The sequence below is a fragment of the Coregonus clupeaformis genome, chromosome 6, assembly GCF_020615455.1.
Source record: "Coregonus clupeaformis isolate EN_2021a chromosome 6, ASM2061545v1, whole genome shotgun sequence".
Lineage (NCBI taxonomy): Eukaryota > Metazoa > Chordata > Actinopteri > Salmoniformes > Salmonidae > Coregonus > Coregonus clupeaformis.
This window is the reverse complement of record NC_059197.1, coordinates 2,507,190-2,651,368: the sequence shown is the minus strand read 5'-3', so window position 1 is coordinate 2,651,368 and position 144,179 is coordinate 2,507,190.

The following is a 144,179-nucleotide window of genomic DNA, read 5'->3' as shown; positions in this document are numbered from 1 at the left end:
CGCTCCTACAGGTGACGAGGAAGGACGCATAATACCTGCCGCCAAGGAGTCCCGAATGTAGTTCTCCATAGCCTCCGTCTCCGGCCGGGAGAGATTGTACAGGCGACTGCTGGGGAGCGGGGCTCCTGGCTGGAGGTCAATGGCACAGTCGTAAGGCCGGTGAGGAGGAAGAGAAGTAGCTCTGTGTTTGCAGAAAACGGATGCCAGGTCATGATACACGTCAGGAACATTAGAAAGATCCATGGACTCCAGTGGAGGTCGAGGCACAGTACTGGCAGGAGTCAGAGCAGAACACAAACAATTCACATGACAAAATGTGCTCCATGAAACAATTCTACCTGTCACCCAATCAATGTGTGGATTGTGTCTTATGAGCCAGGGGATACCAAGGACCAGAGGGGTCTGTGGGCAGTCGATAATATGGAATTGAATGTTCTCCTGATGATTTCCCGACACTCTAAGACAAACAGGAACAGTCTGATGGGTAATATGGGTCAACAATTGTCCATTCAGACCCTTAGCCTGCAGCGGACAGTCCATAGGAACAGTCTCCAAATCCATTTGTTGAGCCCACTCTCTATCCAAAAGCTTTCGTCTGCACCAGAGTCAATCAGCGCACTAACAGAGAGATTCTGGAACTGCCACTGGAGGGATGCCTGGAGCAGAATGCGGGGAGAAGAGGAAGAATCCGCTGCTCGGCTCACCAAAACTTCTCCCATTAATGATGAGCCGGCCCTTTTCCCCGGACGAACTGGGCAGGAAGGAACGAAATGACCAGCTTCTCCACAATACAGGCAGACCCGAGCCTGAATGCGACGTGCACGCTCCTCTGAGGACAACCGTGCACGACCCACCTCCATGGCTTCGGGTTCAGTGCTCCTCGTATCGACTCGGGAAGACACGGCTTTCTCCGTAGGGAAGATGCGGGGAGGAGTTTGTTGATGACAGACAGGTTGCTTGGAACTAACACTCCTCTCCCGGCGGCGCTCCCGAATCCGATTATCCAACCTGATGGTGAGTGAAATAAGATTATCCAGCGTAGGCGATTCATCATATGACACCAATTCATCTTTTAAAGTCTCAGACAAAGCATTGATGAACACTCCTTGTAATGCCTCGTCATTCCAACCACTCACTGCTGCTAAAGTCCGAAACTCCACTGCCATCTCCGCCACACTGCGAGCCCCCTGCCGAAGAGAAAACAACCGTTTCGCAGCCTCCTTGCCTCGTACGGGGTGGTCAAAAACCTTCCTCATCTCAGTGGTGAAGGCAACGTAAGCGTTGCAAATGTCCGACTGACTCTCCCAGACCGCGGATCCCCAGGCACGAGCGGAACCGCTAGTAGAGTTGATAAGGTAGGCAATACGGGCTCTTTCTGAGGCGTAGGTGAGGGGCTGTTGTTCAAACACTAACGAGCATTGAGTCAAAAAATCGCCACAGGTTCCCATGTTCCCGTCATAGCGCTCTGGAGCAGGAACAAAAGGCTCTCTGATCTGGGCTGAAGGGGTAGTAAGGGCAGACACTTGATTGGTGAGTAATTGAACCTGATTAAGCAGCACCTGACTGTCCTCAGCAATCGTCTTAAACAGGGTATCATGTTGGCCAAGTAAAATGCCCTGATTGGCTATGGCAGTCCAAATTTGAGTGCACTCTGGGGTGGTATCCAAGCTACTGTCTGCTGGGTTCATGATGGTCAGATCATACTGTTATGATTTACCAGTATTAGAACCCAAATGCAGACAAGTACACCAAGCCAGAGAAGGTTTAACAGGTTTATTTAAAATGTTCAATAGTCCAGGTTTCCAATAATAGGGGAAGAGCAAGTCCAGGTTACAGGGAGGGTAACAGATCCAGGTCAGGGCAGGTGTGGTACCGTAATGTCCTAGTGTCCGTGGTGAGTCCAAAAGAGAGGTCCGGTAGTGGAGAGCAGGATGGTGGTGGCAGGAGTGAAGCGGAGGCAGGAGTCAGGTTCCAAATATATGGTCGTCTTGACTATGATCTGACGATGAGTGGTAAGTTTGACCGGGTCTTAAAGGCTGAGGTGATTATGGTGAATGAGCTGCAGCTGGAACCCTGACTCCCGCACACCAGACTTCACTCCTGCAATCAAGGACAGACAGAGGGGAGGGAGAGAGCAGAGAGAGAGCTACCTAGCAGCAGTAGGCCTAACAATTACACTCCTCCCTGTTGTTAATTCCTTAACAATTATCGAATCAATTTTAAATGTAGCAAGCTTTTAAAGGCACAATATCCTGTAGTCCACCAATTCTTCCATGTAAGTCTCATCCATTGTGAAACTGAGTTTAAAACCTTTAACCTTCTACACATACCATATACAGTGGGGCAAAAAAGTATTTAGTCAGCCACCAATTGTGCAAGTTCTCCCACTTAAAAAGATGAGAGAGGCCTGTAATTTTCATCATAGGTACACGTCAACTATGACAGACAAATTGAGAAAAAAAATTCCAGAAAATCCCATTGTAGGATTTTTAATGAATTTATTTGCAAATTATGGTGGAAAATAAGTATTTGGTCACCTACAAACAAGCAAGATTTCTGGCTCTCACAGACCTGTAACTTCTTCTTTAAGAGGCTCCTCTGTCCTCCACTCGTTACCTGTATTAATGGCACCTGTTTGAACTTGTTATCAGTATAAAAGACACCTGTCCACAACCTCAAACAGTCACACTCCAAACTTCACAATGGCCAAGACCAAAGAGCTGTCAAAGGACACCAAAAACAAAATTGTAGACCTGCACCAGGCTGGGAAGACTGAATCTGCAATAGGTAAGCAGCTTGGTTTGAAGAAATCAACTGTGGGAGCAATTATTAGGAAATGGAAGACATACAAGACCACTGATAATCTCCCTCAATCTGGGGCTCCATGCAAGATCTCACCCCGTGGGGTCAAAATGATCACAAGAACGGTGAGCAAAAATCCCAGAACCACACGGGGGACCTAGTGAATGACCTGCTGAGAGCTGGGACCAAAGTAACAAAGCCAACCATCAGTAACACACTACGCCGCCAGGGACTCAAATCCTGCAGTGCGAGACGTGTCCCCCCTGCTTAAGCCAGTACATGTCCAGGCCCGTCTGAAGTGCATTTGGATGATCCAGAAGAGGATTGGGAGAATGTCATATGGTCAGATGAAACCAAAATATAACTTTTTGGTAAAAACTCAACTCGTCATGTTTGGAGGACAAAGAATGCTGAGTTGCATCCAAAGAACACCATACCTACTGTGAAGCATGGGGTTGGAAACATCATGCTTTGGTGCTGTTTTTCTGCAAAGGGACCAGGACGACTGATCCGTGTAAAGGAAAGAATGAATGGGGCCATGTATCGTGAGATTTTGAGTGAAAACCTCCTTCCATCAGCAAGGGCATTGAAGATGAAACGTGGCTGGGTCTTTCAGCATGACAATGATCCCAAACACACCGCCCGGGCAACGAAGGAGTGGCTTCGTAAGAAGCATTTCAAGGTCCTGGAGTGGCCTAGCCAGTCTCCAGATCTCAACCCCATAGAATATATTTGGAGGGGAGTTGAAAGTCTGTGTTGCCCAGCGACAGCCCCAAAACATCACTGCTCTAGAGGAGATCTGCATGGAGGAATGGGCCAAAATACCAGCAACAGTGTGTGAAAACCTTGTGAAGACTTACAGAAAACGTTTGACCTGTGTCATTGCCAACAAAGGGTATATAACAAAGTATTGAGAAACTTTTGTTATTGACCAAATACTTATTTTCCACCATCATATGCCAATAAATTCATTAAAATCCTACAATGTGATTTTCTGGATTTTTTTTTCTAATTTTGTCTGTCATAGTTGACGTGTACTTATGATGAAAATTACAGGCCTCTCTCATCTTTTTAAGTGGGAGAACTTGCACAATTGGTGGCTGACTAAATACTTTTTTTCCCCACTGTACAGTTCTGACTTGCCAGTGCCTGCTGATGAATAGGTATAACAAAGATTGCCAAGTGCATCCTTTCTCAGCAAAGCGTTTGCTCCCAAAGTGCGGCTGCTTAGGAGAGAACACCTGGCAATCACAGAGTCTGGGCGTTCAGCCAATATTCCACTCCCACTGAGCCGACCTTGTGAGAGCAAATCTCTGTCTTCAACAGGCGCATTTCTAAGTATGCAACAGGTCAAACATCACAGTCTTCAGCAGTAAAAGGTAACTCAGCTAATCCTTTGCAACCTGCATTCTGGCCCTGGGTCATGGCAACATTTAACATTACATTTGGCCTTGAATTTGTTACCAGTTCTAAACACATATTGCAGCAAAACTTCAACATGAGGATGAACAGCAAAATCAATACAATAACTAAAACAATGGTCAGACACAGTTGCATGATCCACCCTCTAAATCCGGTATTATCTGGCCTAGCAAACGATGGTGGGCCTGTATGGTTGTGTAATACAGAGAACGTCATGGGGTCAGGGTGACATGGTATCTCTACTAAGAATGGTAAGGTCATTTGCATATTCAGATTTGCCCCTATTGGAACTCCCACAAGTGGTAAACCTGTTCCTACCTTAATCGTCCCCAACCCACACACCCAACACTCTTTTTGTACAGATGTAAGATTAGCAACCATCTACTTCTGGGCCACTACTCCGGGCCGGTGTCGGTCCCTTTCGCTCAGTACTCCTTCTACGATGACCATCTACTTCTGGACCACTACTCCGGGCCTGCGTCGGGTCCCTTTGGCTCGGGACCTTCAGCCGTCACTAGGGTCTTGGGCTCAGGCAGAGTCTTTTTCAGCTTAATATTGCAGATAGATTGTAACTTCCATCAATGTAATTGTCTGCATCACTTCCAATCCCCCATGTTTTTATATATATACAGTGGGGAGAACAAGTATTTGATACACTGCCGATTTTGCAGGTTTTCCTACTTACAAAGCATGTAGAGGTCTGTAATTTTTATCATAGGTACACTTCAACTGTGAGAGACGGAATCTAAAACAAAAATCCAGAAAATCACATTGTATGATTTTTAAGTAATTAATTTGCATTTTATTGCATGACATAAGTATTTGATCACCTACCAACCAGTAAGAATTCCGGCTCTCACAGACCTGTTAGTTTTTCTTTAAGAAGCCCTCCTGTTCTCCACTCATTACCTGTATTAACTGCACCTGTTTGAACTCATTACCTGTATAAAAGACACCTGTCTACACACTCAATCAAACAGACACCAACCTCTCCACAATGGCCAAGACCAGAGAGCTGTGTAAGGACATCAGGGATAAAATTGTAGACCTGCACAAGGCTGGGATGGGCTACAGGACAATAGGCAAGCAGCTTGGTGAGAAGGCAACAACTGTTGGCGCAATTATTAGAAAATGGAAGAAGTTCAAGATGACAGTCAATCACCCTCGGTCTGGGGCTCCATGCAAGATCTCACCTCGTGGGGCATCAATGATCATGAGGAAGGTGAGGGATCAGCCCAGAACTACACGGCAGGACCTGGTCAATGACCTGAAGAGAGCTGGGACCACAGTCTCAAAGAAAACCATTAGTAACACACTACGCCGTCATGGATTAAAATCCTGCAGCACATGCAAGGTCCCCCTGCACAAGCCAGCGCATGTCCAGGCCCGTCTGAAGTTTGCCAATGACCATCTGGATGATCCAGAGGAGGAATGGGAGAAGGTCATGTGGTCTGATGAGACAAAAATAGAGCTTTTTGGTCTAAACTCCACTCGCCGTGTTTGGAGGAAGAAGAAGGATGAGTACAACCCCAAGAACACCATCCCAACCGTGAAGCATGGAGGGATGCTTTTCTGCAAAGGGGACAGGACGACTGCACCGTATTGAGGGGAGGATGGATGGGGCCATATATCGCGAGAGCTTGGCCAACAACCTCCTTCCCTCAGTAAGAGCATTGAAGATGGGTCGTGGCTGGGTCTTCCAGCATGACAACGACCCGAAACACACAGCCAGGGCAACTAAGCTGTTGTGAAGCTTTTGTTAGAAAGATATGGCATATAGAAGCAAATCGGATGGACATCATGAAAATGATCGGAGAGGTTGAGAGTAAAAGAAGTTCAGGAGAAAGAACAAACAAAATTAATTAATTATTAAAAGTAATTATTGTAAAATTGACTGTGTCCATAAAATGTAGATAGTGGGTATGGGCTGGAAGTACAGGCCTAGGCGTTGTTGTTTACTAGTTTACTCCAAGTGGGGAAAGGGTGGCGGGGTTGGAAAGTAATAAAGGGGAATATATATATATTTTTAAAAAGGATATGTATGTGTATGTATGTATGTATGTATGTATGTATGTGTGTGTGTATGTGTATGTGTATGTATATGTGTGTACAGTGGGGAGAACAAGTATTTGATACACTGCCGATTTTGCAGGTTTTCCTACTTACAAAGCATGTAGTGGTCTGTAATTTTTATCATAGGTACACTTCAACTGTGAGAGACGGAATCTAAAACAAAAATCCAGAAAATCACATTGTATGATTTTAAAGAAATTAATTTGCATTTTATTGCATGACATAAGTATTTGATCACCTACCAACCAGTAAGAATTCCGGCTCTCACAGACCTGTTAGTTTTTCTTTAAGAAGCCCTCCTGTTCTCCACTCATTACCTGTATTAACTGCACCTGTTTGAACTCATTACCTGTATAAAAGACACCTGTCTACACACTCAATCAAACAGACACCAACCTCTCCACAATGGCCAAGACCAGAGAGCTGTGTAAGGACATCAGGGATAAAATTGTAGACCTGCACAAGGCTGGGATGGGCTACAGGACAATAGGCAAGCAGCTTGGTGAGAAGGCAACAACTGTTGGCGCAATTATTAGAAAATGGAAGAAGTTCAAGATGACAGTCAATCACCCTCGGTCTGGGGCTCCATGCAAGATCTCACCTCGTGGGGCATCAATGATCATGAGGAAGGTGAGGGATCAGCCCAGAACTACACGGCAGGACCTGGTCAATGACCTGAAGAGAGCTGGGACCACAGTCTCAAAGAAAACCATTAGTAACACACTACGCCGTCATGGATTAAAATCCTGCAGCACATGCAAGGTCCCCCTGCACAAGCCAGCGCATGTCCAGGCCCGTCTGAAGTTTGCCAATGACCATCTGGATGATCCAGAGGAGGAATGGGAGAAGGTCATGTGGTCTGATGAGACAAAAATAGAGCTTTTTGGTCTAAACTCCACTCGCCGTGTTTGGAGGAAGAAGAAGGATGAGTACAACCCCAAGAACACCATCCCAACCGTGAAGCATGGAGGGATGCTTTTCTGCAAAGGGGACAGGACGACTGCACCGTATTGAGGGGAGGATGGATGGGGCCATATATCGCGAGAGCTTGGCCAACAACCTCCTTCCCTCAGTAAGAGCATTGAAGATGGGTCGTGGCTGGGTCTTCCAGCATGACAACGACCCGAAACACACAGCCAGGGCAACTAAGCTGTTGTGAAGCTTTTGTTAGAAAGATATGGCATATAGAAGCAAATCGGATGGACATCATGAAAATGATCGGAGAGGTTGAGAGTAAAAGAAGTTCAGGAGAAAGAACAAACAAAATTAATTAATTATTAAAAGTAATTATTGTAAAATTGACTGTGTCCATAAAATGTAGATAGTGGGTATGGGCTGGAAGTACAGGCCTAGGCGTTGTTGTTTACTAGTTTACTCCAAGTGGGGAAAGGGTGGCGGGGTTGGAAAGTAATAAAGGGGAATATATATATATTTTTAAAAAGGATATGTATGTGTATGTATGTATGTATGTATGTATGTATGTATGTGTGTGTGTATGTGTATGTGTATGTATATGTGTGTACAGTGGGGAGAACAAGTATTTGATACACTGACGATTTTGCAGGTTTTCCTACTTACAAAGCATGTAGTGGTCTGTAATTTTTATCATAGGTACACTTCAACTGTGAGAGACGGAATCTAAAACAAAAATCCAGAAAATCACATTGTATGATTTTAAAGAAATTAATTTGCATTTTATTGCATGACATAAGTATTTGATCACCTACCAACCAGTAAGAATTCCGGCTCTCACAGACCTGTTAGTTTTTCTTTAAGAAGCCCTCCTGTTCTCCACTCATTACCTGTATTAACTGCACCTGTTTGAACTCGTTACCTGTATAAAAGACACCTGTCCACACACTCAATCAAACAGACTCCAACCTCTCAACAATGGCCAAGACCAGAGAGCTGTGTAAGGACATCAGGGATAAAATTGTAGACCTGCACAAGGCTGGGATGGGCTACAGGACAATAGGCAAGCAGCTTGGTGAGAAGGCAACAACTGTTGGCGCAATTATTAGAAAATGGAAGAAGTTCAAGATGACGGTCAATCACCCTCGGTCTGGGGCTCCATGCAAGATCTCACCTCGTGGGGCATCAATGATCATGAGGAAGGTGAGGGATCAGCCCAGAACTACACGGCAGGACCTGGTCAATGACCTGAAGAGAGCTGGGACCACAGTCTCAAAGAAAACCATTAGTAACACACTACGCCGTCATGGATTAAAATCCTGCAGCGCACGCAAGGTCCCCCTGCTCAAGCCAGCCCATGTCCAGGCCCGTCTGAAGTTTGCCAATGACCATCTGGATGATCCAGAGGAGGAATGGGAGAAGGTCATGTGGTCTGATGAGACAAAAATAGAGCTTTTTGGTCTAAACTCCACTCGCCGTGTTTGGAGGAAGAAGAAGGATGAGTACAACCCCAAGAACACCATCCCAACCGTGAAGCATGGAGGTGGAAACATCATTCTTTGGGGATGCTTTTCTGCAAAGGGGACAGGACGACTGCACCATATTGAGGGGAGGATGGATGGGGCCATGTATCGCGAGATCTTGGCCAACAACCTCCTTCCCTCAGTAAGAGCATTGAAGATGGGTCGTGGCTGGGTCTTCCAGCATGACAACGACCCGAAACACACAGCCAGGGCAACTAAGGAGTGGCTCCGTAAGAAGCATCTCAAGGTCCTGGAGTGGCCTAGCCAGTCTCCAGACCTGAACCCAATAGAAAATCTTTGGAGGGAGCTGAAAGTCCGTATTGCCCAGCGACAGCCCTGAAACCTGAAGGATCTGGAGAAGGTCTGTATGGAGGAGTGGGCCAAAATCCCTGCTGCAGTGTGTGCAAACCTGGTCAAGACCTAAAGGAAACGTATGATCTCTGTAATTGCAAAGAAAGGTTTCTGTACCAAATATTAAGTTCTGCTTTTCTGATGTATCAAATACTTATGTCATGCAATAAAATGCTAATTAATTACTTAAAAATCATACAATGTGATTTTCTGGATTTTTGTTTTAGATTCCGTCTCTCACAGTTGAAGTGTACCTATGATAAACATTACAGACCTCTACATGCTTTGTAAGTAGGAAAACCTGCAAAATCAGCAGTGTATCAAATACTTGTTCTCCCCACTGTATACATATATAGACATACACATACACATACACATACACATACACATACACATACACACACACATACATACATACATACATACATACATACTGTGACGTCACGAGAGGCTACACAGCTTTCAGCGGGATTGCTCAAGTAGTGCAAGGAGACCAGGTTCAACCAAAACAAGGATTTTATTAAAGGTCTTGGGAAACTAACGAAAGTATAACACAATACTGTTCTCTGGTGGCTCTTAAGGGTTAACAGTTCAGGGATGTCTCTTCCACATCCAAAATCATAACTCTCCCTCGCTCAAATAACTTTTCCCCAGTCTTACTGTCTTCCACGTTGCAGCTAGTGGCCAACCCAGCAAAAAGTCCTTCCCAATGTCTCTCCCGTAGTTCCACAGGCGAATATATCCAAAGGTGAGTATTTCCCAAAGGTAAGTATCTCCAAATCCTTATATTCCTCATGGAAGTGGACGTGCAGCACTCTTGTCCTCCAGAGAGCCCAGGTTGGAGACTGTGTCTCTTCACCCCCCACACACTCCCTCAGTGTGTCTCTTCCCTTCCCAAACCTTCAGCTCATCAGCTCCTCATTTGTTTCAGCTGCGTGGGAAGATTGGCCATAGAGGGGTGGAGTTCCCGACCATACCAGCAGATGGAGCCATAGCTGTCTGGGTTTGCAGCCACCTCAGGGGGATGTAACGTCCCTCCAGGACACAGCCTCTCGTGACATCACACATCCCCCTCCTCGGGACCGACGTCCTCGTCGGGGTAAAGGCAGCGAAGAAGGCATCACGCCGGGAGAGGGCGTCCGCATTGCCGTGGTGCTTGCCAGACTGCTCTCTCTTCAACTCCTCCACCTCTAGGACCAGGGACTCAGCCTCCTGTTGTCTCTCCTTGAGTTTCTTACTGAACGCATCAGCCTTGTTTTTAGCAGAGTTTAGCTTCTGTTGAGCAGCTTTCAGTTCCTTCTCTCTCTCTGCCTCCGCATTCTTCATCTTGTTCTCCAACACCTTGTACTTCTCCTCTGCCTTCTTCTGGACCTCCTTACTACTGCGCAGGGTCTCCTCACACTCCTCGATGGTCCTGCGCAGCCTCTCCAGCTCCTCCTGTTGCTTATGGAAGGAGCTCTGTTGGAGTTTAGCCTGGAGGATATCTAACTCTTCTGTCTTCATGTCTAACTGTGGCTTTAACAAACGATACCTCTCAGCGGTCCCCTTCAGACCAGACAGTTCTTTGTCCAGATTCTGTAGCTCCGTCTCTGTGTCGGTCTGGGCACCTGCCCTCCCTATCAGAGCCCGGGCGGGAGTGAGTAATTCGGAGGATTGCACCGGAGCCTTCCCAGGATGAGTCTTGCCTCTCCGTTTCCGAGGTACTCGGGTTATCCTCTCCTGAGACTCTCTCCAGAGTGGGTAAAAGGCTGGGCAGTCTCGTCCAATTAGGACAGGGACGGGGAGGGAATCAACCACCCCCGCCGTCGTGTGTATGGTTCCCCGTGTGCTGGTCATTGTAAGTTCAGTAATGGGGTATTCTCTGGTGTCCCCATGGACACAGGAAACTGGGAGGACTTTCCCCGGGGTCAGACACGTTGGGCCCACCAAATCCTTACGCACCAGGGTGGCCCGGCTACCAGAATCCAGTAAGGCCTCCACATCATGGTGATTCACAGTTACCGGGCAGGTGGGGGGTCGATCTGGGCCGCCATCTACGACTCCCAAGAGCGAGGCAAAACGGTGTGTGGGTGCTGAGCTGGAGGACTCCGCAGTGGGCATAGGTTCATCGGCTGGTTTCCCACACTGCCAGGAGATATGTCCCATCTCCCCACACCGGTAACACTGTCGAGTTTCCCCCTCCTGGTGTACTCTTCTTGGACCCGCCTGGTTTCTGGCTCCCCCTGGAGCCGGGATAAGTCCTGACGTGGCTGGGTTCGAGACCTTGGGGTCCTTTGGACGGGTTCTTCCCATTTGTGGTGGGGCCGCACTCCTGGGGTCTTTTCGGGAAGCATTCAGCATCTCCGCTGTGGCCTGGTACTTTTCCACAGCTTCCACGGTCAGATCAGCCGTGGTCAAGGCCTGTTGACTGATGAACCGTTTTGCCTCATAAGGCAGGGCGCGTAGGTAACGATCCACCACAACGGCCTCCACCACCGCCGCTGCTGTATTCCTCTGCGGATCCAGCCATTTCCTTGCGATTCGGACAAGTTCATGCATCTGCGCCCGAGGAGGTTGGTCTGGTTGGAAGGTCCAGCTGTGAAAGCGCTGGGCCATACCAAACTTTGTGAGTCCATATCTGCTGAGGATCTCAGACTTCAGGGCATCATAGTCAGTAACCTGGTCAGGGCCCAGGTCCCGGACAGCATTCAGCGATTCCCCGGTTAGAAAGGGGGCTAACAGACCAACCCACTGTTGCTTGGGCCAGGCTTCCCTAGTGGCCGTGGCCTCAAATGCATGCAGGTATGCCTCAATGTCATCGGTAGCTCCCATCTTAGATATAAAGTCACTTGCCTTTATTGGGCGGGTATTTTGGACAACCCTCTGTCTCTGCAACTGCAATTCCTCTGCCTTCAGAAGGTTGGCTTTCTTTTGCTCCTCCAAGAGAGCCACGTTTGCTTGCATCTGGGCTTGCTGGCCAGCAACAAGGGCTTTCAATATGTCCTCCATTTCAGTCGGCGGGGAGCCTACGGCCAACTTGGAAAACTGGGTGATCAAACCTTCGGTATCCTCCTCTGACATGCACTATTAACGCTTGAGCGTGCCTGTATTCTCCACCATCTGTGACGTCACGAGAGGCTACACAGCTTTCAGCGGGATTGCTCAAGTAGTGCAAGGAGACCAGGTTCAACCAAAACAAGGATTTTATTAAAGGTCTTGGGAAACTAACGAAAGTATAACACAATACTGTTCTCTGGTGGCTCTTAAGGGTTAACAGTTCAGGGATGTCTCTTCCACATCCAAAATCATAACTCTCCCTCGCTCAAATAACTTTTCCCCAGTCTTACTGTCTTCCACGTTGCAGCTAGTGGCCAACCCAGCAAAAAGTCCTTCCCAATGTCTCTCCCGTAGTTCCACAGGCGAATATATCCAAAGGTGAGTATTTCCCAAAGGTAAGTATCTCCAAATCCTTATATTCCTCATGGAAGTGGACGTGCAGCACTCTTGTCCTCCAGAGAGCCCAGGTTGGAGACTGTGTCTCTTCACCCCCCACACACTCCCTCAGTGTGTCTCTTCCCTTCCCAAACCTTCAGCTCATCAGCTCCTCATTTGTTTCAGCTGCGTGGGAAGATTGGCCATAGAGGGGTGGAGTTCCCGACCATACCAGCAGATGGAGCCATAGCTGTCTGGGTTTGCAGCCACCTCAGGGGGATGTAACGTCCCTCCAGGACACAGCCTCTCGTGACATCACAATACATACATACATACATACAGTGGGGGAAAAAAGTATTTAGTCAGCCACCAATTGTGCAAGTTCTCCCACTTAAAAAGATGAGAGAGGCCTGTAATTTTCATCATAGGTACACGTCAACTATGACAGACAAAATGAGATTTTTTTCTCTCCAGAAAATCACATTGTAGGATTTTTAATGAATTTATTTGCAAATTATGGTGGAAAATAAGTATTAGGTCAATAACAAAAGTTTCTCAATACTTTGTTATATACCCTTTGTTGGCAATGACACAGGTCAAACGTTTTCTGTAAGTCTTCACAAGGTTTTCACACACTGTTGCTGGTATTTTGGCCCATTCCTCCATGCAGATCTCCTCTAGAGCAGTGATGTTTTGGGGCTCGAAGCCACTCCTTCGTTGCCAGGGCGTTGTATTTGGGATCATTGTCATGCTGAAAGACCCAGCCACGTTTCATCTTCAATGCCCTTGCTGATGGAAGGAGGTTTTCACTCAAAATCTCACGATACATGGCCCCATTCATTCTTTCCTTTACATGGATCAGTCGTCCTGGTCCCTTTGCAGAAAAACAGCCCCAAAGCATGATGTTTCCACCCCCATGCTTCACAGTAGGTATGGTGTTCTTTGGATACAACTCAGCATTCTTTGTCCTCCAAACACGACGAGTTGAGTTTTTACCAAAAAGTTCTATTTTGGTTTCATCTGACCATATGACATTATCCCAATCCTCTTCTGGATCATCCAAATGCACTCTAGCAAACTTCAGACGGGCCTGGACATGTACTGGCTTAAGCAGGGGGACACGTCTGGCACTGCAGGATTTGAGTCCCTGGCGGCGTAGTGTGTTACTGATGGTAGGCTTTGTTATTTTGGTCCCAGCTCTCTGCAGGTCATTCACTAGGTCCCCCCGTGTGGTTCTGGGATTTTTGCTCACCGTTCTTGTGATCATTTTGACCCCACGGGGTGAGATCTTGCGTGGAGCCCCAGATCGAGGGAGATTATCAGTGGTCTTGTATGTCTTCCATTTCCTAATAATTGCTCCCACAGTTGATTTCTTCAAACCAAGCTGCTTACCTATTGCAGATTCAGTCTTCCCAGCCTGGTGCAGGTCTACAATTTTGTTTCTGGTGTCCTTTGACATCTCTTTGGTCTTGGCCATAGTGGAGTTTGGAGTGTGACTGTTTGAGGTTGTGGACAGGTGTCTTTTATACTGATAACAATTTCCAACAGGTGCCATTAATACAGGTAACGAGTGAAGGACAGAGGAGCCTCTTAAAGAAGAAGTTACAGTGTCACGCCCTGACTCAGGGGACGCTTAAATGTTGAGTCAGGGTGTGTATGTTCTATGTTGTGTATTTCTATGTTGGTTTTCTAGTATGTGTATTTCTATGTTGGCCGGTGTGGTTCCCAATCAGAGGCAGCTGTCGCTCGTTGTCTCTGATTGGGGACCATACTTAGGTAGCCTATTGGCACTAGTGGGTTGTGGGATCTTGTTCCAGTTAAGGTATGTTGTGTTGTGCTGCCTTGGACTTCACGTTTCGTTTTGTTTGTTATTTTGTCGTTGTGTTTAATATTTAATAAACATGTACGCATATCACGCTGCGCCTTGGTCTGACCCGTCAATGAACGAACGTGACATACAGGGCTGTGGGAGCCAGAAATCTTGCTTGTTTGTAGGTGACCAAATACTTATTTTCCACCATAATTTGCAAATAAATTCATTAAAAATCCTACAATGTGATTTTCAGGATTTCTTTTTCTCAATTTGTCTGTCATAGTTGACGTGTACCTATGATGAAAATTACAGGCCTCTTTCATCTTTTTAAGTGGGAGAACTTGCACAATTGGTGGCTGACTAAATACTTTTTTCCCCCACTGTACATACACATACATATCCTTAAAAAATATATATATTCCCCTTTATTACTTTCCAACCCCGCCACCCTTTCCCCACTTGGAGTAAACTAGTGAACAACAACGCCTAGGCCTGTACTTCCAGCCCATACCCACTATCTACATTTTATGGACACAGTCAATTTTACAATAATTACATTTTGTTTGTTCTTTCTCCTGAACTTCTTCTACTCTCAACCTCTCCAATCATTTTCATGATGTCCATCCGGTTTGCTTCTATATGCCATATCTTTCTAACTGTGCTCCTTCACAAAAGCTCCCAACCTACAACCCATGCACTTATTATGGACACAGCGTGCCTACATTATTAGGTATCTTGTTATTGTTTGTTGTTAGTTGTTATTAGTCCCATCCTTCAATTCCATTCAACACCTCCCATCTATCTTTTAACACCATCCATATAGGATTTCTATTTGCCATATATATTTCAACTGTACTTTGATGTCTTACAAAAGTTCTGAACCTTTCTATTCTCATTGTTTCTACAGATTATGAATTGAAAATAAACATTTTTGCTAAAAGTATTATTATGTTATTGATCGATTGACTATGACTTTTCAGATCACCCAGTAGTGCTATCTGCAGGGTTAGCTCCAGGTAAATATTGCAATCCTTTAGCCATTCCTGGACCTGTGTCCAAAAACAAGCTACAAATGGACAGTACCAAAACAAATGATCTAATGATTCTGTCTCTTCGCAGCAAAATCTGCAGAGCTGGGAAGATTGTATCACCCATATAAATAACATTCTATTGGTAGCAAGAATTTTATATAATAATTTAAATTGAAAGATTCTAAGTTTTGAATCCGGTGTCGTTTTGCGTATCAGTTCATAAACACTATGCCATGGGATCGGTACGTCAAAAATCTCTTCCCAACTATTTTGCAATCTATATATGGGACGGCTGTCAATCCTTTGGTCCTTAAATTAAACTGATATACTTTTTTATTTATCACAGTTTTCCTTAACCAATTATGTTCTTTAATGCAAGGCCGACAGACAAGTTCCTTACTTTCTCCTCCTTCCACTTTCGTCTTCCATTTTTGCGGTAAGGCTGCAATTATTTGGTTGTAATTTTGGGTAGAGCAGACATTTCCATATGTTTTTGTTAGCTGCATAACTCCACCAGTCCTACTGATGATATCACTTACAAAGATTATACCTTTTTTTAAACATTTTGTCACAAAAAATGTTTTTTGTCAATTAGTATATTTGAGTTTAACCACAATATTTGTTGCATTATTTGTTCTGTCATTTCTGGAGGATTAAATTGAAATTGCAACCAACTTTCTATGGTTATTTTAGAAATAGTGATATCTGGGATATGATTTCCTTTTCAAATAATTGAAAGTGAGTGGTTGTAATCTGAATAAAGGGAAAAAGGCCATTCTTGAACATTGGGTGAGACAATCTTACTAATTTGCTAGAGAACCAGTTCGGATTTAAGTATAACTTTTGTATGACTGAAGCTTTTAGTGATAGGTCTAATGCTTTAATATTTAATAATTTCTGTCCTCTGAATTCATATTCATTATATAAATAGGCCCATTTAATTTTGTCTGGCTTGCCGTTCCAAATAAAATGGAATATGTTTTTCTCATATAATTTAAAAAACTGTTCGCTAGGCGTAGGCAAGACCATAAGCAAATAGGTAAACTGGGATAATACTAAAGAGTTAATCAGGGTGATTTTTCCACAAATTGACAGGCACCCACCTTTCCATGGTAGCAAGATCTTATCTATTTTTGCTAACTTTCTGTTATAATTTATTGAAGTGAGATCATTTATTTCCTTTGAGAAATGTATTCCGAGTATATCCACATCACCATCAGACCATTTTATTGGTAAACTACATTTTGTATTGATCCAATAAGTAATATAGTACATTTGTCATAATTTGGTTGTAATCCAGAGAGGTTAGAAAATGTATCTAGATCCTCTATGAGGCTGTGGAGTGATTCTAGTTGTGGATTTAAAAGAAAACATGAATCATCAGCGTACAATGAAACCTTTGTTTTTAAGCCCTGGATTTCTAATCCCCTGATATTATTGTTGGATCTGATTTTAATAGCTAACATCTCGATGGCCACAATAAATAGATATGCCGATAGTGGACAACCTTGTTTCACTCCTCTTGACAGTTGAAAACTTTCTGAGAAATAGCCATTATTTACTATTTTACACCTAGGGTTACTATACATGATTTTGACCCATTTTATAAGAGATTCACCAAAATTGAAATGCTCCAGGCATTTATATATAAACCCCAGTCGTACTTTATCAAATGCCTTTTCGAAGTCTGCTATGAATAGCAGGCCTGGTTTCTCAGATTTTCCATAATGTTCTATTGTTTCCAATACTTGCCTTATATTATCTCCAATGTATCTTCCATGTAAAAAACCTGTCTGATTAGAATGAATAATATCCGACAATACCTTTTTAATTCTATGCGCTATACATTTTGCTATAATTTTTGCATCACAACACTAAATAAGGGGCCTCCAATTTGATTTTTTTTTTTGCTACAGTTAGAGCAGATGGAGGCGACTGAAACAAATACATATGCTTAAAGTACCTTGTTTCCTCCTTCAAAATATAATTTGGTGAATCATGGGTTACTCCGTCAATTGTAACCAATTTCATTAAATTATTTTTGGTAGCATTCCTATGTTGAAGATAAAAAAATAATTTGGTGCATTTTTCCCCATTTTCCAGCCAGTTTGCTTTATTTTTGTCACGTTCGTTGATGAACGGGTCAGACCAAGGCGCAGCGTGATATGCATTGATGTTTTTTTTACTTATAAACACAATGACAAAACAAGAAACGAAACGAAACGTGAAGTCCAAGGTACACAAACAAGGCTACACAAACAAGGCTACCTAAGTATGGTCCCCAATCAGAGACAACGAGCGACAGCTGCCTCTGATTGGGAACCACACCGGCCAACATAGAAATACACATACTAGAATATAAACATAGAACTACACAACATAGAATATACACACCCTGACTCAACATATAAGCGTCCCCTGAGTCAGGGCGTGACAGTACCCCCCCCCCAAAGGTGCGGACTCCGACCGCACAACATACACATAACAGGGTAGGGGCCGGGTGGGCGTTGCTTCCCCGCTCCTTCCTCCCACTATACTCCAAGCCCTGTCTGGACCCTGGTGTGGGAGACCCTGAACCTGGAGAGGGGCTGACGTCTGGGTCTGGACTGGAGCCGCTGACCGGAGCTGGACCGGGCACCGGTGGAGCGGACTGCTCAGGCTCCGGACTGGAGCCGCTGACCGGAGCTGGACTGGGCACCGGTGGATTGGACTGCTCTGGCTCCAGAGTGGAGCCGCTGACTGGATCTGGACATGACCCTGGTGGAGCGGACTGCTCTGGCTCCGGAGTGGAGCCGCTGACCGGAGCTGGATCAGGCACCGGTGGAGCGGACTGGTGGAACGAGCCCGGCCCGGCCCGGCCCGTTCCTGCTCCTCGCACCAAGCCAGTGGTGCGCGTCGCCAGCCCGGCCCGGCCTGTTCCTGCCCCTCGCACCAAGCCAGTGGTGCGCGTCGCCAGCCCGGCCCGGCCCGTTCCTCCTCCTCGCACCAAGCCAGTGGTGCGCGTCGCCAGCCCGGCCCGGCCTGTTCCTCCCCCTCACACCAAGCTAGTGGTGCGCGTCGCCAGCCTGGCCCGGCCTGTTCCTGCCCCTCGCACCAAGCCAGTGGTGCGCGTCGCCAGCCCGGCCCGGCCTGTTCCTGCCCCTCGCACCAAGCCAGTAGTGCGCGTTGCCAGCCCGGCCCGGCCTGTTCCTGCCCCTCGCACCAAGCCTGTGGTGTGCGTCGCCAGCCCGGTCCGGCCTGTTCCTCCCCCTCACACCAAGCTAGTGGTGCGCGTCGCCAGCCCGGCCCGGCCTGTTCCTGCCCCTCGCACCAAGCCAGTGGTGCATGTTCCTAGTCTGGTTCGGCCCGTGCCTGCTCCTCGCACCAGACCAGTGGTGAGTGTGTCCAGTCCGGCACGACCCGTGCCCGTTCCACCGGTGCCTGGTCCGGCACCAGTCAGCAGCTCCAGTCCGGAGACAGAGCAGTTCGCTCCACCAGTGCCCGGTCCAGCTCCGGTCAGCGGCTCCAGTCCAGACCCAGTCGTCAGCCCCTCTCCAGGTTCGGGGTCTCCCACACCAGGGTCCAGACAGGGCTTGGAGTATAGTGGGAGGAAGGAGAGGGGAAGCAGCGCGCCGAGGTCCAGACCAGACCAGGGGCGCAACAGGGAGGCGGAGAATAGGTGGTGGTCACGCCCGGAGCCGGATCCCACCCGGCCCCTACCATGTTAAGTAAAGGTTGTGCGGTCGGAGTCCGCACCTTTGGGGGGGTACTGTCACGCCCTGACTCTGGGACTCTTATTTGTTGAGTCAGGGTGTGACTTTCTATGTCGTGATGTTCTATGTTGTATTTTCTAGGTTTAGATCTAGTACGTCTAGATCTATGTTGGCCGGTGTGGTTCCCAATCAGAGGCAGCTGTAGCCCGTTGTCTCTGATTGGGGACCATACTTAGGCAGCCTATTGGCACTAGTGGGTTGTGGGATCTTGTTCCGTGTTAGGTATGTTGTTTGTGTACCTTGGACTTCACGTTTCGTTTCTTGTTTTGTCGTTGTGTTTATAAGTCTAATAAACATGTATGCATATCACGCTGCGCCTTGGTCTGACCCGTTCATGAACGATCGTGACAATTTTTATAACATTTACATTTACATTTACGTCATTTAGCAGACGCTCTTATCCAGAGCGACTTACAAATAGGGATATATTACACTTGATCTTTCTTGAATACGTTTCTCCATTTCTTTTTGTTTTTCCTCTAATTTATTCTGAGCCTCTATGTTACAGTTTTTATTGCCATCTATCTGTTCTGTTACTTTCTATTTCCTTTGTTAGTATAAACTCTTTTGACCTAAATTGCTTTTGTTTTCGAGATGAGTACTGAATTGCATGGCCTCTAAAGCCACATTTAAAGGTGTCCCATACAATAAGGGGATTTGCTGTACCTAAGTTATGTCGGAAAAAGTAAGTTATAAATTCCTTTATCCTAGTTAAAAATAAATTATCATCCAACAGGCTTTAATTAAATTTCCAATATCCTCGCCCACGTGGAAATTCAGTAAGAGTAATGTATATGCCAATTATATGATGGTCCGACCGCATTCTGTCCCCTATCAACACTTTTTAAAACTTTTGGCGCCAACGAGAATGAGATAAGAAAGAAGTCAAGACGACTAGCTTGATTGAGTCTCCGCCATGTATATCTCACTAGATCAGGATATTTAAGCCTCCAATACATCTACTAGTTCTAATGTATCCATGACATTCACGATTTCCTTAAGAGCATGTGGTTGATTGTTTGTGGTGTGATTTCCTTTACGGTCCATTGAGCTATTTAAAATAGTATTATAATCCCCCACCATAATAATATTGTCTTGAATTGCTTGCAGGGTTGATAATTTATTATATATATTGTCAAAGAAGTGTGGATCATCATTATTTGGTCCGTAAATGTTAATGAGCCATATCTGTTTATTGTCCAATAACATATTTAAAATAATCCATCTACCTTGCGTATCTATTTGGACAATTTGCACATTTGGATCGAAATTACTATTAATTAATATCATCACCCCTTTTGAATTTCTTTGCCCATGGGAGAAGTATATTTCGCCCCCCCATTCCTTTTTCCACACAACTTCATCTAGAATTGTTGAATGAGTTTCCTGTAAACAATAGATATTATATTCCTTTTCTTTGAGCCATGTAAATATTGTTCTTCTTTTGTTATTATCAGCTAAGCCATTACAATTATAACTGGCTATACTTATTTCACCATACACCATAATGAGATACAAGTTTCAAGTCTATTTATCATTATATATGTTTGTAAATTTACCATAAAAAAACCCGTAATGATTGAGTGTCCATATAGCTGTACCATGATATTTGCATTGCTACTAAGTATCCCTTCAATTGTTCTCCACTAATTCCCCCGCTAAAGCCCCTCCCCATCCCAAGTTGAGCCGTCATCCCAGTGATCGGCATCCCACCCACATTCCTCCGGATCCCTAGGGCCCCGAGAGGCCAGGACCCATCCATCGAAAACAGCACACTATGCCACGCACAAAACAGAAGCAGATTAACCGCCAAAAGCATTTCCAATGCTGTCACCTCTATATATAACTATTTAAAAATATATATCTATTCAAATATCTTGCATATCTTATTTTCCATCATTATCAATTAATATGCGTAATAATGTTGGCAGTTCATACGTAGGATTTTAACATATAACATATAATTGCTATTGTATTACATTTAATTTATTGTTATTTATTTTTGTTATTTAATTTAATTTATTATTGGTTATCCTAGCAAATAATTACCGTGGTACATCCCGTAACCCCCCCCACCCCAACATCCCCACCCCCCCACAACAGATGTCGGACAAACACACACGCACATACTCACATACTCCAACACACTCATCCCCCCTCCTCCACAATCCACCATAAAATCAGATTCTCAACGGTTGTTATATCCCAGAGCCCAACTCAAGAAAGGACCTGATTTACGAGTGCACACACAGTTACAGCTGATTGAGAAAGCATGCAAGATTGAGCAGAAATTGACAACAATGTCAGATTTGATTAATCTACTTAATCTATGTCAAGTCCTAGGTGATGGAGATCAGATCCACCCTCTTCCCTGAGACACAAACACTCTGGTCCCCCGTTGTAACCATTTTTCCCAAACATCTCTGTGCAGTCAGACCTCTGATTGTCCAAGTGTGACTCCCTCCCCATGGGTTACTGCAGCCAGTGTTGCCAGCACTGCCACTACCTGGGTGGGGGTATCCCACCGGAATCCCCACCGGCTAGGTAAAAGGTCGTCAAGGTTCACATTAGCAGCTTGGAGAATTTCCATATATAATGCTGTCAGTAGAGTAGAAGTGTTGGGATAATTGGTGGTCCGTCTTAACAGCTCAGGCAGAGTCTTTCTCATTTTATCAACATCGATCTGTGGAGTGTGTCCTTCTGGCAGCGTACCAATAGGGAAGCCGAGAGTCACTGCTGCAAAGACACACAGACACAGACAGACATAAAAGAAAACAATGCTACGCAGTGGCGGGGCCATCTTTCTCTTCTGGGTTTGGAACTCTCCTACAGTGGGACACATGGATCCAGGTATCTCTCTCTGCTACTTTCACCGCCATCGAGGTAGTCAGCAACACCTGGTACAGGCCTCTCCACCTAGGGTCTTTCCAGCTCTTTCTTCTGTAGTCTTTTACCGCCACAAAGTCTCCAGGGTGCAGACAATGCTCAGATTCTCCTGCTAGGTTGGGCAGAGAAGCCTTCACCCGTGGGAAGAGAGTCTTAAGAACATTGTTACGTGAGACACAGTATGCTACTGCATCATGTCTTATCAGTCAGGAGAAGCCTTGAGATTAGGAAATGCACATTCTTGCAGCCTGCTGCAGTCCACTAGTTTCAGAGACATGCCCCCTTTATACTTTGTCTCCGGCCACAAATACATTTGCACATAGAGCAGACTGCATCAATCCATGTCATGGTCATAGTTCAATCCGATTACGCAGAGATGTAGCTCAATTTAACATAAGGGGCCGGTCTCTCGGAGAAAGATTAATCCTAGTCCTAGCCAAAAAAAGCTTGCTCATTAGAAAAACGAAAAATAATTTTTTGTCTAGGACTATTCTTAATATGTGTTATGGAAACCGGCCCTAGAATGTTTATCCCTTTACGCTAACGGTGAAGATGGATTGTGTTATTTATTAAGGGGAGTAAGATCGTTTTCTGCAGATAAATGCATGTTAATGCACAAGAAATGAATGTGTCACAATGACTCACAAATGAGGGTGTATTGTTTTGAGGCTCTCTTGGATGTCTCCCAGAATGGGAAAGTGAGACAAAGATAAATATTTTCCACTTAACCAGACCATTTAAAAGTGTTTATTTGTGATATCAGTGGAGAAAACATGTACAGTGAGCTCCAAAAGTATTGGGACAGTGACGAATATTTTGTTGTTTTGGCTCTGTACTCCAGCACTTTGGATTTGAAATTATACAAAGACTATGATGTTAAAATGCAGACTGTCAGCTATAATTTGAGGGAATTTCCCATTTTAGGAGACCAAAAGTATTGGGACAAATTCATTTATATGTACAGTACCAGTCAAAAGTTTGGACACACCTCCTCATTCCAAGGTTTTTCTTTATTTTTACTATTTTCTACATTGTAGAATAACAGTGAAGACATCAAAACTATGACATAACACATATGGAATCATTTAGTAACCAAAAAAGTGTTAAACAAATCAAAATATATTTTATATTTGAGATTCTTCAAAGTAGCCACCCTTTGCCTTGACGACAGCTTTGCACACTCTTTGCATTCTCTCAACCAGCTTCATGAGGTAGTCACCTGGAATGCATTTCAATTAACATGTGTGCCTTGTTAAATGTTAATTTGTGGAATTTCTTTCCTCCTTAATGCATTTGAGCCAATCAGTTGTGTTGTGACAAGATCGGGGTGGTATACAGAAGATAGCCCTATTTGGTAAAAGACCAAGTCCATATTATGGCAAGAACAGCTCAAATAAGCAAAGAGAAATGACAGTCCATCATTACTTTAAGACATGAAGGTCAGTCAATACGGAACATTTTAAAAACGTTGAAAGTTTCTTCAAGTGCAGTCGCAAAAACCATCAAGCGCTATGATGAACATGGCTCTCATGAGGACCGCCACAGGAAAGGAAGACCCAGAGTTACCTCTGCTGCAGAGGATAAGTTCATTAGAGTCACCAGCCTCAGAAATTGCAGCCCAAATAAATGCTTCACAGAGTTCAAGTAACTGACACATCTCAACATCAACTGTTCAGAGGAGACTGCGTGAATCAGGCCTTCATGGTCGAATTGCTGCAAAGAAACCACTACTAAAGGACACCAATAAGAAGAAGGGACTTCCTTGGGCCAAGAAACACGAGCAATGGACATTAGACCGGTGGAAATCTGTCCTTTGGTCTGATGAGTCCAAATTTGAGATTTTTGGTTCCAACCGCTGTGTCTTTGTGAGATGATGAGTGAGAAAGTTACAGAAGCACAAATAAAGTGAGGGAAATAAGTAGTTGATCCCCTGCTGATTTTGTACGTTTGCCCCACTGACAAAGACATGATCAGTCTATAATTTTAATGGTAGGTTTATTTGAACAGTGAGAGACAGAATAACAACAAAAAAATCCAGAAAGACGCATGTCAAAAATGTTATAAATTGATTTGCATTTTAATGAGGGAAATAAGTATTTGACCCCTCTGCAAAACATGACTTAGTACTTGGTGGCAAAAACCTTGTTGGCAATCACAGAGGTCAGACGTTTCTTGTAGTTGGCCACCAGGTTTGCACACATCTCAGGAGGGATTTTGTTCCACTCCTCTTTGCAGATCTTCTCAAAGTCATTAAGGTTTCGAAGCTAACGTTTGGCAACTCGAACCTTCAGCTCCCTTCACAGATTTTCTATGGTATTAAGGTCTGGAGACTGGCTAGGCCACTCCAGGACCTTAATGTGCTTCTTCTTGAGCCACTCCTTTGGTGCCTTGGCAGTATGTTTTGGGTCATTGTCATGCTGGAATACCCATCCACGACCCATTTTCTATGCCCTGGCTGAGGGAAGGAGGTTCTCACCCAAGATTTGATGGTACATTGCCCCGTCCATCGTCCCTTTGATGCGGTAAAGTTGTCCTGTCCCTTTAGCAGAAAAACACCCCCAAAGCATAATGTTTCCACCTCCATGTTTGACGGTGGGGATGGTGTTCTTGGGGTCATAGGCAGCATTCCTCCTCCTCCAAACACAGCGAGTTGAGTTGATGCCAAAGAGCTCGATTTTGGTCTCATCTGACCACAACACTTTCACCCAGTTCTCCTCTGAATCATTCAGATGTTCGTTGGCAAACTTCAGACGGCCCTGTATATGTGCTTTCTTGAGCAGGGGGACCTTGTTGGCGCTGCAGGATTTCAGTCCTTCACGGCGTAGTGTGTTACCAATTGTTTTCTTGGTGACTATGGTCCCAGCTGCCTTGAGATCATTGACAAGATCCTCCCGTGTAGTTCTGGGCTGATTCCTCACCGTTCTCATGATCATTGCAACTCCACGAGGTGAGATATTGCATGGAGCCCCAGGCCGAGGGAGATTGACAGTTATTTTGTGTTTCTTCCATTTGCGAATAATCGCACCAACTGTTGTCACCTTCTCACCAAGCTGCTTGGCGATGGTCTTGTAGCCCATTCCAGCCTTGTGTAGGTCTACAATCTTGTCCCTGACATCCTTGGAGAGCTCTTTGGTCTTGCCATGGTGGAGAGTTTGGAATCTGATTGATTGATTGCTTCTGTGGACAGGTGTCTTTTATACAGGTAACAAACTGAGATTAGGAGCACTCCCTTTAAGAGTGTGCTCCTAATCTCAGCTCATTACCTGTATAAAAGACACCTGGGAGCCAGAAATCTTTCTGATTGAGAGGGGGTCAAGTACTTATTTCCCTCATTAAAATGCAAATCAATTTATAACATTTTTGACATGCGTTTTTCTGGATTTGTTTGTTGTTATTCTGTCTCTCACTGTTCAAATAAACCTACCATTAAAATTATAGACTGATCATTTCTTTGTCAGTGGGCAAACGTACAAAATCAGCAGGGGATCAAATACTTGTTTCCCTCACTGTATCCGCCCCCCTCCAAAAAAAATGCTATCCTTTCCTGTTATTGTAATGGTGAGAGGTTAGCATGTCTTGGGGGTATGATATTTGTGCATCTAACTTTCTCACTCATCATTATTCACGATTCATTCAGGATTATCCGTAATCATGGTAGCAACCACATTAATGTACAGTAGAAGTGTTTAGAAACATATTCTACTCTTATTTACAATGAAAGCGACTCCAAAATGACACAATAATGCATTATTTACAATTAATTTCTATTAGGTACAAAATAATCTGAAACACAACCAAAACAAATGCATCCAACCAATTTGTAGAATCACAAGCTTCATGTAGTCATTGCGTGCTATGAATATGGGAACAAATACTTAACTTTTTACTATTTTAATAGACATATAAGTGAATTTGTCCTAAGGCTTTTGGTCCCCTAAAATGGAGGGACTATGTACAAAAAGTGTTCTCTAATTTCTAAACGGTTTACCTGATATGGATGAACTTTAACCTCATAGTCATTGTATCATTTCACAAAACATTGATCACTGTCCCAATACTTTTGGAGCTTACTCTATATTTGTTATTGAATGAACTATCCCTTTAATATAGTTGACTAGTGTTGCTATTGAGCATATCTTTCTATCCAGTCTGTGTTATCAGGTTCCTTCTAGTACAAGGAGTTTGGGCTGGCCAGGCTAACGGTCCCCAGTAACCCACTGAAGGTGGTGTCGTTGACCCAGCAGAAAGCCGTGCCTCTCCTGGAGCGACTCGTTCAGCTACTGGAGGAGAGCAAACAGCCAAGTCTCTCCCCGAGCACCTACTGCCAGCGCATCTCTGGTACCTCAGCATGCGTGAAGTTGCATTTCTCAGTCTGTTTCTTTTCCGGATGATAAGAATATATTTGTCTTAGCTTTTTTGTCAAATGTGTGTTTGTAGGTTTGTCAATAAAACAGACGTTTGGATTGGAGATATGTTCTCGTGCATGGACCAAGTCAGTGCCGTTGTTTAAAAGGTAGGCACAATAGACGGTGGCCCTAGTGGTTCAGATGGCTCAGTTGGTTGGAGCATGTTACTGGCAACACTGGTGTTGTGGGATGTCACAGATAGACTTAAAAAATGTCTGCTAAATGATCATTCAACTGCGGTTGCTCGTTGTTCATAACACTGCCTTGTCTAGTAAAAAGGGATCTATTTTTGATGAGTTCATTAACAGTGAGAGATATCTATGCAGGAATCTCCACCCATTCTCTGAGAGACCCAATGAAGGCTCAGCCTCAGGACCAGGATTCTAAGGGCCCCAGTGTCCCCCCAGCCCAGTCCTCCTCACACAGACAACTCACAGAAAGACTGAAATCTCTGACATACACTCACAACGTAAGATGAATTGATTCATTTATTAATTAATTACCTTTACTTCATCAGAGGCTCTGCTGATCATATTTATGAAGAGTCCTAATGATATCCCATTCCTTCAGAGGGCCAGCCTATGAAAGACTCTGTTCAGACGTCACATGTCTGTGTCCCCACACTGTCAGGTAAAGAACAATATTGAAATGTGGTGTTTATTACAAATATGACTAGTATTTTGTTTCCACAATGACTGTGTGCAGAGAAATTGTAATCTCGTTTCAATTCTACTCATGTGCTTTGACAATGTCTCCACCTTATGGGCAACACAATAACTGCATATAGTATTTGGACATGAATACCAGAAGTTCCCAGACAAGATCACAAGGATGACTTGTTGTAAATGTAGCCCTGAGATAAGTTATGAGTGTCTCATAATGGCATGTAAATGTTTATGTGTGACCTGTTATGTGTGGACACTATCTGTCTGTAATGATGTTTCCCATACAGAGGAAGAGTGGGATAAACTGCTGGAGCTCTCCCCACTCTTCCAGCTGCTAAAGGGTGTGGAGAGGAAGTTGAGGGGCCCGGCGCGAAATGCAGGACTTCTGAGGGGGGAGCTCGACGGTGGGTTACACAATAGTCTGTATAGTCAAACACACATCAGGAATGTCCTATGATGTGTTTGGACTGAAGAATTGTAGAAATTAAACAGGACCGCACACATACGATTGCTCCACCACATACCACAATTTATAATACCCAAACAATGCACTATAACAAACAATGTACTTCTCTTGTTGAATACTTTTAGTCACCAAATAGTTTGTTCCAAAACCAATAACCAAAAGACAAAGGCAAGGATGACACTGGCATGAGAAAGTCCCTTTGGAGGAAAACACTTTAAGAGAACAAGACCTTAGAGGGGGAGCGCAGTCTGGGTGGTCAGAAAAACCTGTGTTCTGACTAAGAACATACTGTACCACCTCATTAAACTAAAAGGCTTTGTGAGGGACACTTTCAGTCAGTCCTTGTTCAACACAAATGTAATTTGACACGGTAGCAGTTCATATTTGAGACCAACTCTGGCGTTCAATAAGGAATCAATAAGAAGAAGAATATTTCAGAAACAGTAAAAGTCTAAACAGAGAAATGGGACAGGAAGGAAGACAGATGGGAAGCTTCATCATGGGACTGATAGGCAAGATGTTTTATTAATCGAGGTGAGATTAGATATCATTTTTGTAAAGTGGTTATCCCACTGGCTATAGGGTGAACGCACCAATTTGTGAGTCGCTCTGGCTAAGAGCGTCTGCTAAATGACGTTAATGTGCCCTTGAGCAAGGCACTTAACCCTAATTGCTCCTGTAAGTCACTCTGGATAAGAGCGTCTGCTAAATGACTAAAATGTAATGTAAATGTGTGAAGCACTTTGAAACAAACTCATGGTATGCACTATAAAAAATAACATAATTCTTAGATAAGGATTACCATCCACAGTGTTGGGAAGTAGTGAACTACATGTATTTCAACTAGTAATTTAACTACATTTTGCAGTATCTTGGTAGTAGTTGAACTAAATTCAAATATAGGTAGTGTTTTTAGTAGTTAATGACTTTTTGGCATGTAGCGGTGTAGCTAACTACTGGAACTACGTAATCATTTTCTTTCTTTTTCGCCATCAGGCCTGCGTAATTCTCACTTGAATCATTGTTTTCGTGTTTAATAGGCTAAATTACACATTACAGTATGTTACCATATGACCCCAAAGTGATCTGTTCTTGCAACTTGTAGTCTGACATTTTCAATTTACATTTCAATTGTTCACTAAATAGTTTAGATTTCAAAGTAACTTTAGTTAAGTAAACTATATTTTTCTTAAGGGTAGCTTTAGTGTAGCTTAACTTCTTCCAGTGTGAAGTAATTGGCACCTTGGTAAACTAGATTTTTAGAGTAGCTTCCTCAACACTGACCATCCATCATAATCAAATCACCCCACCACCATTGGAAAAAAGCAGCTAAAGTGTCTGACATAGCGACATATAACTTCTTATCCTTCGAGGTTTCTCAACACCGTGAGTCATTATCCCCCTCCCTTTGCCGGTCTTTGTTTACATTTACATTTGAGTCATTTAGCAGACGCTCTTATCCAGAGCGACTTACAGTTAGTGCATTCATCTTAAGGTAGCTAGATGAGACAAGCTGAGAAAACCATAGAAAATCCATAGAATCATAAAAATATTATTTTGTCAGTCGGACTATGAAATGAGTGATGAAATTGCACAACAAAAATGCAACCAAAAGGCCAAACCGGACCACTTGTTCAGGGAAAATCTCAACCAGCTGTGGTTGTGAAGGAACTAGAAAAATATCTTAATCAAAGTGAAAACAAGCAAAAGACAAAAGTAGAGAGGACAAATTAGCCGTTACCAAAAAGACAATCCCCTGTTAACGACTGCTTTAGTGCTTTGGTAATGATTACCACAACACTCAATATAACTTTACTTACTTTTAAGTCTGTAACCTAAAATCTTTAGTTTCAATTGTGGTAATACACAACCTTTGAGAGTTCCTAGACTACTTGTGCTACATGAAGTGTGAATAGATAACCCAGCAAACAGAAATGGGCAACTGGATTTATGGATTGTTTCTGTATTTCAGGCAGAGGAAGCTATTTTATTGACTATCTGAATGCACAGTGGGAGTGTGAAGGAGAGCTGCTCCTTCTCGACCCAAATACTCTTAATCCCAGAAAGTTCCTGGTCTACCAGCATGGACTATTCCTACTGCAAACACTACATACTCTCAAACTGGTTAGTCATTCACTTTCATTCCCACATACTGAGAGAGGTTAGTGATGGGTCATAGTTCAAAGCATTGTTCAACTCATCTTTCCGGTCAAAAGGAGATGAATGAATCATTTATACGTGGTCTTTACTGTCAGTGTGAATGATTTTAGCACCAATTGCCAATACTTTTCCTCTCATAGACTCCAGCAGTGTTACTCCAGATAGCAACTAGTCTTCCATCCAATAACTACAAATACAGCCCCTTCCAAAATTCCTTCTTCTATCAGGTGATGTCCCAATTTCCGCTGTGTGTATGTGTGTGTGTACGTGCATGCATGGATGTGTGAGTGTGTGTGTGTGTGTGCTTGTATGAATAAATGAGAGAGAGCATAAGAGAAAGAGAGGTGACATTTATATTTTGGAATAAAATATGCATTGGGGAACAGTGTGCATGTTGTACAGAAACATGATAATCAACATCACTAAAATCTTTCCCTTTAGGATTGAACAACAGCTCTGAATCTTGCAGTTTAGCGTCTGATGTTTGTGATGTTAACATCTGTGCCACATCTGTTTGCTGCTAACTGATGTCGTGTGTTGGTAGGAGGCTGAGCAGACAGTGTTGGTGCGTCACCAGAGACTGCAGTCAGCCCGAGGATTCTTTCTGCTCCTCTTTCTGCTCCTCATGAGCGTTGACTCCAGTCCCGCCTTCCAACGGGTGTTCTTCAAGGTGCTGCCAAACTCCACCTGCGTCCCAGATAGCAACCTTTTTTCTACATAGTGCACTACTCAAAGGAAGTGCACTATATTAGGAAATAGGGTGTGATTTGAGACGTAGCCTCTGTCTTATCCCGAAATACTGTCTGGAGATGACATAATGTGTTTGTTTGTGTTTATGTGTGTGACAAGTGTGACTGTATCATTACATTTTAGTCATTTAGCAGACGCTCTTATCCAGAGCAACTTACAGTTAGTGCATACATTATTATATATATATTTTTTCATACTGGCCCCCGTGGGAATCGAACCCACAACCCTGGCGTTGCAAATGCCATGCTCTACCAACTGAGCTACATCCCTGCCGGCCATTCCCTCCCCTACCCTGGACGACACTGGGCCAATTGTGCGCCGCCCCATGGGTCTCCCGGTCGCAGCCGGCTACGACATAGCCTGGATTCGAACCAGGATCTCTAGTGGCACAGCTAGCACTGCGCCACTCGGGAGGTTGGGTAGTAACGGATAACCTGTAACAGGGATTAGGTAATTACATTACAAAAATTAAGTAACTGTAATCAACCCAGATGAAATGTACAGTTTACATTACAGTTACATTCTTAAAAACAGCTGATTACATTTTGCATGACTTCTAATGTCAAGATGTGAGCTGCAAGTGTTTGCCTCAAACACATGGAAATGACAGATCTTTGAAAGCTGTGCTGAGCCACACTGCTCAGAAGTGACCTTTCAGTGGGAATGGAAGCTGTTCCGGTCTGTTTTAATCGATCTATTTTCAAACCTCCAAAACGGCTTAGTTGCTTTCCACAGAAACGTTTTGCTTTACCACTCATTCTGCCTTCTCCCATGTACGGCTCAATGAGTCTCAAAACCACAGTCTCAGACTATTGCTCACCGCTGGCCAGTGGCGGCTCCTGAAAAAATTCTCAGGGGGGGCAATTTTTCTGATGATTTAGGTGACCTACACACATTTTAAAAAAGATATGTCCAGCAACAACATGAAGACAGGGGCAGCATATAAGTCAATACCAGAAGCATTTATTGACTGATCTCAAAAGTGTTGGCTTACCAGGGTTGGTGGAGCCCTCAGTTTCATCTTTGCCTCGCAAAGCTAACTCAAACACTCCGCAAAACTTCACACACTGGATTAGCCGGCTGAGGATGTGGCGGTTCTTGCTAATGTCGTAGTAAATATATTTGTTATAGTGAATATGGAATATGATATGTTGAGTAAAATGTTGTGCTAAGATCTATTTAGGTCAGGAGCTGGTTATAAGTTATGTTCCTATCCAATAACAATGGACAAAAGGGTCCTATCTTGTCAGCCTTGTCAGCAGGTGGCCAAGGACAACACCCACGCCATAGGCCTCTCAGTTCTTCCAACTCACGAGTTCTTGCTCTGAGGACACACACACACACACACACAAACACACACACACACACATCATCACTGTTAAACACACACACACACACACACACACACACACACACACACACATCATCACTGTTAAACACACACACACACACACACACACACAAAAATCCCCTCTCTTAGGCTGAACATTTGAAGACAGAGAACCCGACTCAGAGCCAATGCAACAGTGACACTAGCCTGGAGGGGACCTCGCCCAACTCATCAGGACCAATCAGAAGATCAGAACTACTAGATTCTTCAACCTACTTCATTTATTGCATAAAATGTCTGCACACAATGTTTCGGGGCTCTCTTCAGATAATAATAATAATAATAATAATAATAATAATATGCCATTTAGCAGACGCTTTTATCCAAAGCGACTTACAGTCATGCGTGCATACATTTTTGTGTATGCGTGGTCCCGGGGATCGAACCCACTACCTTGGCGTTACAAGCGCAGTGCTCTACCAGCTGAGCTACAGAAAGTGGATACTCATGGATGCGCATCGCAATTGTAAAATGTCAACACAATTGGAGACACCACGTCATTTTTGGAGACATGTTATTGACAGTAAACTATTGTAGATGCGACTGCTAACTAAATAAAACATTTTAGCTGGCTAGCTAATCATCTTAGCTAAATGTGGGGCAAACAATTCAGTTATTTACCGTTAATTTGAGGGATTGGGGTGAAAGAAATCGAGTTACATAGTGATACTTTACGATATACTGTATTGACAATATCGCAATATTTTAGCGCTAGTTGGCTGTACCTGCACCAAAACACCATTATTGTTCCTTCATAGCTTGTTCTCAATCTTTTCACATTGGGAGCCAATTTGTTTTCAGCACTTTTATTTCCATGACTGATCAAAACTCGTTCTCATGGCTTTCTGATCCCTCTGCAACAGACATATAGTGCGCAATAAAATCACAGTATCGAATCGCAATACGTATAGAATCATGAGACTCGCAATGCATATATCTTATCGTGAGGTTCCTGGCAATTCCCAGCCCAAGTTCATTTGCCACAACAAATCTCTTCGCTAGCAAACGCGATGTCTTCTCCAAAACGGCAATGTGTCTCCAGCAATGTTTACTTTTTTGACGTTCTATGGCATCTCCACTTTCCAAGCATATATGACCACATGTAATATTTTGGTAAGTGATGCAAATAGTGAACTATGTAGGGCCAGGATGTAAAATATATGTAGCTGCAGCAATTTCTCTTATCTGATATGGTAAGTAATGGGGCTTAATGTATAGCTCCCTAAGAGTTTGACGAACGGGTCCGTGCACGCGATTCCAGATATCTTTACCTCTGAATAAACTGCCTTTATTATACCATATCCACCCTGTCCAAAGTCTCTACTTGGTCTCAGTTCTCCAGTAAACTTGTGATTATCAACACTAACCTCATCGTTGTGGCGGCGGACAGCTAGCCTGTATCCCTCATCCAGTTGAGTGGCAATGTCTTTTTTCGTTCGTACCAATTTTTGGAAAATCCTCGGGTGTAGGACTTTCCGCCTTTAGTAGAAACCTGTTGAATTATTAAATTTGGTCTGGGAGGTCCTAATTGTTTCGTTGCCAATTTATCTTCATTTGTTCGCCGACAAAAAGGAACTTCTTTCAAAGACACAATCGAGTTGCACTGAACGCTATAGCCATCTTGATAGTAGTACGTGAATTGATTGATGAGGCTACCCGCTCTTTTCTTAGTTACGTTCATGGTTACGTTACGTATGACGAAAGCGCGTAAGTGCAAGCCCTCAGACACCCATAGAGATTGTATTGAAAGCTCTGAAATTTGAAAAAAATAGATTTTACATGGGAGTCTATGACAGACTTCTGGGCGATTTTCAACCTGACTGAAATCGCCCCAAAAGGGGGGGGAGCCATTTGAAGCACGACTTTAGCCTGACTTTACTGATTGGACATTTAGTGGCAGTGTGGCACTGTGGCAGATCAGACGTCTAGATTACAACACTGATAACTACTGTTGCCGTGATATAATTGATTAGAAAAAAAATCCCTTCCTTTTCCCGTTTGGCAGTGCGTCGCCCATATCGCCCTATTGAACACACCGCCCCTGCCGCTGGCCTTGTTTAATCTTTCCCCAGATATGGAAAGCCATTGAGCAAGTACTTGGTTTCGGCATTACCAAAACTTTAATAAACATTTGTCTGGTTTGTTGGCCATGTATTGGGTAAAACAGCACTGAGCTTTGGTTGGGAACAGTTGCTCATCAACAGTTATGTTCTCTTGTAACAAGCAATGTAATTCTTTACAAAACTTTTCCAGGTGTCTGAGAGCGGCAAACCTGTCTGTCTGCGGTCTTGTCTCCTTGTCATCAAAACTCAGGTGTAGCATAATCTCTCTAGCCATGTTTATACCTGGTACAAGAATGCGTCCTTTGTCTTGATCTTGTCCACATTCTGATTGTGCCCACATATTATCTGTTGCAGCTACACATGGTATTAAGATGTGTCTCTTACCCATCCACTGTGTCCACATTGTGACCAGATTTCCCTGTATGCAAATAATTTGACAGATATTGTTTTTCAAAATAAAATTTATTAATTTATTTTAAGACAAATATTAATGCCATAAGTCAATGGTGCCACCTGTGATTCATTATTAATTATATGGTTTCACTGTCCAGATCCATCTACACTACTAATATATCCAGACACAATGCATCCCTGACTACCTCTGGAGGTGGTCAGGAAGTTTTAATCACAATCAGATCACGATGTGTCTTTTAATCGCCTACACTTGTGGGCACAATCAGAATGTGGACAAGATCAGGACAAAGGACGCATGTTAGGACCAGGTATAAACAGGGCTTCTGAAGCGGTTGCATATCTATCAGAACAAAATGACTCCACATCCCTGCTCTTTCTGCTGTATGCCCCGCAGATATAGAGTACAAGAGTGCAATAAATGCTTTGAGTTCATCCATATACATGTCCCACCCACGTACTGTTTACTTTTCTGTGCGCATGAGCGATAGTACAATCTCTGATGTGCTTTAACATCTGCATGTCACATAAGCAAAGAAAACTGTAGAGTGCGCTGGCAGTTTGTCTCTTTGCGTGACGTATAGGGCCTGCTCTCTCTGTGAGAATATTCTGGAAAGGCCATCTTCCTGTTGCGCTCTCGTCACTCGTTTCTACCCAAATCGTGCCATCCGTCAGAGACTTCTGTATCACCATGACAGTTGGGATAACCGTCTCAGTTGGCCCTGTTCTGGTTTTTCTGCGACGAGGCTCAGGCACCGGAGGCGGAGGCTCGAAGTCAACATCAGAATCAGATGAAGACTCTTCATCGGCAACTCTGATTACAAGCTCAAAATCCGATCCTCCATTCGACTCCAGCTCATCTAAATTCTGCAGTCAGGCATTTTCAATGCTGTCAGTGCGTCCATTTGTTTGTTTCGGATTACCATTGTAAACTACACATGTTTTATGTTATACTCAGTGTCGGGGGTTATTTAAGTTTCTAATCAAAGAGGTAGGGTTTCAGACGTTTTGAAAGATGGGTAGGTACTCCGCTGTCCTGACTTTAGGGGGAAGCTTGTTCCACCATTTGGGGTGCCAGGACAGAGGAAATTGGCCAAAAACGAAGTCCACAACGACAGTTACAAGTACTGCACAATCAGACAGTTCAAACAGCACTATTGTTCTCCTCACAGGAGGCTTGTGGTAATGGCTGGAGCGGAATTTGTGGAATGGTATCAAATACAGTACATCAAACACATGGTTTCCATGTGTTTGATGCCATTCCATTTGCTCAGTTCCAGCCATTATTATGAGCCGTCCTCCCCTCAAATTCAATTGTGAAGTCACAAGCACAATTATCAGTTTCTATCTGGTTTCTATCACCAATTCATCCATTGATGTCATTCATTCAGTGAGAGGAGAGACGCATTAGCGCCTGGGTACCAACACCCTTCAGTACGTTTGCCTTGGCCCCTTAAGGTAGCAATAGCAAAAAAAAAAAAAAAAAAGAAAAAAAAGAAACTGGTAAACAGCCTCTAAATACTTTTCTGTTTGTGATTGTACAGTTCTGAGAACTGAGCAATGTAAAATATAAATATTTAGGAAAAGTCATTCAAGGAGCAAGAAGCAGAATTTTTTTTGGCAGATGGTTTAACGGTGGCTGCAGTTTTGGATTTTCTGGAACCCAGAAAATACTGAGATTTCTGCGCATGTGGGATACACTAGCCTACCTCCTTTCAGTTGCTGCTCAGTGCTCATACACTCTGTGACTCCGCTGCTGCTTGTACACAAAACAGTTTGAACAGGAGGGGAGTTACATGCAGCCTACACAGCATATCAAACAAGCAAGACACAGACAGGCCGTCAATAGTGATAGACATTGGCTAAGCGGGAGGCAGACTGCTGGCTATATCGCAGCATAATCATCACACAAAATGCTAATTGTTTTGCCCCAATGCAATGTGTAGACTGCGTCTTGCTTGTGCTATGGCAATATCCGTTACCACAGACAGCCTTCATATATATTTTTGGAACGTTTGTTCAAATCGCAGCTGTTCAGAAATATGAGGCACAGACATAGGCTACATCATCATATCGATCAAATTGGTTGAGGGTTCAGAAGAGGGTGAGTAAAGAGAAACATTTGAATGTGTATGTAAAATAACACATCCGCAGAACGTGATTCGGATCCTTAGATTTGAGAAAGAAGTTTCCAGCGGGACGGGCGGGTGAGGGCGAAAACTCTGTACTCCTTAGTGGCCGTTGGCCTATGGCGGTTCTAGTGTTAATGCGGTGGGACTGAGGTTTTAGGGCATAAAAGTTGTACAGCCACCTAAGACAGAAGGTGATGGAGAGTAATTGCTGTTGCAGAGAGGCATATTATATCCGTGCCCTACAAACAGAGAGCCCTAGAGGGCTGAATGAAAAACGTATGTTAGGTTGCTTCCTGTGAGCAACAGTTGTTTTTCTTTGTTTTGTAAAAAAAAAAAAATGTTGTTGTGAAGCTAGTAAAACAAGGTATAAAACAGTATATCAATAATTTGTGTAAATAATGATTGCGAAAAAAGAAAGAAGCAGTACTACATTGATGTCATCTATATTGCCTTCAGAAAGTATTCATACTCCTTGACTTATTCCATATTTGATTGTGTTACAGCCTGAATTCAAAATGGATTAAATATATATTTTTCTCACCCATCTACACACAATACCCCATAATGACAAAGTGAAAACGTGTTTTTAGACATTTTTTCTAATTTATTGAAAATGGAATACAGAAATATCTAATTTAAATAAATATTCACACCCCTGAGTCAATACATGTTAGAATCACCTTTGGCAGCGATTATAGCTTTGAGTCTTTCTGTGTAAGTCTCTAAGAGCTTTGCACACCTGGATTGTACAATATTTGTACATTATTATTTTTAAAATTCTTCAAGCTCTGTCAAGTTGGTTGTTGATCATTGCTAGACAGACATTTTCAAGTCTTGCCATACTGTAGATTTTCAAGCTGATTTAATTCAAAACTTTAACTAGGCCACTCAGGAGCATTCAATCGCATTCAATCTCTTGGCCTTGTGTTTTAGGTTATTGTCCTGCTGAAAGGTGAATTTGTCTCCCAGCATCTGTTGAAAGCAGACTGAACCAAGTTCTCCTCTAACAATTTGCCTGTGCTTAGCTCTACTCCCTAGACCTTGCAGATGACAAGCACACCCATAACATGATGCAGCCACCACCATGCTTGAAAATATGTGAGTGGTACAATGCTTTGTCCACCCAATCCAAGGATCAGAGAATGAATCTAGTACTGAAAGCATAAGCTACAGCTAGCTAGCACTGCAGTGCATAAAATGTGGTGAGTAGTTGAATCAAAGAGAGAGAAAGACAATAGTTTCTGAACAGTTTTGAACAAAGTAATTTATTCAAAAATGAAGGAGATGCGAGAGAGAGATGTGCACTGAAGTCCACAAGCAAAGGGAAAAGGTGAAAGGAGGAGAGAATGTAGATGCGAGAAGGAAAACAACGATCAAAGGGATCATGCTGTTTGTATGTGGCTGCTATGAAAGTGAACTGTGTTTGAGTGTGATCAGGGGTGCATTCATTTGGCCGATTCTGTTAAAAAGTTTCTTAAACTGAAGCAAATGGAACGTAACATACCTGAATTTGTCCAATAGAAATTCTTGTTTGCAACTGTTGGACAAATTATTACACTCTAGATCAGCTAGATGCAGACAAGAGTGTGCAAGGCGGTAGTGAATGTGTCAATGTCTGTCACCTTGATTAGTCACATTTTTCTCCACCTATGTTGTAAACTTTAATTCATAGGCTAGGTTGTAGCAGCCTCATGATGGGTAAAGGGAAAATTTGAGTATCATGTAGTAGCCTAAACCTATCGATGTTACATTGAGCTGGGTGAATGGAATATGAATGACAGTCATCCAAGATGCTGTAATAGAAATAAGGCCATGCTCATTCAAAAAAATAGTCCTTCCTCATCTTAAACGGCACCAACCGCCATTGGAGCACGTCAATTTCTCCTTCTATTATAACAAGGCTTATAATATGTTATGATCATTAGGAGAATGTGATAAGACATTATAAAGGGATCATACACACTCAAGACAATTTATATTTATTATAGTTTCATAATGCTCTATGACTGCATCTATAAGGTTCTACAGTATGAATATGTTGATGAGGCGATATAAGTCTTCATGAGAAGGTTCGTCAAGTAAAGTGATACCACAAGTTATAATAATAACACATTTTTTAAAGGCTCATGTCACGGATCCCGCCAGTACTGCTGCTCATTCCGTTCACCAGTTCCCAGAGGTCTACGTCACCGGCTTTCTAGGCGTCACTGACATGGATCATTACCACCAACCCCGGACTGTCTTGTCTCATTACGCACACCTGGTTCCCATTCCCCCTGATTAGTATGTGTATATATGTACCCTCTGTTCCCCATTGTCCTTGTCGATTATTGTCCCATGTCCGTTGGTCTCGTGAGTAACGTGTATTATGCGCTTGTTATTATGGGTCTCGTCCCGTGTGTTGTGTAAAGGTTACACCTCACTCTTTGTTTGGGTTACATCCCTTTTGTGTAAAACAAATCCAGAAAAACACATGTCAAAAATGTTATAAATTGATTTGCATTTTAATGAGGGAAATAAGTATTTGACCCCCTCTCAATCAGAAAGATTTCTGGCTCCCAGGTGTCTTTTATACAGGTAACGAGCTGAGATTAGGAGCACACTCTTAAAGGGAGTGCTCCTAATCTCAGCTTGTTACCTGTATAAAAGACACCTGTCCACAGAAGCAATCAATCAATTAGATTCCAAACTCTCCACCATGGCCAACACCCAAGAGCTCTCCAAGGATGTCAGGGACAAGATTGTAGACCTACACAAGGCTGGAATGGGCTACAAGACCATCGCCAAGCAGCTTGGTGAGAAGGTGACAACAGTTGGTGCGATTATTCGCAAATGGAAGAAACAAAATAACTGTCAATCTCCCTCGGCCTGGGGCTCCATGCAATATCTCACCTCGTGGAGTTGCAATGATCATGAGAACGGTGAGGAATCAGCCCAGAACTACACGGGAGGATCTTGTCAATGATCTCAAGGCAGCTGGGACCATAGTCACCAAGAAAACAATTGGTAACACACTATGCCGTGAAGGACTGAAATCCTGCAGCGCCCGCAATGTCCCCCTGCTCAAGAAAGCACATATACATGCCCGTCTGAAGTTTGCCAATGAACATCTGAATGATTCAGAGGAGAACTGGGTGAAAGTGTTGTGGTCAGATGAGACCAAAATCGAGCTCTTTGGCATCAACTCAACTCGCCGTGTTTGGAGGAGGAGGAAACATTATGCTTTGGGGGTGTTTTTCTGCTAAGGGGACAGGACAACTTCACCGCATCAAAGGGACGTCAAATCTTGGGTGAGAACCTCCTTCCCTCAGCCAGGGCATTGAAAATGGGTCATGGATGGGTATTCCAGCATGACAATGGCCCAAAACACACGGCCAAGGCAACAAAGGAGTGGCTCAAGACGAAGTACATTAAGGTCCTGGAGTGGCCTAGCCAGTCTCCAGACCTTAATCCCATAGAAAATCTGTGGAGGGAGCTGAAGGTTCGAGTTGCCAAACGTCAGCCTCGAAACCTTAATGACTTGGAGAAGATCTGCAAAGAGGAGTGGGAGAAAATCCCTCCTGAGATGTGTGCAAACCTGGTGGCCAACTACAAGAAACGTCTGACCTCTGTGATTGCCAACAAGGGTTTTGCCACCAAGTACTAAATCATGTTTTGCAGAGGGGTCAAATACTTATTTCCCTCATTAAAATGCAAATCAATTTATAACATTTTTGACATGCGTTTTTCTGGATTTTTGTGTTGTTATTCTGTCTCTCACTGTTCAAATAAACCTACCATTAAAATTATAGCTGGATCATCTCTTTGTCAGTGGGCAAACGTACAAAATCAGCAGGGGATCAAATACTTGTTTCCCTCACTGTATATATACGTGTTTGTGTTGGGTGGAGTAATAAAAACCCTAATACGTGTTCCTGCACCTGTCTTCTAATCATTAGACAACGTGACAGCTCATACAATAAGTTATAAAGCATTATAACGGCAGACTTCAGTAATATGTTACTGTGTTTCTTTCTTAGGTATTGCAAGCATGTCTGGGTGAGCTATTCCAGGCCAGACTAGGGAGGTCCTCAATGGGTAGGGAGGGTGCTGCTCCACAGAGCTCCATGCCATGGGACTCCCACTCCACCTCCTCCAACCCCACCTCCCTGCTGGAGAGGCTTCAGAGGCCCAGTCGGGGGCTCCTTTCACAGGAAGTAAGTACTTTCTCTCCGGGGGATCGACGTTAGCGCAATGTCTTGCTGGCATTTTATCTCAATGATTATGATAGCTAGAAACGATCAATAAATCATCTAATGTTGCCTTTCCAAATAAAGTGATACCGAGTTTATTTCTAGATGGTGATGGAAAACATCTGTCACGCATGCATTAGCCTCAGTCAGTGAATCTTTGGCAATACAATGTTCCATGTCTGTTTCATGTCTTTTCCATGAGCAGGAGGTGGAGGGACACTTGCAGAAGCACAGGGAGTGGTCGGTGTTCCTCCATGTTGAAAGGTTGTTGAGAGAGATGAGCTCGGGGCTCCGAACCATGGACGTGCGTCACAATGATGTAGGGGTGATGATGTATCCTATGACATGTAGGGGTCCCCGGTTTTTTGAAATGTGTGTTAGTAAACGTCGGAACGGAAAAGGTTGATAGCCCCTCACATACAGTACTGAGTACAATTCATTATGGATGCTCTCCTTGGAAAGAACAGTTGTGTATGGACTGGCAACTGACGAAAGACCAAAACCTTCCCCTTGGAAATGTGATCGAGAGGTTCTTCATGCGCACACACATCCTTTTACAATCTGTATATAACCTGACCATGACATCACAAAACACAAAAGACTGCAACCAGGTTTGGCACTGGGACCAGAATGCTGGGAGGGCGGCACAGGACGTGTCCCTCAACCCTATGTGTGTAGGCCTATTTGTGTTGAGACAATTTTTAGGCTAATAAAAAGCATGAGCTGGCGCACACCCAGAGAAAATTATTTAGTGTAGAGGTGCTGACTAATGGCGAATAAACTGTAAGCTATAAAAATAGAGTCGCACACTCTATATTAACTCCCAGTAATTTATTGGGTAAAACACCAACGTTTCGGCATCACTGTGCCTTCTTCAGGATCTATTTTTAGGATCATCAGTTGCTGTTGTCTGCTACAGGCATTTCCTGCTGTTCAATGGCCATATCAATGAATACCCATTGGTTCTTGAGGAATATAACTTATAAATGCCTTATGAACTTAGTGCAACTGCATTACTCTATCATAATCCAAAATATAGATTGCATTGCTCCATGTTTGTGGCGTTAAAAGCTAGATAGTAGTAGAGGTTTTAAGTTTTAGAAAATTGGTCTCACAGTATTGACACAGGACACTGTAGGAGGACAGATAAGTCTTAAAACCTTTTTAAAAAATCAAAGACTGATTTATAAACTTTTTACAATGATCAGTGTTGCTTGTATCAACATTTCTATGTCTCAAATGTGCTTGGAAATAAATAAAGACCATGAATGTTGGCGGATTCATGTGTTTATTATTACATTTGACAGTCAGGAAGCTTAATATTTTTCTCAAAGCTGCAACTGCAACATCCTCAGTTAAGTTCTACCTATTTGTCTCCGAGAATGGAGCACAAGCGCTGGTCTGTTAATTGCTTGCAGGGCGTTTGGTTTCATTGGGGCTCGGTTAGGGGCACAGCTGGTCCTCATCAGGGCAGGTCTGGGCTGGTGTGTTGTATGAAGTCGCAAAAAGGAATACAAAGGGCAAAAGATGGTACAAAAACATATCCTCCCTTTTCACGCGCCACCAGTGAGTTTCACTGCAACAATAATGATGAGCAACACAATCCCAATGACCAATCCAACGATGTTGAGGATCTTAGCTATCCTGGACGCCTCTGCTGCCGCTGTTGCCTCTCCAACTGCGTTTGCTTTATCCGCCTTCAAACACACAATGGGGGATAATCAATGCATTATCCCACTTTCACTTAGATAACCATAGAATCCACTTCAAAAATCACACAAGCTATTCAATAGTTAGTCAGCACAAGCTTTTGTAAATACCTTTATAACTGCTGAATAATTGATTGTCAGAATTTTTGATATCTTACCCTGCATGAGCAAATTATTGCAACAATTCCAATTGGGAGACAGCAGCATAAAGTGTTGAAAATGGACCATCCCAGGTAGGATGGCACTTTGGTGTGGGCTTGGGTTCCTTCCATTGTCTCTGTTTTTCTGTAGTTGGATGTACTATAGTGAACCAAGTTGGAGCTGGTCGGTGCCTGTCCCAAATAAGTGAAGAGGTTGGGGTGCAACAGGATTTATTGAGGGGGTGTGGACTGTGGGGGTGTGGACTAAGAAATAGGTGTGTCATTTCGGGGAATGTATGGAAAAAGAAGAGGCAAAGCATTTACGCTAATTTCCTTTGCAACCGGGAAGGACCAAGGGACTAATGGCCATAACGTATCTGGGGGTTGGACATAAGCTTTGCGGCCTTATGAGTGGGAGGAGAGACTAGTAGGAAGTGGCAGCCTCCAGTTACAAGATCCTAGCAAGTTAAAGTGGTTTCCAAGTAATATTTCAGGTACTTTTTATACTAGGCATAACACTTATTTTTTATGATTGGTACTAAAATAAAATGGAAAGGTTATTATTGAAAACTTTTATTTTAGTTTGTAGTGTTGGTTTGGTAACAATGTTTTTCTTCTTATAAAGTAATTATAATCATTACTAAAACTAAAAAAATTCACTTGATAACACTTCCTATGAATATTCTCTTCATAACGTATAACATCCTGAGTAGTCCATTCAAAATACTGTATTTTTCCTCACAGGATAGCCAATGAAAATTAGTTTCCCTGAAATCAACCCTCTAAAACAGGAGACGTAAATCACCAACAGGAGATAAAATTAGAGGAGCTGGGGGGGAATGTACAGAGCAGGTGGAAGTGATGTACTGGACCGTCTTCACCACCAGGGCCTTGCTGTCATGCACGGAGCAATTCCCGTACCAGGCCGTGAGGCAACCGGAAGAACGCTCTCGATGGTGCAGCGGTAGTATTTGGAGAAGACCCGGGGTGGCATGTCAAATTTTTCAGCCACCGTAGGAAGTAGAGATGCTGTTGAACCCTCTTGACAAGATTGGTGGTGTTGTTGTCCTCAGTGATATGTTCCCAAAACACAAAAACTGTCCAGTTGTTTGGATGATTCCATCATGTTTCTTTTAGGGTGCAAAAAACATTCACCTGATGTTACAAGAACGTTCCCAGAACACATTTAGTGTGTTCTTTAAAGGTTACCATAATGTTTCTTTAGGTTGTGGGGGTATTGTGGGGATATGACAAGAGATAGGATCCCAAAACACTAAAACGATCCAGTTGTGCTAACATTCAGATAATGTTAGTAACAGGGTGCACAAAACATTCCTTTGATGTTGCAAGAACGTTGACAGAACAGCCTTTCTGAGTTCTTTGAAGGTTCCCAGAACATTTAATTAGGTTGTGGAAACAGTGTGGGTACATTACAAGATACAGTGGGGAAAAAAAGTATTTAGTCAGCCACCAATTGTGCAAGTTCTCCCACTTAAAAAGATGAGAGAGGCCTGTAATTTTCATCATAAGTACACGTCAACTATGACAGACAAAATTAGAAAAAAAAATCCAGAAAATCACATTGTAGGATTTTTAATGAATTTATTGGCATATGATGGTGGAAAATAAGTATTTGGTCAATAACAAAAGTTTCTCAATACTTTGTTATATACCCTTTGTTGGCAATGACACAGGTCAAACGTTTTCTGTAAGTCTTCACAAGGTTTTCACACACTGTTGCTGGTATTTTGGCCCATTCCTCCATGCAGATCTCCTCTAGAGCAGTGATGTTTTGGGGCTGTCGCTGGGCAACACAGACTTTCAACTCCCTCCAAATATATTCTATGGGGTTGAGATCTGGAGACTGGCTAGGCCACTCCAGGACCTTGAAATGCTTCTTACGAAGCCACTCCTTCGTTGCCCGGGCGGTGTGTTTGGGATCATTGTCATGCTGAAAGACCCAGCCACGTTTCATCTTCAATGCCCTTGCTGATGGAAGGAGGTTTTCACTCAAAATCTCACGATACATGGCCCCATTCATTCTTTCCTTTACACGGATCAGTCGTCCTGGTCCCTTTGCAGAAAAACAGCACCAAAGCATGATGTTTCCAACCCCATGCTTCACAGTAGGTATGGTGTTCTTTGGATGCAACTCAGCATTCTTTGTCCTCCAAACATGACGAGTTGAGTTTTTACCAAAAAGTTATATTTTGGTTTCATCTGACCATATGACATTCTCCCAATCCTCTTCTGGATCATCCAAATGCACTTCAGACGGGCCTGGACATGTACTGGCTTAAGCAGGGGGGACACGTCTCGCACTGCAGGATTTGAGTCCCTGGCGGCGTAGTGTGTTACTGATGGTTGGCTTTGTTACTTTGGTCCCAGCTCTCAGCAGGTCATTCACTAGGTCCCCCCGTGTGGTTCTGGGATTTTTGCTCACCGTTCTTGTGATCATTTTGACCCCACGGGGTGAGATCTTGCATGGAGCCCCAGATCGAGGGAGATTATCAGTGGTCTTGTATGTCTTCCATTTCCTAATAATTGCTCCCACAGTTGATTTCTTCAAACCAAGCTGCTTACCTATTGCAGATTCAGTCTTCCCAGCCTGGTGCAGGTCTACAATTTTGTTTTTGGTGTCCTTTGACAGCTCTTTGGTCTTGGCCATTGTGAAGTTTGGAGTGTGACTGTTTGAGGTTGTGGACAGGTGTCTTTTATACTGATAACAAGTTCAAACAGGTGCCATTAATACAGGTAACGAGTGGAGGACAGAGGAGCCTCTTAAAGAAGAAGTTACAGGTCTGTGAGAGCCAGAAATCTTGCTTGTTTGTAGGTGACCAAATACTTATTTTCCACCATAATTTGCAAATAAATTCATTAAAAATCCTACAATGGGATTTTCTGGAATTTTTTTTCTCAATTTGTCTGTCATAGTTGACGTGTACCTATGATGAAAATTACAGGCCTCTCTCATCTTTTTAAGTGGGAGAACTTGCACAATTGGTGGCTGACTAAATACTTTTTTGCCCCACTGTATATGTTCCCAAAACACAAAATGTGCTCAGTTGTGATGACATTCATACGTTTAAGTTAGGTTGCAGAGGACATTCCTATAATGTTGTAAGAATGTTGACAGAACACCTAATTAATTCATGGGACTTTTCTGGGATGTTGCAAGAATATTCTGGTGATAATCACATACGTTGCACAGAACATTCCCACAATGTTGCACAATATTCCACAATTTCCAAATAAGTCCGTTTTTATGACGTTCATAGCATATTTGCTTTAGGTTTAAAATAATATTCCATTGATGTTCACGCAATATACATTATACCTTGTCTTGGAGGACATTTGAAAAGCATTTAATCTTACAGACACAACCATATGTTTTACACTTCACATGCTGACAATTTGCATATGTTGGGTTTGAACCTGCAATGTTTGGCTGAAACCAGGTCTTTTATCCTCTGCACCACCAGGGAAGTTCTCTTGCAACTTTTTCAGTATATAGCCATGGCAATATTGTCAATCAGAAATTCCATGCACCCTTTTTAGCCTTCTTAGACATAACTAACCCAGAGAAATACTGGTAACTGGGTTATTCACCATCACTTCACCCATCCTCTCCATATGTGTCAGTGGCTGATGTGGATGTGGTGTAGGAGTCAGGCGCAGGACACAGAAGCTACTTCCAACAGAGGACACGAAAGCATAAGCAATACGCAAAAGTGCGTCTGGACTCTAAAACACAATAGAGCAAAATACCAGCACCTACGGACAGGCGGAACAATTACACACAACTCACTACAAACAAAACGAGACACATATAGGGAACATAATTAACACTAACAGGAAACAGGTGAACAAGGAAGACAAAACCAAACAAACATCGATAACATACAACGGTGGCAGCTAGTACTCTGGGGACGACGATCGCCGAAGCCTGCCCGAGCAAGGAGGAGGAGCAGCCTCGGCCGAAACCGTGACAATATGCTACGTACTTCTGGGTCCATATACAGTTTTCCAAGACTAAGAGAGCTGATCTAGGATCCCTTTTGCTTTTCAGATCATGAAAAATAAGACAATAGGTACCATATCAAGCATCTCAAAGTAGGAATTATATCGGGTGCGTTTTTAGTCTAAATTCAGTTTTTCTGACTGGATTTGTAAACCTGTACGAAATAAAGACATCCTCTCTTTTAGTAGATTATATCTGAGCCTCAATTTCACTGTTTGTTTGTCTTGAACCTGCAATCTTTGTCTCATCATTAACGCTGCACGCCCGTGGCCACTCCACCACCAGAGTATAACTGTGATAGTGAGTATTTTTTTCAGTCTAATTTTACATTTACATTTTAGTCATTTAGCAGACGCTCTTAACCAGAGCGACTTACAGGAGCAATTAGGGTCAAGTGCCTTGCTCAAGGGCACATTAACGTCATTTAGCAGACGCTCTTAGCCAGAGCGACTCACAAATTGGTACGTTCACCCTATAGCCAGTGGGATAACCACTTTACAATTTGGGGGGGGGGTCTGGACACAGAACACAATTTATGAGTTATTATGCTGTGTACTTGTAACACTATATTTTATTTTATTTCTTTGCCTTCTTATGAAATGTTGGATAGAGCTTCCTTTAAATAACTTGTATTCTTGTGTATTCATATGCTTCTTAAATGAACCTTCAAACTAAATAAGAAAACAATTTGACCTTAATTTCAATCAAAACAGATACAAATGCACTTAATACCCATTCTGAAAAATGATGATACATAATAAATATTCAAAAACAAATTGAGGTTCAATGCAATAATCTTTTATTGATTTAATGCAGCCGTTTTTATCTCAATATCAAATCATTTCTGGGTAACAATTAAATACCTTACTTTTATTGTTTTAAATTAAAATTGTCAACAACAACAAAAAAGCTCAATAGCAAGGAGCTAAATCATAAAAGTTCACAGCATATGAAGAGGATGGGAAAATTTTAATAACTCAGAAAATGTGTTCTGTATCCTGATTGACCATATGGTGGCACAGAGGGTTATTGATCTGGTTGCATACCCAAAGATTGTAGGTTCAATCCCACAATTTTTAACCATGTTTCTTTTGGATAATTTATTTTGTGAAATACTAAAAGAGAGGATGTCTTTATTTTGTCCAGATTTATAAATCCAGTCAGAAATCTGGAGAGAAACATAATGGATATTTATTCCAATCTGCTTTCTTATGCTTTAAGGAGCTACACATTTGCATGCTGAGAATGTTATATTAATATTAGGTAAAACTTAAATATAACATATTCTAAATGTTATTGAAATGTTATGAGGACCTCCAAGACAAGGTAAAATGTATATTGTGTGAACAACAATAGAATATTATGTTAAACCTAAAACAAATATGCTATGAATGTCATAAAAACTGACTTATTTGGAAATTGTGGAACATTATGCAACATTGTGGGAATGTTCTGTGCAACCTTAGTGAATATCAAGAATATTCTTGAAACATTAAGGGGAATGTAAACATTGTATGAATGTCAACACCACTGTGAATATTTTGTGTTTTGGGAACCTCTCTCTTTTAACGTACCCACACTGTTCCCACAACCTAATACAACATTCTGGGAATCTTTAAAGAACATATTAAATGTGTTCTAGGAAGGTTCTTGAAACATTAGGTGAATGTGTTCATCCACATTTCAGCTAAAACCCTATCTAGAACTTAATGGGAATCTTAGCTAATGTTCTGGGTATCTTCCAAGTTTGCTGGGATTGCAATCACTGTATGTCTCAAACACATCAAGCATGAACAAGCAGCAGAAATTAAACATCAACTCATCCATTTGGATACAGATGTGTGATGTCGAATTTATTTCACAGTGATTACATTTTAATGAACCCCAGTCATACTAAATGAGTGGGATCATTGCATATACAGGAAGTCATGAGCAGCTATGGAGTATTCATTGAACTGACACCATGTCAGATTTTCCATCAGGGGCACCCTGGAACCCAGAGAATCTGTATTTCAAACATAAGCCATCCTCTTTTACCAATGGCTACCATTGTCCCACATTTACTATGATATGGCTATACTGCCATACAGACCCATTAGCAGTTATGAACTTGTTACAGCGTGCAGTCACTTTTTATAGTCTGTCATAATTTTAATTATATGTTGTTACCTATAAAGGCTGTCTTGCTTTGCTTTGGTTGCTATGCAGCTTTGGAGTCCAGGATGACATCCAACTTGCTTTTGAAGACATTATATACATGTCAATGGCAGGAACGTGTCAGATGATCTTCTTGTCTGTACTTGACAGAGGTATTTACATGCGTCAAGTTTCATTTCTATGTTAAGTCGTTATTGTCTAATGCTATTTCTACATGCTTAAAGCATACATTTACATTTACATTTTAGTCATTTAGCAGACGCTCTTATCCAGAGCGACTTACAGTTAGTTTATTTTTCATACTGGCCCCCCTTGGGAATCAAACCCACAACCCTTGCGTTGCAAACGCCATGCTCTACCAACTGAGCTACATCCCTGCCGGCCATTCCCTCCCCTACCCTGGACGACGCTGGGCCAATTGTGCGCCGCCCCATGGGTCTCCCGGTCGCGGTCGTACGATAGTGAGAAGTATTTTCTCTAACTTCCTAACACTGTAGGCTACGGAAAAATTATTAATTCATACTATTTCCTTTGTCTTGTTTACGCAAAGGTCAAATTCCATGGTCTCCAGGGCTCTGTGTCTCTGTCTCTTTATCTTTTTGGGGGGCTCTGCTAGGGGGAAAACACTGTAACCTTCAGCTAATGGGTTCATGTTTTCCCATTTCCTTTTAAGACATTGTACTTGGAATTAAAGTAACTGAAAGTGTCTGCAGCACATCCATTGTTGTACAACTGCTGTTTTAGATAAATTGAGATGTAATTTGGAAGTCAAGGAAACTACACACACATGCATACGTTGGCACACACAAATGCACCACGCAAACACACACACAAAAGGAAACCACACAAATCTAATAAAGGATCATTAATGCGCTGCCACAAAGGAAGCTTGTATGAAATCCCAGAATGGAGTCAAATGAGATCAGTAGAGTTTGTGTGTGTTTGTGAGTCTTGCCGGAAAATGTGTAAATATAATAATTTTCTCTTTTGGCGCTCATTAGACCCGGGTTCAAATAGTATTTCAAATCTTTCAAATACTTTGAACGTTTGATTGAGCCTGCCTGAAGTGCCACAAAGATGGGGTGTGCAGTTTTGGCCCTATTCCATTGGTCCCATTGCACCAGGCAAGCTCAATTAAGCGCAGCTAAAGTGTTTGAAAGAAACAAAATACTAGTTGGACCCAGGTCTGGGTCTCATCAGACGGAATAATTGATGTGGACTGTAAACAACCCACATATGCTTCCTTTTGGGCATCTGGTTAACATTCGAACTGTGTTACAGGAATGCCTTCAGGCTGTTTTAAGTCACTCTACTCACTCCACCCTAGCAAGAGATGCAAGAAGAACCGCTGCACAAGCAGGTACTGCAGATGAACTGACAAAATTATAACAAAATATGTATGTGTTTTGTGTTACATTAATCTATTCATCTTAAATAATCCCCAGCGTGGATAAAGAAGAACTCAGGAAAGATGATATTACACTTTCAAACAAACATTTTCAGCGACATTGTCTAATTCAATTCAAACCAAAACGTGGGTTACATAACCGAACAAAAGTTTTTTTTGTGTGTGCAGCAATGACTCCGATTCAAAATACAGTGCATTGTTAGATGATTGCCAACATGGTTTGGGCCAATGAGTAAATGTCACCCTCTAGTGTTTGCTGAATACACTGCTGAGGCACAGCGGCTTTAGGAAGAGACTAAAATGGTGTAGACAAGTACCTTTATCATGGAGTAATAATGAGAACAGAAGATAATTAATGTTTTTGCATAATGTAGCCTGAGTACTAGTGATGGTGGGTCAGCTGTTTGTTCACCCGCACCCACCTGAAATTGCTAATAAGCCCTGCAACCGCCCAACTATATGTGATAAAGAGAAAATCTCAGGCCTGCACCCGACCCTAACCCGCAAATATAGAAAATGTGCTGTACAGTTTCCTTTTTTTCTCTTGAACATTTATTGAACAATGACGTTTTTCTTCAACATTTATTCATTTATTTGGTGCGTACAGTTAGGCCCTAAAGCTTAGGCTTAAGCACTAATACCAGATTAAAATAATAAAATAAAAACCTCAATGTAGCCTATAAATATGAATTGCACAAGAATTATACATGATTTATAGATTTTTTAAATGTATTGCTTTCTCTTTATTCAACCAGCCTCCCACCCATCTGCCCTTCATCAACACAATATCTCATGACCCTAAACTCACCCGCCCCGCGAGGGATGACAATTGGGTCTTGCCAAAAGAACATATCATGATAAGAACACACTCTTGAGTTTGGAGCACAAGCGTTCGTCTGTTAATTGCTTGTATGGCATTTGTTTAAACTGGGGCTCGGTTAGGGGCACAGCTGGTCCTCATCAGGGCTGGTCTGGGCTGGTGTGTTGTATTAAGTTGTAAAAAGTTAAAATTTGCAGCCCCAGGAATGTAAAGGGCAAAAGATGGTACAAAAACATATCCTCCTTTTTCATGCTGCAGTGAGTTTTAGTGCAATAATAATGATGCCCAACACAATCCCAACGACAAGTTGTCACGGTTTCGGCCGAGGCTGCTCCTCCTCCTTGTTCGGGCAGGCTTCGGCGGTCGTCGTCCCCCGTCGTCCCCGGAGTACTAGCTACCACCGTTCGATGTTTTCATGTTTGTTTGGTTTTGTCTGTTTGTACACCTGTCCCTTTTTAGTGTTTGATTTTGTTTCCTATTTAGTTATCGTGTGTTGGGTCAGGTGTTATGTGTGATTGTTATGTCAGCTGTTGCTGTTGATGGTTTTTTCTCTCTCGTGTTGTTTGTGTCGAGAGTCCGCACTGCGTGCGCCTTTTCTTGTTTTACGCACTGTTGTGTGTGTGCGTAATTTGTTCATGCCTCCCGGTTGGGTTGGTTATTCACCTGTTTGGAGTTACTATTTTTGGATTACTAAAGTCTGTTGACGAACACCCTTGTTCCTGCGCTTGATTCCCTGCACCACATCCACACTCAGCGTTCTGACAGAATCACACATCCACCCATGGAATCAGCAGGAGCAACCGCGCCAACGGACATCATGGAGGACCGTCTTCGTGGGCAGGAGGACAGGATCAACCAGATCGGTCACGCCCTGGATCGGGTGATGAACACTCTCCACCGATGGGAAAGCAGCGGGGTACCCACACCCCCACCTACCGGACCATCCCCATCGGTCAGTCCTCCTGTCCCCCTTCCGGAACCCAGCGGGATTCGGCTCTCGCTCCCGAGGGCGTACGACGGCTCCGCTGCCGGGTGTCAAGGGTTCCTGCTGCAAGTGGAGCTCTACCTCGCCACCGTACACCCGGCGCCCTCGGGACACGAGAGCGTCTCCGCCCTCATCTCCTGTCTCACCGGCAAAGGCGTTGGAGTGGGCCAACGTCAAATGGAGGAGAATAGACGCCGCTACTATTACCTATGCAGAGTTCTCCCGCCGCTTCCGTGCCGTGTTTGACCATCCACCAGAAGGGAAGGCGGCGGGGGAGCGTCTGTTCTACCTCCGACAGGGGATGAGGAGCGCACAGGATTTTGCTTTGGAGTTTCGGACTCTAGCGGCAGATGCAGGGTGGAATGAGCGGGGCCTCATAGACCACTTCCGCTGCAGCCTCCGGGAGGACGTCCAGAGAGAGTTGGCATGCAGGGATACCACGTTGTCGTTTGACCAACTGGTCGACATGGCCATTCGGCTGGACACCCTGCTCGCCACCCGTGGACGTCCCGGGTGGGGGTTGCCCATTCCACCTTCCGGCACCTCCGAGCCGAGCCCTATGGAGCTCGGAGGTGCTGGCGCTAGAGAACGGAGGAGTAGGAACCCGAGGGGGCCGTTCCCTGCACCAACTGTGGCCGTGGAGGGCACACCGCGGCTAGGTGTTGGGGAAGGTCCCCCGGTGGAGGGGAAGGCAGGCCACGCATTGGGGAGTCCTCCCAGGTGAGTGGCGCCCTACTTACCCAGAGCTTTCTGTCGTTCACATAACCTTGCCTGTTTGTTTTCCACAGGTTGCACCTCGTTCCCAGCATAAGGCGCTAGTAGATTCAGGCGCAGCTGGGAATTTTGTAGATCGCCAGTTCTGTGTAGAGTTAGGGATTCCTCTCCTTCCCGTTGATAAGCCTTTCCCTGTACATGCCCTAGATAGCCGTCCGTTAGGATCTGGGTTAATTAGGGAGGTCACAGCGCCCCTTAGGATGAAGACGCAGGGGGGTCATGAGGAGACGATTCAGCTCTATCTGATTGACTCTCCTGCGTATCCGGTGGTGCTGGGACTTCCCTGGTTGATTACCCATGATCCTACTATTTCGTGGCGAGAGAAAGCTCTTAAAGGGTGGTCTGTTCAGTGTGAGGGGCTATGTCTGGGTGTTTCCATAGGGGCGACCTCGGTGGAGAGTCCAAATCAAATGCCCGCACTGCATATTCCCCAGTATGAGGATTTGACACTGGTGTTTAGTAAGACAAGGGCGGCGCAGCTGCCGCCTCATAGACAGGGGGATTGTGCGATAGATCTCCAGTTAGGAGCAGCACTCCCGCGGAGCCATGTGTATCCCTTGTCTCAAGAGGAGAGGAAGGCGATGGAAACTTACATCGCCGAGTCTCTGAGACAGGGATACATACGGGCCTCCACTTCACCCGCTTCCTCAAGCTTCTTTTTTGTGAAGAAAAAAGATGGAGGTTTGCGCCCGTGTATTGATTACCGCGGTCTCAATCAGATTACGGTGAAGTACAGTTATCCACTTCCTCTGATTGCGACTATGACGGAGTCATTACACGGTGCTCAGTTCTTCACAAAATTGGATCTCAGGAGCGCATATAACTTGGTGCGCATTAGAGAGAGCGATGAATGGAAGACAGCATTTAGCACGACCTCCGGTCATTACGAGTATCTCGTCATGCCATATGGGTTAATGAATGCTCCCTCAGTCTTCCAATCCTTTGTAGATGAGATTTTCCGGGACATGCAGGGGCAGGGAGTAGTCGTGTACATAGACGATATTCTGGTGTACAGTTCTACCCGAGCTGAGCATGTAGCCCTGGTGCGCCGAGTGTTGAGGAGACTGTTGGAGCATGACCTATATGTCAAGGCAGAGAAATGTCTGTTCTTTCAGAAGTCGGTCTCCTTTTTGGGTTATCAGTTGTCTGCGTCAGGGGTGAAGATGGAGGTTGACCGGGTGTCAGCTGTGCGTAATTGGCAAACCCCAACCACTGTGAAAGAGGTGCAACAGTTCTTGGGTTTTGCGAATTATTACCGGAGGTTTATCCGGGGTTTTGGACAGGTGGCAGCTCCCATAACGTCTCTGTTGAAGGGGGGTCTGGTGCGCTTGCGGTGGTCAGCTGAGGCGGACAGGGCTTTTGGGAGACTGAAGGACCTGTTTACCTCGGCGCCGGTGTTGGCGCATCCGGATCCCGCTTTACCATTCCAGGTAGAGGTAGATGCGTCCGAGGCCGGTATTGGGGCCGTCCTCTCACAACGGTCTGGCACACCACCTAAGCTCCGCCCCTGTGCTTTTTATTCTAAGAAGCTCAGTCCGGCGGAGCGGAATTATGACGTAGGGGACAGGGAGCTGTTAGCCGTGGTACAGGCCCTAAAGGTGTGGAGGCATTGGCTTGAGGGGGCTCAACACCCTTTCCTCATTTTGACGGACCACCGTAACCTGGAGTACATCCGGGCAGCTAGGAGACTGAATCCTCGCCAGGCCCGCTGGACTATGTTTCTAGCCCGGTTTGTGTTTAAAATCACTTACATCCCTGGGTCCCAGAACGGGAAGGCAGATGCCCTGTCTCGGCGGTATGACACGGAGGAGAGGTCCGTTGAGCCCACTCCCATACTACCAAAGTCTTGTCTGGTGGCACCGGTGGTATGGGAGGTCGATGCAGAGATCGAGCGGGCGTTACGCACCGACCCAAGTCCTCCACAGTGTCCAGTGGGTCGGACGTACGTTCCGCTCGAGGTACGCGATTCCCTCATTTATTGGGCTCATACGTCCCACTCCTCTGGACATCCAGGTATCGGCCGGACAGTTCACTGCCTTAGCACTAAGTACTGGTGGCCAACGTTAGCCAGGGATGTGAGGGTTTATGTCTCCTCCTGTTCGGTGTGTGCACAGTGTAAGGCGCCCAGACATTTGCCCAGGGGTAAGCTACAACCCCTGCCCGTTCCACAACGACCCTGGTCCCACCTCTCGGTGGACTTTGTTACAGACCTTCCCCCTCACAGGGGAATACTACCATCCTGGTCGTTGTGGATCGGTTCTCGAAGGCCTGTCGTCTCCTTCCCATGCCGGGTCTCCCTACTGCCCTACAGACCGCTGAGGCTCTGTTTACCCATGTCTTCCGGCATTACGGGGTACCCGAGGATATAGTGTCTGATCGAGGCCCCCAGTTCACTTCCAGAGTGTGGAGAGCCTTTATGGAACGGTTGGGGGTTTCGGTGAGCCTTACCTCGGGTTACCACCCGGAGAGTAATGGGCAGGTTGAACGTGTCAACCAGGATGTGGGTAGGTTTCTGAGGTCTTATTGCCAGGGCCGGCCGGAGGAGTGGGCGAGATACGTTCCGTGGGCCGAGATGGCGCAGAACTCTCTCCGCCACTCCTCCACCCAACTAACCCCTTTCCAGTGTGTGTTAGGGTACCAGCCGGTTCTGGCACCTTGGCACGAGAGCCAGATCGAGGCCCCTGCGGTGGATGAGTGGGTGCGGCGCTCGGAGGAGACATGGAACGCTGCCCACGTTCATCTGCAGCGGGCCATCCGTCGGCATAAGACGAGCGCCGATCTCCACCGCAGTGAGGGGCCTGTATACGCACCTGGAGATCGAGTCTGGCTCTCGACCAGAAACCTGCCCCTCCGCCTGCCCTGCCGGAAGCTGGGTCGGCGGTTTGTGGGGCCATTCAAAGTCCTGAGGAGGTTGAATGAGGTGTGTTACAGGTTAGAACTGCCTATTGATTACAGGAATATTAACCCCTCGTTCCATGTGTCTCTCCTCAGGCCGGTGGTAGCTGGTCCACTCCAGGACTATGAGATAGAGGAGACTCCTCCGCCCCCGTTGGACATCGAGGGGGCTCCGGCGTACACTGTGAGGTCCATCCTTGATTCGAGACGCCGGATGGGGGGTCTCCAATATCTCGTGGAGTGGGAGGGGTACGGCCCAGAGGAGCGGTGCTGGGTGCCGAGGAGGGACATATTAGACCTGTCCCTGCTGACCGAGTTCCATCGGGGTCATCCTACGCGCCCTGCTCCGCGTCGTCCTGGTCGTCCCCGAGGCCGGGATCGGCGCACGGCTGCTCCTCCGCGCGTCAAGGGGGGGGGTACTGTCACGGTTTCGGCCGAGGCTGCTCCTCCTCCTTGTTCGGGCAGGCTTCGGCGGTCGTCGTCCCCGGAGTACTAGCTACCACCGTTCGATGTTTTCATGTTTGTTTGGTTTTGTCTGTTTGTACACCTGTCCCTTGTTAGTGTTTGATTTTGTTTCCTATTTAGTTATCGTGTGTTGGGTCAGGTGTTATGTGTGAATGTTATGTCAGCTGTTGCTGTTGATGGTTTTTTCTCTCTCGTGTTGTTTGTGTCGAGAGTCCGCACTGCGTGCGCCTTTTCTTGTTTTACGCACTGTTGTGTGTGTGCGTAATTTGTTCATGCCTCCCGGTTGGGTTGGTTATTCACCTGTTTGGAGTTACTATTTTTGGATTACTAAAGTCTGTTGACGAACACCCTTGTTCCTGCGCTTGATTCCCTGCACCACATCCACACTCAGCGTTCTGACACAAGTCCAACGATGTTGAGGATCTTGGCTATCCTGGACTCCTCTGCTGCCGCTGTTGCCTCTCCAACTCTGTTTGCATTATCCGCCTTCAAACATACAATGGGGGATAATCAACTTTCACTTAGATAACCACAGAATCTACTTTTAAAAAATCACACAAGCCATTCCAAAGTTAATCAGCATACATTATGCTTGAATTGCGGATCTCTTACCCTGCATGAGCAAACTATTGCGGCAATTCCAAGTAAGGGTCTCTTTGTTAACAACAGCTGCTGCACGATCTCTAATGTTAAGGAAGTCTGTTAAGGAAGCTGTCTATTTACCACCACAAACTGATGCTGGCACTTGGGCAGCACTCAATGAGCTGTATAAGTAAGCATTTCACGGTAAGGTCTACACCTGTTGTATTCGGTGCATGTGACAAATACAATTTTGATTTGATTTGATAGGGCCATAAGCAAACAAGAAAATGCACATCCAGAGGTGGTGCTTTTCGTGGGTGGGGATTTTAATGCAGGGAAACTGAAATCGAATGTACCAAATTTTTACTAGCCTGTCACCTGTGCATCTAGAGGCGACAAAACTCTAGACCACCTTTACTCCACACACAGAAATGCATACAAGGCTCTCCCTCGCCCTCCCTTTGGCAAATCGGACCACAACTATATCCTCCTGATTTATGCTTACAAACAAAAACTCAAACAGGAAGTACCAGTGACACGCTCAATATGGAAGTGGTCTGATGAAGCGGATGCTAAGCTACAGGACTGTTTCGCTAGTACAGACTAGAATACAGTGCCTACGGAAAGTATTGACTTTTTCCACATTTTGTTACTTTACAGCCGTATTCTAAAATTGATTAAATTGCTTTTCCCCCCCTCATCAATCTGCACAAAATACCCCATAATGACAAAGCAAAAACAGGATTTTAGACATTTTTGCTAATTTATAAAAAATCAACAACTGAAATATCATATTTACATAAGTATTCAGACTCAGTACCTTGTTGAAGCACCTTTGGCAGCGATTACAGCCTCAAGTCTTCTTGGGTATGACGCTACAAGCTTGGCACACCTGTATTTGAGGAGTTTCTCCCATTATTTTCTGCAGATCCTCTCAAGCTCTGTCAGGTTGGATGGGGAGCATTGCTGCACAGCTATTTTCAGGTCTTTCCAGAGATGTTTGATCAGGTTCAAGTCCGGGCTCTGGCTGTGCCACTCAAGGACATTCAGGGACTTATCCCGAAGCCACTCCTGCGTTGTCTTGGCTGTGCACTTAGGGTCGTTGTCCTGTTGGAAGGTGAATAGTATATGTGCCGGGGGCCTAGGGTCAAGTCTGTTATATATGGTGTTATTCTCCTGTCTTATCTGGTGTCCTGTGTGAATTTAAGTATGCTCCCTCTAATTCTCTCTCTCTCCCTCTCTCCCTCCCCTCCCGGAGGACCTGAGCCCTAGGACCATGCCTCAGGACTACCTGGCCTGATGACTCCTTGCTGTTTTCAGTCCACCTGGTTGTGCTGCTGCTCCAGTTTCAACTCTTCTGCCTGCGGCTATGGAACCCTGACCTGTTCATCGAACGTGCTACCTTGTCCCAGACCTGCTGTTTTTAACTCTCTCTCTCTACCGCACCTGCTATTTCAACCTCTAAATGCCTGGCTATGAAAAGCCAAGTGGCATTTACTCCTGATGTACTGACCTGTTGCAACCTCTACAACCACTGTGATTATTATTTGACCCTGCTGGTCATCTATGAACGTTTGAACATCTTGGAGAAAAATCTGGCCTTAATGGCCATGTACTGTTATAATCTCCACCCGGCACAGCCAAAAAGGGACTGGCCACCCCTCAGAGCCTGGTTCCTCTCTAGGTTTCTTCCTAGATTTCTGCCTTTCTAGCCACAGAGCTTCTACATCTGCATGGCTTGCTGTTTGGGGTTTTAGGCTGGGTTTCTGTATAGCACTTTGTGACATCTGCTGATGTAAAAAGGGCTTCATAAATAAATTTGATTGATTGAACCTTCGCCTCAATCTGAGGTTCTGACCACTCTTGAGCAGGTTTTCATCAAGGATCTCTCTGTACTTTGCTCCGTTCATCTTTACTAGTCTCCCAGTCGCTGCTGCTGAAAAACATCCCCACAGCATGATGCTGCCACCACCATGCTTCACCGTAGGGATGGTGCCAGGTTTCCTCCAGAAGTGACGCTTGGCATTCAGGCCAAAGAGTTCAATCTTGGTTTCTTCAGACCAGAGAATCTTGTTTCTCATGGTCTGAGAGTCTTTAGGTGCCTTTTGGCAAACTCCAAGCGGGCTGTCATGTGCCTTTTACTGAGGAGTGGCTTCCGTCGGGCCACTCTACCATAAAGGCCTGATAGGTGGAGTGCTGCAGAGATGGTTGTCCTTCTGGAAGGTTCTCCCATCTCCACAGACGAACTCTAGAGCTCTATCAGGGTGACCATCGGGTCTTGGTCACCTCCCTGACCAAGGCCCTTCTCCCCCGATTACTCAGTTTGGCCGGGCGGCCAGCTCTAGGAAGTGTCTTGGTGGTTCCAAACTTCTTCCATTTAAGAATGATGGAGGCCACTGTGTTCTTGGGGACCTTCAATGCTGCATACATTTCTTGGTACCCTTCCCCAGATCTGTGCCTTGACACAATCCTGTCTCGGAGCTCTACAGACAATTCCTTCGACCTCATGGTTTGGTTTTTGCTCTGACATGCACTGTCAACTGTGGGCCCTAATATAGACAGGTTTGTGCCTTTCCAAATCATGTCCAATCAATTGCCATGTCTAATCAAAAGTAATGGATTACAGGCAACATCCGCACTGAGCTAAAGGCTAGAGCTGCCGCTTTCAAGGAGCGGGACACTAATCCGGATGCTTAAAAGAAATCCCACTACGACCTCTGACGAGCTATCAAACAGTCAAAAGGGTCAATAAAGGACTAAGATTGAATCCTACTACGCCGGCTCTGACACTCGTCGGATGTGGCGGGGCTTGCAAACTATCCCGGATTACAAATGGAAACCCAGCCGCAAGCTGCCCAGTGACGCAAGCCTACCAGACGAGCTAAATGCCGTCTATGCTCACTTTAAGGCCAGCAACACTGAACGATGCATGAGAGCACCAGCTGTTCTGGACGACTGTGCTCTCGCTCTACGTAGCCGATGTGATTAAAACCTTTAAACAGGTTAACATTCACAAGGCTGCATGGCCAGATGGATTACCAGGATGCATATTCAGAGCATGTGTCGTCACTGACATTTTCAATCTCTCCCTGACCCAGTCTGTAATACCATAGTGCCTTTGCCCAAAAACGCCAAGGTAACCTGTGTAAATGACTATTGACTCATAGCACTCACATCTGTAGCCATGAAATGCTTTGAAAAGCTGGTCATGGCTCACATCAACACCATCAGCCCAGACACCCTGGATCTCTATTGCACTCCACACTGCTCTCTCCCACCTGAGCAAGAGGGACACCTATGTGAGAATGCTGTTAATTGACCACAGCTCACCAAGCTCATCACTAAGCTCAGGACCCTGGGACTGAACACCTCCCTCTGCAACTGGATCCTGGACTTCCTGACAGTCCGCCCCCAGGTGGTGAGGGTAGGCAACAACACATCCGCCACGCTGACCCTCAACACGGGGGTTAGGGTTAGGGTTAGGCAACTGCCATCCAGGACCTCCCTGCCATCCAGGACCTGTATACCAGGCGGTGTAAGAAAAATTGTCAAAGACTCCAGCCACCCAAGTCATAGACTGTTCTCTCTGCTACCGCACGGCAAGCGGTACCGACGCACCAAGTCTGGAACCAACAGGACCCTGAACAGCTTCTACCTCCAAGCCATAAGACTGCTAAATTGTTAACCAAATAGCTACCTGGACTATCTGCATTGACCCTTTTTGCACTAACTCTTTTGACTCATCACAAAAGCTGCTGCTACTGTTTATTATCTACAGTATCCTGTTTCCTAGTCACTTTACCCCTACCTATATGTACATATCTACCTCAATTACCTTGTACCCCTGCACATTGACTCGGGAAATGGTACCCCATGTATATAGCCACGTTATCGTTACTCATTGTGTATATTCCTCCTGTTATTAATTTTCTATCATTTTTATATTTTTTTCTCTGCATTGTTGGGAAGGGCCCGTAAGTAAGCATTTCACTGTTAGTCTACACCTGTTTTTTACAAAGCATGTGACAAATCAAATTTGATTGATTTGAAGTGGGAGACAGCAGCATAAAGTGTTAGGTAGGATGGCACATTGGTGCTGGCTTGAGTTCCATCCATTGTTTGTTTTTCTGTAGTTGGATGTACTAAAGGGAACCAAGTTGGAGCTGGTCAGTGTATGTCCCAAATAAGTGGTGGGGATTGGGGATCAATAGGCTTTTATTCAGCGGTGGTGTGGACTAAGAAAGATTATGTGGCATTTTGGGGAATGTAATTATGCTAATTTCCTTGCAACAGGGGACGACCCTGGGACTAGTGGGCATCATGTGTCCAGGGGCTGGACAGAAGCTTGCTGGAGTTATGAGTGGGAGGACAGACTAACAAGTGGCAGCCTCCAATTACAAGATACTAGCTAGTGAAAGTGGTTTCCAAGTAACATTTGAGGTACTTTTAATAATAGACATATTTTTTTGGGATTGGTACTAAAATAAAATAGTAATTAAGCCATGAAATGAAGGTTATTAATAAGAACTTTGAATTTAGCTTGTAGTGTTGGTTTGGCAACTAGGTATAAGGTGTTCTTATAAACTGCTTATAATTATGACTAAAAATAAACAAATAATTTCATAACACGTCCCATGAATACTCTATTCATAATGCCTTACACATTCAATCAAAGCAGTCCAATCAAAATATTTATCCTCACAGGATATCCAATGAAAATGTGTTTACCTGAAATCAACCCTCTAATACAGGAGCTGTAAACCACCAACAGAAGATAAGATAACAGGAGCTGACCAATAAGGGAAAAGGAACTTGCCGAAAGAACACATGAGAAGACCACATCATGATACAGTGCTATTGTTTCAGTATTTGAATTATACAGTAGGCTACTCTATGCATCATTATAGAAACTATGTTTACTGATGATGGACACGTTGGTTGTAATTTGCTGCTACTTGGGTTGTAACTCAGATTCAAAATGGGGGACTATTCAGTAAACTGATAATCTGTCTTTAAAACATAGTGATTACTTTGCTGTGATGCATAATATCCAGTTCCAGTAGTTATTATTAATTTAAAATGATAAAATGACCCAGAACCATGGTGCATTTATGCTACAATGATAAAAAATTCATGCTTGCAATAGTACAATTCAGGGTACAATAGGTGGACATCACTCTATTTGAGGAAGTTTTTGTAAACTGTGCACATTTTCAATACCCCTGAATATCTCATGTCGGCACTCTTAGTATTTTTGTGTTCAGATAATGCTGTAAACTGTCCATTATGAACCGAAGAGTGGACTGAAAAAAGGTGAGCCGTGCTCTTCAGCGGGGTGGAAGTGGCAAGCACTCTCTGCGATGGGACTGGAGCTGTTATCACAGGCCTTTATCAATGCTTTGGTAGAAAATGTAGATAAGGTACTGCACAGGTAAAGGACGCACTACGGGTGTTGAATGCTTTGAAACCACATGCCCCTACTTAGAACACAGACAGTCTCCTCTTCCTCTTGACTTGAGTGTGTAATGTGCTCGTAACTATGGTAACGGTCAACCTTTTTTTCCCTCCAAGTGGGGATTGGATTTCTAAATGTCACGTGCTCTAAGTAGGGGCATGTGGTTTCAAAGCATTCAACACCCATAGTGCGTCCTTTACCTGTGCAGTACCTTATCTACAGTTTCTACCAAAACATTGATAAAGGCTTGATATATTAGGCCTGTGATAACAGCTCCAGTCCTCTAGCAGAGAGTGCTTGCCACTTCCACCCCGCTGAAGAGCACGGCTCACCTTTTGTTTAGGCTGGCTAGCTAGCTAAACAAATAAACAGCTCATTTCATGGGTATTGCATGATCTTCATTTAGCAGATTACTGATAAACAAAGCAACATCACAACAAAAGCGTTTCTTGAAGAATGTTGATGAAGTAAGTAAGTACCAGCATTACCATGAGTCATTCATCCTCAGTAGCTAGCTGACGTTAGGTAAGCGGACTTAGTGGTGGGGAGTTGACTCCAAAATAATCGATTCCTCGACTTCTTGCCAGTCAACTCCCGGTGTCGACTACCGTTTCTGGGTGTCAAGCTTCGATTCCACTTATTATTGGCTTGCAATGTCTCGGTCAAGTTCACTAAAGTAGGGGTGCATAGGAACCGTGCGCATAAGCTGTATCTTGGTAATCTGTATCTAGCAATGCCTTGTAAATTCACTAAAAGTATTTTAAAGTATATATTAGGCTATCAATGAGTATGGCAAAGCTAGTCTTCATAGTGCCAGTGAAATTAAGTTGAGCATAGCCAAATGCATCCGTTTAATTAGGCCTAAGGCTGGACAAAGTTGAATTGCTGTTTAACGGATGTTGCTATGTGCAATAACAAGTATTGCCTATAGCTTATTAAATGAAACCCTGGCTGGCTGTTGATGTCCTAGGTCAGGGCTCTCCAACCCTGTTCCTGGAGCTCTAGCTATCTTCCTGTAGGTTTTCGCTTCAACCCCAGTTGTAACGAACCTGATTCAGTGTATCAACCAGTTTGGTCATCTATATCTAGCAATGGCTTGTAAATTCACCAAAAGTATATTAAAGTATACATTAGACTATCAATGAGTATGGCAAAGCTATTATTCATAGTGTGAGTGAAGTGAAGTTGTTCATCCCCAAATGCATCAGTTTAATTAGGCCTAAGGCTGGACAAAGTTGAATTACTGTTTAACGGATGCCCCATCTTACTTTTCTCCACACCCCGCAAAAAAAAACAGATGTGTTATTTTTTGCCAAATATATGCGCCGCTTTATTTATAATGCACTGTCCGCTCTCCCTTGAGGCTTTCCCAAGTTGATAGGTAAGAGACCAATCAGCCGCAGATCACGCGCTTAGATCATGTCCGAGCCTAGGATTGGACAGTGAAACACCCACGCTCGCATCTGCAGGCGACGTGCACATGTTTAATTTCTCTCTCATGCGGTCATGGCTGAAGCCAGCGCAAATTACTACTATTTATGTGTCCAGGTTAAACGTGGGACGTCCTTAATTATAAATAACAGTCGGTTAAAATCATTATTAATGCATCATTTTCAGATCTATTAGAAGCTATTAATAGACTAAACAACAATGTCATTGAACCAATTGACTGGCCAGAGATCAGGGCATTCATCAGCAAAGACGCAGTGCAAGCTGATAGTATTTTGGACAACGAAATTGAAGTCAAAATGATTGATGAAATCGAAGTGTGTTAGCTGTATGGTGATTTGCGATTCATAACTTACATTTTACCGGTACTACCAGTAGTAGTAGGCCAATGGATAACACCACGACGAAATGCATTTGAAGTAATGATGCGCCGTCGAAAACAGCTAGCATGTCCAGCAAAGTACATCGCCAGTGGCACACACACACTTCGTGCAGATCAGCAGCTCCACAATATTGTGATCGACTGTCTGTCTCCAAAGTGGGGGCTTTTCGTAGCAGCCAGACGAGACAATCGAAGGAGGATGAGGTGAGCAACGTTACTGGGCTCGAATTTAGTCAAGTTTCTCAATATAGATTGATGCTTCTAATTGTGCATGTTCAACATTTTTTATTTTGATGATGATCGAGTATAGCCTATGGCTGGATTCATGTATTTTTTCCAATGCTACATTAATTTGGCAGACCTAATTTGAAGGCTTAGTCTATGAGAGGCCTAATCATAATTGTATTAATATTTTGTTAACGCCTATAGGCTATAGAGATGCATTCAGGTAATGAACTCATTAGTATACATCAACATTTTAATTTGATTACAATTATTTATTGTCAATCATTCTTGAATTAGAAAAAAATGTTAAATAGTCTACTCTATTACCCTATACATCACATTCAATTACGAAATTGGATTGCACTTTTACCAGTGTTACATTCATTTGACCTAATTCGAATGATTGCCGTTTATTAACAATATCATATTTTTCCTAGAAAGGGTAGTCTATGATAGGCCTTTATATTTGTATTGTCGTAATTTGTTAAAGCCTTGTTAGGCTATACAATTAAGTAGATTAATGAACTGATAATACAGTCATACATTATTTTTTTCCCAATAATTTTGGAATATGATAGAATATTGCATTCTATTATACATCCTATGTGAATAATGTTCATTCATGTTAATTTGTGTATTAATAATAATAATCTGATAATCAGGCTGAAATGTAATATTTATCCTATATTTCATGTCCATATAGCCTGGACATTTGTTACACGATTATCAAAAGCACTCTGGTATATGGACCCCCATCTAGAGAGGTTCAAAGAGAGAGGCTTAGCCATGCCAGACAGATTCCTGCAATTACCACAAGGCCTTGGATCCTACAACAGATACCAGGAAACACAACACAAGGCACCAAAACTAAGTCAAGATCAGCTTCGGGATCATTGCAGTCAGCTCTCTATCTCAATATCCCAGCCCTGGGCACACCGGAATCAATTCACAGGTATTTTAATGAATGTATTGTGTCATTTTTCTATATCAATTAAGTTTGTGGCACACTACTAGTCCTTGTAGATTCATGTCAAACATACTGTGTCTGATATTGTAAAATGTCACCATTTATTCAGGAAATGTAAAATGTTTATTTTCAAAAGTAAGTGAATGCTTTATGTTTTAAACCTCTCAACTAAAGCTGCTTGTATTCCTTGTTCACATTAGATCTCAGAGAGTCCATAGCAGCTTATGCATCCCACTTGGAGAAGGTGAATCAAGTAATGACCAGACGTCACCAACAACCCACTCCCCTACATACACCAGAGTCTGATGTTTTATGCTACACTGTGAGAGCATCACGCGGACCGGTCAGCCCCCAGTACAGCACTCTGTTACAAGCTTTGGAGAAAGTGCCCCAATACCACCCCCTCTTCTACTGGACTTTGCTCCTGAAGATAGATTCCAGAGAAGGAAATGGATTGACAACTTGAAACGTCCATTTACTTTCACTTTGTACAAGTATGCCTGTGGTAACTACCTAGGCACTCTGACATTCATATGGAACTTCCGATACAGTATGTTGGTATTTATTTTCTCTGTGTGGAGATGACAGAAGTTTGTCTGGTCTCATGAACGCCATTGCTATGTGAGGATACCTTCCATAATGGAAGGTATCCTCACATAGCAATGGCGTTCATGAGACCAGACAAACTTCTGTCATCTCCACACAGAGAAAATAAATACCAACATACTACACTAGAGCAATGCAAAAAGCATTCCAGAACAAATACGCACATGCTGCCAAAGTGAACAGCTACTTCCTGAGAGAAATGTATCGGTTTCTGACAGATTACAAGAGTTCAGCAAACGATGATGAACAGGGCCTACTTGATGAGAGAGTATCCTTGTTCCTACTTGATGGTGATGACCCAGACCTGATCATGGATTTAAGGAAGCTGAATGGCAAACCACAATCCTCATTCTAGCCCTTTTGGGATGAAGTACAGAAGTATTTTAACGAATACACAGCTCAGGTCAACGATCGCAGACATGGGGAGTACTTGTACTTACTGCACACGGACAACTTTAGTTATGGTGTCTTGTGAAGCTGTTCTTGATTTGTATCAGATTTTTTTTATTTTTATCAGGAATAAAGAAACTGTCACAAGTTATACTTCCCATTGTGTTTCATTTCTCATGGTTATAAAAACATTGTAACATCTGCATTCTTTTTAAGAAAAAGAGTGTAGGTTTTCGCATGGAATAATAACTCTTGAGGCCTAGCACCTGCACAAGTGCCTAGGACAATGTGGTAAAGTACTGTTATTCCTTGTCCACTGAATGTTTTCTTTATTTGTTTTTTTTGCTTGCCTCACTTTTCTGGGGGGAAAATCTGTTAAACAGTTAATCAATTTTGTCTGGCCTAAATGTGCAATAAAATGTATTGCCTATAGCTTATTTTTATGAAACCCTGGCTGGCTGTTGATGTCCTAGGTCAGGGCTCTCCAACCCTGTTCCTGGAGCTCGAGCTATCTTCCTGTAGGTTTTCGCTCCAACCCCAGTTGTAACAAACCTGATTGTTTATCAACCAGCTAATTATTGAATCAGATGCGCTTGATTAGGGTTGGAGTGAACCTGCAGGATGGTAGCTCTCCACAAACAGGGTTGGAGAGCCCTGTCCTAGACAATAAATACCAAAGCAGCATCCCCGCTAAACTTTTTGCAAATAGAAAGTTCACTTTCTCATCCATAAACACAGTGCAAATACGGTTCAGCAGCTCAAATCAGCAGGATGTGGGGCATTGTTATTAGGAAGGAAGTCTACCATGGATGGATCGCTAAAATAATGATTATGATCACACTTAATCAATTTAAATATTATGGGGGGGGATCTATACATTTCGCAGCCAAGCACAAGTTATCAGTGTAGAGGCCTGGGCATTGTTGTTCGCTAATTTACTCCAAGTAGGGAAAGGATGGCGGGGTTGAAAAGTAATGAAGGGGAGTATATTTATAAAAAACATGGGGGATTGGAAGTGATGCAGACAATTACATTGATAGAAGATACAATCTATCTGCAATATTAAGCTGATCCACCCCCCCAAAAAAAAGAAGTTATCAGTGTAGCCCATTATCGTTTAAACATGACTTTGAAATACACTACTGGCCAAAAGTATGTGGACACATGCTGGTCGAACATCTCATTCCAAAATCATGGGCATTAATATAGAGTTGGTTCCCTCTTTGCTGCTATAACAGCCTCCACTCTTCTGGGAAGGCATTCCACTAGATGTTGGAACATTGCTGGGGGGACTTGCTTCCATTCAGCCACAAGAGCATTAGTGAGGTCGGGCACTGATGTTGGGCGATTAGGCCTGGCTCACAGTCGGCGTTCCAATTTATTCCAAAGGTGTTCGATGGGGTTGAGGTCAGGGCTCTGTGCAGGCCAGTCAAGTTCTTCCCCACTGATCTCGCCAAACCATTTCTGTATGGACCTCACTTGAAACAGGAAAGGGCCTTACCCAAACTTGCCACAAAGTTAGAAGGACAGAATCATCTAGAATGTCATTGTATGCTGTAGCGTTAAGATTTCCCTTCACTGGACCTAAGGGGCCTAGCCCGAACCATGAAAAACAGCCACAGACGATTATTCCTCCTCCTCCAAACTTTACAGTTGGCGCTATGCATTGGGACAGGTAGCGTTCTCCTTGCATCAGCCAAATCCAGATTCGTCCGTCGGATTGTCAGATGGTGAAGCGTGATTCATCACTCCAGAGAATGCATTTCCACTGCTCCAGAGTCCAATGGTGGCGATCTTTACACCACTCCAGCCGACGCTTGGCATTGCACATGGTGATCTTAGGCTTGTGTGCAGCTGCTAGGCCATGAAAACAAATTTCATAAAGCTCCCGACGAACAGTTCTTGTGCTGACGCTGCTTCCAGAGGCAGTTTGTAACTCTGTACTGAGTGTTGCATTCAAGGACAGATGATTTTTACGCACTAAGCGCCTCAGCACTCGACGGTGCCGTTCTGTGAGCTTGTGTGGCCTACCACTTCGCAGCTGAGCCGTTGTTGCTCCTAGACGTTTCCACTTCAAAATAACAGCACTTACAGTTGACCGGGGCAGCTCTAGCAGTGCAGAAATTTGACTAACTGACTTGTTGGAAAGGTGGCATCCTATGACGGTGCCACGTTGGAAGTCACTGAGCTCTTCAGTACGGGCCATTCTATGGCCAAACAAGTCCTATGTGAATTGTCCTCTGGAATAACGCACATGCTTGGATAATAATTACAAAATCAACGTCTAGTAATCGCTGTCCGAATAGTGCTATAACATGGCAAATAATTGGCTTATCAATGTAGAGTGCACTGCATCATCCCATGGGATCCGTCAAGGCTGCACACAGCAGAAATATCACTGAAATATTGTAGTTCCTACACATCACCTTCTATATTCAAACAAAATAGGCCTTTTATGGGCAAATGGGCAGCATCATGCTCATGTCAGTCCTCTAGAACGCAAATGTAGTCTGAGGTGGTGTGTATTTGTGTGCCCATCCGTTTCAGTGTGTTTTGGGAGTCGCGCAAGAGTCGACTCCTATGACTCCAAAAATCCTGGAGTCGTGCACCATTAAGCGTACGTTTGGTTTGAAGCTAGCTAGCTAGCTACTAGCAACTAGCTGAGTGTGAAATTTGTTAGGGACAGATACAGTCAAGTCATTTTAGTTGGCTGTTCTGGTGAAAGACATAAGACCAATGTAGTTGGCTAACATTAGCTCTAACTTTAAAATATGTAGCTAGCTAGCATGCAGGCTTTCAGGGCAGCCAGTAGCCTAATTTCAGGTACTGGAAAGACAGCTCAACCAACCTAGCCTATCTATGGGTTGTGCAATTTGATTTCAACCACTTTTTGGCAGCATCCCTTTAGATTTGAACGAAACTTTCCATACGTACTGTACTTGCCCATGGTAGAAGTGGTCAGAAAGTGACTTTTTGGACCTGAATGCCAAAACATTCAGGAGGTGCTCAAAGTTGACCCATTTTGCAAAACCCACCATCAGCACCATACCATGAGACATCTATGATGTCTTCATCACTGGAAAAGATGAACAGCAGATTTTTTATATCAGTTAAAAGCTTACAAACAGGGTTGTCAAACAATGTAATCATTTCTAGATTTTTTTTGGGGGGGGGGCTTAAATGGTCTGTTTTTAACCACGTCAACTCAGATTTCTTCTCTCAATTTTCGCATATATTGTTGTTTAGACCCTAATTTACATCATCTGAAGTGTATGTGTTGTGCCCACCATCGGTTGAGACAGTGTCACGTCTCCTCCCGTTGCTCCCCTCTGGCGCTCTGATTCGCTGGTCTACTGAGCCACCGGTCTGAGTGCACCACCTCGGCAACACCGGAATGGAAACCCAACGCACCCTAATCACCTCCAGCGCACCTGCACCTCATCATCTCATCACCACCCCTATTTAGCCATGGACTGTTCTGGATGATGTTGTGTGTGATTGTTTAGCTTCATGTCATTTACTCTATCTTTGTTATTTCTGTTGCTCATTGGTAAGTAAACCTTGACCTTGTTAATTCCTGCGTCTGCGTCCTTCCTCTTCGTATACTCAGTACGCGTCACAGAATACACACCAAACAAAACTGGATGCAGCAGGAGTTTCCCAGTGCATCGACCAGCACCAGCAGCAGCCTGCCCAGTTGAACGCCGCCATGCAGGAAGTGCTCCAAACTCTGCATAATCTGCCCAGCACTCCAGTTCCACCTCAGGGAGCGGCGAGTGCCCCCGATCCACCTGTTCCCGTGCTATCATCCACTCCTGTGGGAACCCTCACCCTACCGGAGCACTATGACGGTAAAACTACTAAATGTAGCGGCTTCCTGCTACAGGTTTCCCTTTATCTGGCGCGTCAGCCTGGGGCATATCCATCTGACCAAGCCAGGATAGCGTTGGTGATTTCACTTCTTAAAGGAAAGGCGCTGGATTGGGCCACGGCAGTCTGGGACGGAGAGGAGGCAGTGGCACTTCCCTACCCCACCTTCCTCGCTAGGTTCAGGGTGGTGTTTGATCATCCCACGGAGAGAAATTACGGGGGTGAGCATCTCCTCCATCTACAACAGAGAGAGGGGCCCGCGTCCGAGTTCACTCTGAGCTTCCGCACGGTGGTGGCGTCTTCCGGCTGGAATGAGCGTGCTCTGCGCACGGCCTTCAGGAAGGGCTTACGGGAGGACATCAAGACGGAACTCGAATGTCGGGATGTCGAGATGGACCTTGATACCCTCATCACCACATCCATCCATCTTGACGACATGTTGAGTGAGAGACGGGGTTCCCAACACCTACCGGAGCCTCGACGCTCACCCCATCTGAGCTATGAAAGCCGCCCTGCTTCCGAGTCCTCACCCATGGAGGTGGGCAGCACCACCTACACCACCACGGACCACAGATCTCGTGGCGGCTCCCTATCTTGGCGGTATGACTCCCGTCGCCGCTCCGTGAGTGTTACGTCAGCTCCTATCACAAAACCATTGTTTTTAGTTCCCATAACGGTGACTGGTTATTCCTTCTCGCCCATTTCTACCGCAATGATAGATTCCGGATCAGCGGGGAACCTTATAGATAGGGAGCTGGTCTCTGAATGGGGGTTGTCCACCGTGCCACTGCCATCTCCGCTACACGTCACCTCACTGGACAATAAACCCCTTGGATCAGGCACCATTACGCACGTCACTCTCCCCATACCTCTCTGTCAACCGGACGGGACCTCCTAGTGTCGACACAGAGCCCTGCCGATCCATCACGACTGGTCTGCCGACGTAATCATCGGATGTGGTTTCAACAGGCTTCCCGTTGCGACGACCACGAAGATCCATATGCTAGCCCCGGCCCGCTAGCACACGCAATCAACAGCCGTGCTTCCTGCTCGCCTGTGCTGTAGCAGCCATTCGAACTGCTCCCGGTCTCACCTATTGCTGTTCACTGGACCTTATGATCACTCAGCTGCACAGCTGATACCTGCTGGACTGTTCCTTTACACGGTACCCCCATCCTGTTTATCTGTTCTGTTTATCTGTTTAGCCTCAGCCCAAACTTTCGTCGCCATTACCAGTTGTTGTATTAGCTCTCTCGAATATCAGCTGTGATTGCTTTATGCCTCTCTCCCATGTCAAAATGCCTTGCCTATTGCTGTTCCGGTTAGTTCTTATTATACAATTTCACTGTAGAGCCCCCAGTCCCGCTCAACCTGCCTCAGAGAGCTCCTTTGTCCCACCCCCCATACACGCGGAGACTGGCTCAATCGGTGCTCCAGTGATATCTCTTTCATCGTTACCCAACGCTTAGGTATACCTCCACTGTACTTCCATATCCTTGTCTGTACATAATGCCCTGAATCTATTGTACAACGCCCAGAAATCTGCCCCTTTTATTCTCTGTACCCAACGCACTAGAAGACCAGTTCTTAAAGCCTTTAGCCGTATCCTTATTCTACTCCTCCTCTGTTCCTCTGGTGATGTAGAGGTTAACCCAGGCCCTGTAGCCCCCGGTATCACTCCTACTCCCCAGGCGCTATCATTTGTTGACTTCTGTAACAGTAAAAGCCTTGGTTTTTTGCATGTTAACATCAGAAGCCTCCTACCTAAGTTTGAGTTACTCACTGCGTTAGCACACTCCGCCAACCCTGATGTTCTAGCAGTGTCTGAATCCTGGCTTAGGAAGACTACCAAAAACTCTGACATTTCCATCCCCAACTACAACATTTTCCGTCTAGATAGAACTGCCAAAGGGGGCGGAGTTGCAATCTACTGTAGAGATCTCTATCATACTATCCAGGTCTGTGCCCAAACAGTTTGAGCTTCTACTTCTAAAAATCCACCTCTCCAGAAATAAGTCTATCACTGTTGCCGCTTGCTACAGACCCCCCTCAGCCCCCAGCTGTGCCCTGGACACCATATGTGAATTGATTGCCCCCCATCTATCCTCAGAGTTCGTACTGCTTGGTGACCTAAACTGGGATATGCTTAACACCCCGGCCGTCCTACAATCTAAACTAGATGCCCTCAATCTCACACAAATTATCAAGGAACCTACCAGGTACAACCCTAAATCCGTAAACATGGGCACCCTCATAGATATCATCCTGACTAATTTACCCTCTAAATACACCTCCGCTGTCTTCAACCAGGAGCTCAGCAATCACCGCCTCATTGCCTGCGTCCGTAATGGGTCCGCAGTCAAACGACCACCCCTCATCACTGTCAAATGCTCCCTAAAACACTTCAGTGAGCAGGCCTTTCTAATTGACCTGGCACGGGTATCCTGGATGGATATTGACCTCATTCCGTCAGTAGAGGATGCCTGGTTGTTCTTTAAAAGTGCTTTCCTCTCCATCTTAAATAAGCATGCCCCATTCAAAAAATTCAGAACTAAGAACAGATATAGCCCCTCGTTCACCCCAGACTTGACTGCCCTTGACCAGCACAAAAACATCCTGTGGCGTACTGCATTAGCATCGAACAGCCCCCGCGATATGCAACTTCAGTTTCAGGGAAGTCAGGAACCATTATACACAATCAGTTAGGAAAGCAAAGGCTAGCTTTTTCAAACAGAAATTTGCATCCTGTAGCACTAACTCCTAAATGTTTTGGGACACTGTAAAGTCCATGTAGAATAAGAGCACCTCCTCCCATCTGCCCACTGCACTGAGGCTAGGAAACACTGTCACCACCGATAAATCTACGATAATCGGACATTTCAATAAGCATTTTGCTACGGCTGGCCATGCTTTCCACCTGTGGCTATCCCTACCCCGGCCACAAGCTCCCCCCCCCGGCTTCTCCTTCACCCAAAATCAGCTAGCTGATGTTCTGAAAGAGCTGCAAAATCTGGACCCCTACAAATCAGCTGGGCTAGACAATCTGGACCCTTTCTTTCTAAAATTAGCCGCCGAAATTGTAGCAACCCCTATTACTAGCCTGTTCAACCTCTCTTTCGTATCATCTGAGATCCCCAGAGATTGGAAAGCTGCCGCGGTCATCCCCCTCTTCAAAGGGGGTGACACTCTAGATCCAAACTGTTACAGACCTATATCCATCCTGCCCTGCCTTTCGAAAGTATTTGAAAGCCAAGTTAACAAACAGATCACCGTCCATTTCGAATCCCACCGTACCTTCTCCGCTATGCAATCTGGTTTCCGAGCTGGTCATGGGTGCACCTCAGCCACGCTAAAGGTCCTAAACGATATTATAACCGCGATCGATAAAATACAGTACTGTGCAGCCGTCTTCATCGACCTGGCAAAGGCTTTCGACTCTGTCAATCACCACATTCTTATTGGCAGACTAAATAGCCTTGGTTTCTCAAATGACTGCCTCGCCTGGTTCACCAACTACTTCTCAGATAGAGTTCAATGTGTCAAATCGGAGGGCCTGTTGTCTGGACCTCTGGCAGTCTCTATGGGGGTGCCACAGGGTTCAATTCTCGGGCCGACTCTAATCTCTGTGTATATCAATGATGTCGCTCTTGCTGCTGGTGACTCTCAGATCCACCTCTACGCAGACGACACCATTTTGTATACATCTGGCCCTTCATTGGACACTGTGTTAACAAACCTCCAAACGAGCTTCAATGCCATACAACACTCCTTCCGTAGCCTCCAACTGCTCTTAAACGCTAGTAAAACTAAATGCATGCTCTTCAATCGAACGCTGCTTGTACCCGCCTGCCCGACTAGAATCACTACTCTCGGCGGGTCTGACTTAGAATATGTGGACAACTACAAATACCTAGGTGTCTGGTTAGACCGTAAACTCTCCTTCCAGACTCACATTAAGCATCTCCAATCCAAAGTTAAATCTAGAATTGGCTTCCTATTTCGCAACAAAGCCTCCTTCACTCATACTGCTAAACATGCCCTCGTAAAACTGACTATCCTACCGATCCTTGACTTCGGCGATGTCATTTACAAAATAGCCTCCAACACTCTACTCAGCAAATTGGATGTAGTCTATCACAGTGCCATCCATTTTGTCACCAAAGCCTCATATACTACCCACCATTGTGACCTGTACGCACTCGTTGGCTGGCCTTCACTACATATTCGTCGCCAAACCCACTGGCTCCAGGTCATCTATAAATCACTGCTAGGCAAATCCCCGCCTTATCTTAGCTCATTGGTCACCATAGCAACACCCACCCGTAGTATGCGCTCCAGCAGGTATATCTCACTGGTCATCCCCAAAGCCAACACCTCCTTTGGCCGCCATTCCTTCCAGTTCTCTGCTGCTAATGACTGGAACGAACTGCAAAAATCTCTGAAGCTGGAGACTCTTATCTCCCTCACTAACTTTAAGCATCAGTTGTCAGAGCAGCTTACCGATCACTGCACCTGTACACAGCCCATCTGTAATTAGCCCACCCAACTACCTCATCCCCATATTGTTATTTATTTTGCTCATTTGCACCCCAGTATCTCTATTTGCACATCTTCTGCACATCTATCACTCCAGTGTTGAAACTAAATTGTAATTATTTTGCACTATGGCCTATTTATTGACTTACCTCCATAACTTACTACATTTGCACACACTGTATATATATGTTATATTGTGTTATTGACTGTATGTTTTGTTTTATCCCATGTGTAACTCTGTGTTGTTGTTTTTATCGCACTGCTTTGCTTTATCTTGGCCAGGTCGCAGTTGTAAATGAGAACTTGTTCTCAACTGGCTTACCTGGTTAAATAAAGGTTAAATAAAAAAATAAAAAATCACATCATGACAAGCTAACAATGTATGGTTAAATCACCATGACAAGCTAACACTTTATGGTTAAATAGTTAATCACAACATGACAATAAGAGGCCTGAAACAGAGCCAGGAAATGGTTCAGGGAATTGTGAAACAGAGCCAGGAAATGGCTCAGGGAATTGTGAAACAGAGCCAGGAAATGGCTCAGGGAATTGTGAAACAGAGCCAGGAAATGGCTCAGGGATTTTTGAGGACTAATTGTTATTTCAGAAAATTGACCTGTTATGTTTAAGAATCAATTAAAGGGTTAGAACTGTAGAACAGAGCCAGAAAAGGAAATGGCTCAGTATTCTGTCTCACACAAGGACAAATCCAGGAAATGGCTCAGTATATGCCTATGGAGCAAAAAACACTTAAAGGGTTAACAGAGCCAGGAAATGGCTTGGTCCCGCCACCATTGTTTCAGGAAACAGATTGAGTAGAAGGAAAGGAAGTCAGATTGTGCTGCCATTATAAAATAAGGAAATGGGCGGAGCGGTAAAGAGGGGACCCATGGTTCTTTGATTAGTATAAGGACGAAATTTGCCACATCAGGATTAGACTACAGTAGCTAGGTATCTACTTTAGATGAGTGAGGTGCACAGTCATTTCAGGGTAATGCAACAATAGAGAATAGTCTACTGCTGAAGGCAGGCTCCAACCTTGAACATTCCCAAGAAAGACCCAAGGTGTTCCTGTATAAATCCAGAAAATAACAGTGACTATGGAGTAGTACTAACTGAATGAAGCAGGTCACAACCATTTCCAGAGGAGTGACAAAGTCAATACATCTTTAAAGGGATAGTTCACCCAAATTACAAAATGTAATTGGTTTCCTTACCCTGTAAGCAGTATATGCAGTATAACTTACCTTGTCTGACTGCTTACAGGGTAAGGAAACCATTTTTTTTTAAACAAGCCAACACTCGCAAGGCTGCCAGATATCTTCCCCCTCAGGAGGCTGAAAAGATTTGGCATGGGCCATCGGATCCTCAAGAAGTTCTACAGCTGCTCTGTTGAGAGCATCTTGACTGGCTGCATCACCGCTTAGTATGGCAAATGCATCTCCCTCGACCACAAAGCGCAACAGAGGGTGGTGCAGACAGCCCAGTACATCACTGGGGCAGATCTCCCTGCCATCCAGGACCTCTCTATCAGGCGGTGTCCTGATAGAGAGGAAGACCAGATTTTTTTATTTTTAAACAAGCCAACACTCGCAAGGCTGCCAGATGGCACGACAGTGCCTCTTCCCCCTCAGGAGGCTGAAAAGATTTGGCATGGGCCGTCGGATCCTCAAGAAGTTCTACAGCTGCTCTGTCGAGAGCATCTTGACTGGCTGCATCACCGCTTAGTATGGCAAATGCATCTCCCTCGACCACAAAGCGCAACAGAGGGTGGTGCGGACAGCCCAGTACATCACTGGGGCAGAGCTCCCTGCCATCCAGGACCTCTCTATCAGGCGGTGTCCTAATAGAGAGGAAGACCTGAAAAATTACCAAAGACTCCAGCCACCCAAGCCATAAACTGTTCACTCTGCTACCGTCTGGCAAACGGTACCGCAGCATTGGCTCGCGGACCAACAGGCTTAGAGACAGCTTCACCCCCAAGCCATAAGACTGCTAAATAGCCATAAGACTGCTAAATAGTTAATTAAATGGTTACCCGGTCTATCTGCACTGACCCTATCTTGCACTGAGTCTATGAACACTCACAAAACTATACATACACACTGCACACTCACATGTGTCATGAGAATTTCTATCTCTAATTCAACCTAAGCTTGAATCATTACCAGGGGTTGTAAGGCTCTGGTTTTAATCATAAATGATTCAAGGTCCACAACCAGCAAGAATGATCTGTATTTTTATTCATGGAGAGCTCTGGCGCCAAAAAACATACATACAGCTTTTATATCCCTTGACACACAAAGGCTCTTTGCTCCGCCCACCTTTTCACAGCTTCTCAGTCCCCTTCACCCTGGAATGCTTTCTCAGCAGTTTCTAACTCCTCCCCCTCTGTTAGTGGGTTGACACTACATTATAACTCTTAACACACATTTATACTGTATTTGGGGTGAAATCCTTTAGTCATTATTCTTAAAAACCTGTTGCATTGATGTTCTTAAAATGTAAACCTATTGTTTAATAACTTCATACTTATAACCAATGTTTATTCAATCCATCATCCTAGTAGTAAAAACGATATCCCATTGTTCACGTAACGAAACGAAATTATTTTTTTAGAATCCACCATTTATTTTCATACACCACTGGTGTTACCCAACCTATACAATAAAGTAATAACCATTTGAATTCATCAAAGCACTTCCTTCCAGTAAAGTCTTTAGACCTCTACTTGAAATTTTCCAGCTCAATCTAACTCGCTGGACTGTCTATTTTTTCCCGCTAACCAGAGCCATAAATTATTCTCCTTTGTCCTCAACTCAATTTTCACAGCTCTATCGCCATTTCAGTTCGCTATTCAATTTCTTTAACTGTTCTCTCTGATTCGGCCCTAATTAATAAAACAAATACTTGATATCGTTGATAAGCATACATTTAATGATATTCCTATCATCTGAACTATGTACTGTCTCTCACCCCCCAACCACGCTTCAAATCTTCCATTCAACATCAACAAACCAAATCCTCAGTATCCGGTTACCATTCATACCAGCCGTTGAATTCCCTCATACACACAGATTTCACCTTATGCCATTCAAATGCCCAATAAAACATAATAGTTCAATGGAACCCTCTATTGGCTCTCTACTATTTATACATTACTTCTATAACCACATTAGTTATGGTCCGATTACCCATTAAACCTTATCACATAACCTTATCACATAATCAAACAACGGCACAACCTTAAACTCATATCGGCCGGCTGGTAGCCCAGTAACCAAGAGCACCGTGTCAGCAACCGAGAGGTCACCGGTTCCAATCCCCGAGCCGACCAGGCGAAAAATCTGCCGATGTGCCCCCGAGCAAGGCACCCAACCCCAATTGCTCCTGCAAGTCGCTCCGGACCAGAGCGTCTGCCAAATGACCAAAAATGCAAATGTAAATATTCTCTACTTTCTCACCCATGACGTACGTCTACGTTTGGGTGAGAAAGTTCATACGTATATATCGTTAGAAATGTATAGGTACCTCTCAAATAATCGCTTCGTGGTGTTTTTAGCCAATTCTTAATCGACACGAATCATTTGTTCAAACATTTTACCCGTGGAACCAAAAAATAGACTGTCATATCTCGGACACTGCCCTTTCCTTTATCCCTGCAGTCACGATGGTTATGACCTGTTCTGTTACAGTATTTACACGGAGCCTTACACTCCCTGGCCAAATGTTCCTCTTCCGAGCCTCCAACAGCCATACCCTTAGCTGTCTCTAGCCCCTCCCCTCGCTGTTTCTTCAAATCCGTTCCACAGTTTACATGCAACTGCTTAATCATAACTTCTAACTTCTCCACATCGAGATGCCCAATAAATCCATACCTCTTCTCCCAAATGGATCTATAAAACATATTTCTTTGATCTCTTCCTAACATATATCTTTCATCCCCCGTTAATTCTCGGACCTCTTTAGAATATTTATTTCCCATGGTGGAAAAATAAGAAATCCCCTCGTTTAGTAATAATTCAATCCAGAATTATTTTCCTGGGACTTATTATTAGGTGCGACTCTTGAGCCAATGTTTATGATCTGCTTTTGTAATGGACCATTTAAATTATCCAACCCGTAACCCAGAGTTTTTTTTTTTAAACCCCAGTTTCATGAAAGGGATCGAACAACCATTTTTTCTCACGCGACCTATTTTAGTTCCTTCCTTGAAACAATTATCACGTATTTCGATGGATCATTAAGTCTCACACGTAAACAACCTTATACGATTTTTTGCTAACACTATCCGTAACCTAGAGGTCGTAACTGCTCCAGTTTCATGAAATAGACAGAGTTAGAGCAAATCCCCAGTTGTTAATGCGACTTTCGACTTGTTTAATATATCTATCTCACACGACGATAATTATCCCCCTTCCTGTTTATATTGTAAAGACTGTATCTCGTACAATCTCAATATTAACTAGATTATTTTGGTAATAGCTATTCACCTAGTGTCAATTTCGGACCCCCCTTCCTTCCTTTATAATAATAATAATTTCCTTAAATAGTTAATTAAATGGTTACCCGGTCTATCTGCACTGACCCTATCTTGCACTGAGTCTATGCACACTCACAAAACTAAACATACACACTGCACACTCACATGTGTCATGAGAATTTCTATCTCTAAATCAACCTAAGCTTGAATCATTACCAGGGGTTGTAAGGCTCTGGTTTTAATCATAAATGATTCAAGGTCCACAACCAGCAAGAATGATATGTATTTTTATTCATGGAGAGCTCTGGCGCCAAAAAACATACATACAGCTTTTATATCCCTTTTCACAGCTTCTCAGTCCCCTTCACCCTGGAATGCTTTCTCAGCAGTTTCTAACTCCTCCCCCTCTGTTAGTGGGTTGAAACTACATTATAACTCTTAACACTGTTCGCACATTTATACTGTATTTGGGGTGAAATCCTTTAGTCATTATTCTTAAAATACAAATTAATCTAACAACATGACACTGACAGTCTCACAGAAAACCTACACACATTCACATACAGTACAGTCAACAGTTTGGACAAACCTACTCACTTCACAGGGTTTTCTTTATTTTTACTATTTTCTACATTGTAGAATAATAGTGAAGACATCAAAACTGTGAACTAACACATATGGAATCATGTAGTAACCAAAAAAGTGTTAAACAAATCAACGTTTATTTTATATTTGAGATTCTTCGAAGTAGCCACCCTTTGCCTCGATGACAGCTTTGCACACTATTGGCGTTTTCTCAACCAGCTTCATGAGGTAGTCACCTGGAATGCATTTCAATTAACAGGTGTGCCTTGTTAATTTGTGGAATTTCTTTCCTTCTTAATGTGTTTGAGGCAATCAATTGTGTTGTGACAAGGTAGGGGTGGTATACAGAAGATAGCCCTATTTGGTAAAAGACCAAGTCCATATTATGGCAAGAACAGCTCAAATAAGCAAAGAGAAACGACAGTCCATCATTACTTTAAGACATGAAGGTCAGTCAATCCAAAAAATGTCAAGAACTTTGAAAGTTTCTTCAAGTGTAGTCGCAAAAACCATCAAGCGCTATGATGAAACTGGCTTTCATAAGGACCGCCACAGGAAAGAAAGACCCAGAGTTACCTCTGCTGCAGAGGATAAGTTCATTAGAGTTACCAGCCTCAGAAATTGCAGCCCAAATAAATGCTTCACAGAGTTTAAGTAACAGACACATCAACAGAGGAGACTGCGTGAATCAGGCCTTCATGGTCGAATTGCTGCAAAGAAAATAAACCACTACTAAAGGACACCAATAAGAAGAAGAGACTTGCTTGGGCCAAGAAACATGAGCAATGGACATTAGACCGGTGGAAATCTGTCCTTTGGTCTGATGAGTCCAAATTTGAGATTTTTGGTTCCAACGGCCGTCTTTGTGAGACGCAAAGTAGGTGAACGGTTGATCTCCGCATGTGTAGTTTCCACCGTGAAGCATGGAGGAGGAGGTGTGATAGCGCTTTGCTGGTGACACTGTCTGTGATTTATTTAGAATTCTGCAGTGATATGCCATGCCATCTGGTTTGCGCTTAATGGGACTATCATTTGTTTTTCAACAGGACAATGACCCAACACACCTCCAGGCTGTGTAAGGGCTATTTGACCAAGAAGGAGAGTGATGGAGTGCTGCATCAATGACCTGACCTCCACAATCACCTGACCTCAACCCAATTGAGATGGTTTGGGATGAGTTGGACCGCAGAGTGAAAGAAAAGAAGCCAACAAGTGATCAGCATATATGGGAACTCCTTCAAGACTGTTGGAAAAGTATTCCAGGTGAAGCTGGTTGAGAGAATGCCAAGAGTGTGCAAAGCTGTCATCAAGGCAAAGGGTGGCTATTTGAAGAATCTAAAATCTAAAATATATTTTCATTTGTTTAACACTTTTTTGCTTACTACATGATTCCATATGTGTTATTTAATAGTTTTGATGTGTTCACTATTGTTCTACAATGTAGAAAATAGTAAAAATAAAGAAAAACCCTTGAATGAGTTGCTGCGTCCAAACGTTTGACAGGTAATGTATATATATATAAAACGTATTTACATAAGTATTCAGACCCTTTGCTATGAGACTTGAAATTGAGCTCAGGTGCATCCTGTTTACATTGATAATCCTTGAGATTTTTCTACAACTTGATTGGGAGTCCACTTGTGGTAAATTCAATTGATTGGACATGATTTGGAAAGGCACACACCTGTCTGTATAAGGCCCCACAGTTGACAGTGCATGTCAGAGCAAAAAACAAGCCATGAGGTCGAAGGAATTGTCCATAGAGCTCCGAGACAGGATTGTGTCGAGGCACAGATCTGGGGAAGGGTACCAAAAAATGTCTGCATATTGAAAGTCCCCAAGAACACAGTGGCCTCCATCATTCTTAAATGGAAGAACCAAGACTCTTCCTAGAGCTGGCCGCCCGCCCAAACTGAGCAATCAGGGGAGAAGGGCCTTAGTCAGGGAGGTGACCAAGAACCCGATGGTCACTCTGACAGAGCTCCAGAGTTCAACCATCTCTGCAGCACTCCACCAATCAGGCCTTTATGGTAGAGTGGCAGACGGAAGCCACTCCTCAGTAAAAGGCACATGACAGCCCGCTTGGAGTTTGCCAATAGGCAGCTAAAGGACTCTCAGACCATGAGAAACAAGATTCTCTGGTCTGATGAAACCAAGATTGAACTCTTTGGCCTGAATGCCAAGTGTCATGTCTGGAGGAAACCTGGCACCATCCCTACAGTGAAGCATGTTGGTGGCAGCATAATGCTGTGGGGATGTTTTTCAGCAGCAGGGACTGGGAGACTAGTCAGGATCGAGGGAAAGATGAACGGATCAAAGTACAGAGATCCTTGATGAAAACCTGCTTCAGAGCACTCAGGACCTCAGACTGGGGCGAAGGTTCACCTTCCAACAGGACAATGACCCTAGGCACACAGCCAAGACAACGCAGGATTGGCTTCGCGACAAGTTTCTGAATGTCCTTGTGGGGCCCAGCCAGAGCCCGGACTTGAACCCGATTGAACCTCTCTGGAGAGACGTGAAAATAGCTGTGCAGCGACGCTCCCCACCCAACCTGACAGAGCTTGAGAGGATCTGCAGAGAAGAATGGGAGAAACTCCCTAAATACAGGTGTTCCAAGCTTGTAGTGTCATACCCAAGAAGACTCAAGTCTGTAATCACTGCCAAAGGTGCTTCAACAAAGTACTGAGTAAAGGGTCTGAATATTTTAATAATAATACTGTAAGTGTGATATTTATATTTTAAATTTTTCTAAGAACCTGTTTTTGCTTTGTCATTATGGGGTATTGTGTGTAGATTGATAAGGAAAATCCATTTTAGAAAAAGGCTGTAACGTAACAAAATGTGGAAAAAGTCAAGGATTCTGAATACTTTACGAATGCACTGTACACACACACACATACAGTACATGTACATAACACACACACGCACAACGACAACATAAACACACACACACAAGCATACTGACACACACACACTTTTACACTCATATGTTGCTGCTACTCTGTTCTTTATTTTACTCTTATTATTATCTATCCAGATGCCTAGTCACTTTACCCTGTCTTCATGTAAATATCTACCTCAATTACTTCGTACCCCTCCTTGCACAATGATCTGGTACCGGTACTCCCTCTATATAGCTTAATTCTTGTTTATTTTATTCCTCTTGTGTTATCATTTTCATTTGTATTATGTATTTTTTAAACTCTGCATCATTGGGAAGAGTTCGTATGCAAGCATTTCACACCCGTTTTATTTGGCGCATGTGACAAATAAAATGTGATTTGATTTAATCTCTTTAATTACTCTATGTAATCTGTGATGTTCTTATATAGTCCTGGTCAAGGAACTGAACTCCTCTGATGTAACGTCTCAGCAGAGTACTGTAGAAAAGGCTGATTGCTACATAGCTGCCTTGAAGGAGGAGGAGGAACCATGCAAAACAATCCTCAACAGGACAGTGATAAACACCAATCCCTCACAACGGGCGCCTGCACCGACGGTAACAGCTCAATACTCATGTCTCTCTCTGCACAAAGCAAGCACATATTGACTTTCCAGATCGAATCCCAATCTACTACCAATCTTTCCTGTGGTCTGTAATAGGTTGGTTATGTGTTCGTTGTATAACGGCAGGTTAAACAATGCATCCTTAAACAGTATTTAGCTTATTCTGTTTTTGTAATTTTGAGTAATTTGATGTCACGCTGCAGAGAAAATTGTTTTTGAATATTTTTCTCCTATTCTTTTCTTTCAGGGTTCACAAAATTATCCCAGTTCAATTGCAGGTGCGTGACGCTGAAATGGGTCTCTCTTTTGCTTTATGATGAGATTATAAGGTTTGGGACAACCATATAAGTAATAATTTAGGAACAACTCCTTCATTTGAGCAAGGTACTCAAGATGTGTAGCAGATCGGGATCTGTGAAACTCACTTCTCAGCCTGAAGTGTCTCCAGTTCGATGACGAATAGCTAGCTTTTCGGTAGCGCGACTGGGTAAGACGCTTCAGGAGGGCGGTGGAGCGTGTTTGCGAGTCAGAGGTCATGGGTCCGAGCCTTTGTATGAGCCGAATCAGGAGGAAGCGGTACTCGCTAAGTAAGCAGCGTGACGCAAAAAGTTTGGGTAGCGTCTGCCTCTGTATACAGTACATGTATCTCAAGTTAGGAATCGTCCCTTTAAAGGGGCCATCTGCATTTTGTAAACAATGTAATTGTAAACAAACACTGTATAGCCTCAAAACATGGTTAAAACTATAATTTTGATCTCATGGATGGTCAGTCCTTGAATTCGTAGCTCTGTCAATGAATTTGAGAGTGTTTACATTTCTCCAGCCCCATCCCTCATCTATTTACCAAAACACTGGCGGGATGACCGCTTTGTTGTGCTTACATGGTACTACTTCATACTGCCCAGAGCACTGGGTCTATTTAATCTACAACTCCACCTTTAATTGCACTATCCCTAAACATCAATCAGCTTCACTCAGAATAAATAGGATTCAAATATACAGTGGCTTGCGAAAGTATTCACCCCCCTTGGCATTTTTCCTATTTTGTTGCCTTACAACCTGGAATTAAAATGGATTGTGAAACAAACAAGAAATAAGACAAAAAAACAGAAAACTTGAGCGTGCATATCTATTCACCCCCCCCCTATCTAGCAACTGTGATTTTTGCCCATTCTTCAAGGCAAAACTGCTTCTTCAAGTTGTATGGGTTCCGCTGGTGTACAGCAATCTTTAAGTCATACCACAGATTCTCAATTGGACTGAGGTCTGGGCTTTGACTAGGCCATTCCAAGACATTTAAATGTTTCCCCTTAAACCACTCAAGTGTTGCTTTAGCAGTATGCTTATCGTCATTGTCCTGCTGGAAGGTGAACCTCCGTCCCAGTCTCAAATCTCTGGAAGACTGAAACAGGTTTCCCTCAAGAATTTCCCTGTATTTAGCGCCATCCATCATTCCTTCAATTCTGAACAGTTTCCCAGACCCTGCCGATGAAAACATCCCCACAGCATGATGCTGCCACCACCATGCTTCACTGTGGGGACGGTGTTCTCGGGGTGATGAGAGGTGTTGGGTTTGCGCCAGACATAGCGTTTTCCTTGATGGCCAAAAAGCTCAATTTTAGTCTCATCTGACCAGAGTACCTTCTTCCATATGTTTGGGGAGTCTACCACATGCCTTTTTGGCGAAGACCAAACGTGTTTGCTTGTTTTTTTCTTTAAGCAATGGCTTTTTTCTGGCCACTCTTCCGTAAAGCCCAGCTCTGTGGCGTGTACGGCTTAAAGTGGTCCTATGGACAAATACTCCAATCTCCGCTGTGGAGCTTTGCAACTCCTTCAGGGTTATCTTTGTTCTCTTTGTTGCCTCTCTGATTAATGCCCTCCTTGCCTGGTCCGTGAATTTTGGTGGGTGGCCCTCTCTTGGCAGGTTTGTTGTGGTGCCATTTCTTTAAATTTTTTAATAATGGATTTAATGGTGCTCCATGGGATGTTCAAAGTTTGTGATATTTTTTTATAACCCAACATTGATCTGTACTTCTCCACAACTTTGTCCCTGACTTGTTTGGAGAGCTGCTTGGTCTTCATGGTGCCGCTTGCTTGGTGGTGCCCCTTGCTTAGTGGTGTTTCAGACTCTGGGGCCTTTCAGAACAGGTGTATATATATACTGAGATCATGTGACACTTAGATTGCACACAGGTGGACTTTATTTAACTAATTATGTGACTTCTGAAAGTAATTGGTTGCACCAGATCTTATTTAGGGGCTTCATAGCAAAGGCCACGCACCACTTTTCCGTTATTTATTTATTAGAATTTTTTTAAACAAGTAATTTTTTTCATTTCACTTCACCAATATGGACTATTTTGTGTCTGTCCATTACATGAAATCCAAATAAAAATCAATTTAAATTACAGGTTGTAATGCAACAAAATAGGAAAAACGCCAAGGGGGATGAATACTTTTGCAAGGCACTGTAGTAAATTGAACCACTGTCACGGTTTCGGCCGAGGCTGCTCCTCCTCCTGGTTCGGGCAGGCTTCGGCGTTCGCCGTCCCCGGAGTACTAGCTGCCACCGCTCTATGTTTCTGTATTTGATTGCTTTTGTCTGTCTGTCACACCTGTGTCTGTTTGGGTGTTGATTACGTGTCTTATAAGTTCCTTGTTTTGCTCTAGGGTAATTGTGTGTTGTTATTTTGTTGCCACTTTGCCTATGCTACGTGTTTGTATTCCGTTTTGTTTTCATGTTTAGTGTTTTACGCGTGTGCGTATTTTCCCTCGCCACTTCGTGTATTTTCGAGGTCGGGGTTTTCACTCGTGTTACTTAGACTATTAAAGTATTGTTGGACTAAACCTCTGTTTCCTGCGCTTAACTCCTCCACCACATCCACATCGGTTTAGTGACAGAACAACACACCATCATGGAGTCAGCAGGAACAGCGGCGGCACCCGAATCCCTGCTGGACCGGATCAACTTCCAGGACGCCATGATCCGGCAACTCGGGACCGCCATGGACGAGGTGTCCAACACTCTGTGCCGATTGGTGAATCAAGAGGTGGCCAAGGACCCTTACAACAACTCATCACCAACGGCCAGTCCTCCTCTCTCAGCACCGGAACCCAGTGGCATTCGGCTCTCGCTCCCGAGGGCATATGGCGGTTCTGCAGCCGGGTGTCAGGGATTCCTCCTGCAGGTGGAACTTTACCTTGCCACCATACACCCGGCGCCCTCGGGATACGAGAGCGTCTCCGCACTCATCTCCTGTCTCTCCGGCAAGGCGTTGGAGTGGGCCAACGCCGAATGGAGGGGAATAGACGCCGCAACCATCACCTACGCGGAGTTCTCCCGCCGCTTCAGGGCTGTCTTCGATCATCCACCTGAGGGGAAAGCGGCGGGAGAGCGTCTATTCCACCTCCGACAGGGGAAGAGGAGCGCACAGGAGTTCGCACTGGAGTTCCGGACACTAGCGGCGGATGCGGGGTGGAATGAGAGGGCCCTCATCGACCAGTACCGGTGTAGTCTACGAGAGGACGTTCGTCGGGAGCTGGCCTGCAGGGACACCAACTTGTCGTTTGACCAGTTGGTGGACATTTCCATCCGTCTGGACACCCTGCTGGCTACCCGCGGACGTCCCGAGTGGGGGTCGTCCAGTCCACCCTCCAGCACCCCCGAGCCGATTCCCATGGAGCTCGGGGTGCTGGCGCTAAGAGAGGAGGAGAGGGAACCCGAGGGGGGCCATCCCCTGCACCACCTGCGGTCGTGGAGGACACACTGCGGCCAGGTGCTGGGGAGGGTCTCCTGGGAGAGGTGACAACAGGCCACGCACTGGGGAGTCATTTCAGGTGAGTAGGCGCCCCACTTACCCAGAGCTCTCTGTTGGTCACATGAGTATTCCTGTGAGGTTTCCACAGGTGGCACCTCATTCCCAGCATAAGGCGCTAGTAGATTCAGGCGCAGCTGGGAACTTTATTGATCGGGCATTTTGTAGTAGGTTAGGAATTCCCCTTCGGCCGGTAGAAGCTCCATTTCCTGTCCACGCCTTAGACAGCCGGCCGTTGGGGTCGGGCCTGATCAGGGAGGTCACAGCACCACTGACGATGACGACGCAGGGGGTCATGAGGAGAGCATTCAGTTTTATCTGATTGACTCTCCTGCGTACCCCGTGGTGTTGGGCCTTCCCTGGTTAAGCACCCATGATCCTACCATAGCGTGGCAACAGAGGGCTCTTATGGAGTGGTCTGCCCAGTGTGTAGGGAGATGTCTAGGTGTTTCCGTAGGGGCGACCTCGGTAGAGAGTCCGAACCAAGTGCCCGCACTGCGCATTCCCCCAGTATGAGGATTTAGCACTCGTGTTTAGCAAATCGAGGGCAACACGGCTACCTCCTCATAGACAGGGGGACTGTGCGATAAATCTCCAAATAGGAGCGGCTCTTCCACGGAGTCGTGTGTATCCCCTGTCTCAAGAGGAAACAGCGGCTATGGAGACATACATAACCGAGTCCTTGGCACAGGGATACATACGGTCCTCTACTTCCCCAGTCTCCTCGAGTTTCTTCTTTGTGAAGAAGAAGGACGGGGGATTGCGCCCGTGTATTGATTATCGTAGTCTCAATCAGATCACAGTTAAATACAGCTACCCACTTCCACTGATTGCGACGATGACGGAATCATTACGCGGAGCGCGGTTCTTCACAAAGTTGGATCTTAGGAGCACGTACAATCTGGTGCGCATTAGGGAGGGGGATGAATGGAAGACAGCATTTAGCACCACCTCGGGTCATTACGAGTATCTCGTCATGCCATAGGGCGGCAGGTAGCTTAGTGGTTAAGAGCGTTGTGCCAGTAACCGAAAGGTCGCTGGTTCTAATCCCCAAGCCGACTAGGTGAAAAATCTGTCGATGTGCCCTTGAGCAAGGCACTTAACCCTAATTGCTCCTGTAAGTCGCTCTGGATAAGAGCGTCTGCTAAATAACCAATTATATTATTTTATTTATTAATGAATGCTCCTTCAGTCTTCCAATCCTTTGTTGACGAGATTTTCCGGGACATGCATGGGCAGGGGGTAGTAGTTTACATCGACGACATCCTAGTGTACTCTGCTACTCGAGCCGAGCATGTAGCCCAGGTGCGCCGAGTGTTGAGAAGACTGTTGGAGCATGACTTGTATGTCAAGGCAGAGAAATGCCTGTTCTTCCAGGAGTCCGTCTCCTTTTTGGGTTATCGGTTGTCCGCGTCTGGTGTGGAGATAGAGGTAGACCGGGTATCGGCCGTGCGTAATTGGCAAACTCCAACCACTGTAAAAGAGGTGCAGCAGTTCTTGGGTTTTGCTAATTACTACCGGAGGTTTATTCGGGGTTTTGGACAGGTTGCAGCTCCCATTACGTCCCTGCTAAAGGGGGGTCCGGTTTGTTTGCAGTGGTCGGCTGAGGCGGACAGGGCATTTGTCAAACTGAAGAACCTGTTCACCTCGGCTCCGGTGCTGGCGCATCCGGATCCCTCTTTACCATTCCAGGTTGAGGTAGACGCGTCCGAGACCGGTATTGGGGCAGTCCTGTCACAACGGTCCGGCGCGCCACCTAAACTCCGCCCCTGTGCTTTCTACTCTAAGAAGCTCAGCTCGGCGGAGCGCAACTATGATGTTAGGGACAGGGAGCTGTTAGCCGTAGTCCAAGCCCTAAAGGTGTGGAGGAATTGGCTTGAGGGGGCTCAACACCCTTTCCTCATTCTGACTGATCACCGTAACCTGGAGTACATCCGGGCAGCTAGGAGATTGAACCCTCGTCAGGCTAGGTGGAATATGTTCCTAACCCGGTTTGTTTTTAAGATCACATACATCCCAGGGTCCCAGAATGGTAAGGCAGACGCCCTGTCCCGGCGGTATGACACGGAGGAGAGGTCCAACGAGCCTACTTCCATATTGCCGGAGTCTTGTTTGGTGGCTCCAGTGGTATGGGAGGTCGATGCGGAAATCGAGCGGGCACTGCGTACCGACCCTACTCCCCCCGAGTGTCCTGTGGGGCGGACGTACGTTCCGCTCGAGGTCCGTGATCGTCTTATTTATTGGGCTCATACATCACCCTCCTCTGGACATCCAGGTATTGGCCGGACCGTGCACTGTCTTAGCATGAAATACTGGTGGCCAACGTTAGCTAGGGATGTGAGGGTTTATGTCTCCTCCTGCTCGGTGTGTGCCCAGTGTAAGGCGCCTAGACATTTGCCCAGGGGTAAGCTACATCCCCTGCCCGTTCCACAACGACCATGGTCCCACCTATCGGTGGATTTCGTAACAGACCTACCCCCCTCCCAGGGGAATACCACCATATTGGTCGTTGTGGATCGGTTTTCCAAGGCCTGTCGTCTCCTTCCCATGCCGGGTCTCCCTACTGCCCTACAAACCGCTGAGGCCCTATTTACCCATGTGTTCAGGCACTATGGGGTCCCCGAGGATATTGTGTCTGACCGAGGTCCCCAGTTCACTTCCAGAGTTTGGGGAGCGTTCATGGAACGGTTGGGGGTCTCGGTAAGCCTTACCTCGGGGTACCACTCAGAGAGTAATGGGCAGGTGGAACGTGTCAACCAGGATGTGGGTAGGTTTTTGAGGTCCTATTGCCGGGACCGGCCGGAGGAGTGGTCGAGGTTCATCCCCTGGGCAGAGATGGCCCAGAACTCTCTCCGCCACTCCTCCACCAACTTAACACCTTTCCAGTGTGTTTTAGGTTATCAGCCGGTCCTGGCACCGTGGCACGAGAGCCAGATCGAGGCCCCTGCGGTGGACGAGTGGATTCGGCGCTCGGAGGAGACGTGGGACGCTGCCCATGTCCATCTGCAGCGTGCCATCCGTCAACAAAAGGCGAGCGCCGATCGCCACCGCAGTGAGGGACCGGTGTACGCACCGGGAGATCGAGTCTGGCTCTCGACTCGAAACCTGCCCCTCCGCCTGCCCTGCCGGAAGCTGGGTCGGCGGTTTGTGGGGCCCTTCAAAGTCCTGAGAAGATTGAACGAGGTGTGTTACAGGTTACAACTGCCAATTGAGTATAAAAATATTAACCCCTCGTTCCATGTGTCTCTTCTCAGGCCGGTGGTAGCTGGCCCACTCCAAGAAGATGAGATAGGAGAGACCCCTCCGCCCCCTTTGGACATCGAGGGGGCCCCGGCGTACAGGGTCCGGACCATCTTGGACTCGAGGCGCCGGAGGAGTGGTCTCCAGTATCTCGTGGAGTGGGAGGGGTACGGCCCGGAGGAACGGTGCTGGGTGCCCAGGAGGGACATACTCGATCCATCCCTCCTGACTGAGTTTCACCGTGGGCATCCCACGCGCCCGGGTCCGCGTCCTCCTGGCCGTCCCCGAGGCCGGGGTCGGCGCGCGGCTGGAGCCGCGCGTCAAGGGGGGGGTACTGTCACGGTTTCGGCCGAGGCTGCTCCTCCTCCTGGTTCGGGCAGGCTTCGGCGTTCGCCGTCCCCGGAGTACTAGCTGCCACCGCTCTATGTTTCTGTATTTGATTGCTTTTGTCTGTCTGTCACACCTGTGTCTGTTTGGGTCTTATAAGTTCCTTGTTTTGCTCTAGGGTAATCGTGTGTTGTTATTTTGTTACCACTTTGCCTATCCTACGTGTTTGTATTCCGTTTTGTTTTTATGTTTAGTGTTTTACGCGTGTGCGTATTTTCCCTCGCCACTTCGTGTATTTTCGAGGTCGGGATTTTCACTCGTGTTACTTAGACTATTAAAGTCTTGTTGGACTAAACCTCTGTTTCCTGCGCTTGACTCCTCCACCACATCCACATCGGTTTAGTGACAACCACACAGTAAATTCCACTAATTTGATCCCAATTCAATAGTCTATGAATGTCAATACCCTTAACTGGATTACCAAGATCGGCCTATCAAGCTCCGTTAACAGTCTATCCCTGTGTTTTTATTTTTTAAATTGTATTTCATTTTTTCTTAGGAGGTAGATCAGCTTAAATATTGCAGATACATTGTGGGTTCTATCAATGTAATTGTCTGCAGCATTTCCAATCCCCCATATGTTGTTTACTATTTACAGTTGAAGTCGGAAGTTTACATACACTTAGGTTGGAGTCATTAAAACTCGTTTTTCAACCACTCCACAAATTTCCTGTTAACAAACTATAGTTTTGGCAAGTCGGTTAGGACATCTACTTTGTGCATGACACAAGCAATTTTTCCAACAATTGTTTACAGACAGATTATTTCACTTATAATTCACTGTATCACAATTCCAGTGGGTCAGAAGTTTACATACTAAGTTGACTGTGCCTTTAAACAGCTTGGAAAATTCCAGAAAATGATGTCATGGCTTTAGAAGCTTCTGATAGGCTAATTGACATAATTTGAGTCAATTGGAGGTGTAACTGTGGATGTATTTCAAGGCCTACCTTCAAACTCAGTGCCTCTTTGCTTGACATCATGGTAAAATCAAAAGAAATCAGCCAAGACCTCAGCAAAAAAATTGTAGACCTCCACAAGTCTGGTTCATCCACGGGAGCAATTTCCAAATGCCTGAAGGTACCACGTGCATCTCTACAAACAATAGTACGCAAGTATTAACACCATGGGACCACGCAGCCGTCATACCGCTCAGGAAGGAGATGCGTTCTGTCTCCTAGAGATGAACGTACTTTGGTGCAAATCAATTGCAGGTTATCAGGGTCCTCCAGTCCTGGAGGATCGCATTCGTCATTCCACTGATCAGAATCTGCAATCGGCCCATATCTCACCATCTGCTGGGCCACTGCATTCTCCAACGCCTTATTCACCAACCCTCGGACACAGGGAACAAGACAACAACCACATAATACAAGCATACCCATACAGGCAATAACTGCCCCAAAAATTGAGGCTACTATGCTTTTCCATTTCCCAAACATTTCATCAAACCATCTGTTCACAGAGGTATTGATTCCAGAATTCTCAGCCCACTCTTCGCTTTAAGCTGTTAACCCCATCAGAGCTCTTGCCACAGTACCGTCTGGTGCTGTGTTATTGGGGATAAATGTGCAACAATGGCCCCCCACCATTCTACAGACACCGCCCTTCTCTGCCAGCAACATATCGAGAGCCAACCTATTTTGCCAAGTCATGAGTGAGGTGGCGGATAATTGATCTGAGTTCCCCATTACTGCATCTCTAGTGTGGTTCACGAATCGTTGTTGGTTGTAATATATATAATTCATCCAATCCACATTTGTATCGATTGTTACCCACCAAAAGAGCGTGGTAGTAAATCCTTCCCCTACTTGATTCATAGCTTTGTATTCATCTGGTACCCCCCTTGGTATCCCAATCGCATCCATCCAAATAGGGCTATTCTCCTTCTGGTCAAAACTCCTCCTACCCTTTCCTTGGTTTCTGGTGACTAATTCTAACTGGCTGAACCAGTAGAACCGGGGCGCACGTACCTACCCACCCTTTTGGCATTGTCTGCCTTATACGGCATTTACTGGAACACGCCCACCATACATCAGTTACAGGGGCTGTGAGGTTTAGTAGTTTCTCCTGTGCCACTGAACTTAGATCAGTAACATTCACTTCTGACTTACCTCCATTAAAATCACCCAAATTCCTGGTGCCATTCTTGTGTCTATAACACTGGTACTCCCCAGGAGTTAGAGTGAATTGAGGTGGGTTAGCAGCATTTTTCAATCTCGCCAACCCTGTCCCTGTACAGTTAACCTCTTTTTGGTTAGATCCCAAATCCAACACACAAGAAAACATTGCCTATGGCATTGGAGCAGTCAACATGGTTGGTCGCCCAGTGGAACATGCATAACAATTAGTTTGTCCCAAAGCCCTGGCTGTATAATTCATCCATTTTACCCAGACATTTTCATTGGAGATTCCCCCCACCTCCCCTTGGTTCATTTCCTGTAAGAGAAAATCTTTAATTGTGGGAGGTGAGGTAGTATTAACGGTTGGATCTCTTGTATAATCAACTTTTTCTGGTGCCAACAAAGGGTCCACAACAGGACCTACCAATTTGGTGTTATTCCCGGTTTGTAATTGAAACTGTATACAGGGGTCTGCACCATAGTCACCTACACAGGCCCAATACATTTTTGCAATGTCCTCTTTGTTTACTGTTTTTATCGTTATTACCATTTCTACCACACACTTTGGTATTTCTAGATTTAGTTTCAGGCCCCATCGAGATGACCTGTCCTGTCCATTTTCATAATGTTTTCCCCAAATATGTTTAAACACTTTAGCCCAAGGGCAACTAGAGGTGGGTCCCGTACAGAGGTACAGCGCATAAGTCTGAACACCTTTCCTTCGATTGCATGCTCCCCATCCACTGGAGAGTTTGGCAATAGTTATTTTGAAACCCACATCCTGCCCCTCTCTGACCACTATGTTATAATATGTTGGACATGACAGGTCCATACTTAAATCTTTCAAACATACAAAAACCCCACCCCATCCTGCTGTAATCAATCAAGAAGATAGCCATGGAGAGACAAAGGTTTAGCCTGAACTCTGCTCAACCCTGGCCGCTCTTTCCACTTTGTTTGAGGAGAGAGGCAAAAGGCCACAGTCTGGTTTCAGTCTCTGATAAGGTAGGACAGCCATGGATTTTAAGTAAGAGCAAGCAATTTGACCCTAGGTCAGATTCCCACTTCACCCACACACACACACACACACACACACACAGTGAAATGACCCAATTAAGTTATTTGCCTAGCAACAAAGAATTCTAACTCTATGTTCGTGATTAACCCAGTTTTATTCCATAGTCCACTAAAAAATCTCCCTCATCACCATGTTTCTAAGTCAAGACCAATGTCATATATCCCTCCCTACAGTCTACCGTTTGGGTGAAAGGCCTGTCATATCTAGGAAAAGCTAAGACTGTTTGGGAAGTGAACAACCTTTTTATCTCTATAAATTGTTCCTCCGCCTCTGAGTTCCAAATGATTTTATCATGGCCTGCATTACTTTCCCATAGATAAGATAACTTTATTTACCAGTATGCAGTGCATAATGGGGTACCCAAGCTCTACAGTAGTTTATCATTCCCAAAAAGCTCATCATTATTTTTCTTGTTTAACGGTTTTGGTGCTTCAAGTATAGCAGTTTTCCTGGATGAGTTTAATGTTCGCCCCTCCTGAGTTATGGTATGTCCTACGTAAATCACCTCGCTCTGCCAGAGTTGAAGTTTCCTTTTGCTAACTTAGTGTCCTTGTTCTGCCATAAAGGATAACAATTGGAGTGTATCTTTCTTACATCCCTCTTGAGTGGGATTAGTTAATAGAATATCATCTACATAAATAAAAATGTGGCTTCCTTCCTGAGGTTCAAACATTCCCAATGTGGCCATCAAATATTCAGTTCCCTTCACTTACTTCCCCTCTATTCCTGTTACCTTCCACTCTCTTTCTATTTTTGTTCTGTCTTTTCTGTCTGTCGCGGTAATGTCTTTGTCTGTCATTCCTGGAAGGAGCTTTACACTCCCTTGCCATGTGTCCTGTTTTGTCACAATTAAAACACTTTCTATCGTCTGATCCCACTGTAAAATAACTCTGTCCTCCCTTCCTGAGGTCCAGTCTCCTTCCTCAGCTGCCCAATCCTTTCCTACCACATTCCAGCTCCTTTCTCTCTCTCTCTCTGTCTCTCGCTTTCTCTCTCTATCTTGCTCTCCCCCTCTTCCCCTCTACACACACTTTACTGGTCTCACCCCTCCCCCCCACTGCTCCTTCCTCCTCCAACATTCCGGCTTGGCCGTCATATGGCGGGGGAGGTGAGGGGACCTGTCCTAATCTTCTTCTACACACAACAACCTCATCATCTGGGTTCTCTTTCCAAGCCTGTTCTGTCAGGACTGGATCTAACCTTTCTGCCCTCTGCTTTGGGGGAGGCACTCTCCTTTACTTCTCTTTCTTCCTCCTTTTGCATAACCTCCTTTTTCCTTCTCTGACCTACCTCTCTCTTCCGAGCTTCAGAGAGCCACACCGTAGCAGTGTCTAGCCCCTCTACTCGCTGTCTCTCTACTCTATCTCTACACACCTTGTGCATCTGTTTTATTATGGATTCAAGTTTGTCTGCGTCTAGACGCCCCTCAAACCCATACCTCTCCCTCCACCAAGTTCCATAATGGAGGTTATCCTTAGACTCCATGTATTTCAATTCAATAGTCCACATTACAGCTCTATTCTCAGTAGTTCTTAAACTATCAACTCATTCGGCAACACAAAAGTAATTATTTTACTCCCCCCACTATTCTTGTTGAATAAGTGAATCGTTCAATTCGAACCCCGCAAACTACTACATCCCCGTCTTACATCCCGAAATCAACACTGACTGTTTTATTCTGGTTAGAGCCAGTTTGCGCTGTTCTGTGAAGGGAGTAGTACACAGCGTTGTACGAGATCTTCAGTTTCTTGGCAATTTCTCGCATGGAATAGCCTTCATTTCTCAGAACAAGAATAGACTACCGACTTTCAGAAGAAAGTTATTTGTTTCTGGCCATTTTGAGCCTGTAATTGAACCCACAATTGCTGATGCTCCAGATACTCAACTAGTCTCAAGAAGGCCAGTTTTATTGCTTCTTTAATCAGCACAACAGTTTTCAGCTGTGCTAACATAATAGTTAACATAATAGTTTTTTAATGATCAATTAACCTTTTAAAATGATAAACTTGGATTAGCAAACACAACGTGCCGTTGGAACACAGGACTGATGGTTGCTGATAATGGGCCTCTGTACGCCTATGTAGATATTCCATTAAAATTTGCCGTTTCCAGCTACAATAGCCATTTATAACATGAACAATGTCTACACTGTATTTTTGATCAATTTGATGTTATTTGAATGGACAGAAAAATAGCTTTTCTTTCGGAAACAAGGACATTTCTAAGTCACCCCAAACTTTTGAACGGTAGTGTATATATATATATATATTTTTAATTAGTATATTTGAGTTTAACCATAATATTTGTTGTAATATTTGTTCTGTCTTTTTTGGTGGATTAAACTAAAATTGCAACCAGCTTTCTATGGCTTGTTTTAAAAATAGTGATATTCTGCAGATTATTTCATTTTCAAATAACCGAAAGTGAGAGGTTGTAATCTGAATAAAAGGAAAAAGGCACAAGGTGAGCCATTCTTACTAATCTGCTGGAAAACCAGTTTGGATTTAAATACAATTTTTGTATGACTGAAGCCTTTAGTGAGAGGTTTAATTCTTTAATATTTAATAATTTCAGCTCTACGAATTCATATTCATTATATAAATAGGCCCAATAAAATTTTGTCCGGCTTGCCATTCCAAATAAAGTGGAATATATTTTGCTCATATCATTTTAAAAACAAGTCGTTTGGTGTAGGCAGGGCAATAAGTAAATGGCTCCTTTGTTTTTAAGCCCTGGATTTCTAGCCCCTTGATATTATTGTTGGATCTAATTTTAATAGCTAACATTTCGATGGCCATAATAGTGGACAACCTTGTTTCACTCCTCTTGACAGTTTAATACTTTCTGAGAAGTAGCCATTATTTACTATTTTACACCTTGAGTTACTATACATAACTTTAACCCATTGTATAAGAGATTCTCCTAAATTAAAATAGTCCAGGCATTTATATATAAATTCTAGTTGTACTTTATCAAAGGCCTTTTCAAAATCAGCTATGAATACCAGGCCCGGTTTCCCAGATTTTTCATAGTGTTCTATTGTTTCCAGTACTTGTCTTATATTATCTCCAATGTATCGTCCATCCTGATTAGGATGAATAATATCAGACAATACCTTTGCATCACAACACTGAAGTGTAAGGGGCCTCCAGTTTTTTAGGTGGACTGAATCTTTATATTTACCATCTGGGTCATGTTTCAGTAATAGTGAAATCAGACCTTCTTGCTGAGTATCTGATAGTCTACCATTTTTATAGGAGTGGTTAAAACATGTTAATAACGGACCTCTGAGTACATCCAGCCCTGGAGTTTTCCCGGACATAACGGCTTTAATTGCATCAAGAAGTTCCTCCTCTGTAATTTGGCCTTCACATGAGTCTTTCTGTACAGCTGTTAATTTTACACTATTAATAGAAAATAATCCTTACAATTAACTTCAGTTAGTGGAGATGGAGGAGACTGAAACGAAAACATATGCTTAAAGTACTTTGATTCCTCGTTCAGAATATTGTTTGGTGAATCATGGATGACTTCGTAATTTGTAACAAGTTTCTGTAAATTGTTTTGGTAGTATGCTGAGGATTACAAAATAATTTGCCCCATATTCCATCCAGTTTGCTTTATTATTATAATATATTACACTTGATCTTTCTTGAATACATTTCACCAGTTCTTTTTGTTTTTCCACTAACTTATTCTGTGCCTGTTTTTATGTTTCCAAATAATTTATCTTTCACAATCCAATTAGTGCTCTTTAAATCCCCCCCTGAAAAGTATGTAATGTAGTCCCATTTCAATTGCAATTCATTTTAATTGGTTCTGACATGGTCCTCTTCTGTGTCTAGTGTAAAATTGAATCTCTGTACAGGTACTTTGTTACAAAGAGTGGAATAGAGTAAACCCCATTGGATTCCCGTCACATTTCACATCATTTAGGGAGGGCAAAATTCAACTCCATGAATGAACTACTACATGACCAGCTGACCACTAATGACCCACGAATGTTTATAAATTTAGAGTTTACATTCCATGTAAAACACTTGTTTAAGAATATTGTTTTATATTCTCCTTAATTCTCAAGATAATTTCATGAAAGTCATGGAAACAGATGCAGAGGACAGACATAAAAGGAGACAAATGAGACAGGAAAAGGCAAATGGTGTGTATGAAGACATTTCTCTAGCATGGATTAGCTCTTCATTGCAATTTCCTAATTAGGGTCTCTCTTAAGTCAGCTCATTTTAACCTGACACTGTATTTGTTTATGTCTTTATTCCCTCAGCCCTCAAAGAAAAGGGGAACGAAGCATACGCCCAGGGAGAACACTAGGGAGCTGTGAAGCTTCATAGCGACAGTTTAGACAAGCAACGAGACATGCAACCGCTGTATACCAACAGAGCACAAGTACTTAATTTCAGATTCGCCTCACTTTACTTAACTTTGCCCTTTTAAAAACAGTATGTTGAATACCATCTGTCCACTTTTCCCCCACTTTTTCGTCTGCAGTCGAATATCAAACTGGATAATTATGAAGAGGCTATACGTGACTGTGAGTTGGCTCTAAAGGTAAGGTTGACTAGGAACTTTGGGTCAATCACTTGCTCCCTCGTTCTTCATAACTTCATTCCAGGCAGTGCACTTGTGATCCTGTACTGTCCTGGGAGCACAGAACAGACCATGCAGTACAGTGATCAGCCAGCAATGAACTGTACAAGTGGTGTGGAGAGGGGAGGAATGTGGGTTGGAGTCCTGCATATCCCCTTAGAGTCGGTAATAAAAGCAGTACAAAAACAGTCAGTGCTCACCTTTGAGGACAATCTATTTAGAAAAACATACAAACTAACTGGACAATGGGTTTGGCCTAATTCAAGTGAATACCATATTTGGACACATTGATGCTTTAGTACATTTGCAATTGAAAATGTTTTGGCACATTTTCTTTGTAATGATGTCCATATTGCAGATTATATGTTCAGTTGACATGTGACGTATGATTCTCTTGCTCATATTATTTATTTACAGTGTAATGAGAAGTGTGTTAAAGCACACCTGGCACTCAAGAATTATAATGAGGTGGGCATCATTACATTTCATTTGAATCATATCTAACTGCATTGCAGAGAAAACAGCCTACAACTGTATTCAGTCATTCTGGATGCCTATCTGCCTCTTCAAACTTTATATTGATCTCCTAAAATGCATATTTTGAAACCTTTTAAGCTTATCCTTCCTTCAGCAAATATATTTCTGCAAGCATTCTGCTTAATACAATATTTAAAATGCATTTATTTATTTAATGGTCTCGACATTTCTGCTTACTCTCTGTCTGTGTGTATTAGTGAGACCAGAGTCACATATATTGATCTATGGCTCTGGGTAGAGTGCATCAGCCGATCACATGACCAAAGGGAGGTGTAGGAAACGTAATTTACATATCTCTCTTTTACAGTCGCAAATGTGCTATCAAAAGATACTGGAAATTGAGCCAGGATGGGAAAAGATTGTCAAAGGTAAGGCAGATAACACGCTGAAAGGTTTTGTTGGCTACTGAAGTCTATTAATCAGATTCGCTCATGGTCCCACTTAAACAAACTACAATTTATAAAGGCTTTATTGAGCATTCATAACATCTCCATAAACACTACATAGATGCCTCACAAATAATTTATGAGCAAACTCAGCAAAGTCATACTATGTAAGGGGTTATATATGACCCATGTAACCATAGGGCAAGGATCATCAACTAGATTATTTTTTGTTGAGCGGATGCTCAGAGGGCCGGAACATAATTACAAATCATTTGTAGGCTGCAAATTGACTGCAAGAAGCTCAAACAGATATAACATTTGACTAAAACATAATAATTTCAAACCTTGCTTACATTTGTATACGATCACAAATATCTCTATTATGCGTGGAAATACTTTGGAACAGATTTTCTAAATTAAAATCAATTGGAGCTGATTTGCTGGTGTTTTTTATGTTCCTAAATAAAAAAATAAATATATATATATTATTTTTTGGGGCTCATAAAACTTGGAGGGCCAAATAAAATCACCGCCAGTAGGGGAACCCTAGGGCCTAGGCTAACCCACCATCTTCAGGGATGTGATTATTCCTGATTAATCAGAAATGTATGTACCCTCTATTCATATACAGTGAGGGAAGAAAGTATTTGATCCCCTGCTGATTTTGTACGTTTGCCCACTGACAACGAAATGATCAGTCTATAATTTTAATGGTAGGTTTATTTGAACAGTGAGAGACAGAATAACAACAAACAAAATTCAGAAAACGCATGTCAAAAATGTTATAAATTGATTTGCATTTTAATGAGGGAAATAAGTATTTGACCCCCTCTCAATCAGAAAGATTTCTGGCTCCCAGGTGTCTTTTATACAGTTAACGAGCTGAGATTAGGAGCACACTCTTAAAGGGAGTGCTCCTAATCTCAGTTTGTTACCTGTATAAAAGACACCTGTCCACAGAAGCAATCAATCAATCAGATTCCAAACTCTCCACCATGGCCAAGACCAAAGAGCTCTCCAAGGATGTCAGGGACAAGATTGTAGACCTACACAAGGCTGGAATGGGCTACAAGACCATCGCCAAGCAGCTTGTTGAGAAGGTGACAACAGTTGGTGTGATTATTCGCAAATGGAAGAAACACAAAAGAACTGTCAATCTCCCTCGGCCTGGGGCTCCATGCAATATCTCACCTCGTGGAGTTGCAATGATCATGAGAACGGTGAGGAATCAGCCCAGAACTACACGGGAGGATCTTGTCAATGGTCTCAAGGCAGCTGGGACCATAGTCACCAAGAAAACAATTGGTAACACACTACGCCGTGAAGGACTGAAATCCTGCAGCGCCCGCAAGGTCCCCCTGCTCAAGAAAGCACATATACAGGGCCGTCTGAAGTTTGCCAATGAACATCTGAATGTTTCAGAGGAGAACTGGGTGAAAGTGTTGTGGTCAGATGAGACCAAAATCGAGCTCTTTGGCATCAACTCAACTCGCCGTGTTTGGAGGAGGAGGAATGCTGCCTATGACCCCAAGAACACCATCCCCACCGTCAAACATGGAGGTGGAAACATTATGCTTTGGGGGTGTTTTTCTGCTAAGGGGACAGGACAACTTCACCGCATCAAAGGGACGATGGACGGGGCCATGTACTGTCAAATCCTGGGTGAGAAACTCCTTCCCTCAGCCAGTGCATTGAAAATGGGTCGTGGATGGGTATTCCAGCATGACAATGACCCAAAACACACGGCCAAGGCAACAAAGGAGTGGCTCAAGAAGAAGCTCATTAAGGTCCTGGAGTGGCCTAGCCAGTCTCCAGACCTTAATCCCATAGAAAATCTGTGGAGGGAGCTGAAGGTTCGAGTTGCCAAACGTCAGCCTCGAAACCTTAATGACTTGGAGAAGATCTGCAAAGATGAGTGGAACAAAATCCCTCCTGAGATGTGTGCAAACCTGGTGGCCAACTACAAGAAACGTCTGACCTCTGTGATTGCCAACAAGGATTTTGCCACCAAGTACTAAGTCATTTTTTGCAGAGGGGTCAAATACTTATTTCCCTCATTAAAATGCAAATCAATTTATAAAATTTTTGACATGCGTTTTTCTGGATTTTTTTGTTGTTATTCTGTCTCTCAATGTTCAAATAAACCTACCATTAAAATTATAGACTGATCATGTCTTTGTCACTGGGCAAACATACAAAATCAGCAGGGGATCAAATACTTTTTTCCCTCACTGTACCTTTAATTCAGTAGGGTTAGGGAACATTTGTGTTGCCTCCTTGAAAGTTGTATCCTTTCTAATCTGTGGCCCTACTAGCTGTTTACAATATATGATGCTATTTACAACATATGAATGCATATTATGAAACGGTTGTCATACTGTCCTACACTCCTTTGATCCACCGCAATGAGGTTACCCCATGCTAGGCTCCTCAGAAGCCATCTGTCTCTGAGCCCATGTTCTCTCCTTTCTTCTTCAAGAGTATCTGACCCAAGTGGATTTGGAGGAAGAAAGAGAATGCCAGGAAAGCAAAGCTTGGGAGGAGTTTGATAAGGGAGAAGAAAAGGCCACGACAGTGCTCCAACTGTTGAAAAAGCTGGACAGACCCGATCAGTTCCCGTTATACTACTGCGGAGGGCTCAATCTTCTGTCACACGCCATTACAGACTGTGAGTACTCTGTTGGGAGCTTCCCCCTCCCTCCAAATCCTGTGTGAGTGTAGGTGAATGTTATTTCTCGCTTCGCTTCCCCAACCCTCATCCTATCTTGTAGGCCAAATGGATGTCAATGGATGCTCCTTCAGGTCAAGGGAGGACAGCGTTGACAGGTGGGTTTCTCTTATTCATGGTTCTTGTAGTCGACTCTGAAAAATGCAGTTAATCTACAGTTACTGAAGAAATGTGAAACTGTGTGGAGCTCAAATCACTGCACAGACCTAATGTTTGTTGTGTTGGTTATGGTCAATTTGTAATCCTCTGAAAATAAAATCCAGAAGGGAAGACCTGACCTGACCCCTCTGCAGTATTGATTTCTCTTCATGGTTAATTTTGTTTGTCACAGTTCAGCAAACTCCCCAATATTGCCCTGCCGAGGCACTAGGTAAGGAAAGGACACACGGAAGTGGAATAATAAATATGTGTTTACAATCCAAGCATCCATTTGGGAGCTGTTCTATTACCAACATCTCAGATTGTGTAGAATGCAGAGGTACAGTACTGGATGACTTGTGCAAAAATGGTGTAGTGCTGCACAGTAGCTAGTGTATACAAGCCTTTATGTTGAATCATTTGACATTTTAGGTGTCACAGATTTATCACATTTGACATAATTTAAAGGCCCAATGCAGCTGTTTTTATATCAATATCAAATAATTTCTGGGTAACAATTAAGTACCTTACTGTAAATGTTTTCCATTAAAATATTTTAGCAAAAAACTATTTCTCAAGCAAAAATTTTGCTAGGACTGTCTGGGAGTGGCAGAGAGGTATGGAACTCTCTTTGTAATTGGTCTATAACCAATTTACCACTTGGTGATGTCTCCAGGCAAGCCAAAACTTAGAAGGTCCTGTGTAAATTGTATTTTCAACCAACAGGAAATAACACTGATCACATTTTTTCACACTTTTACAGTGTTAGTTTCATCAGCTGTTATACAATATGATACAAAACACAGGAAAAACTGAATTTTGACTGCACTGAGCCTTTAAGATGCACACATGTTCCCACTATAATGTTACATTTACATAATATGTGTGAACTACCAGTATCAATTAGAACAAACTACTTGACCATCAGTGACAATAATCAATGATGTCAATGGTAGACTACTACCTAACATTTCCAGTCTGGGTTTTCACTTCCCTCTTCATATGGATGGATACAACCCGTCAGATGATCTACTGATTGTAATACTGACTGTCTTACAATGTCATTCAATGAAAGGGCAAACGTTACATAATTCACAGTTGAACATCTCCAAGGAGAGTGTAGAAACGACCTGCTTAGCATTACCAGCTCTCTCGCCACCAAATCACCTTGGCAGATCTTTTTTTCCCTCTTCTCCTACATGTTCTCTGCACACAGGCCCGGTCTCATCGTCTTTATGAGGGAAATAGAGGAGGACCTTTGGCTCTGGATTAGTTTAATTTTTTCCACTCTCTCCTGCCCTTGACCGCCAGGCAATGTGTTTCTGAAGCCTGGCCACGGGCACACTGTGATGATGTATTGGGCTCACTGAGGTAGGGAAAGGCCTCCCAGTCCTGATGTTATCTGCTCTTCCTACCAGGCACTGGCCAGACGCTGTTCCGATTAAACAATGGCTTCAGTATCATCCAAACCAATGACACCGTAAGAGGGTAAAGAGACTCGAGAGATGCCCCTGACTGACTGACTGGAGTTAGGGACAGTCAGAGCAAACCATGGACCCAAAAAGTTTTTCAAACCAAAGAGATGCTGTCTTTCAAAGTCACTCTCTTTCTGTTAGTTGCTAGTTAAATATAGCCACAATAGAATGAGCTCCTTTAGAGATTTGGATGAACCTGTAATGTGCTGTGCCCCACGCAATGTACTATATATAGTAGGTGTTATGTGGGGTGAGACACTAATCACGACTCCCTCATGTCAAATTAGATAGGTTATTATTAACCTAAAGTCGACCACAATTGTTCTTGTGAAGCGTTTTGGACTTGTGGTCATATTTCAGACCAGCACAGATTGTCAGGAAAGTGGTTCAAGTTTTCAGCACAAAGTAATGAGAAAAATATGCAATTGGGTTTCTTTATTTTCAGTTGCTTGTTGCAGAAATCGACAGCGCCATGCGCAGAGGAGCTATGCAAATCCATACTGAAATTGTGGAGGGTGATTTGCGATGGAAATGGTTTGTAGACAGACATTAGAGTGATATTTTCTCGTCTTTTTTGCACATAGATTTTTTTGTCAAGAGAAATGGTGAGAAAAAAATTCATCAAATGCCAAATAACTTCCAGTATCCCATTGTTTTGTCGTTATTCTGCCTGTCATCCGTTTTTGCCAACTCCTTATTAAGTGCCCACTTGTTCTGTAGTTACACAAGCAATATGTGCTTAAGGGGCAATCTGGGATTGGTACATCCATTTTTTATGAATGATATAGCCATTGATTCTTGAAGAATATAATTTATACATACCTCATGTTTTGCAGAACCCACAAAATATAAGCTTGTTTTACTCCATTGTTTGTAAACAATGTAATTGTAAACTCACACTTTGTAGCTTCAAAACATGATTAAAACTACCATTTGGGGTGACCACTTCTTTGTTGTTTGAATCCCAGACTGCCCCTTTTACCACACCAAAATTCATGAAAACTTGTTACCAAGATAAAATATGATACAGCTATCCATTCAATTATACAGCTATCCAAAACCTGTTGTGCCAATGTCAAAATAGGGGAAATGCATTTGATGTAGAAAATCTCTCAATTAAGGAGGCAAGTGCAATTATATTGTTGCTATTGCATTTAAGGTAGGCCTACTATCATCCCCTGACAAATAGCATTCAAATCGATTCAAACTGCATGCAACATATGATTACATTCAATCTTTGCTACAACTGTCACTGGAACTGTCCCTGTTGCTGAAGGTATTTAGTCTCACATCAGCTCTCTTGCTGCATTTGCACTTACCGGTGCCTGCTATTCAGAATATTGTGTCATCCATCATATGTAATCATTAAAACAATGACATAGCAAGTTGGATAATTGTCTTGGCTTAAAGAAAAGTGCTAATGAAAATGTTCGTCTTTCTCACACCACTCTGCAGGTTGGTGGGAAACTTGATGGTGTGCATATCCACACAGAGCCAGCTGGAAACCACAGCGTTAGCTATTTTGGAGAACTTTGCCACAGAAAACAAATATGTACACTGTAGCTAATGCAATAAATAGCTTTTCGTAACAAAATGGTGGATGTTATTATTTGGAGGGAAAAACCCGCACTCACTGAAATATTCTTTATGTTTTAATGTATTTTTTTAGGAGCAGATGTCAGAACAAATGGATATGTTTCGGCGGCAGCCTTCGACAGTGTTTGGAGAACAATGCTATCACAATGCTATCACTTCAAAGGAAAAAATCCATACAAATTCTCAGTGGCGCAACTTTGGTTTTAGAAGTTGGGAGGGACATAATTATTATTATACAGTGGGGAAAAAAGTATTTAGTCAGCCACCAATTGTGCAAGTTCTCCCACTTAAAAAGATGAGAGGCCTGTAATTTTCATCATAGGTACACGTCAACTATGACAGACAAAATGAGAAAAAAAAATCCAGAAAATCACATTGTAGGATTTTTAATGAATTTATTTATTTATTTATTTCTAACCACTGCCGCTCCTCTTCTCATCATTCCATTTGTTTTGTCTTGCTTTTTACACACACATGGTTCATATCTCCTCATCAGTCCCTGTATAAGTATTCCCTCTGCACCCCATGTCTGTGTGTGATTGTTTCCATGTGGAGGTGTCGATAGCTCGGTGGAGCATTATGTACTTTATCGCCGGGATATTCACCCGTGTGTTTTGTTTTTCCCAGTGCCCCGTTAAGTCGCACTGTAGTTGTTTTACGCATTGCTGCGATCCGATGTATTGGCCGAATAAACCATTATTCTGTGATTTACACCTCCTGCGCCTGACTCCGTCCAAATCACCCGCTACAATTCCGATGAAAATCCGATGAATTTCAAATCTAATGAATAGGATTCTAAAGCTAAGAATAAGCTGCCAGCTGATAGCAAATCTAAAAAAAATTGAATGATGAAAAAGTGACGAGTTTATCTGTTCTTTTGTTTTTTGATATGGAGTCTCTCCCTAGTCAAGTGCAGTTGGGGTATATAAACTATAAAGTCAGAGCATTTATCCCAAGACCAATGCAGTGTGATCACTGTAAAGCTTTTGGTCATGTGTCAAGGGTTTGCAGAAGGGAGAAACCGAGATGTCCAAGTTGTGGAAAATATCATTTAATGTGTTATAAAAGTGATGAAAAAGTAAAATGTTGCAATTGTGGTGGGAACCATGAAGCCACGTCTTTTGAATGCCCGACAAGGGTGAAATAAAATGAATTGGCCAAAGTTAGGGTTGTACAGAGCATTTCCTATGCAGCAGTGGTTAAAAGGGTTGAGAGTTTGAATGGTGCTCCTGAAGAGTCCATGGTGGTGGATAGGCCTTCAATGCAAGCTGCAGGGGTTGCCTTTCACCAAGATGATCCTGACATTTTAAAGGTTAAAAAGGTGGACTTTGTGGCCTTTATAGCAATGGTGATTAATGGCACTGCCAAGGTGGAGAAAAGATCTAGGAAGATATAAATAATTGTGGTTGTGCCGGAACAGTTCCTGGGGCTGAAAGATTTCTCAGCAAAAGAGTTACATGGAATATTGTCAAAAGCCGTACCAGTCTATCAGGTCCTATAGCCTGAGAAGGTAGATATAGAGAACTAAAAGAGTTTTGTTTGTTTTGGCAATGTACTATTTTTATTACGGTGGAGTAAGTTAGTATCACTATGAAGTATGGTTAAATTTTTTCTTTTATATAGTTTGTGGTTTCAAACCGTCCAGTTGGTGGCGGCAATGCAACTTTTGGATGTAGTCCACCATAAAACCCACAGAAGAAGAAAAAGCCAGAGGCCTAGCCCACTCTACCCATTGTAGCCCTTCCCCTGTGTGAGTGAGAGGTGCAGGGTGCAGACAGCGCCGTGAAGTAATGACAGATGTCCGAGGAGAGAAGTATCTAACAAAAAAAATGCCCAGATTTACAGCAGAGGAGCTGAGGAGTAAACACTTGGCGACCAGAATAACAGCCAGGAACAGGCCAGGGAGTTTCCAGCTGAACTGTACGAGGACTGTACTGGCAAGCTTCCCATGTTGTCACTCCAGCTCCATCACGTCATTTAGCTAACTTAGTTGAGGTAATGTTAGCTAGCTAACGTTAACAAGTTAGCCAAAGTGATGTGATGGAGCTATCACAACAAGTGACAAGTTAGGAATTACAAAAGCAGCAAGTCACAGACATATTTTTTGTGACTTTTTTCCCACTATTTTTTGTTAACTATCATTGTTTGAAAATGTCGTTGTGTGTGAGACATACTGCTGTCAGGTTTATGAACTGTGTGTGTCTGTGTATGTGTCGCTTCAGGAGAGAGTGTGTTTAGCTTCAAAGCTTGCAATCCACTATAGGCCTGCTATTGCGCTCAACCTGAGTAATCTTAATTTACAAAATGTAACCATTGTTCTTTATTTTCTAAAAAAATTTCAGTCCAAACAAGAACATAGACCCAGGCCTGTCTGGCAAATACCCCCTCCACAGCTGAGAGAAAGGAGTTCATCTTGGACTTCATAAGAATGTGGCTAATTTTCCCCTAACTTCGGACACTCTCTAGCGGTTGGTGGACTAAGTCACCTCGAGGTCAACATTTAAATGGACTGGAAAATAACGGTAAGTTTTGCGACTAAAGACACCGTTCTAGCTAGCTGACCACCGATTTTCATTGCAATTTTTGTAAGTTATGTTTTTTTTACCGGAAGGCTAGCCAACTAGTCAACTATCTAGTAAACACTTCGGGTACGTGGTTGGTGTCTCTTTTTTGAACTAAATTAAACTTGTAATTGAACAAAATAGTAAGGTGGCCAATAACTGGGGATCGTATGCCGATAATACGGGACGTATATGGTACCGCATGTCATGACTCATGCAAAATTATATAATACTGATTTGTGTTTGTAGCCTCCTGTGATTTATTGGCCGCGTCCCATACTATATACACTGTGTAGCCCATTGTTCCTTATCATGTAGGAGCTTATTGTACAGAGTTGGCTACATCACATACAGCATAGGCAAGTGATTTGTAGCATATCTTCTCTATTGTGGTTCTCTATTACAGGAGTGGTGAACTCACTGTGAAGACAGAGAGATCCTTTATCCCCTCCTGGGACTGATGATCAACCTCTCCGGTAATTCCTCCACAGCCGTCCAGGTACGATAGGCTGTTAGGCTGTGCGTTTCCCAAATAGCACCATATTTCCTAAATAGTGCACTGCTTTTGACCAGGGGTGCCATTTGGAGTTGGGCTGTGATTAACTAGTCCTTGGCCCACATATAAGGGTAACACATCAATTCGATGGGAAGAGTGAGGGAGGGAGGTGAGTGGAAGAACAAGAACAAAGAGAGCACTGAGAGCTTTTGTTTCAGCCCCTTTGGTATAATCATAAGCACCCCTATGAAAAAGTGAAATGTAGAGTGAAAATTTGAGTAACCTTTCTCGCTTATCTTGCAGGAGCATGCTGTTTCCATCAATGGCGTATGCTTGGGCTTCCTGAGTGATCCCGACGGGGGCATCATCACAGTGAGTGGTATGAATCTCACCACCTAGCACCACAGGGCCCCGACGCAGTTCTACTGATGAGACCAATACCACTGCATCTCTCACTGACACTTCTCTATTGCCCTTCTGGCCTACCATGCTCTATCCATATCGCAAGCATTTTTCATATGCAAACTAAGATGGAAGAGATGGGTATTTGGAGAGAAACAAAACGAAACAATACCTTTTTTATGTGTAGCTACTAGTTTTAGAGATATACCCAATTCCTGCTTCGTCAGCATGTTTTCTGAGGCATTGAAAAGTTATGATTAGAACACGTAAAAGAACACCACATTTTGGTCTGAGCAGTCTCTCTCAAGGGGCTAAAAACTATTCAAAACTTCTCTCGACATACATTCACGAGATGCTCTCTCTCTCTCTCTGAAATTCAGTGTGACAATAAGGATCTCACTCTCTGTGTGACGATCCCGGCTGTCTGAGTCGGGTCCTGTCTGGTGACTAGTGTTCCTGCTCGTATTCTCCAGTTTCCCGAGGGTTCGGGAACGCTCCGGGGAGCGCTCTGGGTTTCCGCACCTGCATCCCATCAGCAATCTGCACACCTGGTCCTGATCATCACCCTTCTTAGGCTCTGGGCCAACATCCAGTTCCCTGCCGGATCGTTAGCCATGAACAGTATGTTTGTCAGCGATCAGCCTTTGAGTTCTAGCGTTAGTTTTGTTGTTTTGCACCTTGTTGATTTGCTGTGTACTCACCTCCGTTTTGTTCTGTCTGCAGTCTCTCACCCGGAACCTTCACCCAACCTCTGCCTGATGGTCGGCGGCTGCCGAGCCAGTACGGACCAACCACTGCACCTTCAACAACCCATCCACGCCACCCGCTCTGTTCCCTGGATTATTCAGCTTCACTCGGACTCTATAAATAAACACACACCTTTGTCTCACGTACCGTGTCCTGGTCTGCTTCTGGGTTCTGCTTAGTTAACCGTGACAGAACGATCCGGCCAGTAATGAACCCAGCGGACCTGGACTCTGTTCGCCATGCTATTACCCAGCAGGAGAAGATGTTGGGCTATCATAGCACGGTACTACAGGAGATCGCGTTGTCAGTTCGGAACCTTTCTACCGGTCTGACGGAGGTCCAGAACCAACGCAAGTGTCCGGTGGAGATCCACTACGGTTTCACCCATCTCGCCTGCCGCTTCTGAAGCTGTGTCCATCCGTGAGCCCAAGGTTCCGACGCCGGATAAGTATGAGGGAGAGCTGGGAAGATGCCAGTTCCTTCCTTATGCAGTGTGGACTAGTGTTCGATCTACAGCCCTACTCTTATGCCACAGACAAGGCTAGGATAGCCTTTGTGATTGAGTTGCTGCGTGGTCGGAGCGCTGGAGTGGGCTTCAGCCGTTTGGGAACGACAGGATCCCTGCATGGCTTCATACCAGGGGGTTCGCGGCCGAGATGAGAAGCTCTTCGACCATTCCGTCCGAGGAGGGGACGCAGCTAGGCGCCTGTTTTCGCTTCGCCAAGGAACTCGCAGCGTGGCCGACTTCGTGATCGAGTTCAAGACGTTGGCTGTGGAGAGTGGGTGGAACGAGGAGTCTCTGCAAGCGGCCTTTTACCAGGGTCTGTCGGAGCAGCTCAAGGATGAGTTGATCTCCTATCCGGAGCCTAGTGACCTGGACAGCTTGGTAGCTTTGTCTATTCGGGTGGATAATCGAGTCCGAGAGGCGAAGGAGGGAGAAGCAATGGGTTCCGTCCAACCGATCAGCTTCTCAGTTCCCAGTCGGGTCGGGTGGTGGACCAGAACACGTCGATCATTCTCCTCCACAATGGATTAGTGGAGAGGTCCTCTCTCCGATTCTGAACCCATGCAAGTGGGGCGGCGCGGGTTAACCAAGGAGGAGCGTCAACAGAGACGTCAGACCAACTGCTGCCTCTACTGTGGTAGCTCGGGACATTACATCTCCACCTGTTCCCGGCGGTCGTCAAACTGCCCGGCTCGCTAAAGTTGGGAGGACTTTTAGCGAGCCAGTTTCAACCTCTCAGTACCTCTGTCAGACCCGTTTCCGGCTACCCTTGTGAACAGGAATCAGAGCTTAGCGCTTAACGCTTTTATCGATTCAGGTGCCGGTGGAAGCTTTCTTGATGCCGAGTTGGTGGAACAGCTGGGGCTTTCCAAGGAGCAATTGCGGAAGCCATTAGGCGACCACTCTGAACGGCAGTAGTCTGGCACGATCCGATGAGGACTGAACCGGTTAAGATGCGGTTGTCGGGGAATCATTCTGAGATGATTTCATTCTTCATTCTGCCGTCTTCCCATGTTCCTCTGGTCCTTGGATACCCCCTGGCTGAAGGAACACAATCCCACGTTCGATTGGGTGACGGGCAAGGTAACGAGTTGGAGCCTTGATTGTCATGCTAACTGTCTCAAGACTGCCTGCCCCCATTCGGTTCCCAGTCAGGTGATTGAGGCTAAACCCCCAGATTTGTCCCTGGTTCCCGAGACATATCACGATTTGGGGGAAGTGTTCAGTAAGCAGAAGGCTCTGTCACTCCCCTCCCCCACCGACCCTATGATTGTGCCATCAACCTGGTCCCTGGAGCTGTCTACCCCAAGGGAAGGTTATACAGTATCTCCCGACCTGAACGTGAGGCGTTGGAGACCTACATCAAGGAGTCTCTAGCTGCTGGTCTCGTTCAGCCCCTCGTCATCACCCCTGGGGGAGGGATTCTTCTTTGTGGGTAAGAAGGATGGCTCTCTTGACCGTGTATTGATTATCGGGGTTGAATGACATCACGATCAAGAACAAGTATCCCCTGCCCTTGATGAGTTCTGCCTTCGACTCCTTACAGGGTGCTACGGTGTTCACCAAGCTAGACCTACGCAATGCGTATCACCTGGTCCGGATCAGAGAGGGGGACGAGTGGTTGACGGGTTTCAATACACCGATGGGTCACTTCGAGTATCAGGTGATGCCGTTTGGACTGACCAATGCTCCAGCGGTATTCCAGAGTATGGTGAACGACGTCCTGAGAGATATGATCGGTCTCTTTGTGTTTGTTTACCTGGATGACATTCTGATCTTCTCGAAGGAACCTTCCGACCACGTCCAGCATGTCCGGCAGGTGCTGCAGCGATTGTTGGAGAATCGCCTGTTCGTGAAGGCCGAGAAGTGCGAGTTTCACGCCCACACGACATCCTTTCTCGGGTACATCATCTCCAGGGGAGAGATTAGGATGGACCAGGAGAAGGTTAGAGCGGTTCTGGAATGGGCCCAGCCCGGTACGAGATTGCAGCTCCAGAGATTTTTGGGGTTTGCGAATTTCTACCGCAGATTCATCCGGGATTACAGCCGTGTGGCCGCTCCGTTAACTGCCTTGACTTCCAGCATCAGGACCTTCAAGTGGAATCCGGAGGCGGATCGAGCGTTTCTGGATTTGAAGAGGCGATTCACCAACGCACCGATTCTCTCTCAACCGGACACGGCCCGTCAGTTCGTCGTTGAAGTGGACGCGTCTGATGTGGGAGTTGGCGCCATCCTGTCGCAGCGATGCTCCACGGACAGTAAACTCCATCCTGCGCCTACTACTCTCGTCGCCTTTCGCCTGCGGAGAGGAATTACGATGTGGGTAACCGGGAGCTTCTCGCGGTGAAACTTGCCTTGGAGGAGTGGCGCCACTGGTTGGAGGGGGCGGAGCAACCGTTTATTGTCTGGACGGACCACAAGAATCTTGCTTACGTGCAATCGCTAAACGTCTCAACTCCCGTCAGGCCAGGTGGGCGTTGTTTTTCGGACGATTCAAGTTTGCCCTGACGTTCCGACCTGGATCTAAGAACGGCAAGGCGGACGCCTTGTCCCGGATGTTCTCCAAGACGGAGGAGAGTGGGTCCAAGACCGAGACAATCCTCCCCGGAACTGCGTCGTGGGAGCAGTTATGTGGAAGATTGAGGAGGAGGTGCTGGCGGCCCTTCGGACTCAGCCCGGTCCCGGTAACGGTCCACCCGGTCGGTTGTTTGTGCCTGAGTCGGTTCGTCCTGCTGTCCTCAAATGGTCCCACGCAAGCAAGATGGCTTGTCACCCTGGCGTGGCTCGGACTATGGCGTTTCTTCGCAGACGTTTTTGGTGGCCTGCCATGGCCGAGGATACTCGGGGTTTTGTTGCTGCCTGTCCAGTGTGTGCGCAGAATAAGAGTACCAATCGGTCCAGCTCTGGACTACTTCACCCCCTTCCTATTCCCCGGCGACCATGGTCGCATCTGGCCCTGGACTTCGTCACGGGGTTGCCCGCCTCTGAGGGGAACACGGTCGTTCTGACTATCGTGGACAGATTCAGCAAGTTCGCCCACTTTGTGCCAATTGCCAAGCTTCCCTCTGCCTCGGAGACGTCCGAGATCCTGGTTAGGGAGGTTTTCAGGGTCCACGGTTTGCCCAGTGATATCGTTTCCGACCGTGGCCCTCAGTTTACCTCTGCTGTCTGGAAGTCCTTCTGTTTGGCCATTGGAGCTACGGTCAGTCTCACATCTGGTTTTCACCCCCAATCCAATGGTCAGGCGGAGAGAGCCAACCAGAAGATGGAATCAACGCTACGCTGTCTGGTCTCTTCCAACCCCACCTCCTGGGTTTCTCAGTTGCCTTGGGTTGAGTATGCCCACAATACTCTTCCTACATCTGCCACTGGGATGTCTCCCTTCCAGTGCCTGTATGGCTACCAACCTCCCCTGTTTCCTTCTCAGGAGAAGGAGCTCTCAGTGCCTTCTGTTCAGGCCCATATTCGGGCGTTGCCACCGGACCTGGCATCGGGCCAGAAAGGCACTCCTTAGAGTTTCGGACCGGTATCAGCTCCAGGCGAATCGTCGCCGGATTCCCGCTCCCACCTATACCATCGGAGATAGGGTTTGGTTGGCCACACGGGATCTTCCGTTACGGACTGAGTCTAGGAAGTTGTTACCGAAGTTCATTGGTCCGTTTGTGGTGGAGAAGGTGATCAATCCAGTGGCAGTTCGACTCAAACTACCGAGGACGCTCAGAGTCCATCCCACCTTTCATGTCTCCTGCCTCAAGCCTGTCTTCCTCAGTCCTCTGTTGCCTCCTCCGCCTCCTCCTCCTCCTCCTCGGATGATCGGAGGTGGTCCTGCCTACACGGTGCGTCGCATCATGGATTCCAGACGGCGGGGCCGGGGTTTCCAGTATCTCGTGGACTGGGAGGGGTATGGCCCTGAGGAGAGGAGTTGGATTCCGCGGCGACAGGTCCTAGACGCAGACCTCATCAGTGACTTCTACCGCCTCCATCCTGGCGCTCCGGGAAGTCCGCCCGGTGGCGTTAGTCGGAGGGGGGGTACTGTGACGATCCCGGCTGTCTGAGTCGGGTCCTGTCTGGTGACTAGTGTTCCTGCTCGTATTCTCCAGTTTCCCGAGGGTTCGGGAACGCTCCGGGAGCGCTCTGGGTTTCCGCACCTGCATCCCATCAGCAATCTGCACACCTGGTCCTGATCATCACCCTTCTTAGGCTCTGGGCCAACATCCAGTTCCTGCCGGATCGTTAGCCATGAACAGTATGTTTGTCAGCGTATCAGCCTTTGAGTTCTAGCGTTAGTTTTGTTGTTTTGCACCTTGTTGATTTGCTGTGTACTCACCTCCGTTTTGTTCTGTCTGCAGTCTCTCACCCGGAACCTTCACCCAACCTCTGCCTGATGGTCGGCGGCTGCCGAGCCAGTACCGGACCAACCACTGCACCTTCAACAACCCATCCACGCCACCCGCTCTGTTCCCTGGATTATTCAGCTTCACTCGGACTCTATAAATAAACACACACCTTTGTCTCACGTACCGTGTCCTGGTCTGCTTCTGGGTTCTGGCTTAGTTAACCGTGACACTCTGGGTCATTAAATGTGACAGAATATCAACAGCGGGTGTTGATAATAATAATAATAATAATAATAATAATAATAATAATAATATGCCATTTAGCAGATGACTGCTCTGTTTCTTTCCCCACTCACTTTGTTTATTTTCCCACTGACTGCATATTGTTATTTCTCTTGGCCTCAGAGAGCCACAGGTTTGCTGAGTACAGTGCTCCCACGGTCCCCCGCTGCTACTGAAGACACCGTGCAGAGAGGAGTCGTGGGGACAATGCAGAGGCTACTGAAAGTAATGCCAAGCATAATTTATTGTCTTTCTTTTTCTTTATCTTTCTTTCTTTTGGATGATCACTGCATGCCCGATTCACAAGGCCTTCTTCCCTGTCTACGGCAACCCACAGCTTCTTGATAAAATAATAATAATGTGTTGTATGGACTGATATAAAGTATACTGTATATGATGTGAGAGAAATATTTGTATCTTGCCATGCAGGGATCAGGGATGACCACCACTAAATATTTGATGAAGACCCTCACAGTGTGAAAGGCTATCAGTCAAACGGCTCAGGAGGAGTCATTGAAATGTGATAAAAGTAAGATACATGTATGCAGGCACACGCACTCACACACCCTCCTCAACCTCTCAGCCCTTACACTGGCATAACGCTGTTTCTCTGATTGCAGTAATACCTAGCAATACAAAATAATACACACATAATCCAAAAAGTGAAAAATAAAGAAATTAAGAAATATCAGAACGAGCAATGTCAGAGTCCGGAATATAAATATATATACAGTTGAAGTCGGAAGTTTACATACACTTAGGTTGGAGTCATTAAAACTCATTTTTCAACCACTCCACAAATTTCTTGTTATCAAACTATAGTTTTGGCAAGTCGGTTAGGACATCTACTTTGTGCATGACACAAGTCATTTTTCCAACAATTGTTTACAGACAGATTATTTCACTTATAATTCACTGTATCACAATTCCAGTGGGTCAGAAGTTTACATACACTAAGTTGACTGTGCCTTTAAACAGTTTGGAAAATTCCAGAAAATGATGTCATGGCTTTAGAAGCTTCTGATAGGCTAATTGACATCATTTGAGTCAATTGGAGGTGTACCTGTGGATGTATTTCAAGGCCTACCTTCAAACTCAGTGCCTCTTTGCTTGACATCATGGGAAAATAAAAATAAATCAGCCAAGACCTCAGATTTTTTTTTTTAGACCTCCACAAGTCTGGTTCATCCTTGGGAGCAATTTCCAAACGCCTGAAGGTACCACGTTCATCTGTACAAACAATAGTACGCAAGTATAAACACCATGGAACCACGCAGCCGTCATACGGCTCAGGAAGGAGACGCGTTCTGTCTCCTAGAGATGAACAAACTTTGGTGCGAAAAGTGCAAATCAATCCCAGAACAACAGCAAAGGACCTTGTGAAGATGCTGGAGGAAACAGGTACAAAAGTATCTATATCCACAGTAAAACAAGTCCTATATCGACATAACCTGAAAGGCCGCTCAGCAAGGAAGAAGCCACTGCTCCAAAACTGCCATAAAAAAGCCAGACTACAGTTTGCAACTGCACATGGGGACAAAGATCTTACTTTTTGGAGAAATGTCCTCTGGTCTGATGAAACAAAAATAGAACTGTTTGGCCATAATGACCATCGTTATGTTTGGAGGAAAAAGGGGGCAGCTTGCAAGCTGAAGAACACCATCCCAACCGTGAATCACAGGGGTGGCAGCCTCATGCTGTGGGGGTGCTTTGCTGCAGGAGGGGCTGGTGCACTTCACAAAATAGATGGCATCATGAGGAAGGAAAATTATGTGGATATATTGAAGCAACATCTCAAGACATCAGTCAGGAAGTTAAAAGCTTGGTCGCAAATGGGTCTTCCAAATTGACAATGACCCCAAGCATACTTCCACAGTTGTGGCAAAATGGCGTAAGGACAACAAAGTCAAGGTATTGGAGTGGCCATCACAAAGCCCTGACCTCAATCCTATAGAAAAGTTGTGGGCAGAACTTAAAATGCGTGTGCGAGCAAGGAGGCCTACAAACCTGACTCAGTTACACCAGCTCTGTCAGGAGGAATGGGCCAAAATTCACCCAACTTATTGTGGGAAGCTTGTCGAAGGCTACCCGAAACGTTTGACCCAAGTTAAACAATTTAAAGGCAATGCTACCAAATACTAATTGAGTGTATGTAAACTTCTGACCCACTGGGAATGTGATGAAAGAAATAAAAGCTGAAATAAATCATTCTCTCTACTATTATTCTGACATTTCACATTCTTAAAATAAAGTGGTGATCCTAACTGACCTAAGACAGGGAATTTTTACTAGGATTAAATGTCAGGAATTGTGAAAAACTGAGTTTAAATGTATTTGGCTAAGGTGTATGTAGACTTCCGACTTCAACTGTATATACAGTGCATTTGGAAAGTATTCAGCCCCTCCCCCTTTTTCCACATTTTGTTACGTTACAGTGATATGATCCTTAACTAGCCTCTCAAAGGACTTCACGATGACAGAAGTAAGTGCTATGGGGCGATAGTCAGTTAGTTCAGTTACCTTTTGCTTTCTTGGGTACAGGAACAAGGGTGGACAAGGGTGGACAGCCAAAGATCAAGATAGCCTAACCAGAAGAAAAAAATACTATTCCCGAACCACCACCTCCCGCTGCTGCTGGCCTTAGAAGATTCTGCCGTTAAGTTGCCGATAATAGGCTACACCAGGGGTTGGCAAACCTTTCCATTTGGAGTGCCAATTTATCTTACAATTTAGAACGATCTGCGTGCCAGTTATTACCGGATCAGAGCATGACATTTTTTCCCCTTTTAACATAGTGGTTATCATTGAAAGATTTTTCAAATAGGCTACATTGAGGAACTATTGTAATTCTCAATGGATGTTTACTTGCTGTTTGAGGTAAATAAAAATTACTTTGAGATGCTCCACAGCTCATTAGTGGTGGTGAGTTAAGACAATCAGAAATACCATCAGATCCCCAAATGGGCACATTTATAAGCCTACATTTGCACGGAGGCCAGGTAGAATGAAATAAACCAAAACTTGTTTCTCACAAGTGTAGCCTAGGTTGTGCAAACAACGTGTCCGCTCCGACAATGAGAAATGTAAAAGGCTGTAATAATAATATATTGAATGCATTAACAGAAATTACGGTAACCAAACAAACATTGTATATTAGACATTATGGGAATTAACGGTAAATGTACTACTGGTGATACTGGTGTGCCATTCCCACGGCCTCCGCAATGGATTAGTCCACTGAGACAGGCGTCAATCAAGACGTGCCATAAATATTTTAATTTTTTTGCAACTGCTCGACTAAAACATTATCTGTTGACCAACAGCCTATTGACCAAACAATCGACCAGTCGACTAAATGGGGTCAGCCCTATTCTGGAGTCCTTCCCAGCTTCAAATGTCTCGTGTCTGAGCCATTGAATTGCCGCTCCACTTTGTCCCTGTACTGTAGTTTTGCCTCTTTGATTGCCTTACGGAGGTCATAGCTGGTCTGTTTGTACACGTCCATGTTCTTAGTCGCCTTGCCGTGGTTAAATGCGGTGGTTTGCGCTTTCAGTTTTGCACGAATGTTGCCTTCTCTCCACGGTTTTTGGTTTGGATAAGTTCTAATCGAACCCAGTCACCGAGTCCGTGTGTATGTCGATACTATTCTCAGAGGCGACCCGGAACATTTCCCAGTCCGCGTAATCAAAACAATCTTGAAGCATATATTCCGATTGGTCAGACCAACGTTGAACAATCCTTACCATTGGTGTTTCCTGCTTAAGTTTCTGCCTATAGTTGGGGAAGAGCAGAAAGGAGGTGTGATCTGATTTGCCGAAGGGAGGGCAGGGGAGGGCCTTGTAGTTGTCCCGGAAGGGAGAGTAGCAATGATCCAGAGTCCCCGATGCGTGTGTAGCACAGTAGATGTGTTGATAGAATTTCGGTAAGATTTTCCTCAGATTTCCTTTATTAATCCATGGTGCTGAAATTGCGACATGTCTATGCGGCTGCCTATAAAAATCGATGAGAGGCTTTCTGTGGTGCCAGGGCATGTAGCCTATAGCTTTGCTTTAGCTAATGGATAAATGTTTATTGGGAGGCCTATTTGGTCATCATTTTCTCTTGTTAAGCCTAACATTTCACAAAGCTATACACAGTGTCGCAATGCTGCCATTTAGACCGCTGCCTGGCAACAATAATGTCATTACTTGTAATTAAAGTTGGAAATTCAAACATTGCCAGTTATAAAATAAATGTTTGATGCAACAGCATACTAATCAGCTACCAATAGATTTTTTTGAATTTACAACTGTCCTGTATAGCCTACCTGACCCTGCATGACATGAGCCATCCTCATGCTCTCTCCCAGCTAGGATAGAAAGTTGTTGTGCGTAAAACCAGTCTATTAATGCCAAATGATACAGTCAGTTCACCCTTAAAACACTAGCTTACTAGGGATTGTTTCATTATGCAGTTTAGCTTACTATCTACAGCTAGGCTATATACTGTATGTAGCACCTAATTGGCTGCTATTTATAAACCTTTATTAACATTACACATCAAATAGCCTAACAATGAGTAGCCGGCTTGAGGATAAATTAAGCCACTATTTATTGTTGAACTCAACAGGTTTTGTCTGGCTAATAGCTTACACAAATGGGCTGCAATATTCAAGGTAAATTAAATCCAACTTGAGAGACTCCCTGGTCTCCTGAAGTCATCCTTGCTGCTTTTCTCTGTGTCTGTTTCGTTTTCTCTTTCTGTGTCTGTGCTGGTCTCTCTATTTTTTTTCTATGTAGAGGCCTATAGGACCTACAGAATGCAACTGCGTCGCCTTGCATTTTTGTGTGCAAATGTTTTCACCACGACCTGTAGGTCCAGGTTGCGGGCTCGACTGTTTTCTATACTGAGTATTGCCATCCAAGACAGTCTTTACTGCGACATTGTGCATTATATGTCTATTGCGCTGCACACATTTTAAACTTAAGTCTTGAATGATGCATGCCAAGATACACCAGAGATAATGGACTGTTGATATTGTAATCACACAACTCAAATGCCAGTTCACAGAATGAACGAAATCGCAAACTGCTTTTTTTGTTCAAGCCCTCAAGAAGAGTTAGCTAAAGATGATCATCTGTTTGCATCTGCCAATTTATTGGCTGTCAAGTATCCAGACGACTTGTCCCCAGAGCATCCTATACAGTTAATCTCTTTCCGTAATGCGTTGAGGCCGGCAATTATGAGAGGCTCAATTAAAGATGTTGCATAACTGCTGTATTTGAAGCACCATTCCCTTCTGCCCAGTTTCCCTGATGTTGCTATGGCAATCAAGCTGTTTTTACCATCCCAGTAACTGTCGCTTCTGCGGAGAAGCCTAGGCCTATGAGGCTACTTCATTGGAAGTGTACATAAAACACCATGCCATTACACACAAATTTGTAAATTAACCTTCGTTTCGACATATAGGCTACTGGCCTAACTGTTGCTCTCTAAGATATGCAAGGTGTTGGCAAACGTATGGGATTAAGAATAACATTGTAGCGAATTCGAAGGGCTGCGCAGCTAGCACAGTGACGCCTGTTTGAACGTGTAAATTAGACGACCCCCCCCCCACACACACACACACACACCTGCATACACACACAGCCCACCCTTCTCTACCTATGTATGTACCCACACGGACTTGGATGAAATACCTAATCCAAGTCTGTGTGGTTCCTCCTTCTGAAAGGACCCAATCTGTTGCACAACCTCTTCCAGGTCCTAATACTTACTATAATGTGGTTATTATGTGCTAAAATAGCAAGGATTTGATTGTTACTAAAGCCAATTCTAAGGTATAGTTTCACCAGGTCATTTAATTCAGGCATTTCAACAGTGGCGCACACAGCAACAGGGAGCCAGTAAGACATGCAGTTAAACAAATCCCCTACTTTATTCTCAAAATAAAATGTTGGGTTTATTCTCGAAATATTGCTACTTTATTCACAAAGTTTTATATTGACTTTATTCTCAAAGCATTTCAAGTTTTTAAAGTACTATCCGTGTACTCTTCACTTTGCCCTAATACTCTTCGTACAGGTAATGTCCACCTCTGGCTCATTCTTTATGCTGTTCTGTTCTCGTTTGCCATAGCAGATACTGAGTGGAAATAAGCGAGCAAGTATCCCTTAAAAGTTATTTGTAATAAATGCAAGTTATTCAGGATAACATTTTATACAAAACTCTTTTATACACAATTTAAACAACAGAACTTAACACAGATAAATACATTATCTTGCCAAAGGGCTGAATAACTACAGTGAATTCAGAAAGTATTCACACTCCTTGACTTTTTCTAAATTTGATTAAATTGAGATTTTGTGTCACTGGCCTACACACAATACTTCATAATGTCAAAGTGGAATTAATGATGTTTTTAGACATTTTTACAACATTCATTAAAAATGCAAAGCTGAAATGTCTTGAGTCAATAAGTATTTGTTAAGGCAAGCTTAAATAAGTTCAGGAGCAGAAATGTGCTTAACAAGTCACATAATAAGTTGCATGGACTCACACTGTATGCAATAATTGTGTTTAAAATTACTTTTTAATGACTACCTCCTCTCTGTACCCCACACATACAATTATCAGTAAGGTCCCTCAGTCGAGCGGTGAACTTCAAACACAGATTCAACCAAAAGACCAGGGAGGTTTTCCAATGCCTCGCAAATAATAAATAGGTCATTTAGCAGACGCTCTTATCCAGAGCGACTTACAGGAGCAATTAGGGTTAAGTGCTCAAGGGCACATCGACAGATTTTTCACCTAGTCGGCTTGGGGATTAGAACCAGCGACCTTTCGGTTACTGGTACAACGCTCTTAACCACTAAGCTACCTGCCGCCCCGAAGGGCACCTATTGGTAGATGGGTAAAAAAAAAAGCAGACATTGAATATCTCTTTGAGCATGGTGAAGTTATCAATTACACTTTGGATGGTGTATCAATACACCCAGTCACTACAAAGATACAGGCGTCCTTCCTAACTCAGTTGCCAGAGAAAGGAAACCGCTCAGGAATTTCACCATGAGGCCAATGGTGCCTTTAAAACAGTTACAGAGTTCAATGACTGTGATAGGAGAAAAGTGAGGATGGATCAACAACATTGTAGTTACTCTACAATACTAACCTAAATGACAGAGTGAAAAGAAGGAAGCCTGTACAGAATAAAAATATTCCAAAACATGCATCCTGTTTGCAATAAGGCACTAAACTAAAACTGCAAAAAGAATTGCAAAGAAATTAACTTTATGTACTGAATACAAAGCGTACATTTTTTAAAACTTAAATCGGCTTGAAAATCTATGGCAAGACTTGAAAATGGCTGTCTAGCAATGATCAACAACCAACTTGACAGAGCATGAAGAATTTTTTCAAGAATAATGTGCAAATATTGTACAATCCGGGTGTGCAAAGCTGGCAAGAGTGTGCAAAGCTGTCATAAAGGCAAAGGGTGGCTATTTGAAGAATCTCAAATATAAAATATATGTTGATTTGTTTAACACTTTTTTGGTTACTAAACTCAACCAAAAATGAAACGTCCCTTTTTCAGGACCCTGTCTTTCAAAGATAATTTGTAAAAATCCAAATAACTTCACAGATCTTCATTGTAAAGGGTTTAAACACTGTTTCCCATGCTTGTTCAATGAACCATAAACAATTAATGAACATGCACCTGTGGAACGGTCTTTAAGACACTAACAGCTTACAGACGGTAGGCAATTAAGGTCACAGTTATGAAAACTTAGGACACTAAAGAGACCTTTCTACTGACTCTTAAAAACACCAAAAGAAAGATGCCCAGGGTCCCTGCTCATCTGCGTGAATGTGTTGCATGGACTGATATAAAGTATACTGTATATGATGTGAGAGAAATTTTTTTATCTTGCCATGCAGGGATCAGGGATGACCACCACTAAATATTTGATGAAGACCCTCACAGTGTGAAAGGCTATCAGTCAAACGGCTCAGGAGGAGTCATTGAAATGTGATAAAAGTAAGATACACGTATGCAGGCACACGCACTCACACACCCTCCTCAACCTCTCAGCCCTTACACTGGCATAACGCTGTTTCTCTGATTGCAGTAATACCTAGCAATACAAAATAATACACACATAATCCAAAAAGTGAAAAATAAAGAAATTAAGAAATATCAGAACGAGCAATGTCAGAGTCCGGAATATAAATCTATATAGAGTTGAAGTCGGAAGTTTACATACACTTAGGTTGGAGTCATTAAAACTCATTTTTCAACCACTCCACAAATTTCTTGTTATCAAACTATAGTTTTGGCAAGTCCGTTAGGACATCTACTTTGTGCATGACACAAGTCATTTTTCCAACAATTGTTTACAGACAGATTATTTCACTTATAATTCACTGTATCACAATTCCAGTGGGTCAGAAGTTTACATACACTAAGTTGACTGTGCCTTTAAACAGTTTGGAAAATTCCAGAAAATGATGTCATGGCTTTAGATGTTTCTGATAGGCTAATTGACATCATTTGAGTCAATTGGAGGTGTACCTGTGGATGTATTTCAAGGCCTACCTTCAAACTCAGTGCCTCTTTGCTTGACATCATGGGAAAATAAAAATAAATCAGCCAAGACCTCAGATTTTTTTTTTTAGACCTCCACAAGTCTGGTTCATCCTTGGGAGCAATTTCCAAACGCCTGAAGGTACCAAGTTCATCTGTACAAACAATAGTACGCAAGTATAAACACCATGGAACCACGCAGCCGTCATACGGCTCAGGAAGGAGACGTGTTCTGTCTCCTAGAGATGAACAAACTTTGGTGCGAAAAGTGCAAATCAATCACAGAACAACAGCAAAGGACCTTGTGAAGATGCTGGAGGAAACAGGTACAAAAGTATCTATATCCACAGTAAAACAAGTCCTATATCGACATAACCTGAAAGGCCGCTCAGCAAGGAAGAAGCCACTGCTCCAAAACCGCCATAAAAAAGCCAGACTACGGTTTGCAACTGCACATGGGGACAAAGATCTTACTTTTTGGAGAAATGTCCTCTGGTCTGATGAAACAAAAATAGAACTGTTTGGCCATAATGACCATCGTTATGTTTGGAGGAAAAAGGGGGCAGCTTGCAAGCTGAAGAACACCATCCCAACCGTGAATCACGGGGGTGGCAGCCTCATGCTGTGGGGGTGCTTTGCTGCAGGAGGGGCTGGTGCACTTCACAAAATAGATGGCATCATGAGAAAGGAAAATTATGTGGATATATTGAAGCAACATCTCAAGACATCAGTCAGGAAGTTAAAAGCTTGGTCGCAAATGGGTCTTCCAAATGGACAATGACCCCAAGCATACTTCCATAGTTGTGGCAAAATGGCGTAAGGACAACAAAGTCAAGGTATTGGAGTGGCCATCACAAAGCCCTGACCTCAATCCTATAGAAAAGTTGTGGGCAGAACTTAAAATGCGTGTGCGAGCAAGGAGGCCTACAAACCTGACTCAGTTACACCAGCTCTGTCAGGAGGAATGGGCCAAAATTCACCCAACTTATTGTGGGAAGCTTGTGGAAGGCTACCCGAAACGTTTGACCCAAGTTAAACAATTTAAAGGCAATGCTACCAAATACTAATTGAGTGTATGTAAACTTCTGACCCACTGGGAATGTGATGAAAGAAATAAAAGCTGAAATAAATCATTCTCTCTACTATTATTCTGACATTTCACATTCTTAAAATAAAGTGGTGATCCTAACTGACCTAAGACAGGGAATTTTTACTAGGATTAAATGTCAGGAATTGTGAAAAACTGAGTTTAAATGTATTTGGCTAAGGTGTATGTAAACTTCCGACTTCAACTGTATATACAGTGCATTTGGAAAGTATTCAGCCCCTTTTTCCACATTTTGTTACGTTACAGCCTTATTCTAAAATGTATTACATTATTTTTTTCCTCAGCAATCTACACACAATACCCCATAATCACAAAGCATTTATTAAAAATTAAAAACAGAAATACCTTATTTACATAAGTGTTCAGACCCTTTGCAATGAGACTTGAATTTGAGCTCAGGTGCATCCTGTTTCCATTGATCATCCTTGAGATGTTTCTACACCTTGAATGGATTCCACCTGTGGTAAATTCAATTTGGGTTGAAGGAATTGTCCGTAGAGCTCCGAGACAGGATTTTGTCGAGGCACAGATATGGGGAAGGGTACCCAAAAGATTCTGCAGCATTGAAGTTCCCCAAGAAAACAGTGGCCTCTATCATTCTTAAACGGAAGAAGTTTGGAACCACCAAGACTCTTCCTAGAGCTGGCAGCCTGGCCAAACTGACCAATCGGGGGAGAAGGGCCTTGGTCAGGGAGGTGACCAAGGACCCGATGGTCACTCTGACAGAGCTCCAGAGTTCCTCTGTGGAGATGAGAGAACCTTCCAGAAGGACAACCATCTCTGCAGCACTCCACCAATCAGGCCTTTGTGGTAAAGTGGCCAGCCGGAAGCCACTCCTCAGTAATAGGCACATGACAGCCCGCTTGGAGTTTGCCAAAAGGCACCTAAAGACTCTCAGACCATGAGAAACGAGATTCTCTGGTCTGATGAAACCAAGATTGAACTCTTTGGCCTGAATGCCAAGCGTCACATCTGGTGGAAACCTGGCACCATCCCTACGGTGAAGCATGGTGGTGGCATCATCATGCTGTGAGGTTGTTTTTCAGCGGCAGGGACTGGGAGACTAGTCAGGATCGAGGGAAAGATGAACGGAGCAAAGTACTGAGAGATCCTTGATGAAAACCTTCCCCCGAGCGCTCAGGACCTCAGACTGGGGCGAAGGTTCACCTTCCAACCGGACAACAACCCTAAGCACACAGCCAAGACAACGCAGGAGTGGCTTCGGGACAAGTCTCTGAATATCCTTGAGTGGCCCAGCCAGAGTCCGGATTTGAACCCGATAGACCATCTCTGGAGAGACCTGAAAATAGCTGTGCAGCGACACTCCCCATCCAACCTGACAGAGCTTGAGAGGATCTGCGGAGTAGAATGGGAGAATCTCCCCAAATACAGGTGTGCCATGCTTGTAGCGTCATACCCAAGAAGACGCTAGGCTGTAATTGCAGCTAAAGGTGCTTCAACAAGTACTGAATAAAGGGTCTGAATACTTATGTAAATGTGATATTTCCTTTTTTTATTTTTCATATATTTGCAAACATTTCTAAAAACCTGTTTTGCTTTGTCATTATGGAATATTGTGTATATATTGATGAGGAAAAATTACTATTTAAACCATTTTTAGAATAAGGCTGTAATGTAACAATATGTGGAAAAGGTAAAGGGGTCTGAATACTTTCCGAAGGCACTGTATGTAAAATTACACAGTTGTGTTACAGCCTGAATTAATTTCTCACTCATTTACACACAGTTACCCCGTAATGACAGTGAAAACTTGTTTTTAGAAATGTTTGCATTGTATTGAAAATGAAATACAGAAATATCTAATTTACATAAGTATTCACACTCCTGAGTCAATCCTTTGTTGTAGAAGCACCTTTGGTGGCGATTACAGCTGTGTGTTTTTTTGGGTAAGTCTCTAAGAGGTTTTCACACCTGGATTGTGCAATATTTGCCCATTATTCTTTGTTAAATTCTGCAAGCTCTGTCAAGTTGGTTGTTGATCATTGCTAGACAGACAATTTCAAGTCTTGCCATAGATTTTCAAGCTGATTTAAGTCAAACTGTAACTAGGCCAGTCAGGAACATTCAATGTCGTCTTGGTAAACAACTCCAGTGTATATTTGGCCTTGTGTTTTTAGGTTATTGTCCTGCTGAAAGGTGAATTTGTCTCCCACTGTCTGTTGGGAAAAATGACTGAACCAGGTTTTCCTCTAGGATTTTGCCTGTGCTTATCTCTATTCCGTTTCTTTTCATCCTAAAAAACTCCCTAGTCCTTGTCGATGACAAGCATACCCATAACATGATTCAGCCACCACCATGCTTGAAAATATGAAGAGTGGCACTCAGTGATGTGTTGTTGGATTTGCCCCAAACATAACGCTTTGTATTCAGGACATAAAGTTAATTTCTTAGCCACATTCTGTGCAGTTTTACTTTAGTGCCTTATTGCAAACAGGAAGCATTCTGTTTTATTTTTATTCTGTACAGACTTCCTTCTTTTCACTCTTTCATTTAGGTTAGTATTGTGGAGTAACTACAATGTTGTTGATCCATCCACAGTTTTCTCCTATCACAGCCATTAAAACTGTTTTTAAAGTCACCATTGGTCTCATGGTAAAATCCCTGAGTGGTTTCCTTCCTCTCCGGCAACTGAGTTAGGAAGGATGTCTGTATCTTTGTAGTGACTGGGTGTGTTTATACACCATCCAAAGTGTAATTATTAACTTGCTCAAAGGGATATTCAATGTCTACCAATAGGTGCCCTTCATTGCAAGGCATTGGAAAAACTTCTGGTGGTTGAATCCATGTTTGAAACTGCTCGACTGAGGGACCTTACAGATAATTGTATGTGTGGGGTAGAGAGATGAGGTAGTCATAAAATCATGTTAAATCTATTATTGATCACAAAGTGAGTCCATGCAACTTATTATGTGAGTTTGTATGCACATGTTTTACTCCTGAATTTATTTAGGCTTGCCATAACAAAGAGGTTGAATACTTGAAACAATTTCTTTGCATTTTTTATTATTTTGTAAAAGTTTCAAAAAAAACATGGGCAAGACAAAACATTTAAGTGCCTTTCAACGGGGTATGGTAATAGGTGCCAGGCACACCAGTTTAAGTGTGTCAAGAACTGTAACGCTGCGGGGTTTTTCACGCTCAACAGTTTCCTGTGTGTATCAAGAATGGTCCACCACCCAAGGACATCCAGCCAACTTGACACAACTGTGGGAAGCATTGGAGTCAACATGAGCCAGCATCCCTGTGGAACTCTTTTGACAGCTTGTAGAGTCCATGCCCCGACAAATTGAGGCTGTTCTGAGGGCAGAAGGGGGTGCAACTCAATATTAGGAAGGTGTTCCTAATTTATTTTACACTCTGACTCCGTGTACATATGAGGTTGGTAAAACAGTATGTAAATATTAAAGTGACCAGTGTTCAATGACTCTATGTACATAGGGCAGCAGTCTCTAAGGTTCAGGGCAGGGTATTGGGGGGAGGCCAGCTAGTGGTGACTGTTGAACAGTCTAATGGCTTGGAGATAGAAGCTGTTTATCAGTGTCTCTCTTTCCCAGATTTGATGCACCTGTACTGTCTCCGCCTTCTAGATGGTAGCGGAGTGAACAGGCCGTGTCTCGGGTGGCTGAGGTCTGATGATCTTCTTGGCCTTCCTGTGACACCGGGAGCTGTAGATCTCTTGAAGGTCAGGCAGTGTGCCGCCGGTGATGCATTGGGCTGACCGTAGCACCCTCTGAAGAGCATTGCGGTTGAGGGCGGTGCAGTTGCCGTACCAGGCGGTGATACAGCCCGACAGAATGCTCTCTATAATGCATCTAGAAGTTTGTGAGGGTCTTAGGAGCCCAGCTGAATTTCTTCAGCCTCCTGAGGTTGAAGAGGCGCTATTGCGCCTTCTTCACCATGCTGTCGGTGTGGAGGGACCATTTCAGGTCCTCAGTGATGTGCACGCCGAGGAACTTGAAGGTTTTTACCCTCTCCACTGGGGGTGTGCTCTCTCTGCTGTCTCCTGTAGTCCACGATCAGCTCCTTCGTTTTGTTGAGGGAGAGGTTATTTTCCTGGCATCACTCCGCCAGGGCTCTCACCTCCTCCCTGTAGGCTGTCTAGTCATTGTTGGTAATCAGGCCTACAACTTTTGTGTCGTCAGCCAACTTTATGATTTAGTTGGAGACATGCATGGCCACGCAGTCATGGGTGAACAGGGAGTACAGGAGGGGGCTGAGCACGTACCGCTGTGGGGCCCCCGTGTTGAGGATCAGCGTGGCGGAGGTGCTGTTGCCTACCTTCACCACCTGGGGTTGGCCCGTAAGGAAGTCTAGGACCCAGTTGCACAGGGCAGGATTCAGACCCAATGTCCTGAGCTTACTGATGCGCTTTGGAGGGCACTTATGGTGTTGAATGCTGAGCTGTAGTCGATGAACAGCATTCTTACATAGGTATTTTTCTTGTCCAGGTGGGATAGGGCAGTGTGCAGTGGAATGGCGATTGCGTCATCCGTGGGTCTGTTGGGGCGGTATGCGAATTGAAGTTGGTCTAGGATGCCGGGTAAAGTGGAGGTGATATGATCCTTAACTAGCCTCTCAAAGGACTTCACGATGACAGAAGTAAGTGCTACGGGGCGATAGTCAGTTAGTTCAGTTACCTTTTGCTTTCTTGGGTACAGGAACAAGGGTGGACATCCTGAAGCAAATGGGGACAACAGACTGGGATATGGAGAGGTTGAATATGTCCGTGAACACTCCAGCCAGCTGGTCTACACATACTCAGAGGACACGGGTTGGGATGCCGTCTGGGCCGGCAGCCTTGAGAGGGTTAACACGCTTAAATGACTTACGTCGGCCACGGAGAATGAAAGCACACAGTTCACGTGGGTGGTGGGGGCCAGCCTCTGCGGTTCGACATTTTCCTCTAAGTGGGCAAAGAAGGTGTTTCGCTTGTCTGGGAGCGAGGCCGACGTGGCTGGCTTTCCCTTTATAATCTGTGATTGTCTGCAGTAGGGCTCTCCCCGACTAAAAAAAATATTGGTCGACCAAGAGTCGTCTGTTCTTCTGAAATTTTTAAATGTGTATTTTTTTCATATATAGACACACCATATGTGTTTTAATTAAATCAACTATATGTAGGCTACTGAGTTTGTCTGATGCTTTAAGCACACTGTGATTAAATAATTAAGACACACAAATGACTCGAGGGAGTGTCACGATCGTCGGAGGAAGTGGACCAATGCGCAGCGTGATAAGTGAACATACTTTATTTATTAATTCACCACAACGAACAAAACAACAAACGATACGAAACGTGAAGTCCTTGGTTACAATACAAACCATACAGAACAAGATCCCACAACACACTGTGGAAAACAGGCTGCCTAAGTATGGTTCCCAATCAGAGACAACAAGCAACAGCTGATACACGTTGCCTCTGATTGAGAACCACACCGGCCAACATAGAAACAAAAGAACTAGATAATAACCCTAGCACACAAAACACATAGAAACCACACACCCTGGCTCAACATAACAGAGTCCCAGAGCCAGGGCGTGACAGGGAGCCAAAGATCAAGATAGCCTAACCAGAAGAAAAAAATACTATTCCCGAACCACCGCCTCCCGCTGCTGCTGGCCTTAGAAGATTCTGCCGTTAAGTTGCCGATAATAGGCTACACCAGGGGTTGGCAAACCTTTCCATTTGGAGTGCCAATTTATCTTACAATTTAGAACGATCTGCGTGCCAGTTATTACCGGATCAGAGCATGACATTTTTTTTCCCTTTTAACATAGTGGTTATCATTGAAAGATTTTTCAAATAGGCTACATTGAGGAACTATTGTAATTCTCAATGGATGTTTACTTGCTGTTTGAGGTAAATAAAAATTACTTTGAGATGCTCCACAGCTCATTAGTGGTGGTGAGTTAAGACAATCAGAAATACTATCAGATCCCCAAATGGGCACATTTATAAGCCTACATTTGCGCGGAGGCCAGGTAGCCTAGGCCTACTTCTATGCGTAATCAGGTGCGCGTCCTTACTCAACATTGACAGGAGCACTCCAAACAAAACACAATGAATAGTGACAACTCGTAAATGGAATGAAATAAACCAAAACTTGTTTCTCACAAGTGTAGCCTAGGTTGTGCAAACAACGTGTCCGCTCCGACAATGAGAAATGTAAAAGGCTGTAATAATAATATATTGAATGCATTAACAGAAATTACGGTAACCAAACAAACATTGTATATTAGACATTATGGGAATTAACGGTAAATGTACTACTGGTGATACTGGTGTGCCATTCCCACGGCCTCCGCAATGGATTAGTCCACTGAGACAGGCGTGCCATAAATATTTTAATTTTTTTGCAACTGCTCGACTAAAACATTATCTGTTGACCAACAGCCTATTGACCAAACAATCGACCAGTCGACTAAATGGGGTCAGCCCTATTCTGGAGTCCTTCCCAGCTTCAAATGTCTCGTGTCTGAGCCATTGAATTGCCGCTCCACTTTGTCCCTGTACTGTAGTTTTGCCTCTTTGATTGCCTTACGGAGGTCATAGCTGGTCTGTTTGTACACGTCCATGTTCTTAGTCGCCTTGCCGTGGTTAAATGCGGTGGTTTGCGCTTTCAGTTTTGCACGAATGTTGCCTTCTCTCCACGGTTTTTGGTTTGGATAAGTTCTAATCGAACCCAGTCACCGAGTCCGTGTGTATGTCGATACTATTCTCAGAGGCGACCCGGAACATTTCCCAGTCCACGTAATCAAAACAATCTTGAAGCATATATTCCGATTGGTCAGACCAACGTTGAACAATCCTTACCATTGGTGTTTTCTGCTTAAGTTTCTGCCTATAGTTGGGGAAGAGCAGAAAGGAGGTGTGATCTGATTTGCCGAAGGGAGGGCAGGGGAGGGCCTTGTAGTTGTCCCGGAAGGAAGAGTAGCAATGATCCAGAGTCCCCGATGCGTGTGTAGCACAGTAGATGTGTTGATAGAATTTCGGTAAGATTTTCTTTAGATTTCCTTTATTAATCCATGGTGCTGAAATTGCGACATGTCTATGCGGCTGCCTATAAAAATCGATGAGAGGCTTTCTGTGGTGCCAGGGCATGTAGCCTATAGCTTTGCTTTAGCTAATGGATAAATGTTTATTGGGAGGCCTATTTGGTCATCATTTTCTCTTGTTAAGCCTAACATTTCACAAAGCTATACACAGTGTCGCAATGCTGCCATTCAGACCGCTGCCTGGCAACAATAATGTCATTACTTGTAATTAAAGTTGGAAATTCAAACATTGCCAGTTATAAAATAAATGTTTGATGCAACAGCATACTAATCAGCTACCAATAGATTGTTTTGAATTTACAACTGTCCTGTATAGCCTACCTGACCCTGTATGACATGAGCCATCCTCACGCTCTCTCCCAGCTAGGATAGAAAGTTGTTGTGCGTAAAACCAGTCTATTAATGCCAAATGATACAGTCAGTTCACCCTTAAAACACTAGCTTACTAGGGATTGTTTCATTATGCAGTTTAGCTTACTATCTACAGCTAGGCTATATACTGTATGTAGCACCTAATTGGCTGCTATTTATAAACCTTTATTAACATTACACATCAAATAGCCTAACAATGAGTAGCCGGCTTGAGGATAAATTAAGCCACTATTTATTGTTGAACTCAACAGGTTTTGTCTGGCTAATAGCTTACACAAATGGGCTGCAATATTCAAGGTAAATTAAATCCAACTTGAGAGACTCCCCTGGTCTCCTGAAGTCATCCTTGCTGCTTTTCTCTGTGTCTGTTTCGTTTTCTCTTTCTGTGTCTGTGCTGGTCTCTCTATTTTTTTTCTATGTAGAGGCCTATAGGACCTACAGAATGCAACTGCGTCGCCTTGCATTTTTGTGTGCAAATGTTTTCACCACGACCTGTAGGTCCAGGTTGCGGGCCCGACTGTTTTCTATACTGAGTATTGCCATCCAAGACAGTCTTTACTGCGACATTGTGCATTATATGTCTATTGCGCTGCACACATTTTAAACTTAAGTCTTGAATGATGCATGCCAAGATACACCAGAGATAATGGACTGTTGATATTGTAATCACACAACTCAAATGCCAGTTCACAGAATGAACGAAATCGCAAACTGCTTTTTTTGTTCAAGCCCTCAAGAAGAGTTAGCTAAAGATGATCATCTGTTTGCATCTGCCAATTTATTGGCTGTCAAGTATCCAGACGACTTGTCCCCAGAGCATCCTATACAGTTAATCTCTTTCCGTAATGCGTTGAGGCCGGCAATTATGAGAGGCTCAATTAAAGATGTTGCATAACTGCTGTATTTGAAGCACCATTCCCTTCTGCCCAGTTTCCCTGATGTTGCTATGGCAATCAAGCTGTTTTTACCATCCCAGTAACTGTCGCTTCTGCGGAGAAGCCTAGGCCTATGAGGCTACTTCATTGGAAGTGTACATAAAACACCATGCCATTACACACAAATTTGTAAATTAACCTTCGTTTCGACATATAGGCTACTGGCCTAACTGTTGCTCTCTAAGATATGCAAGGTGTTGGCAAACGTATGGGATTAAGAATAACATTGTAGCGAATTCGAAGGGCTGCGCAGCGCAGCACAGTGACGCCTGTTTGAACGTGTAAATTAGACGACCCCCCCCCCACACACACACACACACCTGCATACACACACAGCCCACCCTTCTCTACCTATGTATGTACCCACACGGACTTGGATGAAATACCTAATCCAAGTCTGTGTGGTTCCTCCTTCTGAAAGGACCCAATCTGTTGCACAACCTCTTCCAGGTCCTAATACTTACTATAATGTGGTTATTATGTGCTAAAATAGCAAGGATTTGATTGTTACTAAAGCCAATTCTAAGGTATAGTTTCACCAGGTCATTTAATTCAGGCATTTCAACAGTGGCGCACACAGCAACAGGGAGCCAGTAAGACATGCAGTTAAACAAATCCCCTACTTTATTCTCAAAATAAAATGTTGGGTTTATTCTCGAAATATTGCTACTTTATTCACAAAGTTTTATATTGACTTTATTCTCAAAGCATTTCAAGTTTTTAAAGTACTATCCGTGTACTCTTCACTTTGCCCTAATACTCTTCGTACAGGTAATGTCCACCTCTGGCTCATTCTTTATGCTGTTCTGTTCTCGTTTGCCATAGCAGATACTGAGTGGAAATAAGCGAGCAAGTATCCCTTAAAAGTTATTTGTAATAAATGCAAGTTATTCAGGATAACATTTTATACAAAACTCTTTTATACACAATTTAAACAACAGAACTTAACACAGATAAATACATTATCTTGCCAAAGGGCTGAATAACTACAGTGAATTCAGAAAGTATTCACACCCCTTGACTTTTTCTACATTTGATTAAATTGAGATTTTGTGTCACTGGCCTACACACAATACTTCATAATGTCAAAGTGGAATTAATGATGTTTTTAGACATTTTTACAACATTCATTAAAAATGCAAAGCTGAAATGTTTTGAGTCAATAAGTATTTGTTAAGGCAAGCTTAAATAACTTCAGGAGCAGAAATGTGCTTAACAAGTCACATAATAAGTTGCATGGACTCACACTGTATGCAATAATAGTGTTTAACATTACTTTTTAATGACTACCTCATCTCTGTACCCCACACATACAATTATCAGTAAGGTCCCTCAGTGGAGCGGTGAACTTCAAACACAGATTCAACCAAAAGACCAGGGAGGTTTTCCAATGCCTCGCAAAGAAGGGCACCTGTTGGTAGATGGGTAAAAAAAAAAAGCAGACATTGAATATCTCTTTGAGCATGGTGAAGTTATCAATTACACTTTGGATGGTGTATCAATACACCCAGTCACTACAAAGATACAGGCGTCCTTCCTAACTCAGTTGCCAGAGAAAGGAAACCGCTCAGGAATTTCACCATGAGGCCAATGGTGCCTTTAAAACAGTTACAGAGTTCAATGACTGTGATAGGAGAAAAGTGAGGATGGATCAACAACATTGTGGTTACTCTACAATACTAACCTAAATGACAGAGTGAAAAGAAGGAAGCCTGTACAGAATAAAAATATTCCAAAACATGCATCCTGTTTGCAATAAGGCACTAAACTAAAACTGCAAAAATAATTGCAAAGAAATTAACTTTATGTACTGAATAAAAAGCGTACATTTTTTTACTTAAATCGGCTTGAAAATCTATGGCAAGACTTGAAAATGGCTGTCTAGCAATGATCAACAACCAACTTGACAGAGCATGAATAATTTTTTCAAGAATAATGTGCAAATATTGTACAATCCGGGTGTGCAAAGCTGGCAAGAGTGTGCAAAGCTGTCATCAAGGCAAAGGGTGGCTATTTGAAGAATATAAAATATAAAATATATTTTGATTTGTTTAACACTTTTTTGGTTACTAAACTCAACCAAAAATGAAACGTCCCTTTTTCAGGACCCTGTCTTTCAAAGATAATTTCTAAAAATCCAAATAACTTCACAGATCTTCATTGTAAAGGGTTTAAACACTGTTTCCCATGCTTGTTCAATGAACCATAAACAATTAATGAACATGCACCTGTGGAACGGTCTTTAAGACGCTAACAGCTTATAGACGGTAGGCAATTAAGGTCACAGTTATGAAAACTTAGGACACTAAAGAGACCTTTCTACTGACTCTTAAAAACACCAAAAGAAAGATGCCCAGGGTCCCTGCTCATCTGTGTGAACGTGCCTTAGGCATGCTGCAAGGAGGCATGAGGACTGCAGATGTGGCCAGGGAAATAAATTGCAATGTCTGTACTGTGAGACGCCTACGACAGCGCTACAGGGAGACAGGACGGACAGCTGATCGTCCTCGCAGTGGCAGACCACGTGTAACAACACCTGCACAGGATCGGTACATCCAAACATCACACCTGTACAGGATGGCAACAACAACTGCCCGAGTTACACCAGGAACGCACAATCCCTCCATCAGTGCTCAGATTGTCCGCAATAGGCTGAGAGAGGCTGGACTGAGGGCTTACCAGACATCACCGGCATCAACGTCGCCTATGGGCACAAACCCACCGTCGCTGGACCAGACAGGACTGGGAAGACATCCTCCTCCCTCATGTGGTACCCTTCCTGCAGGCTCATCCTGACATGACCCTCCAGCATGACAATGCCACCAGCCATACTGCTCGTTCTGTGCGTGATTTCCTGCAAGACAGGAATGTCAGTGTTTTGCCATGGCCAGCGAAGAGCCTGGATCTCAATCCCATTGAGCACGTCTGGGACCTGTTGGATCGGAGGGTGAGGGCTAGGGCCATTCCCCTCAGAAATGTCCGGGACCGTGCAGGTACCTTGGTGGAAGAGCGGGGTAACATCTCACAGCAAGAACTGGCAAATCTGGTGCAGTCCACGAGGAGGAGATGCACTGCAGTACATAATGCAGCTGCTGGCCACACCAGATACTGACTGTTACTTTTGATTTTGACCCCCCCCCCTTTGTTCAGGGACACATTATTCGATTTCTGTTAGTCACATGTCTGTGGAACTTGTTCAGTTTATGTCTCAGTTGTTGAATCTTGTTCTGTTCATACAAATATTTTATTTTAAGTTTGCTGAAAATAAACGCAGTTGACAGTGATAGGACGTTAATTTTTTTGCTGAGTTTACATGATTCCATATGTGTTATTTCATAGTTCTGATGTCTTCACTATTATTCTACAATGTAGAAAATAGTACTAATAAAGAAAAACCCTTGAATGAATAGGTGTTCTAAAACTTTTGACTGGTTGTGTAGGTTTTCAGAGGAAAAAGGATAAAAACATTCAATAATCAGATGCTGGACAGAAAAACCCCAGAATAAATCAAAGATATAATGTCCGCAACTCTAATTCTGATGCAAGAAACCACTTTTTTTTTAAATGCACCACTTTTTTTTTTATGCATTATTATTCCCATACCATTATTACAGAGAATCAGACAAATTATGCTACCGTCTGCCTATTGGCTACTTAGATTATTCAAGCCTCAAATACAACACTGCCTCTTTAAGACACAAAAAAGCTCTTTACCTGAAATGTACACGTTTTGTGCTCTTGTATGAAGCGATCACTCCCCTATTGCTGACTACAAATGATCTATAACTGGACTAATAACTCACTAACTAGCAAAATATATTAACAAAATGTGCACATGTGGCTACATGCATCTCGCTTTAATCTCAAAACAAGCACATCTGCTCACGACCTGCTGTAAACATTCCAGTTCAAAGTAAATGGCACAGATCCATAAATGACAATGGTCTATTTGCATATAGGCCTACTGCAGCTCTGATTGGTTATGCCGCACCGGTCTGTATAGAGTATGGGGCTGAGTCTTGCGTGTTAATGTGATAGAATCCTACTCCGATGTGTTGTGCCTACAACAAAATCTCATGCATAGTTAGTTTTGCATACTATGTCTTGCATAGTTCATTTTGTTTTGGTATGTTGCATTGAAAGTGGCTAATAATGTGTTGATTCGATCACAATTGGCACTGTAAAGGGAACCGTTGATAGTTTTAACTGACAAGGAAAACTCTAGAAAATTGAGTGAAGTTCAATTTCATGCTTCTCTCCATGGGCTGATACTGTATTTCTTCTGCGCAGCGGTCTGGGAGAGCTGTGAGGCAGTCTCGGGATACTGCGCGCCCGCGTTTAGAGGGAACACTGCCCAAGAGATGCTAACCTCTCACCATTACCGGGAGGTTAGCATGTCTTGGGGGTATGATGTTTGTGCCTCTAACTTTCTCACTCAGCAATGACACAATACATTATTTACCATTCATTTCTATTGTGCACAAAATAATCTGCAAATGCATCCAACAAGTTTATAGAGTCTCAAGCTTGATGTAGTCATTGCTTGCTAGGAATATTGGACCAAATACTAAACTTTTGACTACTTGGACAACAGGGGTGTCAATTATTTAAAAAAAATGAATCTATTACTCTGAGCAATTGTATTAGTTTAAAATAATATAATTTTTCCTTTTTTTTTTGCATACAATATAGCTCAGTATTTGTATTATTTATTTTAGTCTTTTTTGCTCATCATTTGTCAAGGGTACCAATAATTTGAAAGGCGACTGTATATGAATCGTACACTACATGACCAAAAGTATGTGGACACATGCTTGTTGAACATCTCATTCCAAAATCATGGGCATTGATATGGAGTTGGTCCCCTCTTTGCTGCTATAACAGCCTCCACTCTTCTGGGAAGGCTTTCCACTAGTTGTTGGAACATTGCTGTTATATGGAACATTGATGTTGGGCGAATAGGCCTGGCAATTCATCCCAAAGTTGTTCGATGGGGTTAAGTTCAGGCCACTGTGCAGGCCAGTCAAGTTCTTCCACACCGATCTCGACAAACCATTTCTGTATGGACCTCACTTTGTGCACGGGGCATTGTCATGCTGAAACAGGAAAGGGCCTTCCCCAAACTGCTGCCACAAAGTTGGAAGCACAGAATCATCTACAATGTCATTGTATGCTGTAGCGTTAAGATTTCCCTTCACTGGAACTTAAAAGCCTGAACCATGAAAAACAGCCCCAGACCATTATTCCTCCTCCACCAAACTTTACAGTTAGCACCATGCATTGGGGAAGGTAGCGTTCTCCTGGCATCTGCCAAACCCAGATTAATCCGTCAGACTGCCCGATGGTGAAGCGTGATTCATTACTCCAGAGAACGCGTTTCCACTGCTCCAGAGTTCAATGGCGACGAGCTTTACACCACTCCAGCCGACGCTTGGCATTGCGCATGGTGATCTTAGGCTTGTGTGCAGCTGCTCGACAATGGAAACCCATTCCATGAAGCTCCCGACTAACATTTATTGTGCTGATGTTGCTTCAAGAGGCAGTTTGGAACTCGGTAGTGAGTGTCGCAACCGAGGACAGACTATTTTTACACTCAAATTTGACGAACTGACTTGTTGGAAAGGTGGCATCCTATGACGGTGCCACGTTTAAATTCATTTAGCTCTTTAGTAAGGCCATTCTACTGTCAATGTTTGTCTATGGAGATTATATGGCTGTGTGCTCGATTTTATGCACCTGTCAGCAACAGGTGTTGCTGAAATAGCAGAATCCACTAATATGAAGGGTTGTCCACATACTTTTGTGTGTATATATAGTGTATGTGGGGAAATGGCTGAAATGCTCAAGCTTGACATTGATTTGAAAGAGCGTTAACATACAGGATGTGTTTGGGGAAAATGGATTAGGATGATAGTCTATATTCCTGTGGTTTAGGGCTGTTCGTGTGAGTATAAGCCCTGGCACTGGGTACACAGCTTGAGGATATATCATCTATCTATGGCATGGAAGACCCCCTGCTCTAAATGGATCATTACGCTGCATACTTTTTAACAGCTCTGCATCACTGCCAATCATGTAAAGATTACAAGCATGAGTTTAATTAGAAGGGCAATGTGTGTATGCGTGCGTGTCTGGTTGGTTGTGTCTCACTCTCTCTCTTTAATAATGACATCTTAGAAATGGAGCAACAGTAGGAAAAGGGATACCTACAGTATTAACATATCAGCCCCACGATGACTGAAGAGAGAGGAGACCTGGAGCTTGTTACAGTACAGTTATCGAAATCTATGAGGACAAAGCTCTCATGTGAACACACTGGCTGTATATCTACATAAATTCCAGCTCCCACCTGTGTTGGATTAATAGCAAGCAGGGTTTGCAAACAACACTTTTTTGGGAAGAATATTCACCTGTTTTGGTATAAACAGGATGAGCAGTCATTTATATTTAATGCTATTTGTTTTCAATCTCACAGGTACGTATTTGCTTTTTGTGTTCTGCATTATGTTAATTGATATTAACCATTTTCATAGTAAATGATTTCCAAGTCATGACAGCGAAAATACGATTTACTCAGATTTATCTCTGTGTAGTGCAAGCTGAAAATGGAGACCTGCAAGATTATCCCTATCCGTCACCGCCAGCAGCAGCAGAATAGAGTCAGTGTCTAAAGAACAAAACGACAAAGGTCATGGTGGAGCAGTAACAATGCCCACAGAGAATAGCCATCTCTGTGGCTGTAAGTGCATCCCCGGGGACAGATTTGTTCCATAAGACACATGAAAGGCGCAATTTCACGAACGCCTCAACTGCTGAAGATGCAATTGCTGCTTTGTTTGGAAAGATGGATTGTCACGATCGTCGTAAGGAATAGACCAAGGCGCAGCGTGATGAACGAACATGTTTATTTATCTATAGTGATAAATACTGACAATAAACAAAACAACAAACGACTCGTAACGTCCTAGGTAACATAGACCAACACGGAACAAGAACCCACAAACACAAAGGGAAAAACAGACAGTTTAAATATGGCTCCCAATCAGAGACAACCAGCCACAGCTGACACTCGTTGCCTCTGATTGGGAGTCACTCAGGCCAACATAGAAATAAACAAACTAGAACTCCCAACATAGAAATACACCACATAGAAAGAACACACCCTGGCTCAACATATAGAGTCCCAGAGCCAGGGTGTTACAGTACCCCCCCCCTAAAGGCGCGGACTGCGACCGCGCCTCAACTAGAGCAAAACAGGGGATGTCTGGGTGGGCATTCCTCCTCGGCGGCGGTTCTGGCTCCGGCCTTGCCCACCACCCTCCAATAAACCCCCCATAGCGCCCCTGGTCCGGTCTGGCCCCGCTGGCTGGAGCTGAACTGGACGTAGCAGGAGCGGTTAGCTTCAGCTCCGTAGTGGAGCAGTTGACCGGTACCCTACCAGGCACCGGTGACCCAGGCACGGGTTGTGCTGGACTGACAACGCGCACCCCTGGCTTGGTGCGTGGAGCCGGAACAGGCCGGACCGGGCTGACGACTCGCACCCCTGGCTTGGTGCGTGGAGTAGGAACGGGCCGAACCGGGCTGACGACTCGCACCCCTGGCTTGGTGCGTGGAGTAGGAACAGGCCGGACCGGGCTGGCGACGCACACCGTAGGCTTGGTGCGTGGAGTAGGAACAGGCCGGACCGGGCTGACGACGCACACCGTAGGCTTGGTGCGAGGAGCAGGGACAGGCCGGACCGGGCTGGCGACGCACACCGTAGGCTTGGTGCGAGGAGCAGGGACAGGCCGGACCAGGCTGGCGACGCACACCGTAGGCTTGGTGCGTGGAGCAGGGACAGGCCGGACCGGGCTGGCGATGCACACCGTAGGCTTGGTGCGAGGAGCAGGGACAGGCCGGACCGGGCTGGCGACGCACACCGTAGGCTTGGTGCGAGGAGCAGGGACAGGCCGGACCGGGCTGGCGACGCACACCATAGGCTTGGTGCGAGGAGCAGGGACAGGCCGGACCGGGCTGGCGACGCACACCGTAGGCTTGGTGCGTGGAGCAGGAACAGGCCGGACCGGGCTGGCGACGCACACCGTAGGCTTGGTGCGAGGAGCAGGGACAGGCCGGACCGGGCTGGCGACGCACACCGTAGGCTTGGTGCGAGGAGCAGGGACAGGCCGGACTGGGCTGGCGACGCACACCGTAGGCTTGGTGCGTGGAGCAGGGACAGGCCGAACCGGGCTGTGGAGACGAATAGGAGACCTGGAGTGAAGAGCGGCCACAACCCGTCCTGGCTGAATGCCTACCTTCACACACTCTGTGTGAGGCATCCGCACAGGACGTACAGGGCTGTGTACCCGTACTGGCATAACAGCACGTGACACTGGAGCAGGATATCCGGGACCGCGGAGAGGCACTGGAGACCACGAGCGTTGAGCCGGCACACTCCGTCCTGGCTGCATACCCACCTTCGCACGACACGTGCTGGGTGCTCGCACAGGACGTACAGGACTATGCCGGACCACTCGTGGCACAGTACGCCGCTCCGCATACCGCGGAACCTGCCCCGTCCCATGCTGCCATGCCTGAGTACGGGAAGTTGGTTCCGCTCTCCATCCAGGCTCCGCCAACCTGCCTTCTGGCCCCCCTAACCCGGTGGCCTCCTCTCCAAATCGCCCTGTGGCAGCCTCCTGCTGCCCAGCCGCCCATGCCGTGTGCCCCCCCCTAAAAATTTTTTGGGGTTGCCTCTCGTCCGTCCGACGATGACACCGCTGACGCCGCTGCTCCTCTCTCGCCAGGGCCTTAATCCTAGCCCATGGCCCTTGGCCCCCGAGCATGTCCTCCCAGGACCACGATTTGCCCACCTGGGCCATCGCCAACCTCTCCATCTCCTTTCCCGGCGCTTCCTCCCATGTCCAGTCTGCCTGCTCCTGGACACGCTGCTTGGTCCTTGTATGGTGGGTTCTTCTGTCACGATCGTCGTAAGGAATAGACCAAGGTGATGAACGAACATGTTTATTTATCTATAGTGATAAATACTGACAATAAACAAAACAACAAACGACTCGTAACGTCCTAGGTAACGTAGACCAACACGGAACAAGAACCCACAAACACAAAGGGAAAAACAGACAGTTTAAATATGGCTCCCAATCAGAGACAACCAGCCACAGCTGACACTCGTTGCCTCTGATTGGGAGTCACTCAGGCCAACATAGAAATAAACAAACTAGAACTCCCAACATAGAAATACACCACATAGAAAGAACACACCCTGGCTCAACATATAGAGTCCCAGAGCCAGGGTGTTACATGGATCCGATTGACCCATGCCTATGAACAATACATCAAGCATGAGGTCTCCCACTGAGACAAATCTCACATTGATCTCTAATTATGAAGAGGCCATTTTCCTCTTTCACTGAAGCCGGATTTGAACCAATGAATTTATTATTACCATTGAGAGATAAAGAAGAAAATATATCTGGGAAGACTGTGAATCTCAGAAACCAGTTAGAATTGGTATTTCTCACCGAGGGCAAGACAAATGATACAAAAATCAAAGAAAATTCATCTGTAAAACTCCAAAGCATATCATCCAGCTTACCCTATAGTTTTCTTAACAGTCACACATTGGCGGGTGTTGAAATGACAAAAAAGGACATAGAGTTTTGTTTTGAAGATGGGGGAGGGGAAGAGCGGGAGCATGCTGTTGGGCAAGTTATGGCAATTCCTCTCACCAATGCTCCATTTGCTTCTGCCCATGGTCTCTCTGAACAGAACATTGAAAGCAGTGGGGTTAATGACCCCAACAGTGGGGTTGATGACCCCGACAATGGATCAATAATAAGTGGTATGCAAGATTTAATTTTCTCTTTAACCAAGTTCATGAAACAATCACATCAAAAAGCCACGTCACTGACCACGTTGACGAATCACCCTTGCCTATGAGAATGCCATCAATCCAAAGCCAAAGTGCAACAACATCCTTCTGCTCTACGAGGAGGACCACACCTGCTGTCAAAGTTCCTCCTGCCTCTCAGGCTCTGACAGAGAGTGTGAAATCTTTGATGTCTGTGTTGAGTACCACTGGCCACCGGCCAGCACAGCCCGGTGTTCTGTCCAAAGAGCAGCAGCCTATGCGCCTCCTGCCAGAAGTTTCTCACACACAGCATGCATCTGTAACTACCATGACAACACTGTCAAAAAAAGCAAGATTCTAAGATTGCCGACAATGTAAACAGTATCGATAAACGGACTGCGCCTCCTGTTGTTTTGTCATAGACAGTGAAGCCAAGTGCTAAAGTAAATGCTCAGTTGCCAATAATAACAGAGAAAGGAGTTACGTTTTCCACTACACTTATTTCAGAAACCACAAGCAAGTTAAACATTCATGTGTCCGCCAACAGTTTTCAGCTGTGCTAACCTAATTACAAAAGGGTTTTCTAATGATCAATTAGCCTTTTAAAATGATAAACTTGGATTAGCAAACACAACGTGCCGTTGGAACACAGGACTGATGGTTGCTGATAATGGGCCTCTGTACGCCTATGTAGAAATTCCATAAAAAAATCAGCCGTTTCCAGCTACAATAGCCATTTACAATGTCTACACTGTATTTCTGATCAATTTGATGTTATTTTAAAGGACAGAAATGGCTTTTCTTTCGAAAACAAGGACATTTCTAAGTGACCCCAAACTTTGGAACGGTAGAGTGTATATATATATATATTTGTGAGAAAAAAACCCAAATGGGGGATTGGAAGTGATGCAGACAATTACATTGATGGAAGTTACAATCTATCTGCAATATTAAAGCTGATCTACCCCCCCAACAAAAAAAAAAAGACTTGCAGTAGGTCGGGTTGACATCAAGTCGAGTGGTGACACCTCTCGAATCTTTGCAGACAGTGCTGGGAAACTTGAAACACCATCTCCACCTCACATAAATCAGAATGTGGATGAATCGAAAAATGTGAACATCCTGTAGCTGAAAAACAACAAAGGACAGGAGTTCTCTCAGCCTCAAGGTTCTCTTGAGGAGGTGACAGAAATGACAATGGAAGAGAGCAGTACTGTTCACCATGGAATAATGAAAACCACAGAAAGACTGGCTAGAGAGGAAAAATGCACTTCTGCAAACATGTCTTTCTCCCATCTTTTAATTAAACAGCACACAGAGACATTCATCGGGCTGAAAAGCTCTCTGAATCTCTGGAAGAAGAAAATAGGTCATTCTCCAGCCAAGCGCTAAGTCATAAAATGCCAGTGCAGACTATGATAACTCCAAGCCAGACACTATCACGAATTGTATATTTTAACAAGAAAACACAAAATATGCCAATGCATCAACAACACAAAAGCAAAGCAATCAGCAAAGACACCCAACAAAAGGTAGAAAACAAGTTTTTATGACAACTTTCTCGCGAAGCACAGTCCCAGGCCATCCAAATCAAATCAGAAATGTGAATATAACATTTCACGTCTCTCCAGAGATTGTGAAATCAACATTTTCTGCACCTAACAGTGTTATAAATCTGTTTTCGCTTACCGCTGCAAAATCAGTAATCACATTTGGGCAGTCAACTGTTCAGCCTAATTTTGCAATAAGGACATCTACTTCCCACACATCAATA